The following is a 118,162-nucleotide window of genomic DNA, read 5'->3' as shown; positions in this document are numbered from 1 at the left end:
TGTATGTATGCCAAAAATGCTACCAGAATACCAAGAATGATAGAATACAAGATTGGGCCTTCCGAATTCGCGTGTCGTAAGAGCCCAAGAATAAGCAAACCAAAGGAAGGTGAATTACTTGTTTGTGAAGAGGAAGAGTAGGCGGAAGCAATGGAGACAACCAAACACCAGAAATTATACACACACACACACTTTCTTGCCACGGCGTCTTCCGCATAAAAACGCAAACAAACTGTACCTTAAAGGTTTATATTAATTTGTGCTTTCATTATTTAACACACGGCACTTCGTTTTGGTTGTTTTGTTTAGTTCAAATCTCACAAATCGCAATATTACCAAGCCATTCACTGAATTTCCATAAACATGTATTTTCCCCTTCTTTTGTTTGTTTTATATTGGAAAGCGAACTGACGTCAGACTAGTAAAAATCACGAAGGATAAAACTGTTTTGGGAGTGCGCCACCTACGCTACTTTTTTACATACAACCCTTTGTTTTCAGTATAATCATTATTTTTATGAATGTAAAGAAAAACGTCGAAGTAAAAACTAAATAAAATAGATGCCGGCAAAGGAAACAGTATTGTAGACATAATCCTAACAAAATGTATATTAGGTATTATTAACTATACTTTAATGTAACAGAAAAAAGCGTGTATCCATAAACGCTTTGTCCTCTTATTACATATTATAAAATGTAATATCGAATTTCGAATGTGTATTACTGCCATAATATACTGAAAAGTGCGTTCACATGTGCATTAATTACCAATAAATCCACAAAATTAATCTACCCGTTCACATATGGCAGATTACCTGCAAAATTGACAATCAGCTGTCAATACTGTTGTGAAAAGTTTCTCTGCATAGTAATTATTTTGGTGGAACACTTCGGTGTTTTTGGTTTGTTTAATTATTATGAACGATATGAAAAAAAAATACAAGGAGAAGGAATAGTTAATTTAATTGTGCAATTGGATGCTAATAACACTGTGCGACAATTTTGGGGTCATCAAAATCAAACCACACCGGACCTTTTTTTTTTGAAAATATACCTATTCAATAGCAAAACCCTCGCTGTGTTTTTAAAAGTTAGCTCGATTTTTTTTTTATAGCGTTTTGAAGTTTTCTATTTTCATGAGATTTTGGAGTTTTACCTGTACGCTAAATTTGACTTATAAATCGACCTTTGTTTGATTTAATCGATTTATTTTGTCATAGCTTGATGCAGAAATTTCGTACATGTACAAATAAACTTATTTTGAGAAGAACCTATATCTCAATACGCAATTTTGAATACCAAAATTTCGAAAAATTGTATGTTTTTACCATTTTTTACTGTAATTATGAAAATAATTAAAATTTCTCACTATTTCTTCTAGCAAAAATGTTGCAAAATGTACTAAAAAAGTCATTTATAAGATAAAAACATAAAACTGAACTTTATGTTTGTTATTTTCTAAAAAAATAAATTTTTAACAAGATTTTTCTTCATAAAAATAATTTTTTTATACTCTGCTTTAAATTTTTTTTTAAATATCTAAAAACTCTGTAGGTAAAAATATTAAATAGATTAAGTAAAAAGAATATAGACTTGAATTCTTATAACTTTTTTTTTTTTTTTATTAAAATAAAGAATTTTTACGTACTAAAACCTTAGAGACGAGCTCTTTTCGACAATGATTGAATTTCAACATCATCATTATCAGAGTAATCAGATTCATCAGTAAAGAATTCCATGCCTGTCTCTTCTTCTTCTACCTCATATTCTTTTTCCTCCTGGTTACTCCATTTTCCTTCATTTTCTTCCTGGTCGTATTGAAAAATATGTTTACTCCACCAACATATTTCGGCTAGTATGGCACCTGGAGCTCATTTTCCTCGGTATCTTGACTCAAATGGCATCGCAGTTTGATGGTAGCGCTCTCCTTGCTCATCTGATTCTGTCGACAATTGTTGACTAAAATAGTCCAAATGTTGGTGAAGAAAATAGCAGAAAACGTTAATATTTGCAGGACAATTGTACATTTTTTATTTTCTTAATTCATAAAAAATTCACGTAAATGAAATTAATAAATTCAAATATGTTAACAAAAACCGTATTGTTCACAAAAAAATATTTCACATCAAATTAATCTCATGAAAATAGAAAACTTCAAAACGCAATAAAAAAAAAAATCGAGCTAACTTTTAAAAACCCAGCGAGGGTTTTGCTATTGAATAGGTATATTTTCAGAAAAAAAGGTCCGGTGCGGTTTGATTTTTGATGTCGCACTGTGTAATTAACAGTTGGAGAAAATCCGTAAACGACGTTTACTGAGGTTTCAAAAAATAATGCAGCAATACGCATTCGAAATTCGATATTACGTTTTATAATAAGTAATAAGAGGACACACGTTTAATTAGAATTATGTCTACAAACCTGTTTTCTGGATGCCGGCAAATCCATTTTATTTAGGTTTTACTTTTACGTTTTTCTTTACACGCGTAAAAATAGTGATCTATTACACAGAAAACACAGGGTTGTATGTCTCTGTTTTATAATCTAAGATTTTGGGACAGAAATTGTTTATGGGGAATCTCGCTTTTTAATTATGGACTGGGAGTTAAGCACGAAAAAGTAGATCATCTACTTATATGTGAACGTATTATAAACGTGGTTTACAGATTTCCTCCAACTGTTTATTACTAGTAGCCAATTGTGCAATTAAATTAGCTATTACTTCCTTATTCAAATCGCTAATAATAATTAGCGGCCGCCGTAGCCGAATGGGTTGGTGCGTGACTACCATTCGCAATTCACAGAGAGACCGTCGGTTCGAATCTCGGTGAATCACCAAAATTAAGAAAAAACATTTTTCTAATGACGGTCGCCCCTCGGCAGGCAATGGCAAACCTCCGAGTGTATTTCTGGCATCAAAAAGCTCCTCGTAAAAATATCTGCCGTTCGGAGTCGGCTTAAAACTGTAGGTCCCTCCATTTGTGGAACAACATCAAAACGCACACCACAAATAGTAGGAGGAGATCGGCCAAACACCCAAAAAGGGTGTACGCGCCAATTATATATATATATAATAATAAATAAAAAAAAACCAAAAACTCAAAAATATTCCACAAAAGCAATTTCTATGAAGAAACACCTTTCACCTTCAGCATTGGCAGCTGATTTTCCATTTTAGGGGTAATCTGCCATATGTGAACGGATAGATTAATTTTCTGGATTTATTGCTAATTACTGCATATGTGACCGTACTTTCACAAAATGCTATATACGCAATTATTATGAGTTGAAAGCAACCCTCTCTGCAACCCTGTCTTACAAATTATGAAGTCAAAGCAAAATTACGAAACAATAGAAATAATATTTGTGTTTTAATATTCACAATATTTATAGAGCCCGTAAATAAAATTTCGATTAGCAGTTTGGTTTGGTTAGCGTGACGAAATCAAAGTGATCTGTTTTCTTATCATAGTCGCTAAACAAAGAGGAATATATCTATATATTATACCAATTACTTGGTCAAGGCCAACTGAATTTTTGCAATTCCTTGATTATGCGATAAAAATCTATACTAGTCTAGGAAAAATGGATCCAGTAACGACGAATGCTAAAATACCCTTAAAGCAAGCTGAAGTTTCTATTCGGCGTTTCAATGACCTAGCCATTCCACATCACTTGGGGCTACTAAAGAATCATCGCAGCAATATTGAAAAGAGCTTGGCCCTAGGTGATTGGAACAAAATAAAAAAGGAAGAGATTAATGCAACCCGCGTCATAAAGCAAATAAAGAATTTGTTGTTGGAGATGGATGCTTTGCGAGAGAAAGTATGTACTGAGGATTTAAAACGATTTGATTCCATGATGGAAGAAGGTAAAAATAAAGCTTTCAAGGGGATGAGTGAATATTTGGGTGAGTTGGCATTGTTTAGATAAATACGAAAATAATTTAATTATATTTAAAGAGTTGCAACTTAAAACACCGTCATATAGTAGCCAATCATATTCAATGGAGGGTGCCGAAGAAAACGAAGGCGTTCAACCTGTTGAGATAGGTACGACCGTGGCACATCGACAAATTATACCTGCCATAGAGACGAATTTTCAGCAGCAGGAATACCAATTACAACAACGACAATCGTGTTTAGATGAATTGGAACAGTTACAGAGTGAGATACGCGATCTTAATGGAATATACTACAACATGCACAATCTTGTTCAAGAGCAAGGAGAAAATGTGCGAGTTATTGCTGACAACGCCGAAGAGGCGCTTGAACAAGTACAAATTGGTGAAAGCAACTTGCGCCGGGCACTAACGTACAAAAAAGCAATGTATCCAGTTGTGGGAGCGCTGTTAGGCACTTGCGTAGGAGGACCCATTGGACTAGTGGCTGGTTTGAAAGCAGGGGGGCTTGCGGCTGTAGGATGCGGACTACTCGGATTTACTGGGGGTTCTGTTCTGAAAAACAACCCATCTGCAAATCCTGTAGTGATGCAAGGTAATATTGAAGAAGAGAGCTCCCAAGAGAATATGGAATTACAAAAAAAAGAAGAATGACCCCTGGGAAGAGGCGAGTTTCCACAGCGTAAGAGGAAGGACACTCGTCAAGTTTTGGTAGTTCCAGCAAGAGGGAATTCGGCATTAGATCCTGTAGTACAAGCTACAACTGGTGTGATATGTAGCGTACGCAGTTATTGTTCCATACAATGAAGACTTATTTATTTATACACTTAACCTAGTATTTGCTTTATAATTTTTTTTTTTTTGTACTTTTAAACACTTTAAGAAAGTTTGTTTACCAATTATGTATCTAATGAAACCAATGAAGAGCAACTAAAGTTGTATATATACATACATACGTAAAATGTTTTGCTTTTTATGTTAATGGCATTCGAATAATTGCATGTAAGGTTTCTGTTTAGAAAATATACTCTAATCTAGATGTTAAAAAGTGGTTGAATCTAGTTAATCAATTTTAAACCTCCGAGTGCATTTCTGTAATGCAAAGTTTCTCATAAAACAACCAACTTCATGGGCTGCTTGAAATTTCACTTAAGAGACAGCATCAAAACTAAGAGGACTAATCATCTTTCAAGAATGTGGTTAAGCCAGGAATTTTGGAATTTGGGAGAAACATTTTGTTTTTGGGGGAAATATTTTGTTTTCATTAAACTTGTTATCCCGAACTTACTTTTGCAGAAGCACACACAAAATTTCACCTACTTTTCCCCCTTACGCTTCAATATAAATGTATAACGAATTGAGTGAAAGGATTTCTTCCCCACTTGACCTCTAAATTGTGCGGAACACATTCAAGAACCTTAATAACTTCAAAGTACTTGGTTCTAAAATCCGTATATCACATGCATACTCGTTTATCAAATAGGCATATATGTATTTATCTTTCAAATACAACAGAATCGAAAATATTTAATTCATTAACTTATACTCTAAGAAGACAGTGTTACCAATTGAGGTTACTATAACTAAAGTGGCACATTCGCTGTTGTCCACGTCTGCTTGAAACGCTTTTTCATTGCGTGTACCTTCTTACGCATACGCTTAGCTGTGGTCTTTGGTTTATACCAGGGTGGATAAGAACCATGTTGGTCCTTCATTGTTTTACTGTTATAGACGTGAACTTTCCCAGTCTTTTCATTTACTTCTGTAAAACTTTGTCCTGGTTCACGTCGTTCCTCGATTTCATGTTCCAGTTCTTGTTCTTCGCGTGATTTTTTGTCCTGTAGGGGAAATATAGACGTTTAATATATTTATATACATTAACAATTCACATATATATTTGATTTGTACATGTTTCAACTCTTTTGCAGTTTTTACAGTAGCAACATCAGACACATCCTTCATGATTTCATTTCCATCAGCGTCTATAAGGCCCAAAGTTTTCTTTAGGCGAATGAGTTCTTTTGCTTCATACCGCGCCTTTTTTATTTTATTCATTTCATCACGTCGTTTACGGGATCGATTTGTACGACCCATTTTGAAGATTTATAAAATAAAAACACTCAAATGTGGTTCAAGTAAATGTAAACACGTGTGATATTTTACTAAAGAGAATTTGTCAAAGAACGTCAAACTAAGCAGAACGGTCAAGTGTTTCATTAAATTGCCTTATACTACGTTTACATTAGGAATATTCGTATACATTTACATTAGGTATATAACCACAACAACATTTAGAGAATAAAGTATCTTACCTTAATAAGGTTTTACTCAAGAAGACTGAAGTTATTTATTAATGTCAAAAAAGGGAAAACTTGTTTGAGTAATGTAGGTGTCCAGACTTATATACATATTATAGAAAGAAAATAACCTGGCAACGAAATACACCCCAGAATTTTTTTATTAAATGTTCACCGAAACTTAACACCAAGAAATCAAAAATAATAGGATTGGAGCTGATATAAAATGTATGTTTATATTTGATGCTACTTTTATTTTGTTATATATCTTTGTTTTAACGAAAATAGAAAAAAAAAACAGTCAACCAAAATTAAATTTAGAATGGAAAGTAGTAATGAAAGCGGCAGAAGATAACAGCACATAATATTATGGTAAGAGAAAAGTTGTGTTCAATTAAGCTGCGGTAACAACAACGCGTGCAATTGTTGGCGTATGCCTATGATATTGGCATCATCGGCCTTAACAATCGCGCTGTTAGTTCTGCCTTCTTCAAACTGGATAAAGAGGCAAAGCCTCCTGTCATCAAACAAACAGTCGGAGCACTCGCGTATCGGCACCCACGTTACTGTTGACAGTTATGATTTCGAGGTTGTAAAATACTTCGTTAATTTAGGAAATCCAACGTAGAATCTCTCTTATCAACAAGTGCTACTTTGGACTAAGTAGGAAAATGAGTAGTAAAGTCCTCCCCCGACGAACTCAGCTAACACTCTACAAGGATCTCATCATACCAGTCCTAACGTATGGCGCAGAAAAGTGGACGATGACAACATCCGATGAAGCAACGCTTGGGGTGTTTGAAAGAAAGATTCTGGGCAAGATTTTTGGACCTTTGCAAGTTGGCAACGGCGAATATCGCAGGCGATGGAATGATGAGATGTATGAGCTTTACGACGACATAGACATAGCGCAGCGAATAAAGATCCAGCGGGTACGTTGGCTGGGTCATGTCGTCCGAATGTATACAAAAGCTCTAGCTCTGAAAGTATTCGATGCGCTACCAGCGGATGGTAGTAGAGGAAGAGGAAGACCTCCTCTGTGTAGGAAAGATCAGGTGGAGAAGGACTTGGCTTCACTTGGTGTGTCCAACTGGCGCCGGTTAGCACGAGAAGAAACGACGGGTACGCTTTGTTAAACTCGACCAAAATCGCGTGGGCGGTTATCGCGCCAATTAAGAAGAAGAAGAAGAACAGAAAGTGTAATACTACTGATTGGGTGTTATGAACCGAGAACGCTAGCGCCAATTTCTAGATTTACATGTACATATATATGAGAATATTCATATGTATGTATGTATATGAAAATATTTTCATAAACAGGAAATATGTGGAATAAAAAATCGCGAATAAAACATGTAGCCTCTACCCACCGTTCCAAATACATTGCGGGCGTAATGGATAGTAAGCCGAAAATGTAACATGTCTGAGTTAACTGAGCGTACTGACGAGAAATTTAGATGGTGTTCGCTCAAATTATAACTTAATTATCACTTAAGCAGCATTCCTCAAACATTTATAGAAAACTGATTAGGAAAAATGTGCCTAGTTTTTTGTATTAAAATAGCTAGCTTTTGTGAACCAAATGTTAGGTTAGGTTCATTAAAAAAGGAAAATGTTAGAAAAGATATAAAGAAAAACTTTCTTGTAAACAACACATAACGTTTACACCAGGTTAGTAGTTCGTTCTGTGAAATTCCCAGAGATTCAATATGCCCACATTCTGTATTCCCTCCTGCCTCGACTGTATGGAAATACGTCCTTACAATAATTACGATCCACTTTTTACGAAGTTGGAATTTACGTTTATTGTGGATGAATAGAACATAATAAAGTAAATGATAAAGTCAAGAAAAAAAACAAGAGAAGAAAAGACCTTCCGAATTGACTATTTGGATATAAGTAGAATATTTTGCAGCCAAACATATTTGACGGTTCATGAAATAAATCAGATAAAGTATTGTTGAAGGCACCATGGTGTTGCGGTCGGGTATTATTATTCCATTTCAGTTTCGTGATAGTAAGAAGCTCCTAATGATCGGAGTGCCTGAAGAAAACCGCAATTTGAACATCTGGGATTTAAGAAATGTTGGTAGGTTCAATAAACAGACAAGAACGCATAATAAGGATTCGCGTGAAATTAGAATCTTTATGTTAAAAGACTACTTGTGTATATTTATAATGCGAAAGTGATTGGGTTCGCAATGAGTATAAAAGTCGATTTTGCTTTCTGTTTCAGTGAGGGCCGCATTTGGGATATATAACTTCGAATTTAGAAATAAGAAGATTGGATTTAATATTCCTGATGAGCTGCTGCTACACTACTTGGCCCAGCGCCACGATCTAACCAATTTCGTTATAGAAATTGGGCAAGGTGAGTTAGGTCAGTTGTTGCTATTGTAACATAAAAATTCCCCATAAATGTTTGGGGAACGCTGCTGAAGTGACAGTCCTCCACCGGATTTAAATCCAGATTTTTCCGGTAATGTAGATTGAGTATCCTAAGAAAAAATTAATTCAGTATTTTCTTTTACAAATTAATTTATTTTTTTTTGCACCATGGTATGTATCTTAAACTAAAAATTTTAGTTCTTTTAAAAGTGAAAAATTAACCACAATTCATAATATTTATTTGACTATATAACTCGTTTTAAAACTAGTAAAGCTAAGCTCTCTCTTATTAATATACAGCAAAAAAATCATCAACCATCATCCATATCAAAATACCTCACGCATGTTTTATATTTACAGATGTTTTACAAGGCAGAAGTTCAATTGCCATTGCTCAAAAATTTAAGTTCCTGTTCCTGTATTCTGTTGTTTGGGTTCAATGCACTCCAACTCAAAACTTCTCTTATTTCACTCATCAGAGGTGAAAACCGATTGGTATGTGGTGACTTGAACTCGCATCACGATCTTTGACATTTAAACCTGCTAACTTCTGGCAACCACTAAACCTGCCCAAAAACCACATACATCGGGAGTACCTCGGGAGTATGTTAATGGCTAATTATGTAGGGTGGCTACCGCGGTGAGCTGAATGACAACACTTAGTGCGACACCTGTCTAAGCAGGGCTCTGTAAGGGTGCTAAAACAACATCCCCATTGTGGACATGAAACACGAAGTGATAAAAAATGTAGTTTTTATTAACGTTCACCTTAGGAAAGCAATGGCGAACACCCGAGGCCATTTCATAAAAACCATCTAGCGTTCGGAGGTCTCACCATTTATTTTGACAACATCAATGCATATAGTACAAATTGGACGCCTATATTTAGTATTTGCATAATACATTCATGACGCTCAATTTATGGCCTCATACTGACAAATATTTGTCTTGAATATGATTGATTCGGTCCCCGTAGGCGAATGGGTTAGTGCGTAACTACCATACGGCCCAAAGCTCTAAACTTTGTACAAAATTCATTAAAAAATTAACAAATCATTAAAAAACCATTTCAACTTCGGCTCCAAACTGTCATTCTCTGAGGATGCATTGGCTTCTCGACGATCAATTGCGGATTTTCTGATCCCCAGATGTGTCAGTTTTGATTGATAACATAGGCGCCGACATAAAAATATGATTTTGTCTTTTTTTCATTCATCGAACTGTTTGGGCTACGCAACTTTGACTTCGGAAATAAGTTTGCAATAATTTCCCACGTTGTTCAAGCATAAAGCGTAACATTTCGTCCATAGTATTTCGGCAATTCATTCCGGTGCATCCTTATAGCCCCCAGTTTTCGGCTACAAATTTTTTTAAACGATAAAATGCATTCCAAACCGTCATTTAAGGTATTTTTCAACATTTGAATACTTTTTTGGTACGAAATATTTTATCACGGATTGCAGCCACTATACCCCCATTCCATACATATTTACCACTATCAACGTTTGGCTTCTGTAAATAAAGAAATAGGTATATGTGTAAATTGGTTTTTCTTAAAAGAAAAAATTCTGATACTTTTCGACTTAGGCCTCTATTTCCTGTGTCTACAGATTTCTTCATATAAGTTTAACCGAATATATTGGATTGGGGAATAAGTTCGTAGCGTTTTGCCGAAGACTTTTGTTGAAACAAAAAACAATAATTATATCAATAAGTTAACCAATTATATAATCGCCGTTGCTGTTTACAACTTCTTCCCACCTCTCCTCCAATTTGTTGATGCCGTTCCGCTAAAAATCACCTGGTCTGGTATCAAAGAATTTGTTGAGCCTGCTTTTAAGGATCTCTTTGTTATCGAATGAATTCATATGGTTTGACAGGGAGCGGAAATGATGGTAATCGGTCAGTGCAAGATCCGGAGAATACGGCGGATGCTGAAGGGCCTCCCATTCGTTCTCTTGGAGTGCGGCATTCACGATTCGTGCAACGTGGGGCCTGGTGTTGTCGCGAAGGAGTATGGTTTGACAATGTCGATCAGGTGTTTTCAGTCCAATAGTCTGATTCCTGTCATTCTTTTCGAGCATTTCTAAGTGCACCATTCCCTCCCAGTCCCACCAAACACATATCTCCCGTGACTGTTCGGTACAAAAAAGGGCGTTTATGACCGCGTGTTGCTCGATGGCGGGCGAGATGCTAAGAAGCAATTTGTTTTTTTTTCGTTCCCATTGAATAAAGGTGATTGAAAATCGTTTTATGACCGCAGTTTATTTTTTCCGCTAATTCACGACTGGTTTGACGACCGTTTTCCTTCAAAAGTGATTTGAGACGTTCTTCGTCGAATTCTAAAGGCCTTCTGCTGCGGGACGTGTCATCGACGTCAAAGTCGCCATTTTTGACTTTGCAAACCATTTCCGTGCTGATGAAAAACAAAGAAGAGCAGATGTCGAAAATGTTGATTTTTGCCTCCTGGGTATTCCATTTCTAAGCTTCAAAACTAATAAATAATTAAATAACTCAAAAATACAATTAACATATATTAGTTTGCCAAACAGCAAACAACACGTGTAAAATAAAAGAAAATAAAAAACGCTATGAACTTATTCCCCAACCCAATATTAGGTATGAAATGTGTTATAGTTTATGAAAGTATTGTGGCTTTATAGAAAATGTTATATTTGTAACTGTTATAATATTGTAAAAATATTGGCCCGTAGTCATAGACCAACCTTAAAACACAATTTAGTTCAAACAAAATTCTGTAAAATTTTGCAAATCATAGATACAAAGCATTCGAGCAAATTACAGGCTTCATTTGAATTATGAGGAAACCTTGGATTACTAGATCAAATACGGCCATCCGAAGAAAAATTGTAAGAGTAACTTGGGCTGTCACGTCATAGAGGATCTGACGGAGAGCGACGCGAATGAAATGAAAACATGCTTATCGTTGTAAAACAGTATAATTGTGCCTTTGCAAAACTTGGCAGACTCTTTCGATTCGATGAGTCACCTCAAACGATGTCCGCTTTCCAGGCTTTTTTTGCGCTCTTTAAACTTTACGCACGAGTGGATCTTACGATCACTTTTTGACTGATTGGACGACTAACGCGTGTGTATGTAGATATTTGGTGCGCAACTAAGTTCTCGCTGTTTTTTTTGATGAAAATACAACTTTATTCTGAAAAAATGGTTACAAGTGAATCATTGAAAGTATTGCTCATCGCTGGCTACTAGTTTCTCTCATCTTTCTGGTAGATCTCGTATACCGTCTCGGTAAAACTGTTCATCTTTAGAGGCTATCCACGGGTCAAGCCATTTTTTGATGTCTTCATATGAATGGTACTGCTGGTCAGCTAGACCATATGCCATCGATCAGGACAGGTGATAATCGGACGGCGCAATATCTGGAGAATATGGCGGATGGGGTTTCAGTGTTTCCAGGTAGCTTTTAACGGGCTTGGCAACGTGAGGCCGAGCGTTGTCATGCTGTAGAATTAGCTTTTCATGCCTCTCCGCGTATTGCGGCCGCTTCTCGCGTAGTGCTCGGCTCAATCGCATCAATTGGAGTCGATACCGATCCCCAGTGATGGTTTCGCTTGGTTTTAACAGTTCATAATAAATAACACCAACTTGGTCCCACCAAATACATAGCATAATCTTCGCAGCGTGAATATTTGGCCGAGGCGACGTCGTAGAAGCATGACCGGGCATTCCCCATGACTTTCTTTTCTTTAGATTGCTATAATGAACCCATTTTTCATCACCCGTCACGATACGATGAAGAAACCCCTTCCTTTTTTGCCGCTGGAGCAGTTGTTCACAGGCGAAAAAACGACGTTCAACATCCATTGGTTTCAACTCATAAGGAACCCAAGTTCTCTGTTTCTGAATGATTCCCAAAGCATACAATCGCTTGGAAATGGATTGGCGGGTAACACCTAATACTGAAGCAAACTCTTCCTGCGTTTGACACGGATCCTCATGGATCCATGGGAACCCAAGTTCCCTGTTTCTGAATGATTCCCAAAGCATACAATCACATGGAAATGGATTGGCGGGTAACACCTAATACTGAAGCAAGCTCTTCCTGCGTTTGACACGGATCCTCATTGAGCAATGTGCCTCCAATTCAGCGTCTTCGAAGGTGTTTGGCCTTCCTTCACGCGGACGGTCGTCAACATTAAAATCACCGTCTTTGAAGCGATGGAACCAATCTCGGCATCTCCATAAACTTTTTGTAGCTCTCGATGCGCTTTAGCCACCGTTTTTTTCGAATGAAAGAGAAAAATAAACACTTTCCGCAAATGACGATTATTTGGCTCAAAATCAGACATTTTCACAAAACCAAAAGTATATGATACCAAAACAAAATGACTAATGTGTCGAAACAGTTTGTTTATGACGTTTAGGTTATGTTAGAATCGACTAGCACACACTGCTGGCGGCATCTATTGACAAACAGCCGGAACTTAGTTGCGCACCATAGTAAATCAGTGAGATAACGGTATATCAAATCACCTTAGCAAACAATGCCGCAAATAGATATGTAAAAACACTTGCTTGACAGCTGACAATTTAATTGTTTGGCATTGCTGGATTGAAAAAGTTGACCGCTACGAAGTACTGGTAAAACTATACAAGTTAATGAGATAAAATTCAATAAGAGGCGATGATTTTAGCTAAAAACTTGCAAATAACTTCAATATTTTAGTATGCCAAAACAAAACTGTATATAACATTTTATTATAACACCTCGGCCAGCAATGTTTTTGCGGAAGTATGTATCGATGTAGGCGGTGCTTCTTATATGCTTTCGTTTTTTTAGTCGGTACTGCATCATCCAAAATCGTATAATCTCGTAATATTCTCTGATTAGGAATCATATTATTGCACTTGCAATTTTTTAACAAGATCGTGCCAATCACTTTAAATTCTTCACAATTTTGACAGCAAAACAGCAACTTAAAATCTTATTTTAACAATTCAAAATCTCGTTCTCCTCATTTTAGAGTTAAAACTCAGTTTTTGTGATGAAATGCATTTTAAGTTGATATAAAAAATTTTAATCGTTAAAACTTGTATTTAACTTCTCTATGACTACGGGCTAATAACTTCATGCTCACCGCACTGCAGTTGCCCTCTTGTAAGTTCCTTAACATATTTACATTAAATCTAGCAATTTTAATATGCTCTTTATTTCAGCCAATCCAAGTGAGGTGGCGCAAAACAATGGATTGATTGACTCGTCCTCTTCCGCGAATTTCGTAGCGTCTTGTGCTACTTTGCATTTAAATGGAAATGCACACGTTCCGGAAGATAGCAGACAAGAATTTAGAGACCCGTTTGATAGCAAACATCTTAAATTTGCGGAAGTTTCTGAAAGACAAAGCCCATTCACAAGTGCTTCCGAAACACTTGATAAAGATTGTATTTACCAAGAGTACCCGGAGCAAATCGAAAATTCAAAACTGATATCACTTACTAAAGAACATGTAGTTCCGAAATCTGAGCAGAATAAATGCGAAATGGAACAAAACCAAAGGTTGAAAATGGACGATATACAGGACCAGCCAAATGAAGAATCCCAGCTATTTTGTCCACGACAGCCACTGGAATTTAGAGACGACGCTGACATTCATCTTAAAAAAGTTAATTATCAGCAACACCCATTTGCTCCATGTGCATTGAATCGTTTCAGAAGTGAGTATTTTTGCTTTATACTTTTATTAGGATGCAAATTGATTGTAAATTTTTCAATAGGGCGAGGAGAAAGAATGTCCAAGAATCAAAAAGAAATGTATGTTAAATATTTTGAAGAAAACCCGTGTATGCTATCTCAGCGACGAAACGATTCGGTGTTGGAAGCCCATTGGAGTAAGTTGGCGGCTATTTTAAACAATGTGCCGCAAGGAGCAGTTAAAAACGTGGAGGAATGGAAGCAAACCTTTGATGCTTGGCGATACCGAGTGTTTATGTACTATCGGTACAATTACAAGCTTGCTGGATCAGTCACCCACAATGTAAAAAATTTCAAGCCTCTTACTTCAACGGATCAACGTGCGTATTCCATGTGGACGAGCTATAAGAATACGCCATCTCCGCAATCAGATAAAGCTGATACGTTCTGTAAATCGGCAACTATTCAGGCGAGGTATAACTATTGAAGACATAAGCAGTCGTAGTGGTTGCCAGCGTTTATTTTTATTTTATTCACAAAGCCGTAATCGTAATGCCTATAATGTACCATTAAAAAAATAAAAATGTATATAAAAATAAATATAAAGGTTTTAATAAAAAATCGAATCGTTATAAAGATTAATTTCGTATTCTCATTGCAATACTCGGAAATATGTAGCATATTAATGTTTTTTATTTTATTTTATTTTTTATTTTTTTTTTCAAATATAGTTTATGACCCTTGTAAAGAAAATTTCACTTCGATTGGGAGTTGTGCAACATGCCATTGCTCAGTAGCACCAAAGTCATCTTTGGAAATGCATGAAAATGCAGGCACTCCTATTTACCACACAGCTGTTGGGGGACGCTCTAATGCCAGTGGAACAAGTTCACAAAATTCTCAAAACGCCGATGAACTTCCAGCAATAAAAATGCGGATGCAGCATGTGAATCTGCCCCCAGGCGAAGTAAATCATATGGATATAGAGCCAAAAATTGATTATGATTCCGCGATTAATGCGGCCGGCGCGAACACTGATGTAGAAGACTCTTCGCCTCCGCCAATGGCGGTTCATACGAAATCTAACGTATATGTTGATGAAGAGCAGCAACAACACCAACAGGAGTTGCACTTGGAACGTTTACATCACGAGTACGCTTTGCAACAACACCAACAACAACAGCATTTCGAAGCATTGATGCAGGAAAATACTACAGGAAATAGCTTCAGACGTAAGTCATAGATGCATACACACAAATTTTATGCAGATACAAGGGGACAACTTTTTTTAAATATTGCACTTTTAGAACGAAAGGAGCGTATGTCGAAGAAACAGAAAGAAATATATGTTAACTTTATGGAACAAAATCCCGTTATTAACGAACATCGCCGAAGTGACCCCATTTTGGATCAGTATTGGGTAAAATTAGCGGATATTCTGAATTCAGTGCCACAAGGCGCTGTGAAACACGTAGCTGAGTGGAAGCAGGTAAAAGTAATATAATAATATTTGTGCTTATGTCAATTCGTAATTAGTTATTAAACTCATTTCATACCCTAGACTTTCGACAACTGGCGCTATCGGGTGTTTTTGTATGCCCGATATAATTCGAAAATATCCGGAGCTGATGCCTTAAACCCAAAAAGCTTTAAGCCTCTCACACAAACGGACAAGCGGGCATATCACTTTTGGATAAGAAACCCTGATACAGCTCCACCCGACTTGGAAAAAATGCGAAATGTGTTCGTGAATCTAGAGGAGACCCAACAAGAATAGGTGTGGACCACCTACACCCGCAATGCCTTTAGAGTAGTAGCGATAGTTAAATTGATAATCCTATATTACGTTAAGACTATAAGTACTGTAATTTTTGTCATACAAATATTATAAGAAATATGTTCATTAAATATTAATGAATCGAAAATATAGTAATTTAAAATTAAAACTTTCTTTTTTTGTACAAGAGTCTTCTTGTTGTTATAGCAAATAACACTCACTCATCTTTCCCCCTCCCTTCAATTCCCCCCGTTTTCTGGGTTTCTCGTTAATTGATATTGGCTGCACTGCTCTAAGAGGGGTTTGGAACAGAAGAATAAAAGAGAAAAACCTAATTAATTTAAATTAGGTTCAAGTTAAAACCGTTCACAAGCTAGTTTATAGTTGGTTTTAAGCAAATTAAACTGAAAAAAATGACCAAAGGCCATACACCTAAATATTGAATAAAAATGCTTCCTTTTCAACAATTGAAAAATATTTCGTTTGAGACTGGTTTAATCTATTTTAGTTAGATGAATATAATTTTTATTTTGATGTTTTCTCAGAAGTCCTCCACACTATATCCTTTTGGTCTGTGTTACTTCTATTCCTCCGTAAAGAAGTTAGGCGATTTATCACTTGATTTCTGTAAAATAAATAAATACATCCTTTTGAAGTGTATCCCCAGCATCCTTAATCGTTCTCAGTTCATTTCCTAGTCTGTCAACTCATAAGCTCTTGTAGACAGTCTTTTTCGCTTTCATTCCAATTCTGCTCACGATTTCTTCCCTAATTTGTAAAATATACACACACTAAGATGCAAACCAAGTCGCACATTAGCTAATAAAAAAGTTGTGAGTTGGACATTCCGATACTATTGAGTATTTCGAGGTCATTACCAGAAAATTTCAGAATTATAAAGGGTCATACAAAATACGCATGTTCGTTTGAAATGAAACATGTAAAAATTTAGATTCTTTCAGATTCCACTATTTTTATTCAAAATACGGCTCATAATATTATATGTGATAAAGGCATCATTTAAATGTCTACAATGAGCACGTCTACAGGCAAAATGCGTCAAATAGTTGATTCATGATTGCCTAATTATTGAGAACATCGAGATATCGGTGTTAAAGGTTATTCAGCAACACTGTCAGTAATTTTTTTTCCTCCAATTTTTATGAATTTTTTCACCAACCTTTGAATTGTTCGCTCATTCGAACGATTACTCCATCAAAAAAATCACGAATTTTGCGATATTTTTTTCTTAAAGATCGACCATTCCCATAATATACATATATAATTATATATATAATTGGTGCGTAGACCCTCTAAAGGGGTGTTCAGGGTGTTTGGCCGAGCTCCTTCTCCTATTTGTGGTGAGCATCTTGATGTTGTTCGACAAATGGAGGGACCTACAGCTTCAAGCCGAATCCGAACGGAAGATATTTTTCATTAGAAAAAACTTTTCTTCATTTTGGTGCTTCGCGGAGATTCCAACCTACGTACTCCGAATTCCGAATGGTAGTGACGCACTAACCCATTCGGCTACGACGGCCACCATTTCCATAATAAGTTTCAATAATTTAACGTGGTGTTCCTTCGTATAAAATTGTACATCTGTCTAATTCACAAATGTCAAATATGACATAAAAAGCATACCGTAATATAAAGTACTGACATCTAGGCAAGACTCTTTATTTCTAACGCCTTATAGCGTAACACGATCGCACTTTTACAATGCGAGACATAGATTACCGAAGTCAAGTACAGCAGGTTCTGTTTTTATGCGGCTTTTTTTATGCGGTTTTGAAATAGTGCGGTTTTTTTTTTAAATTACAAAATGCATGTCGACCTATCGGGAATTGTACATATAAACAAGATTCTAAACCAGCTAAGCAAAAACTCATCACAGATTACATCAGAAATGCTAACCCTACAAGTATGGAAGATATATAAAGATATAATTTTCAAAGATACAATATTTTGTTTATGCGATTTTATTTAATTATTTCAGATTCATGCGGTCTATGGAACGTATCTATAGTAATAATATGGGACTAGTGCCCTTTTTTATGCGGTTTTAGCATTTGAAACGTATCTATAGTTTTACTATAGAACTAGTAGCTTTTTTTATGCTGTTTTTTTTTTATGCTGTTTCTTGCGGAACGTATCTACCGCATAAAAACAGAACCTACTGTATTGGGAAAATAATGGATTTCCTTTTTCTACATCTTCATATTAAAATCCGAAAATCTTCACTTGAATAAAAGACGTATTTTGTGTATTTTCGTTGCTTTATTCATTTATAGTTTTCACATTCTCCCCTAGTCACAGTAACGAATTTATGTAATATTTTGCTCTGCAATTCTAACATGATAACATCTCAATAGTAGTAATCGTAACGTTTATAACTAATCAGGTTGATTTATTATTTAGTTTATCATATAATATTTGTTTCATTATTTACAATCTTAGATAACTTTTGTTGTTCGATATAAAATCTTAAATAATTCCACATAACTTCCATATATTAATGGCATTTCCGGATCTACGGATTGCGGATTGCGGATTTACGAATGTTTTCTAAGCCTTACCGTCTAAAAGTAATTAAACTAAAATGCAATTACAAAATGGTACAACATGAACCACGACGAGCACAAGCAATTCAACTTAATTTAGCGAAGTTCTTCACCTAAGGTTCGCATTGTTCGCATTTGAGGCACAGCCATTTAACCTCTTAGTTATTATAATTTGTTATGAAACATTGTTAACTTGTTAGTTGAATTACTTAAAATGTACATAAATTTAATATGATTTAATAAATAAGTACGACTACTTCATACATTTAATTTGTCGAATCATATACCTTAATGAATAACCTAAAGGAAACGTGGTTGCATCAGTTGGATACAGCTACAAACATGTACATCTAAACCGCTACCACAGATTATATGATATTTACAATAATCCTTCTCCGTTAATTGTGAAGGTATCAGTTTTGCGAAACTCTTTGCCATTTGTACTTCTTTGGGAAACTATATTGCGTTCCCAAAGCCCAAATTTTCTCATAGAGATATTAGCGCTACAGATTTATTAATAATAGTGATAGCAAAGCACGACTATAAATAAAAGCGGTATTTTGCACTCAACCGTACCATTTACAATCAAGCTCTCAACTTAATTGTGTGGTGCAGTACGACAAGGGCAAATAGTTCTTTATTATTTATTATTACACTGTACGTAAAAAAATATCGTGACTCACTTATTATTATGGAATCATGAAAACGCAAATTTAAAATCGAAATGAAAATCCCGAAATTATGTGCCAGTTTAGCGTTCCTACAATGTTATTATGGTTGGTTTTACTTTTTTTCTTTTGGGAGAGTGGCCGTAGCTGGTAGATGGTGCCGTTGGTAATATTCCATATCCTTGGTTTTTTTGTGCGTACATAGTTTCATAGAAGGTATTTTATTGTTCTACAATCCAATCATCAACTGTGGTACGGAACGAAAATATTCTTAAATTTAAAATACTCCACCAAACTTTTATATATCAAAAGTGAAATAAGAATTCAATGAAGTGCAAAACTATACATGGAATATCTGCGATGATTTGTGCTTTACGCCATAAAAATCTGAGTATTTTAACTACAGCAGATCCTCAAATGTGTTTCGGAATAGCCTAACCTGAAAACTCTTTTATACTGAGGTTTATTGAAACGAATTGTCTTTAAAATTCTAAAATATCGTTTACACAGAGCTGCCTTTGCCGAAAATCTGTTCGTTTAAATCTTCAATAAGAATTATAAAGCAACAAATTAGTATTTTACATAACCAAGCTTACATTTATTTAACAGGCTTTGTTATCAAAATAAATTGGAAGACTCAACTGCAAATATGTAATTCTAATTACGGCTTTTGGTCAATTGCATTTTTGAAATGCATAACAGAATAACGGTCTAGCCCAACAAAGGGTATAAACTCCACTTATATTACAATTTATATACTTATATATAATGCAAACAACACAGGTACGACGTCATATATTAAAGCACAGAATCACGAACGCTCTAATAAAGTATATTCTACATATCGCTCGCTTGCCGGGAAGGACGTCATAACTCAAAAACAAAAAATTCGGCAAAAGTAAAGCCACATTTTCATCTAATGAGATACTTCTTTTTACACAACAGAAGTGTAAACAAAAAGCAAAAAGTGAATGTAATAAATTTCTTTTGTTTAGTTATTCTGCAACATTGAGACATAGGCAAGCAAACTAAACAAAATTTATTAAAAAAAGTGGTCTTGTGAATACTTAGGCGTTGGTGAGTAAATATTTATAATTTTTAGAGACAAAAAATGATTCGTACGTTGCCGTTGACTGCGGGAGCGCTGTGATGTGGGGGAGTTGGCAATGTACAGCGAATAGTCGGCAAGATGACTGTCAACTATGACGTCGAAATTTCATAAAAGGAACCTTCCCGCTACTTGAAAAAATCAATACAATAACTTCAGATATTGTATTTCAGCATGTCAAAAAACACACCGCTAAAATAACTCAAAAGAGGTTTAACGAAAGCTGATGTAAGGTTCTGTCCTGTTTACGTTTGGGGAGGAAAATCGTAGTCCTGATGTTGCTTCACCTAAAAGCAGTTCAGCCGCGTCGAAAACTAAAATTTTAAAAGCTCTTCTTAATAAAAAATAAACTACTTGCCGAGTTACTTAGCAACAATGGCTATTTGTGAGAAGCCTAATGGACGCAAAAACAGAAGAAATTATGGTAAATTTATTTTAAGTTTTGTATTAAATATATAGCTAGTAGTTTCAAATTTCTAATATAATATACATATGTATAAACTTGAGGAATTGAATTCCTGAAAATATGAAAGCGATGGTGTCACGAAAGTTAAAAAGATCTAAAAAGTAGACGAATCAAATATGAAGTTTTTCTTTAACACACAATTTATACTCGCCAAAAGCTTATCGGATGCTATCGCGTATAGTAAATCTCGAGATGGCTATTAGGGAGTAAAAAATATACAATCAGAAAAGTTTTTAAAGAAGTATAGACTTAGGTATGATGAAATGCAATACGGAGTGCGCCTCCGCGGCGAATAATGCGTTTGTAATATTGAGTGTATCTTTAAGGGAGCATTGGAAAGTTCCAATCGGCTATTTTTTTATCCAGTCATTATGTGGTAAAAAATCTGCTAATTTGCAGAAAGGATCTTTGTATATGTTAAAGAGCGTGGGCGCGAATGTTTATTCAATTACATTTGACGCCAGGACTACACATTTCCAAAAGTTTTTATATTCTTAAGTTTGATGAAAAATTGTTTAAACGATGACCAATTATCAAAATCTATTGTAATTCGGACGCAATAATTCGATGGCAATATTTGCTTGACTTATATGCACTACAAACAAGCGAGGGACTGCCTTTATGTGCAAAATTCAAAAACAGCGCGTGAAACGTGTAACTCATAAGAAAATTATTGAACAAATGCCCCGTTAGAACTGCAAAATAGTTTTAATGAAAACAATTGTCCAACAGTTAGGTTTTTTTCAAATAAAATAATGGACGGCAACATAAACATTGAAAATTTATTCAGCAATGAAATACTAAGCAGTAAACGCACTAAGATAACTAACATAGTTCCAATTTTTTATCAGATATCCATCAAATTAATTTTCAACCGCCATTGAAGATACGTCAAACTCGCTTGAATGCAAAATATATAGTATTTACTTAAACCAATGCATATTAAGCCTGCGCATGCGCAAAACGTCTATTGCAGAGATGGGTAACTGCCATTATAGGAGTATTAAAAATCTATATTAAAATATATATCATATAGATATAAAATATAATAAAATAAATAATATACTCCCAATTCACCCACTTTATTTAAGCAATACATAATTTATTCCCTATTATAAAACCGTTTAAAACCGTGCCACAAAAAATCTCTTTGATGTCTGACAAAAACTTCCGTAATAAAACTACAAAACAGTAGTTTGTAAATAACTTTAAATTGGCTCTTCTGTAGTTGGTTTTGCACTAATTGTGTTGCAAGTCATGAAGGGTTGAAGGTGAAGTGCAATGCCTCCAAATTGAAATAGTTTTCTCTTGCAGACAGGTGTAGCAGCTTATGAAATTCAGCTGCTTTTAAGAAAGTTCGGCATAAGCTTCTAACAGTCGACAAGAAATGTATGTTACATATTTATTCAAAGTTAAAAACAGCGTCGAGTATATTAAAACTTATGCGTATTCCGAAGTAGCATTTAAAACAAAAAAACTGATCCAGGACTGAAAACGTTTTTTTATGTTATACATACATTTTGGAAGCTATTCAATAATATTGGTTTAGCTATATATGATTATTAGTCAATAGGCGACTGCAGTTGGAAAGATACAAATAAGCCAGTTAATTTTTTTATGTGACGAAAGTCAACTGATCAACTCTAACCGGTGCATAGTACCATGTGCCAACGTACCAAGCTGCGCTATTCATAGCCGCTATGGACGTGTAAACGCACAAACGTACCGAAGACAAATATCTGGTATCTGCCCGTGGAGTCTTCTTTTGGAGGTTAATTATTCTTAGAATTACGTGGGTATGTGTGCATGTACATACACATAGCATATGGAAGTTTATATGCATTCGTATGTGTGGCTTGTTCATTTTTAGGCTTAGGATATCGGAGGTGCCCCTTTAACTAAGCACGATTGAGAGTTGTTGCCTAAGCTGGATCCATCTAAGCTATCTAAATCAAGTGCAGTATTTATCATTGTTGTGTGGTTTAGCATACGTAAACGGTTCAGACCATTCAAAGTGCTACTACTTCCAATATTATTACCAGATACAAATGTGGAATCTACATTTTCGTGTGCAACAAATGATGCACTAACTGGATCATCTAAGTCGAGATCGTCGTTTAATAATGCTGATGACAGCATTACACTGGTTGGATTAATACTTTGTTGGGATGTTTGTTTATGTTGTGGGGTCACTTGTAATGACAGTTCGTGCTGTTTCTGTTCATCCATTAAGTTGGAGTACACATGTAAACTAGCGTTCCGATGTTCGTCTTCATGTTTAGCCATCACTGCATTCGCATCAATTTGTGAGACGTTACTATACACATTCTCTATTTGGGGCATGGGTTTAATTAAGTTCGTGTGTTGTTTTTCGCTTGTTGGTAAATGTTGAGTGTTTTCGGCAAAATCTTTAGAATCCTTGCTGTCCATGTTCACAGAGAGGCTTGTCGCATTTGTTTCCATTGGAAGATCGGACGATTCTTTATCTAAACGTTCAATAGCCGAAACACTTGACGGTAATGTTGGGCTATTGCAAATATGGCTGTTGGTATTCATAGAACCACTTTCCGCATAAAATAAGTTGCTATAGCTGTCTGAACGATTCTGGCGTTCGCGAGCCTGATTTGTAGCAGCGATCGCTGCCACGGCGGCTACAACCTCGGTTTTGCCGACTATTTCGACAACATCTTCGTTGGTGGCTACGTTGGAGTCGAAACTATTTAAAATATTATTGCTTTCGGAGGCTTTCAATGTTGTGTTCGATTGTGCACGATCTTTATGGTGCCGGAATTGGCGTTGCATTTGCGCGGTTTGTGTCTGGGGTATGTCCATCTGGGAAAGAGGAATTTCGTTGTCAACCAAATGCGCAAGGCTATTGGAGTTTCCTGTAAAACATTTGTTGAACAAAAAAAGAAGAATATATTAGTACACATATACGCCTTCTCATCATCTTAAATATATATACACACTTATGCACGTGAATATATTTACTTCAAATGTTTTTAGGTTATATAACAAAGCAAAATAAAATTTAAGAGCAAACAAAACTAATCACAAGAAGAAGCGATCTCTTCTAAAAGCCAGTCAAAACCAATTTTTAATTCACAACAATAATCTGTTACAATATATGTACCTGCCCTAACCACTATTAATGCGTACCCTTACCTCTTCAACACCGTCCTTCTTTAAACTTTTTAACTAGGATTTTTAGAATTTGTTTATGAACTTTTATAGCCCCTTGAATTGTTGACGGTGCAAGAGTTTTCTTCCAACTTCGAGCATGTGCTTTGTATGGCAAAGAAGACGATATTTTGTTGTCACTTCAAACTTGCACTAAAATTCAATGGACTATAAAACTGCATACCAAAATCATTCTAAAAATTCTGTTTATAATTTTTGTTTATAAAAAAAAAGTAATGTGTTTAAAATTTTGCAACGGAGTGTGTAGGCGAAGAAATCGTAGGGGTACGAAATAATAGTGGCTGGAGTAAGTATATATACATATTGCATGAATATATACATATGTATTTACATATATATATATGCCGTTGTGCTGTACATACTGTTATACAAATTTCTTTTTTTCTTGTTTTTGGAATACCCTTTATCACAAACCTGTTAGAATAATACACATTGGAACCTACACATCTTATAAAATAAAGTCCTGAAATGCGTACATATGTAATGTATAAGTATTAACTTCGCTCAGAAGGCTCCGATTTGCAAGAGGTTTTTTGAATTTTAAAACTTAGCTATGCAGGCTGGTTAATGTAGAGGAGTCCATAAAAGAGGCGTGGCAATATGAAGAAAGGTGGTAAAAAATCATCAACTGCAGCTATTACATCAAAAACGAATCAACCAATTGAAATAATTCTTTTTGTACAATAGTTAAATTTTGAAATGTTTAATTTCGTTCAACATCAATTAGATTAGCAAATTATTTTCTAATACAACCGAAATTTTTTGAACAAAAGTGCCACCTTTTACAAACATGGTGTTTATGTGTATGTTCGCTGTGTCAAATGTGCCGGAGCTACGTTCACCGTGAATAAAGCTGCAATTAGTGGTGCCGTAGCCACAACATTACAGCATTTGCCGATTAGTCACGCCATAACCATAAATAACTGATATTGTAGTAGAATTAATGAGAACATTTGCATTTTGTCGTACAAACACGGTTAATTTTCCACTAAGTCAATTAATTTTTCGTCGTTCATTTCTAATATACAAATTTTTATCGCAAATGTCAAGTATTTCCCGGCTGCTTACGGTTACAGGGAACAACCAAAATTCAATAGATCCATACGGCTACGGCGTTGTGGTGTGGCAGCTATAATCGTTTACAGTGATGGCCATATGTTTGATCAGAACAACAGATTGCTATGGTTACGGTTATGGCTAAGGTACGGCACCACTAAGGTAGGCAAAAAAGATCAGAAGTGGCCGCTAACAAACCTCCTCTTTTTTTTTGCTTACTGGTTTTCGTTTTTTGCATTTGGACGGCTCACAACATTGCTTTGCATTTCTTTTATTTCGATTATGTTGCTTTTTAGCATTAATTTTTCCAAAAAATTATGTCTGCTGATTTATTGTTGTGCTACTACAAACAAGCGTATTACACGCCCATTAAAATGCAGCAAGGTTGAATTAAATTGGTGAAAACCTTTTTGGGGGAACGAACCGGAACTTCCTTTACTTGGTTTTCAGTGTTCTTTCTATTCAACGTTTTGATTTTAGCTTCACATACTTATACTTGCTGCTATGTCAATTAAGAACGCATGCAATTTTGAAATTATACTTCTCCGATAAAACTTTTAACCAAAAACACTATTCTAGTTTATGTATTTATGTAAGTACATACATGGTTGGAAATTGAATGTTGCAGAATTTAAACGAAAATGTGTTTCTTTTGGCAGTATATTATATAAAGACACTGCTGCCACATAAGCCAATTATTAAGGTATTTCAACTTAAACCGACTCCTGTTCCCAGTCAAATTCTGTATTCGACAAGGTATTCCAATGGTGCAATGACCCAAAGCACAAAAGAAAGTGGCGTGAGAATGATGTAGTCAATAAATATAAAGGAATGGTATGGCTCCCTACTTATTCACCGAATGTTATTCCGATAAGGACCAGCAGATTCCTTGTTTAAAAGAAAGTTGAAAATTTCAATCAACAACTTGTCAGACAGTGTAGGGTGTATCAAGATGAATTAATAAAGTGTCAGTTACTGGCAGTGAAGTAATATTTTTTTGGCTAATAAAAATAAAAGTTCGTTCTATCAGCTTAGACCGAAGGAAAATCTGTGGTGTGCGCTCGATTTTGCCTACGGATGACAACAAAATACAATACATTTTTGAAAGTTGTTGATGTTTCATGCCCCAGAAGCAGAGAACGATCTACTTTATAGAATAAAAGCTATAACTTCTAGAAGGTTCGTAAGATCCAGCTCCCTCTATGGTATATTTGTTGTTGTTGTTGGACAGCATCTTAAAACATTCCCCATAAAATTTGGGGAAGAATAATAAATCATCCTTTAAATTGGATTTTCATTACTTAAGCATATATGTATGTATCTGAAAAATGTCCGTGAATTAGAACAACTTTTTTTAACTTTGATAATACTCGCATTCCTATTTGAAATTGATAAATGTGGTAAGGAGTATTCCAAATTTCGTATCTCAGTTTTTATATCATATACAAAATACATCTAATATATTAATTGCAGTGTTAATAAATAAATCTAGATAATGACTGGCCTTTTGCCAATTAATGTACATACGTACAATCATAGCTCTTCTTGTGTGAGTGTAAGGCGAATATAATAAATCTCGTCAACGAAGGTATGTTACATTGTGTATCTTACTTAAAAAAATAAATCGTCTTGAACTATATATATGCATATACATGTATGTGTATGTATTTCAATAACAACTTAACATTAAGAATTGCATTAAATTAATTGTGTACGCATTCTATTACATTATAAGTATTATATATGTATGTATGTATGTATGTCTAGCTATGAATTTCATTAAAAAGGACTACTCAATTCAGACTTTCGACACCTTTGAAAAAGCATGCACTTGTTTAAACGGAATGTACTTTACTAGGCATATAAGTATATAAGTAAATGTTTGTAAATAATACGAGTATATCGCATAAATGCTTAGCGGAAATACCGTATTCGATTTAGACACTTTGTACTCTCTCACCATCTTCAGTAAGTAAAGGTTGAATCAACTCAGGAGCTTCAATTAATTTGGGTTTCGGATTTATTTATTTATTTATTTTTTTCAATTTATGCAAAGAAATATATAACGCAACAACACATATATATGTACAAGGGAAGAAAAGAAAAGAGAAAATATAAAATATATAATTTAACTTCACGTATCTCATTAATTAAATATAAAAAAAAATACAAAAAAAATATTGGTAATATTTGTATATTTAAAGAGTTTGTGGAGGAACCATCTGCCAATCGTCGATCAAATTTAAGATTGTGAAATGGTGGAAATGTGAAGCGAGGTAGATCCATACAAATATTCATTCAGAGAAAGTACATAAATGTATTACCGAACATGTATTACCGAAATTTCCACATTTTGCACAAACGGTAATTTTGAGTAAGTACAATATATTTATATTAATTTACAAAAAACAAAGAAGAAATGAACAGCAAAACTATGTATGTAATTGGACTACACCAAAGTCGTTGTACCCTTCACACAGTAAACATTCAAGGAATATTTGCGTAGTATTCACACAGATTTAGCCGAAATAAACATGTAGATAGATATGTATGTTATACCTACATATATGGTATGAATGCTGGTCAATGGTCTCGCTTTCTATGCTTCTATTTATATATGAAATGTTATATATTAGTGTATTGTATTCGTACATATGCATACATCAGTGCATAATACACCTCTACATTTTACTATTATGTTTATTTTACTTATGTTATTGTTATTATTGAACTAAGTACGTTGCGTTCTCTGATGTGGTCAATATATTAAGTCCTTTGATTTCAAATTTGCTTTTTATCCCAGAGGGGGATTAAGAACTCTCGCCACCTACGTCTTGCGATAATAGCACAAATGTGCTCCGCCGTTTCATGCTCCAAAAATGGCATTCAGTTGTACACATATAAAAGTTCGGTTTACTGAGATAATAGAAGACAGCAATATCCTGTGCAATGCCCATTGAAATGGGTAAGTCCTCTATGCCTATGTTAATGGCCGCCCTTGTGTGTGATTTGGTGAGCTCTCAGAGGGATTTTGGACCATGTAATGCGCATTTCACTGGACGGTGCAACTATTCGTTGCCGTCATGACCTTCATTTGCCTGGTATGCAGCGTAATTTCAGTGCAGTTTGACATTTAAAATCCCTGGATTGTCTAGTTAGGTGTCTATTTAATTCAATTCAACCAGAATATTTACACGCAAAATAATACTGGTTTGTATAAAATGAATTATTTTTAATGACTAGAAGCATTTCCACGGATCAGCCATCAGCTTTGATCAAAGAATCTTAAATAACACAAAAGAATTTTCGGGAAAGTATGATTCCTACAAAAGGGGGAACATGTCACCTAGAAAATTTGTTACTGCGTAAGTAAATAAATACCTATTTAATAAAAAATGTTTAATGTTTTTTTTTTTCTTGAACAATTCTCATTAATTGTGATTTGCTGGGGATACGTCTTTGTCTCCTTAGCATAATTTTTTCGAGTTTCGGAGTTATTTGTGAATGAATGTTATCAAACAAATAAATACCCATACAAACATGTGTATCTATGCAGATTGTGTGAAGGGCAAAGTAAAAGCAAATTTAAGCAACGGTTACAATCAGCAAAAACTGCAGTGGCCAAGATTTAAGATAACGTGCAAAATAATTTCAAATAATTGCAAATCAGAGTATATAGTTTAACAATTTAAAAATTTGCTAACGGAAATCGCCAAACCAAAAAATAAAGCTAGTTCTCATAATATTATACCTTGATAACAAAATGAAAATTCCAATAAATATTTGTAGGCAATTATGTTTACATATTGAACTACCAGAGAAAGTCAACGAAACAATATATTTATCTAATAATTCGCAATTGACTGTTGTGTAGATAAGATCTGTTTTCTTCTTCCTTATTGTGTTCTGTCATTTAGAAAATCTTATTATTACAATTCATAACATATCAACTCACCCAATCTAGTATATTTCTTTCTTTTTATTGTTTTAACGCGCCGCGGCTTTTTTATGGTTTGACTCGAAATTTATTTAGAGCAAATCGATTAGAAAGTTTTTTTGTGGTTTTAGAAAAGATTTTAGATATCAATACAAAACATGGCGACATGAGAGGGCGAAATGCAGAAACAAAGAGAAAGAGACAGAGAATAGTTAAAACAAATATAAAAATCTTAAACGAGCGACAATAACTCAACGCAATTAAATAAAATAACCATTAGTAATACTAAGAGTAATAAACTGTTATACTAAAATATTATATGTATGGTTTGTATCATACTAAGTATGTCGTTCCTAAGGATACCACCAGAACTATAAAAATCTATTTCAAAACACAACGGATGCCTCACAGCTTTTTCAATAGTTTGATGTTTAATTGTTGTTTTGAAATAATGGAAATATGTAATTATTTCAAAATAAATAAAAATATCTTCCACCAAAATGTGTTTAATGGCTTCTCTCATTTTTGCAGTAAATGGCTCTTAAAGTATCTTTCAAAACATTTTTAAACTATTGCAATTTATCTATAAAATAAAACTTTTTCAAGACTATTTAAAAAATTATAATAATTTGTATTAATGTTACTTTTATGCCTTATGCCCAGATCTTATAAGAAAAAGTTGGTTAGCTTCTGTACGTTCCTGTACATGTAAGCTATTTAATAAGCAAAGAATATCAAATATATCTACATATATATATTATATTTTTTTTAATTTTTATAATAAGTGGTTAAAAGTTTGAGTTTTATTAAATATCAACTCATATTAAAAAAGAGATACCATTTTGTATGTACGTAAGCCATTAAGCAATTTTACGTACAATAACTTCCTATGGAACACAGTGTCCAGCGCATTAACATAAACAGTTGTTTCCGTACTATAACCCCCTAAGTGATTTTGGACCTTCTGAACCCTCCAACTATGTTGCAAAAAAGCTCGGATCCGTAGGTGTTGTTTTAACCGACTCATTACAGAGGAGTAGGGAACACATTGTCTGCGATATTCCCCATTGCCAAAGCGCAATGCGGCCAAAACTTTTTTGCAAAATTCTTCCTCCTAAAGTGTCTGTATTGCATACTGCACCATCTCATGTACCCTGCTTAATAGCTTTGATGTTGCTACAAGTTACTTGACAACTTAGAAGAATCGAGTGCTAGAAGCATTCCTTTGAAGGGCATACATTAAATATCAATTAATAATTGATCTGATCCAAGCCACTCCTTTGTTAGTTTAGTAGCGTGTTTTGGATTTTGCTTTGCTACCTTGAATTGATCGAGCACGTTCAACCGTCTTTGTAGTTTATTTTGGAAGATATTTGGTTTTTGGTGGACGACAGATATACATTTTGGAGCCTGACCCGTCAGAAAAATAATTTTCCTCTCAACTATCCACAACACGTTGCTCAATTTTTCAGCGAACCAAATAAAATATTATTTGCAAAATTTATTATCAATACTGACCGACAAGTTTACGTAATTTTTAATTTACGGTGTCTTACTATGGTTAAGACCATTATCATGGTGGCAGTGCTCCCAGCCACTCCAGGCCTTACCCTGATTCCTTAATCTAACTGTCAATTATCGTTACAAGACTGAACAATGATGTCATCTACCCACTAAAAAAGGAAGACTACCACGATTGGCATACATTTGTATCGAAAAATTATTTAATTAGTTAAATAGACTTACTGATGACGGCTTCCTGTTTTTTTTTTTTTATTCCTAACGAAATTTCACAAATTTTTAGAGGAAATATCAAAATACGTCAGAAAAAGAAAAAAGAAGAACAAAACTTAATACATTATTTTTATGTCCTTCCATTCTTTACATTCTACTTACATATATTCTACAAAAGCATAGAACGCTTCCTCAATTTGCAATACAGATCATATCAGAAAGGAGTTTTACGTTACGAGCTGTTGCACTATTCACTGCATAAACACAAGGTATGTGATGTCCAACAAAAAAATACGACATACGACACACGACAGCCATAAAATGTGGCGTTGCCATAACAAAAATGTTTGAAGATAACATCATAAACCAAAAAACAGCTAAGTAAATATTCTGATCTAGCGCGTGGATGGTTATTCATACATTTTAAGGATTTTCTGAATTCCAGCTAGACTTCAGTGGGTTGACAATATACCTGATCAGAAAAACTGCGATAAAGTTGGCTTTGGCGTCTACTGTAAGAAGCTCGTTGTTGTTGTTGTAGCAGCATAAACAAGCCCCATACTTACATATGGGGAATGCCCGGCTATAAATCCGGGTCGTTTCGGTAACGTAGAACCGACTCTCGTGGAAACGAGTAAGAAACTCGTCTTCCTAATCACTGCAGCGTATTTCAGTCTAAAGTTCTCGCCAATAACGAGATAGCTGTCTGACGATTAAATCTCCTGGGGGAGTTGTCACTAATTCCATCATTACTCACAAATGCCGGACATCTCTTAACGAAAGAGCGCAATATTTTCGCATCCACTTGATTTGGGTTTTTCAAGGTAGACGAATTAGCGAGAGCACCCAACAGAGCAAACACATTTCGTATTCCCGAACATGGATGGAATAAACGAGCCTTAAGTTCCACATAACATATTTGACCAGTTTAAAGAATAAAAATGATGAAACTTTAAAATGGAGTTGGCAATAAAGTTTGATAATAATGTTTTTGAATTTATTAAAGAAAAAATAATACCTCAGGGCACAAACGGAATAAAAAAATAAAATTATAGCCGAATTGTGGAGATTGAAAAATTTAAATATAAAAAGTATTGTTTTCAGTACCACAGTATACAGAACAATTGACGATTTTTCACATTAAATTTTAATGTGCACTTAAAATTATTGTAATTGCTTTTATAAAGTCATTCATTAATTATTATTAATATACATTTTTTTTGCCGCTGGTTTTAATTCGGAGCCATGTTAATAAATTGAGATTTTGATGTTAGTTATTATTTATGCAGTAGATGCACTATTTTTAAACAGCAAAATTTAATATTAAAGGAACTTATATTATATAATACGCCCCTAACAGTGTCATGTTCTTTATCATTTTTACTGTAATATTCTGCACAAATTATGCTCTTCGATTAAAAATAATATCGCTTTTGTTAACCAATTTAACTTTAGACATACATATTTTGTAAAGTCGCTTGGGCCAGTAGAAAATACAGTAGTAAAAAGATTCAAAATGGCAGTATTTAAGTTTCTATCAGGGGTGTTAACATATTTTTTTATACATTCATAAATAAGAGCTGCGTCTTGTGTATTAATTGGTTACGTCATAAAATAAGCCCAAGTGAAACATTCGCAAAACTTTTTATGTTTGTGTTTTTGTATGCTTTGTGTATTCAGGGATGTTTACGATCGACACAAGAAAAATTTATGGAACAAGTTCATGACTCTAGCCTGGCTATAACTGTTGCACAATATTTGTGAATATATTATACCTATGCATTTCCTACGAGTATCATAACAAGTTTTAAACGGTATTTTTGTTTATCGAAAATTTGACATTACTTAAGAAAAAAATTTGAATAAGTTAATGGACGCGTCTCGTATCATCTGCATAGCCAGTCTATTAGTAAAGTAATATCCAAAGCCAAAGGGGCTCGAAAATGGAGAGATCTATAGCAGGATAACTTATAGACACCATGAAATTGCATAAATAGCACTTTTCCAGTATTTAAGGATTCCGGATACATATTACACGGAATGTAAATTTATACATTCACTGTAAATGATGCCACAATCTCTTTCTTTAACATTTTTCAAAGTTTGTTAATGGGCGGCCTCCGTAGTCGAATGGGTTTGTGGTTGATTACCATTCGGTAGGGACCGGATTGCAAACGCACTGAGGGCGTATTTCATTTCAAATGACAGAAAGGGTCTTTCCTAAAGGGATAACCCCTCGACAGACAATGGCAGGCCTCCGATTACATTGATGATATTAAAAATCTCCTCAAAAAAGGCTATCTGCCGTTCGGAGGCGACATGAAACTGTACGTCTCTCCATTTATGGAACAACATCAAGGAAGACCTTGATGAAGACCTTCAACATCTTCTTAACCATCCGTTGAGCGCCCGGATATGGCCAGACTTTTTCTACTTTAGACGTGAGTTTAACATTTTTTATTATAGCTAACGACTTGAGCTTCCATATACCTTCCTAAAATTTAATTTTCTATCGATTTATTGATATAACTTTTTAAAAAGGATCCTCGAACAGGACGAAAAGAGGCCAGACCCGGGTTGTCCAACCGAGGGTTTTCAAAAAGATGCGCAACGGAGGGTTAATGCTTTTGCAAAAAACAAATATTTCACTGTTCAAACATTTACTCGCCAAAATATCTTTCAACGTGTCACAACGTCATGAATTGATTTGTGAATTTTGAAAAAATAATCTTGGTGAAAGCAAAAAGAGCACCGTCATTGTAATCGGTAACGCTCTCAAGAGGAGAAAGCTTTCCTCGTAAAGAAGGTGGAGCAGATGGGCCCATTATTATTGGGGTTATCGACAACGGCAGGGAAGACGGTGCCATTTCCATGGAGGGATGGAAGAAAGAGGCATCCGCCGAACCTCCAGCTTTTATGAAAGTGGTAAGAGAGAACCCTGGACTACCACAGTGATTGTATGGTCCGATGAGCGCTCGACTTTTATATACAGAGCAGCAGTGACCTTGGTGGGGTAGGTTTGGAAGGGAGCTAAGTTGGAGGCACTCGACAAAAAGAATCTTACTCTTCGTCTGGCTCCCCTCCGAGCCTTCCACTCCGGGGATGGATGACATAGGCCTTTATTTTAACCCTAAATTTCACACGCACAACGGAAGGTGGAAAAGTCCGAGGTATCATTTCAATAAACGCTGATTCTGCTAAAGAGGTCATCACCTAAGGTTTAAGAGGGGAGTCCTGAAAGTCTATCAAACCGATACCAGGAAGTGCCACTGCACGTTCTGCAATCAGCTAGACTTACGTAAATTCCAGTATCCTCTGAAATTTTCAGTTCATCTCTGTGGTGACTGATTATTGCACATCCTCGCTGGGACCGAGCGGCACTTTTTCCCATTCATGTTCCCTCAAGAAAGGAGTGGGAAGAGTGCTTACTGACGGCTCGAAGTTGGACGGAAGGGTTGGGAGAGGGAGGTTGTCAATCTTTTGCTACACCTGCGAATATAGCAACGATTAACGCAAACGTAATTCAGTCATCGTTCCCTCGTCATTTTCATTTTTTTACTAACATTCGTTTGCTCGGAGTTCGGAGTTATGCACAACAATTATCACATCTTAAACTTTTTGAACTTCAAGGATAATAGAAAATAATGGGTGCATTGCATATTGAGCAATTGTTATGTAAAAGATGGGCTTAGTTATTACTTGACAGAAATGAAATAAAAAACTAAGCGCTTTTACAAAGGTACATATGTATGCATGTATGTGGGTTTAATTACATACAACCCTAATTAAAACTATTTACACCAAGTTAAATTTCCACAGCCATTCTTAAATTGCCATAATTTGCCGTTGATAAGAAACTTTTTTTAAATATTGTTAATTTTGGAATATGTGGATTAAAGAAATCAGGGGTATATCCAATCGTATATTTTGATATTAATTTACATTGACTAACTTCGTGAACAACGACAAATCATGACATTTTAAGAAAATCTTGAGAAATGTTTCGCTTGTGTAAACAGTTTTGACCAGGGCCTGTAGAGATACTGTTCACATAAACACTTTTGACCCTTTGTAATTTCACAAAGAATGTGAGCGATCCTGTGGAGAATTCTCGTTGAAATTGGTGGTAGCACTACTATAACATCTGTCACTAGAAGGCTACTAATGGTTAAGAGCATTCTCTCAACCTTCAATCAACAACGAATTAGAGCAGAAACGTACGCGGTTGACGTGATGATAATAGTTTTAATGATGTGTCCTAATATAATTAGCGAAATTACCGAATGAGCATTAGATTGGCTCAGTGAATGTAATACAAGCAGTAATCTGACTGTAAATCCCAGAAAAACTGAGCTTTCCTTCTTTTTTACTACTAAGACCAAGATATCAAGCTGCATTTTCCCCAAGCTGGCGTTATCAGCACAAGCCAAATATCTTGGCGTAGATCTCGACACAAAACTTAGTTGGATATCTAAATTCGAGTATAAAACTAAAAATGCAAGCATAGCTCTATATACAGGGTGGCTGATGAAAACCGCTACCAAAAAAAAATTGAATAACTTTTTTTCTTTTTAAGTTATCTGTTCCATTTTTGTTTTAATTTGCAGATTGATCTTTAAAATTTATTAAAATGGATAACTGGGACACGCAAACAAGAATTTGGATAGTCCGCCGCTATCACGCGCTGGAGTCCGTAGTTTTGGTACAGAGAGAGTACAGGCGGATGTTTGGCGGCGATCCCCCGAGCAGATGGACCATAATGAGACTGGTGAATAATTTTGCTGAGCAAGGAACAGTCGCAAGAAGGCCTTATCATCGAAACCCACCAGTTCGGACGGAGGAAACGGTCGCTGCTGTAGCTGCAGCTATACAAAGCAATCCAAGGGTTTCAACAAGAAGCTTATCTGCTCAACTTGGTGTCAGCCGACAGTCTTTGCAAACAATAATGCACAAAGATTTAGACTTATTTCCCTACAAAATTCAAATGGTTAACAAACTGAATGCAGCAGACTTGCCGATTCGCTTGGAATTTTGCCAGAAGATCCTGCAAATGGTGGAAGAAGACCAAAACATGTTAAACTGCCTTTTCATGTCTGATGAGGCCCATTTCGATTTAAACGGCAATGTGAACAAACAAAATTGTCGAATATGGAGTACATCTAACCCACAGATACTCCACGAGACGGAATTGCATCCTCTTCGCGTGACAGTGTGGTGTGCGGTTTCTTCACGCTGTATTGTCGGGCCTTATTTTTTTGAAGAAAATGGTCACACCGTTACGGTTACTGGAGACCGTTATTTGAAAATGCTGAAAGAATTTTTCTATCCAGAACTACGCCGAAAGAGAATTCCTTTCAACTCTGTGTGGTTTCAACAAGATGGGGCAACGTCTCACATAGCCCAGACTGTTATGACAGAGTTGCGACGAAAATTTCCCAATAAACTGATTTCAAGAAACTCCGAATTTCGTTGGCCCCCCAGGTCGCCTGACCTTACTGCACCTGACTTTTTCTTGTGGGGTTTATGTAAACAAGAAGTTTATAAAACAAAGCCAACAAATTTGGATGAACTAAAACAATCCATTCGGGCAACAATTGCGGCTATTCCTGTCGCAACTCTCAAAGCAGCCATGAACAACTTTTTACTAAGATGCCGCACTTGTGTCAACGAGCATGGGGGGCATTTAAATTCAATTATTTTTAAAACTAGTTAAGCTACATTTAATAAAATTTAATGACCTTCAACTTGAAAAAAAAATAAATGAATTCCATAAACTAAAAAAAAAGTTATTTGAGTTTCTTAATGTAGCAAAATTCATCAGCCACCCTGTATCTGCAAAAAAGTGCTAGGTAAGAAGTGGGGTATCCAATCACAAATCTCACTCTGGTATTATACTGCAATTGTGGAGCGTATTCTTAGATATGGGTCACTCGATTTTGATGTGCAATAATATCCATTAAGACATGACCTGACTATAAAGTGTCAAAAGTCAAACGACTGCTTGGGTACGGTCGACCCAACATCTCAAGACTAACTGCGGTTCTCATAGAACACGGCAAGGTTAAAGATGCCACCCAACAATATCGGGGGAGGGAAACTCCAGTTCACTATCTTCACAATTGTCCGGGCTTATCAAGAGCAAAATAGCGAGCTTTCGGCAAACCATCCCTCAATAACACTGAAGAAATTTCAGGTTTCCTCTTTTCTTTCTAGACACTTGGATACACAACCACCACAACCACAAATCAACAGAGGATTCTGATATTAAAACGTCGGTAGACGAAAAATAAATGTCCCCCTGTTCAGGAAACCACAACAACACACATAGATGAGGCTGCGCAGTCAACCTGTGCAACCCACTCTTAGTCGCAACGAGACAAATTGAAATTCAAAGAAACGATTTTCCTAAACTTTAATATTAAGACATTGTTCAATGCTAATTTTTGTATCGATGATTATAATTAGAACGGAAGATTTGCACTTTGGCCTAAATGTCTTTTGGGCACTCTAATCATCTGTAAACCTGGGCTGGGATGTAGCTGGGTTGGACTGGGCGTCTGTGACTTCCTTCTGGCCGTACCAGGCCAATGTGTTTACTTCGTATTCTCGCTATGACATCATATTAGAGTTTTCCAAAACGAAATTAACCGATGGACCAGTAGTCCAGTCAAAAGAGGCAAAAAAAATAGCCAACTAAGTAATTTTAGGAGTATGCGAGTTTATGGTTTTATTATGTAAAACCCATCACTGTGAACTTAAATTTGAGTTTTCGGGGTCGGGGGTTGTGTCCCGCGGCCGCCATCTTGGAAATAAGGGTGCAACTGGTTTTTGCGATTATCTCGTGAATTTCGAAAGTTACGAAAATTTTGTAAAATTAATCATAAAAAAGTTATAAACAAAATTACGCGAAAAATTAAGGGACGAATTTTTTTCAAGCGTAATAACTTTTTTTTTATTGATTTTATGGAAAATATACATCAGAGCTTTTTTATAGAGCATTCTTTTGTGAACATTTTTGTCCTTAAGTTTTTTTCGCTATCTTTATTTAGTCTTATGATTTTGAGCTGCTAAGCGAAGCAACCATTACATTAGCGAAGCGCGTACATGATTACATAGGCCGACAAAATTTAACCAACATTCAGACCCAGAAACCAGACTATATATTTCCGAAGGTTTATGATGCGCTGAATCCAAATCTGGCCTCAGAATTGCTCTATCAGCTTTGGTTTTCGAGATATCCTAACCTAAAAGTGCAAAAAACACCGTTTTTGCCCATATTTGAGGTTATGTAGCCTTGCAGATGTTTTCTCTCACCGAAATTAAAGGATGGCATCTTTAAATACAAGCCTTCTTTTTTCAAATGGCGTTGAGTTTGCTCAAATATCATTTTTTTTCGCTGAGATATCGCATTTTGAAATTTTCATGTTTCTAAATTTTCCTACACCTGAAAATCGATTAAGATAACATGAACATGATATAGTCGATTACTAATTTTCTTGAATTGAGTCTTATTTTTCTTAAAATTTTGTCTCACACCATAAGTGTGCTGACTCACCACACCCCTACACTTGCTTGCGGTATGGTAGGGGTGGTTTCTAGGGGTTAGGGCTGTGTCTGACTCGGTACCCGTGGGTTAGATAGTGGTTGTCGGCCTATGTAATCATGTACGCGCTTCGCTAATGTAATGGTTGCTCCGCTTAGCAGCTCAAAATCATAAGACTAAATAAAGATAGCGAAAAAAACTTTAGGACAAAAATGTTCACAAAAGAATGCTCTATAAAAAAGCTCTAATGTATATTTTCCTTAAAATCAATAAAAAAAAAGTTATTACGCTTGAAAAAAATTCATCCCTTAATTTTTCGCGTAATTTTGTTTATAACTTTTTTATGATTAATTTTACAATAAAAAGTTTTGAGTGAAAGTTGTAGATAATATTATTATCTACAAAAAAGTATTTTACAAAATTTTCGTAACTTTCGAAATTCACGAGATAATCGCAAAAACCAGTTGCACCCTTATTTCCAAGATGGCGGCCGCGGGACACAACCCCCGACCCCGAAAACTCAAACTTAAGTTCACAGTGATGGGCTTTACATAATAAAACCATAAACTCGCATACTCCTAAAATTACTAAGTTAAATCTTCTTTTGACTGGACTACAGTGAGCATTCTCAATTTGTCCTTAGGTTAATTTATGAGCTACTCAAATCTATTATAGCCTTCCAATAGGACTTAACCCAGCGTAGTGTCAGTCTTAGCCAACTCCTTTTGAGCTTTAGCTTGATGGTATGTAATCCAAGACCACGGAAGGGCTCGGGTCCCGTTAGTAATACTACCGTATCCTCTCTAGCCAATGCATTCGCTACTCTGTACCCAGTTATACTCCTATGTCCTGGGATACATACGAGCCGGATGTGATTGTACGCTCCTAGTAAATATAATTCCTCTAATGCACGGCGGCCGCCGTAGCCAAATGTTTGGTGCGCGACTACCATTCAGAATTCAGAGAGAACGTTGGGTCGAATCTCGGTGAAAGACCAAAATGAAGAAAAAGTTTTTTCAAATAGCGGTCCCCCCTTCGGCAGGCAATGACAAACCTCCGAGTGTATTTCTGCCATGAAAAAGCTCCTCATAAAAAAACTATCTGCCGTTCGGAGTCGGCTTGAAACTGTAGTTCCCTTTATTTGTGGAACAAAATTAAGACGCACACCACAAATAGGAGGAGGAGCTCGGCCCAACATCCAAAAAGGGTGTACGCGCCAATTATATATATATATAATGCACTCAAGGATTAGCGAGGTTTTAAGGCCGGCGGGCCAATTAGATGTCCTAAATTCAGTAGTTTTCGCGAAGCGTTGTAGGATGAGAAAAAAAACAATTAGCCAAATGAAGTTTTGGGGATAGTTTAATATATATTTGAACTAAAAAAAAAAATTTGTACAATCTCCAACAATATATTGTAAGCCGAGTTATCAATAGATTCCCAGAGCGCCTTGCCACTGAAGTATCCAACTTCTGTACAAGATACAACTTGCAATTTTCATCTGAAAACAAAAAAAAAAAAGATTATTAATTTTGATGTAATTATCTTCGATGTGAACTAAGAAAATTGGGAGAAAACACGTAAAATTCGAATTTTTGGGGAAGGTAGAAAAAAAAAGTGGTTTTTCAAGGAAAAAAAAAACTCTTCAACTGGGTAAAAAAGTCGCTTAAAAAAAGTTTTTGGATGTTTTTTTTTAGTTCACATAGAAGAGAAAACAATACTGAAGATAACGCATTTTGAATGAAATGGATAGCTCGTTTAGTTTTTTTGCAATCGTGTACATAAATTAGGTAAAATCGTGAAAATGAAAAGCCGAGAAAACGCGCTTCAAACTACAACAGTAAGCGCACGGTTGCTCGACGCCGCACTACGCTCGGCTCTGTAGCTCTGCAAATACTTGGAATTTAACTCTGAAAATTTGTGTCTCATGTTCTTGAATATCTAAGCTATTGATTTCAGGAAAAAAAAATCGATTTTTTTGACCTTTTAATTGGCCCGCCGGCCTTTAACCAAGATCTTCATTTTAATTCGTTCAAATAGCATGCAATTTTCAGCCCATCAGTAAAAATGCCTTCTATAGGAATACTTTGTTTTGACTATATTCTCGGTGACATTTCCAGCAAAATTGTGTTGGTAGAAGATTTTGCTCGTGTAATATAATATTATTGATGATAGGGGAATTTCCAAAATGAAATTTTTTTTGATAAATGTGGTTGTATCTGTATAATACCTTTAAAGTTAAATTTAATGTTATGTTTGAGGTTGGTGCCATTGGTGTAAATAAGTCAGAGCTCACTTTACCATCAAAAACTCACTTTCGTCAAAATTGTAGATAAACGGTATTGAATATAAGCCCTCGATATACTTTATATACTTATATATATTTAAGTATAGAAATATATACGGTTTGGATTTCAGCGTTGCATGAAATTGGTGATGGCACTGCCAATGCAGTCACACTCATAAGTCGCGTCTTATTATCCTAACTTTGTTTATTTGTACCAGCACTGACCCTTAGATGAATCTAAAATTACGTTATTATATAGTAGCTGCGAAACAAATACAATCATCAATTGCTATTCAAAAGAAATTCTACATATACATATACATATGCCAGAAAGAAAAAATTAGATATCCTCTGGAGTTTTGCAGAAACGAGAAATTCTAAGAGTAGCTCGCATTCTTTCTGAAAGTGAAAAATGAAAGTATGAGCATTTGAAAAGCCCTTCATTTATAGCGAATAATTCTTGGTTCCTATTAAATTTATTATACATTCTATTTATATATGTATGTACATACATACATATGTGTTTTTGATTTAAGCCCAAATTTTTCCTTTTCAATATTAATGTTGTATTATGCATTGCATTATGTATGTTTCATGAAAAAAATGGAAATAAATATTTTGTTTGGTAAAAGAGAAAAAAGTTATAATATGACAGGCTTGTATATCAAGCCTGACAATTGTGTCCTCTGATAGATTTGTTATCAGTAAAAGGAATCACAGTGAGCAGTAAAGCTATATGCCCGGCTATTCGGTAAGATTGATGTTTTAGAAAAATTATAAAATAATTCGTACACAATTGCTGGCATCAGTGTTGGCTTAGTGCTCCTTTTTCTTAGATGCTGCTAAAATGTGTCCACCTATGACCGTTCGGTATATGATGAAATGACCGACGCTGCTTTTGTAGAGAGCCAACTTTTGTGTATAATATGTACGTATGTATGCATGTGTTGTAAGTATTTATGTATTTGTGCATACCTACACATATATGTACTTAGCTTAGAATGCACTAATATCTGATATATTTTTGTAATCTCGTTTAAGTGGGCTTCCAGCGGCTTGTGTATCTATCATAATTTTCATTGTATATAATTACTTTAACAACCTCGTTTTTAAAGTTTCACGTTGAAGAACTTGAATTTTAGATTTCTTATAATTGGTAATTTCGTTGCTTTTAAAATTCTACACTCATATAACAATAAATATATTATTTTGTTCATTGAGGTTTTGAAAAATACTGACATTTTGCATTCTCTTCTAAATCTCACCAACGTTAATAGTATAATATAAGTTAAATCATAGCCTTTTTCATACTATGATGAGTCGCTTCCTGCAGCATCCTCTATTATAGAGTTTAAATCAATGTTAAATGAGTACTCATACAAATTGGAATAACGGTCCCGCTCCTTCCATGGGGATCGATGATTCATATAAAGATTTCGTTTACTAACACGAAATATTTGGCTATCCTTTATTGATTGATCGTCGTCACAGGGCTCACCGCCACCGCCGAAGTCGCATTCACGAATAGTTAGTCGATTTGTTGGTGATTTCAGCTCAAAAAGTACTTCTTGATGTTTATAACGTGGCCTCATCGGAAGTGGTTGGTAACCGCTTATGTTTATCTTTTGGGAATCAACCGACTGAGTTGATTGACGACGCATGCCACGTATTTTATGGAATGGATAATTTCGCATCAAATTGGAATCGGTACTACGTTGTGGTGAGTAATACTTAAAATCGGTTGGCGCTGGTGCTTGTGGTGCTGCCGTATGTATTGTCGTCAGTGTCGTAGTACTGGCTGAATGTGCAGTTGCCTGAAGTTGTAATGTCGATGGACGCTTTGCAGTGGTGTGCAGGGTGGCGGGCATCGGAGTTGTTAACGTTGATATGGGTGAAGTTATAGCATCATTTGCTCCCGCTGTTATAACTAAGGATGGCTCATGTGATGCTGCAGGGTGCATGGAGTGTAAATGTGGGGGATGGTGATGCAAAAGTGGCAAAGGTGAGCTGCCCGCATCAAAAGCGGGAGAGAGAGGCAAATGAAGCGATCGCTTCAAATTTAAGTGGTACGACGATATGGCAGGTGAATGTATGATTTGTGGGGTAGCGAAAGCGCTATGCGCTTCGTGGAAAATTTGTCGATCTGGTTTTTGTTTTAGTAACCGATTTTTAAACTGATGAGTAGTGGGTGGTAGAAGTGTCTGCAATGAACACTTTTTGTATTGTTGCTGCTGTGACTTACCGTTTTGTAAGTTATCATAACTTCGCGGTCGATATATTCCATTACTGCCTCCCAAAGTCCCCGAAGAAGGATTGGACTGCAAAGCAAGACAAACAGTGTACATTGTTGCGATTGTGCAATACAATTGAAATAGAATGTGTTTGTGACCAAAAGTGAGACGTTAGTTTCAAGTGCAAAAGAACCGACAAAATAAATAAAATAAGATGACAATATCAAGTAAAACATTTCACAGCTTTAAGTATACACTTATCTATGAGAGGTCATGAATTAATAACAATTTTTACGATTTTGAATTAAATTTGTTAAGAATGATTTTATTTACTTGCTCACCTCATCGTACAGGCGGGTCTTCATATCATTGCCTCCAATACTAATGCCGCCTCCTGCGCCGGCGATCACTGGTTGTGACGTAACCATACTGCTTGTACCAACATGAGAAGCACTCATCACGTCGCTTAAGGGGTGACGTGGACTGGTATGTTGTTGCATTTGTAAAATATAATCATCTGTCGCAACTCCTCGGCTGTGTAACAATTTATACGAAGATAATATTAATACATTTCGAATTCAGCTTTATTAAGAGCTTACCGGTCTATTAAAGATGGCGTCATTGGTCCACAAAGTATATGGCAGCAATTGAGGCAGATATTTCCGCGCGAATATGGGTTTATCGAGCGCTGCCCCCCTTTCGATGAAAATGATCCCTTAAGCTACGTTTTAAAATAACAAGAGTAATAAAAAATTAACCATACGTATGCGCATTAGTAATCCCTCAAGAAATAGAACTAACATCTTCATTTGTAGTTTGATCGCTTGTGGTGAGATAAGTGTGAAACCCCGCCAAACCAATAACTGACCAAATCGAAAAGAAGCAAATGAACACAACAATCACAGTAAATGGCGCCTTTTTTATCACCTCAAATACTTCATGTTCTGCTTTCAACACTAAAATAGTTATATTTAATGAGCCGCTTGTCTTATCGTTCCCGTTTTTTCAAGGATACTTACATAAAACTAAATGAGTCACAGAGCATGAGAATATAAATACAGCTAAAAATGCTAACGAGACTAGAAATAAGTAAAAAAAACGATAGTTTCTCTTCCCCACGCAGTTGCCAACCTGAGAACAAAATACGAGTATATACATAAAATTAATCGTCAAAAATCGAATAGATGCATTAGGTAGTTAGATAGAACTAATTAATAGCAGATACTCACCCAAGGACAATGATGGTCAAAGCGATCAACGCAATTGTCACATAAACTACAATGAGACGCTCGCGGGGGTCTGAAAATTTTACAAGTAAAACAATATTTTAGTTTCACTGTTTGCCCTTTAACAAGGACTTCTTTAGTACGTGGCGGAGGCCGATATGTAGGGCTATTCAGCGAATTTGGCACTTCTGTAAAAAAAAGCATAAACAATTATTGTCAGCAAATAGTGTTCAAAGAAGTATTTCAAAATTTCTACCAATTTGTTTTTCTATGTAGGCAGCCTCGTCGTGAGATGCACGGGGTATAACACCAGGGTCTGTAAAGGTTGTTCGTAGCAAGGAACTCATTGTAAAGAAGTAAAGCACTGCACCAACAATAGGAATAATAGGATTTATACGTGTAGCAAGGAACGGGCAACTGGAATTTAACAAAATAGATTAAACATTTATAGAAGAAAACTATGGATGCAAAAATGTGTCATTTTTCTTTATCAAAACAAAAACAAAGAATTCTATCCACCATCGAGCTTGCTCCAACACAACAGCAACAATGCGAACACGTTTTAAAATGGTGTTAACACGCGAACACGTGCATACACACATACATTTAGATACATATACACATATTAAGCAATATCAGATGCATAGTATCATAGATCTCATGCCATGTATTTTATTTGGCGGTACTAGTAAAAAAATATTCGTCACACTTTTTCTATAAAAAAAGCCTGCTTTTACTCAATGAACAATTGAAACAGACACGTGTGTATGTGTGCGTGCACGTCATGTTTAGTCACATATTACAAATAAATATGTAAATATAAATGAATGCACATTCATTCTCATTTCAGTGTGTAGGTATTACCGTCACATGCACGCCTTTCTAAATCAGAAATCATTGGGAGGCACCTATTCAAAAGCCTGCATCAGCGCGATTCATGCAAAATTGTACAAAAGAAGTGAAAGGATAATACATACATAAAAACAATGGCGAGGCACATGCGATTTGGTGCAGCCAAACACACTCGCACTACAATTGCAGCTAATAATTTGTTTTAGTGTCTCTAAGGAGCACGCTGCTTATGCGTATGTATCTATTTGGCCCTGGCTGGAAAATTCCACAAAAGAAAGTATTTTTCAACCTGTAAGCAGGCCCCACTACCTATTTCAAAGTAATTGGAATCTCATTGGAAAATTTTGCCTCTCACATTGGTAAACATCTGCATGTACATTTGCAGAGGTATATTAAACCTGCTTTTATTTGATTATTCATAAAAACTCAGTGAGTCCAGACTAACTTAATTTAAGAAATTGGCAACGATTACTCGCACGTCAATTTCACTTTTGACACTTCATTTTTTTAGCAATTTAATCATTCTCGCGCCAATTTCTGATGGATCGTTGAGTCCTATAATGCGACATCAAGCAATTATAAACTCGAAGATGTGGTACACCCGATTCCCTTCCCTCTCTCAGATTACGTAACGTCAAAACTTAATAATCTAAAATTTACGCTATTAATTTTTTTGAATTAAGCTTCATTTTAGCTAACCGCTAACAAAGTTTCCCATCTAAGAGTTTGTGGCTCCTAATGCGATCATACGGCTAAGCTCAAGCAATTCACATCTTTTTACATACATATTTCGAAGCCTAGTTCTGCCCGCGCTATGATATTAGAAGATTGGATTTGGTAACTCCAACTCTAGGAGAGGTAAAGAAGCCACATTTGGCCCAATTGTCGAAAAATATCACCGAAAACGGAAAGAGGCTAATCGACTTCACCGATGGTTATACATATAAGGATCCACTCCTTAGTAAATTGCAATGCTGAATGAAATTGAACAATACCAACAGCACAGCTTCACTCATCTAAAAGAGATTAGTCTAGTAATGAGCAAGGTTAGCGCAAAGAACCTCTCGGCAACACACCAAGTCTGGATCACGCGTATTGAATCACACTTTATTCTTGGCCGTCAGGACTTTAAAGTTGTTAAGATCTGTGTCCAGTTAGGAAACATCATAAAAACCATTAAAATTGTGAGTCTTAAAATCAATCGAAAATGAGACGAACTCTTGCCGACAAATCCTATCTTCGGAAAACAATTGAAAAGTAGATCCCTCTCTCGAACAAAAATAACACCACACAAGAATCTTATCGTAACCGAGACATTAAGGCATTAGGAACATTCAAGAGAACTGTATACATATATATACATATATAATTGGCGCTTCCACCCTTTTTGGGTGTTTGGCCGAGCTCCTCCTCCTATTTGTGGCGTGCGTCTTGATGTTGTTCCACAAATAGATGGACCTACAGTTTCAAGCCTGCCCTGAACGGCAGGTATTTTTTATGAGAAGCTTTTTCATGGCAGAAATACACTCGGAGGTATTGAAAACCCGTTTTCTTTATTTTGGTGGTTCACGGAGATTCGAACCTACGTCTTCCAAATGGTAGTTACGCCCCAACCCATTGGGCTGCGGCGGCCGTCGAGAGAATTATTCAACATAAATATGAATAAGATTCTTATGTCTCTCATAAGAGGTGGAGCAATTAAGTCCCGGGAATTTGTCAACATAAGTTAGCAGCTTAAATCTGTCTAGACTATATAAAGCACGTTATATATACTTACGAAAGGATTTATACTTAAAGAGTGTATTTATTCCAAAGGTAGGGAAAAAATTCAAACAATTACCTAAGCCATACTAAGTCTCTTCAGGGCTGGTATTGAACACAATCCTGGACCAGAGGTATTCCACTGCTGCATCTGCCACAAACGGCTCCACCCGAACTCTACTTCGGTTAGGTGTAACAAAATCAACGAGCGGTGCCATCTGAAGACCTCATCAGTGTAACACCACTCCCTCAAGTCAGACCCACAACCCTCTTACTCCAACTTAAGTGCGGAGTGAACACGCAGAGCTCTGCACCCGCAACCCTCGAGGAGCTTCAAGCTTCTCCAACTTAACTACAATGGACTCATGAGCAAGATAGATGAGATAATCGACTTCATGAGCCGACATGGAATAAGAATAGCTGTGGTCCAAAACTGCGCGCTAGCTCTGCCCCCTGTGAAGCAGATGCCCCCTGTGAAGAAGCCAGGAGCAAGCAGTTCCTGCTAGGGTGCTACCGCAGGTCTCACCCATGCAGACACCTGTTTGAACATGAACCGCCTCCCAGGATCGTCAATATACACCTCTTAAATTACGCTGACTAGATCCCGGACAAAACAAATCGACAACTGCTAGACCGGACAGTGTTTAGACAGATTATAAACGACATTCATCGGAAGACACTTACCACCTTCTTAAATTCCCTACCCCCAAATGCCGTTATCCGAGTCCAACCACCACTCATAGAAGATGAAGATCTCCAGCTACCCCGATACTGTAGCAGGCTAAACTCCTACCTATCCAGAATCGACTTCTATATACTACATATTTTCCTGTATATAAAAACACCCCGCACGACACTATCCACCTTTTCACATGCCCTACCAAACGCACTCATCTAACACCCCTCTCCCTCTGGAGCCAACCTGTCGAAATAGCAAGTTTCCTGGGTCTACCTTTAGATGAATAAGACGAAGACGACCGGTGATATACACTACACGGACAGGGTTTAGTATTGCTGCTACAACAACAACAACTCTGCTGAGTGAAAATAGCTTATCAGATTTCCTCTGCCCAGAAAGAATAAGATTATGTCGAAAGTCTTCTAACATCTTTAAATGTCCTTTCATATCCCCACTTTTTAGAACGGAGATGCGTTTTATTATAAAGCGCTCAAACTACTTCCCGAGTTTAAATTAAATTACCGAAACTTAATTTAGGCACACTTCGTAGGCAATCGATAAAAAACTTAGTTACTTGTTCAATCAAAAGCTTTTTAGAAACAAAATTATTCGAAGTATTCATTTAAATTATTTATGATCATCTTTCAATTAAAAAGCCACATTAAATTTCATACCTATTTCGGATTCGCTGGCTACATTCATGCGGCTATTAATTCTATATTTATCGCTATCAAATATATAGATATAAAGGTAAAAAATCAAAATAAAGCTTACTATCTAATCTATAAAAACAAGGCATTAAAACTTGGTGTCAAATCTAAAAATACAGAGTTTATGCATACATATATAAATATAGGTATATACAAAGGGATTTAAACATTATAGCAGAATTTATTGACATTTTGGTGAACTTGATGCAATGATTAATTCAGCCTGTTTCTCGTTTTTTGGTTTTTATAAAATCAACGGTTACTTATTCATGATTGCTGATGTTGTTGATATTTCCAAATTAGACTAGTAGGTAGTTGAGTAAGTACTAAGTAGATACTGCTAAGAGTATTACTTGTAGAGCCAATAAAGTTTTCACTGTCCCAATGTTGGTTACATATGTATTAATTTTCGCACTTAAATGTACGTACGCGATTGCAAAAGCTCTAGTACTTGTGTAATTTGGTAGTGATTGGCAGTTATCAACTATTGACCTTTTAAACTTAAAATCGTTACTGCATTCCTTTATTCTATTTAATAATTCATATATTCTTTAATTCCATCATTCAGATCTTACCATAAGTAGGCGAAATTTATTTATGTTTCTTGATTAAGGATTATGATATTAATTATTGTATCTGAATCGTTAATTTCTGTAGGGTAGTAGGTAGGCAGGTAGGTTTGGCAGCCGCATCGCACACAGGAACAGCGATGCCACAAAGCATAAAAGGTTATTCCCAAAGTGTATGGATCATCCATATTCATTAAGAAGTAGGATCTTAAATAGCGGTTCCTGCTTCTGGCTAGAGCCGGGCATGTGCAAAAAAGGTGTTGAATTGTTTCAAACGCCTCCTCATTCCTCCACGTATGACAGAAATCATGCATGTAAACGCCTAACCGCCTTGCGTGATTTTCTATGAGGCAATGTCCTACGACGGCCCCTACTAAGGTCCTAATTTGAAGTCTACTCAATTTTATATTCTTGGATAGACGTTAATTTAGCCTTGGCCATGTTTGCCTTGCAATTTCACTGGCATTGTCACTAATCCATCTTTGATTCACAGAATTGATTAGTGCGTCGAAAACAAGATGCTTAGAAGTTGTGAGAGTACCCCCATAAATTTATATTATATATGTTTGTCATACAGGTACCTTCTCTTGCAATTTGGTCAGCCCTGCAGTTCCCTCATATATCTCTGTGGCCTGGAACCCAGCATAAGATAAATCGATTCTGTTTAGTCATCACATTAAGATATTGGCGATAATGGAAGCTCTTCGCAATATAACCCTGATCCTACACCGGTATCCATTTAAGATATTTCCGTGTAGATCTGGGTGTTGGGCGATGGATCTTCTTCAAGTCATTCCAGTCTAGAAGGGATTTTCACTGAGAAATTCCTTTCGAAGCAGAGAATAGGAGGGTGATAATCACAATCACTGTGTATATCCGTATAGGAGCCTAAGATGGTTGAATGTCCCTGTATGACAGTCTTCCATTGTGAGGCAGGGGAGGCAGATGTAACATGATGTCCAAAGCCATGGACGGCGTAGTTTTTCATGCTAGTTTTCATATTGCTAATTCCGCTGATATTTGCACGTTACTCAATATATTAGAATAGGTATTTTTCGGCATAGCATAACGCCAGACAACATTTCCATATAAAAGAATAGGCGTGACAACTGCAATATAAAGTCAGCCTCAGGATAGTAAGCCTCTTAATGACTAAATTTCAAAGCTGTACTTATACAGTTGCGAACACGAAAATAACAGTATCAAAAAAATATTAAATTTTTTTAACAACATTTTTATCAATGATGTGATCAGAAAATTTTTATTATTATTTTGAAACATTATTCTATTCTTTAGCTGAAGACGTATTTAAATTATTTAAATCAATTCAATAACGAAAAACTAAAATTTTCATAACAAAAGATAGAAATTCAAGGTGGACATTATATAAAAAAATTACAGAAAAGCTGCATTGACAAAATTTGCAGTACAAAGTTGTAACTAATATTAAGTTCAATTCCCCTACTTTTTTATTACGGCAGCACAACGGCTGGGCATTGACTCCACCCATCGCTCACATCGCTGCTTTGGAATCTTGACCCACGTATGTGTAACAATTTCCCAAAGTTATTAATTGTTGGCATTGTATACCACTCTTTAAGTCCCCCCACAGATTTTCTATAGGGTTGTGATCGGGGGATTGAGTTGGCTATTCCATATGCTTAATTTTATTTGCGCGAAACCAATCCTTGTTGGGTCCGACTCATGTGCTGCTATACCCATTTTATTGGCATTTCCTCCCTGCAACATTCTACATTAATTCCACATAAATATTAGAATCCTTTATGTAATCAATTTTGTGTATGGGTCCTGCATCATAAAATAAGAAATATCCCCATACCATTACAATTCTACGATCGTCCTGCAAGGAAGATTTATTCAGATAAACTCTACATATCTGAAATCCCTTAATCCTTGGTAGATATTTGGTATTGAAATTTTCTTTTGTATGATTTATAGGGAAAAAATTACTTAAAAAAAATTTTGTTTAAGGGTACTGATATTTTCATGTTCACAGCTTTAGTTACTTGTCTAACTTTTTCTATCAACTGATGTTTCATGTTCACAATGGATTTCCAACCCGGACCCTACCGAATGATAATCATGCACAAACCATTCGGCTACTTCGGTTATATTGATAGCTGTTTTATTATTTCATCTAAATTTTCTTTGTTATAAACCATTTATACTTTTTTTTTCATGTAAAAAATCGAATAGTTTCTTCCATTCAAAAGTGCACCAATTTTGCGAAATGTCAATAAGAAAAACTATAAAGTTCCAAAGACAACTGTGCAGCTTATAAAAATGTTCCAAGATTAGCTCTGTCGTCATAATTTTGCGTCAAAACGATAAGCATTTTTTTTTAATATTTCGAGTTTTCTTGTATTGAATAAATCATCAAGTCTTTTAGGAATATTTCGACGACAGGCCACGTGGAGAGCAATTTTTCAAAATAAAAATAAGCGTATAACCTGCTCAAAGAACGATATTGAGGGCAAATAAATATTCACAAAAAATGGAAAGAATAATCAGTTTTACTCACTCAAATGCAAAAAATAGTGCGCTGGTGCCCGTAATCAGAATGCAAGTTAAATAGAAAACTCCTGTGTGTGGTGCGGACATCAACAATCCATCGCAGTAAAACTTATTGCGCCCAGCAAATAGCTCCCATTTGCGAGTTATCCTCGTGTTTGGTGCCATGTTACCGCAACAGCAGCACAACAGATTCATTGATTCAGTTGTTGTTGACGCCTTCAAGTTCCACCAATTACTTCTTTTGGTGCGTAATGGAAAATGTTCGAGATATTAGGCCGTTAAAAATGCTCGCTAATCACCGAAATACTTTTGCGGAAACAAGCCAAATCTTATTCTTATATTATAATAAGTAAAGGCCGATGGTACTTTTAGTGGTCTTCCTCTGTTTATTTTCGATATTTAATGAATTAGTTGGACAGACTACATCGATCTCAGCTTTTGCATAGAGCCATCACTTTTATTGTCTATATTTTTAAATACAACACTGCAAGTGTGATGCAATATTCCGTTAGCGCATCGGTTATAAAATTCTCACAGGTTTTCTAGCAGCTTTATCGTCAATTTGAATCGCTTTCTATAATTATTATTTCGATTAACATTAGATATCTTCACTGGCAATCAAAATAACATTTTCGCATTTCAATCTTTTTGTTGTTCTTTTCGCTTCCATTTTGCTCTAGCCCTTATTTTCGCTTCCTTATTTCGCCATTGCCAGTTTGGACGGCAGAACATTATAAGAAAGCGGCTATTCGTTAAATTGCTCCTATTTTAAAACCAAAAAGCATCTGTTCAATTCACCTCTTTTTTCTTTGCACCATTTTCTTTTGGCCATTCTAATTGACTTCTATATCTTAAAGATGCATTTCATATTTCCTGTAAAATATATAATATTATTGCATATGTAGGTATACATTTATAGTATATATGTATATGGATATGGCAAAATAAGTCACAAGCATAATTATATTATATTATTTTTATATGGTTAAAGGTGCAATGAAGTTGCAAGGCCTATTACACAATCAGATGTGTGAGAGCAAAAGGTTCGCATATATTTTTCTAATATCAATTTTTTCCTGCTCTACTTATAGTTAAAATATATATTCACAGTTAGCAATTCTTTAATGTATAAAGTGAATACCATATATAGTCGTAGAGAATGAGCGTACATAAATAAAACTATTATATGGAATCTCCACTACTGCCCAACACAGGATTTTTATTTCCTTTCCCTCATCCCAGCTACATCTCTGCTTCATACAAAGCGCTCAGAGATCCGTTGAATGGGTGCAGACATCGTTGTTTAAATGCCTATTCACTATAAATTATAACTGTTAAAAGTGACGTTCCAGCCAATTCAGCGTATACTTGATTTTGGGTTAATTGATTGTCACACCACCTATATTACTGGGTGACCAGATAAGAACGATAAGAAATAGAAGTTATTATAAAATTTGTAGATATGTAGATATGTAAATCGATGTTGTCGAGCTCTGACTACAGAATGTTGGTTAACATAGTTTAATACCGAAAACCATTGACGGCGGGAGTGACTATTTGCTCAATTCGAAAGAAATAAGACCCAGGATGCCCCCATGCCATAAACTACACCAAACAGTTAGTTGTTGTTGTTGTATCAGTAACTTTGCCCTGTCAGTGTAGTGTAATCACCGGTCGTCTTCGTCTAACTCATTTAACGGTAGGCCCAGGAAACTAGCTGTTTCGACGGGTTGGGTCCAGAGGGAGAGGGGTGTTAGATAAGTGGGTTTGATGGGGCATGTGAAAAGGTGGTTAGTGTCGTGCGGGGTGCCTTCACATGCTGGACATATGTTTAGTATGTCGGGGTCGATTCTGGATAAATAGACGTTTAACCTGCTACAGTATCCAGAACGTAATTGTGCCAAGGTTACGCGGGACTCTCGGGGAAGTTGGAGCTCTTCAGTTAGTCTTTGTGGTTGTTGACATAGCTGCTGAGCCATAAATAGGCCTCGTCTGAGAAGAGGATTTTTTGGCCGAAATCCAAATCTCCGCTGAACTAGAGTTTCGATAAAACTTTATAATAATTTCCACATATTCGGCAACTGCTAAACGACGCATGATGAAGTGGTGAACCTTACTGAATATTTGACAGCTGCTGAAACATAACAGTTGGAAAACCCATCATTGTTATACAGTCCGGTTCACTTGATTAGAAAATTGTTATTAAAGCAACCGTATTTGATCTAGTAACACACGGGTTTCTGATAATTCAGTAAAACTAAAGCAGCTGTAATACTGTGCTTGATTTATTGGCTCACTTGAATAGAGGCACTAACCAAACAAGAAAAAATAATAACAAATATAGGACATTCTTTGTTGTTACACTTAATAGTTGTTTATATTCGTAAATACGTTGATGAATGGATTTGTACAAGTTCTCCAGATAGCCTAATGAAATAAGTCAGCAAAATATTGCGGTAGATTGCATTACTTTGACATAATACATACATACGTATATCCGCACAAACAAATATTTCATATTCAATTTCCACAAATGTGACCTTTGCTTATGGAGCTTTTAAGAAAATTTACTTCTAATACAGGCTTGCATAGTTACATACTTATGTATACATTCTGTATGCACATAGAAAAATAAACCAAACTCGTAAATTTTTGTTGAGTAGTTTGATAAAATGTTTTGCTCCACTCGACGCACAGTGTCAAGCTACGACGGCAAGAGTCATGTTTAAAAGTTCAAAAATAGGAATTGGACAACACCTCAAATCATGAGTTTCTACCATTTATGTATATTTAGCACCATGGTGAGTAAGTTCACCTAAATCAATATAAATACAAATTATTCAAATAAATCAGTCAATCGTGTCACGACACCTCTCTGCATTTCAACTAAATAAAATTGTGAAAATTAATAATTTAATAAAAATATTACAAGATTGGCATTATTTCTGAAAGTAAGCGCCAATGGTTTATATAATATGAATTTTGTGTAATAGTAGAGCAAAATAATGTTAGATTCTCCATATAAACGATTTTTTTTTCGTTTTGAAGCTTTCGTGAAGCAGAAACCCGGTTGTAAGCAGGCTAAATTCTTCATGTGGGCATATGTATGCTAAAGCTCTACTACTCCTTTCTATAATTTGATATGTTTTATATTTTCATTGTACAAGCTGAAGAATTCGTTGCTGTAGGAATGTTAAAAGAGCGTCTTTTGAGAAGGCATAAAGTAGATTGATTGAATCAGGAAAATCAATTTCAAGCACAACGCCGCGCTCTTTCACGTAATTTTCAGGTTATAATGCGAGAACGATCTAAAAATATTGACGAGGCTTCATTTAGAGCAAAACGTAAAGTTGAGAGCCTCGTTCCATTACAGAAATAGCTACGCGCGCTGCAGGAAATAGAAACGTTGCTAGGCACATAGGGAGCATAAATGTTCCTAATAATGCCAGAAAGAAGCATTACCTCACGTCCACAACCTATTTCTTTAATTTATTCTTAACAGTGTCGCCATAAAGTTGGAATATAAAATTTTTAATTTTTAATTTATTCCGAATTCCACATTACTTTAGTTTTCGTGCGTGTCGTGTTTTAAGAGACCCAAATATTGAGAAATATTACTTAGAGACAACTTTGGAGTAGAAAGGGTTAAGAGGAATAACTTAGTTACCATTTTTGATAATTAACTTGCCGATATACATACATACATACAAAGTATATTAAAACTGATTTTGTCCACTTGGTTTATACTAGACGAAACACTGTGCGACGACCGAAACAAGGGCAATTCTATGAAGTGTCATGTGCAATATTTTGTTGTATTGCATGTTGTTGTACTGTCACATGCATGCGATGACATGTCAGCTGAAATGCAATACCCGCCGTGATTACAGAACAAACATCTTTTCAACGAATCGGGCAATGAGTTAAAAATTACGGTCACCGTTACAGTTGCACGCGTGCATGGTAGTAATTTCGTATCTATATTCATGTGAACGTACATATGTATGTAAATATATACATACAATTGCGAATATCAGGGTTCGGCGCATTTCGGCTCATCCCCAACATCGAAGCTGTGTCTAACAGATCTCAAGGCGAAGCAGACTTCCATACCACCGAACTGCTAAGTTTTTGTAGTTGTTGTAACAGTATACAAAATTCTCCATAAATTTTTGGTGAATGCTGCTGAAGTTGCAGTCCTAGGTCAATACAAATTTTAGTTGTTCTGTTAACACAGAACCGATTGCTAAGTGATACTACTGTTCATTAGACAGGGCTAGTTTACTGTGGCGGAAGCCCTTGGTCGGGGAAAACCCGAGTATTCCGGTAACGTAGAACCGGCTGCCATGGGAATGCTGCCATGCTAAGTCGCCATGGTTGCTTTAAACAACAGTTATACAATTGTGCTCATGATCGGTTGAAATGAAGAGAGGAAACTGCTTCAGTAATGATACTCTAAAGATAACAGCCATTTACGAATAGAGATCATGAGTTTATCGAGGATGACGAACGTAGGGGCAAGGCCGTCGAACTGATGAAAACATCATTAAAGTCAAAGAAAAGTTGATCAATAACCACAAATTAATCATCAGAGAGCTGGCAGAGGTCTTGGACGTTGCTTACGGATACGTTCAGGACATCGTAATTAATGATTTGGGTTTGCACCGCATTGCTGCAAAGTTGGTCTCAAAGGACCTGAATTTCATGCAGAAAAGGAACCGCGTTGATATTGCCAACGACTTGCTTTCCAAGGCTAAATCCGAACCAACATTCATTAAACTTGGGTTTATGAGTACAACCCGCAATCCAGACATCAGGCGAATGAGTGGAGAGCTCCCAATAAACCAAGGCCAAAAAAAGCCACGTGTTTTCCGTAAAAAAATGGCAGAACATATGCGCTGAAAAGTCCCGGTTAGGCACATACTCGTAGATGGCATTGGTTTTATTGCATTCATCTTTTTTTCAGTTATTACTAGCCTTGAACAATTAGCTTTTTAAATTTTATGATTTTCTATTCATTAGTTCGTGAGTTATTGGGCTAAGAGTGACACTACTTTTGTTATTTTCAAAGAGAATTTGTATTTTAATTTTACACTGCTTCTTGATGGGATAAAATACCGTTCAAGCGAAGCAATGGCGATTTGAAGTTGTGTGAGTTAGCTGACATCGTAAAGGTGTCAAAGAGAGTGTTGACTTTAAAAGGCTAAGCATTTGACTATGAGAAAGCTTTGCTCAAATGGGTGACATGAATTGAACTTCGAATTGCTCCCACATCCACCGTACTCGTCAGATTTGGCTTCCAGCGTCTACTGGCTGTTCACAGACCTAAAAAATTACCGCCGGTAAGAAATTTCGCTCACATGAAGAGGTTACCGCTGAAACTGAAGCCTGTTTTGAGGCAAAAGATAAATCGATGTTTACCTAAAGCAATTAGCCAAAAAGGAAAGCATTTGTGAGAAAACAAATAGAGTATTTTGCACAGTGCCATCATTATCCACAATTTTTGACCAAGGACGAAACAAATACCATAGAACAGCCAACGAATTCACCTGATATTGATCCCTGCTCCCAAGTTTCCGATTCTGGGGTTCAAAAGTAGGCAAATCCCATAATTACGTGCTTTTGATGGTTTACCCCTCCTTTTCTCAAAAACCTTACATACTAGAGACTTCAACTTATATTCAAATTAAAACGTGATTTTAGACTTTAATAAAGATATAAAAGTTCCAAAATAAATATGAAAAAAGTTTTGAATAAAATGTGAGTAACATTTTAAGGTCCCGCGATTACGAGCGAGTTACAAATAAGTATGAGCTAAACCTATAAAAATTACTTCTTGGTCGTGAAAATAACTTGCTAAAAATAGGTCGGTTCCAAAAAGTAAAAAACATCAGAAGAAGCACATGATTGTTTCGGCGAAGACTGCAGGAGGCTGAATTTGGAATAGACGACCAATGTATTTCTCAGTATACACCTGTTTTTTTATATTTACCTTTACTAAGCCTTATTAGTTTTAATCTAGAGTTTTAAAATGAAAATTTTGTAGCTTAATAAATGGCGATTTTTACCATAAAGAGTTAAATTATTACGAATCAAAATCAAGTCGGATCCCATATAAACTCTATCAACGCTCTTTGACCTATCATGGCATGGCAGGTAACAAAACAGAGACAAAAGACCCCTGTATAATCATTTAACTTGCACATCATCTTCTTGGAAACATACAACACGGCGGCACAAAATGTTCACCAATTTAGCACAACAGTCATGCACGGTTCCTCATCCTTCGATGCCTCATTGCTTTGTCTGTGTTTCCGATAGCTTTGAAGAGCGTGCTTTGCACAACACATAAAGATAAATTACAAAACTCCTACACATTTTCTAGATTAAAACATTTTGCCATGTTAAATTAGGTTCTTGTATGAGTTCGAACAATGGCATTTATAGAAAACAGCATTGCTTCAGATCGCAATTATTTAGAATGGTAATAAAGTTTTGGATGTTGTTCCGTTTTGTTTACCGAAAGGGCAGTTAAGGATGGTCTTCTCTTACGACACCACAGAAGCTTAATTTCAAGCAAATAAAAGACGGACCATTGGCTGGCGTCTTTTTAAAAATATGATCGTGTAAAAAAAAATAATTTAATATTTGCCAACTAGAGAGTGCACCCTGCAATTAATTGTGAAATATAACTTCTTGGTAGTGGCTGCCTCGACTGACCCTGTAATATCTAATGCTATCAACCCAATTTCGCAGCACATTTTCAACGGTTTCGAAATCATTTACAAAAATAGAGCGTGCAATATTACTTTTAAGTGCTGGAATCGTAATATAACTCATAATATTTTTGCCGACTTTATTTTCAAAGAAAAACTGGTCAAAACTGCGTCTTCGCGTAGATTTTCCTCTTAACGTAGTCACCGCGTTGAAAAACACTTCATACAAATAGATGATTTAATAAAATGTTTCTACAATCTTCGAATCGAAATAGATGGAATCTTTGACTATCGGTAGCACCACCAATATTCTCGGTTAAGCGAACCGGACAAGCACGTTCCGACGACAGTCGGTTCTACGGTACCGGAATATATGCTGTTACAACAACAATTGTGTTGTCAATTAAAGACAAAATGTATACATCATCTCAACCGAAATTATTTAATTTCCAACTTCGGACTGTTTCAGCCACATGGAACCAACTTTTATGTAAGTTTTAATATTTGTTAACGTGGCTAAAGCCAAAGCAATCTATTTCGAGCAGAAGAGTTTCTGCCATTTTGCCAAATTTGCATTCGATTTAGAAAGAAACCAAGCTCATCCTCTACTTAATACAGATTTCTTCCAGTTTCTGCTTACTTTAATAAGCTTCCGCCTGAAGCAACAGGTCGATTCAGAACAGAGGGTTACATACGTTAGTCGGTTATTAGTGCCCCTGCTAAATAAATTGGTGCCCAAATATAAATATATATAACGATTTAGATAGAAAAATACGTACGTACATATATGCAAACATACGTGTGTATATACACATTAAGCGATGATCCAACGTTTAAAATTTCTTTGTCTGCACCATAAGTTGCACAAATAGGCTTTATTTCAATGGCTAAGCAACCAGCCAAAACCCATCTTTTTTATTGTTTTAATATATGTAAGTTTGTCTTCATCGAGTCTTGCTTTGCCCATTTACTTATGAAGGTAAAGAGAACAATTGTTGGTACTTAATTGCACGTGATAAGTTTTTGTAGTTGAACAAAAACAAATGAGACAATCGGATATACAACAGTTATGTTGGCGCCTATGCAAAACGGAAAGACAAAGGACACACAATTTACACAAAGGGGAAATAGCCGGCCTATTATCAACAGATCTTAGCGTTTTTTAATCCTTCTAAATATAATAGGAAATACAGTATCGTTATGCACTTAAGCAAGTTTTTCCCGTAGGTTAAGATCATTTTCTATCTTCACTTGAATCCATGTAATGTGATAATTTGAATATATTAATTGTTTTCGTTTCAAGTCTCTAAACAAATTCCCTGTTCATTGAACACAGAAATTATTGCGGTAGAACATTCGAAATTTAGCTGAATTAAGTCTTTTTGAACGTCGAAGCCGATTTCTATTTCTTCAATGAGCCATATTTCAAATCAGCATTGCCTTTGGAGACTACGAGTACACTTCACTTAGCATGCATACAGTAAGCCATTTAAGTAAGTATACACTAGATACATCTGCATTACTTCCGCTATTGATTCCGTGAAATAACACACATTATTCACACGAAAGGAACCTAAAAATCACCTAATACAGAATTATTACAAAATTTAAAAAATTAACAAAATTTTAGCATCTTAAACCAAATTTTATAAAAATTCATAACGCAAAAGTATACGATGTATATGTCGAAACAGCATGTTTCCTGGGTCTACCGTTAGATGAGCTAGACGAAGACGACCGGTAACTGCATTGACAGGGTTTAGTAAGCTGCTACAACAACAACAATGGCATATATGATAAACTTATGAATGAAAAACCATTGACGCTATAAATGTTTCCATTAATGTTCTATTGGATTTGTATCCGGTGATTGGGGCGGTGTTTTCAGGTGTTTTCGTATATTGTTCAAACCAATGTTAGATGCATAGTTGGTATTATTATCTTTCTGGAATATGAATGATCCCTCCATGCCTAATCTCTTAGCGCTTTGTTTTAGCTTATTTTTTTAATGTTTAAATAGTCATACTCCGTCCGTACTGATTTCGAAAAACATAAATTTTCCCGCCCCGTTTGCCGCAATGCATCTCCAAACCAACACCGAGCCCGCACCATGCTTAACAGTGCCGGCCATATTATTAGGATTTAACTCTGTGTTGACTTTTCTCCATACTTTTTCACGACCATCGGATACTCCAATAGTAAATTTGCATTAATCTGAAAATATGGCGTTGTTCTTTTACGAATACGCCTACTCATTACACCTACTTATTTCTACAATAATATTACGACCATGATAACCAGCGTTATACGTACAATACTCGGCGAATAGCTTGTTTTCCAATCTCATTTTTCATTGCAGACTTCAATTTGGGGATACTTATGAGGAGATTTGCTCTTATTTTGTCTACGATTACAATGTTTTTCTTGTCACTAAAAACCCGTACGCACCTGAAGCGCAAATTATTAGAGATTTTTTCTGCACTTATTTTATATATAATATATATTATATGGGCATTTCCACAGAAATGTCAACCGAAGCCAAAAAATTCAAAGTCTATAAAATTATGTTGTTTTAACATATTTTTATAGGGAATATATCAAATGTAACTAAAGTAAACAAATTTTACATTTGTACATACCACATTTTGAAATATTCGAATGCAAAGTCGAACCAGTGCAAAAGTTCCGTTTTAAAGATTTCTGTTGCATGTTTTGTTTTGATTAATGATCTTGATGAGATATATTATGCCGTGACATTTCCTTTTTTAAATCTCGGTTTATATGTAAAGAATGTAAGAAAAATGCAAAAGGAACGATACGATTGCCAATTACGGTAAATTTTTGACGTGATAACGTCTTATAATTCGATTTAACAGGCTGCACGCACGAAAAAATGTGTCGTTACCTTGCTCATTAGTGTTACCTTGCTCTTTAGTGTTACCTTGCTCATATGTAGTTACCTTGCTCATTAGTGTTACCTTGCTCTTTAGTGTTACCTTGCTCTTTAGTGTTACCTTGCTCATTAGTGTTACCTTGCTCTTTAGTGTTACCTTGCTCATTAGTGTTACCTTGCTCTTTAGTGTTACCTTGCTCATTAGTGTTACCTTGCTCTTTAGTGTTACCTTGCTCATTAGTGTTACCTTGCTCATTTGTCGTTACCTTGCTCATTGCATTGCATGAACTGCAAGCGAAAGCGCGGAACGAACGACAAAGCAAACAAAGCAAACAAACGGCAACGTTCGACATCTTGCTCTCTCCTACTTAAGTGAGCGTATATATGTATGTATATGCGCATATGTACATATATAAATTCACGTATTTGTATTTGCATATGCTTTCTTATTGATTATTATTAATTTGATTCACTTGAAGAATTTAAAATAAAACCAAGTTTGTTAATAATACCTGTTGTTTTAATGTTATAATTATTAATTTTTTTATTATATATGAAGGAAAAAATGTATTTTAATATTTACCATATACCTTATAAGATATGTTGTCTATACTAATATTATAAAGAGGAAAACTTTGTTTGTTTGTAATGAATAGGCTCAAAACTACTGGACCGATTTTAAAAATTCTTTCACCATTCGAAAGCTACATCATCCACGAGTAACATGGATTATATTTTATTTTGGAAATAGGGCTCGAGATATAGGTCAAAACGTGGACCCGGGTAACCTTCGGATGTGTATGTACAATATGGGTATCAAATGGAAGCTGTTGGTGAATGCTTTAGTCCAGAGTATTTTTCATGCCGCTCCGTGACTAGGGTCTCGAGATAGAGACCAAAACGTGGACCCTAGAATGTGTTTGTACAATATGGATATCAAATTGAAGCTGTTGGTGAATGCTTTAGTACAGAGTATTTTTCATGCCGCTCCGTGACTGGGGTCTCAAGATATAGAACAAAACGTGGACCCGGGTAACCTTTGGTTGTGTATGTACAATATGGGTATCAAATGAAAGCTCTTGATAAGTGCTTTAATACGGGGTAATTTTCATACCTATTGATGACTAGGGTCTGGAAATATATGCCAAAACGTGGACCTGCCGTGTCTTTGCACCGAATTAAACCAAACTTACACACATTGTTAAGGAGGTATTGAAGATGGTTTCCGTATAGTTTGGATACCTATTGATAGATAGGGTCTCGAGATATAGGTCAAAACGTGGACCCGGGTAACCTTCGGATGTGTATGTACAATATGGGTATCAAATGGAAGCTGTTGGTGAATGCTTTAGTTCAGAGTATTTCCATCCGCTCCGTGACTAGGGTCTCGAGATAGAGACCAAAACGTGGACCCTAGAATGTGTTTGTACAATATGGATATCAAATGAAAGCCGTTGATAAGTGCTTTAATACGGGGTAATTTTCATACCTATTGATGACTAGGGTCTCGAAATATATGCCAAAACGTGGACCCGCCGTGTCTTTGAACCGAATTAAACCAAACTTACACACATTGTTAAGTAGGTATTGAAGATGATTTCCGTATAGTTTGAATACCTATTGGTAGAAAGGGTCTCGAGATATAGGTCAAAACGTGGACCCGGGTAACCTTCGGACGTGTATGTACAATATGGGTATCAAATGAAAGCTGTTGGTGAATGCTTTATGATATGTTATGTTATGTTATGTTATGTTATGTTAATATATGTTATGTTGTGTTGTGTTGTGTGGTGTTGTGTTATGTTATGTTGTGTTGTGTTGTGTGGTGTTGTGTTGTGTTGTGTTGTGTTGTGTTGTGTTGTGTTGTGTTGTGTTGTGTTGTGTTGCGTTGTGTTGTGTTGTGTTGTGTTGTGTTGTGTTGTGTTGTGTTGTGTTGTGTTGTGTTGTGTTGTGTTGTGTTGTGTTGTGTTGTGTTGTGTTGTGTTGTGTTGTGTTGTGTTGTGTTGTGTTGTGTTGTGTTGTGTTGTGTTGTGTTGTGTTGTGTTGTGTTGTGTTGTGTTGTGTTGTGTTGTGTTGTGTTGTGTTGTGTTGTGTTGTGTTGTGTTGTGTTGTGTTGTGTTGTGTTGTGTTGTGTTGTGTTGTGTTGTGTTGTGTTGTGTTGTGTTGTGTTGTGTTGTGTTGTGTTGTGTTGTGTTGTGTTGTGTTGTGTTGTGTTATGTTATGTTATGTTATGTTATGTTATGTTATGTTATGTTATGTTATGTTATGTTATGTTATGTTATGTTATGTTATGTTATGTTATGTTATGTTATGTTATGTTATGTTATGTTATGTTATGTTATGTTATGTTATGTTATGTTATGTTATGTTATGTTATGTTATGTTATGTTATGTTATGTTATGTTATGTTATGTTATGTTATGTTATGTTATGTTATGTTATGTTATGTTATGTTATATTATGTTATGTTAATGTTAACTCATTCTCTATATCCATACAAAATATCTATCAAACAAATAAAATTAAAATTTTCTTTTGAAAAATGCAACCATTCAATCAGTATTTTCTTATGACGTTATCACGTTAAACTATCGTCAGTAAACCGACTTTACAGACAACCTCTTTTTCTTTGATTTACCGTATAACTCGATGTCGCGTGCGACATTGAAAAAGAACATTTGTTGTCAGTGAGTCGAAGGTATTTGTACAATTTGCATCAAATATTAGTAGCAAATAGATATTTTTATTGCTAATTAAATAAACCAATCTTTGCTGGAAAATAATCAGCGCTTTGCTCTTTTTACTTATTTAAAGTTTGTAGCGTGCGACATCGTAAGTGTAAATGTACAGATTCAAAATAAATTTTCGTTCGAAAATATCTTTATTAGTATATGTAAATACAAAATATAAAATTTTTGAATGTAGATGAGTAAAAACGGCGGCGAGAAAAATAAGGCGAACTGTAAACGGTGGAGAGAAAGGTTAAAGGATGATGAAACAAAATTACAAAACTATAAATTAAGAAACAAGGAAAGAATGCGGAAAGCTAGGCAGACGTGGAGAGCACTGGCTGAAGGCAAAGAAGATATAATTCAAGAAAAACGGAAATATAATCGCATACGACAACGAGAGAGGCGCCAAAAACTCTTAGAAAATGGAATGTCATATGCACGTCAAAGCCAAAACGCATCTTACGAATGTAGACAAACCTTGGCGAAAGCTGTTAAAAAAGTGGAGAAAGCGATGCCAAAAGACATGCACAGAAGGCTAAAAGTTCTTAAAGTCCTGGTAAAAAAATATAAGCAGTTTGAAGAAAAGAAAAACGTTAACCAATCCAGCAGAACCGTGCCAGAAAGCCTAATTAATGCCATCAATGCTTTTTATCAGAATGATAATATTAGTGTGCAAGCTTCGGGAAAGAAAGACACCATTATAATTGAAGGCAAATTAGTAGCTAAGCGCTTTATGTTAATGACGGTGTCTGAATCATATGAGTTGTTTAAAAAAGATTTTCCCAGTGAAGAGGTAGGCAAATCAACTTTTTTTAAAATGCGACCTCGCCATGTCCAGTTAGTGAATAAAATGCACAATATGTGTGTTTGCATGTATCATGCAAATTTCGGCTTTCTTTTGGAAAGCTGCTCGAAAAGTATTCCATCTTTTCCCATAGATTTTGAAACATTTCTTAAAGCAGTTTGCTGCGATATTCAGAATGAATATTGCATGACAAGTAACTGTAAGAAGTGCCGAACAGATTTAAAAGATCAATTTATTCCTCATGCATATTTGGCTAATATGGAAGATGAAGTCAACTGGCAACAATGGCGTAAAATAGATAACCACATAGCTCTGTCAAATACAACTTCAACTTTATCTGAGTTAGTCATTGAAACGGAAACTAAATTACCATCATTTAAAACCCATTTTTTTGTAAAAAGAGCTCAGCAAAAATATTTTCAGGAAACAAAAATTAACTTAAAGCCTTCCGAGCTCGTTCTTCAAATTGATTTTGCCGAGAATTATAGGTTGACGCACCAAAACGAAATACAAAGTGCTCATTTCAGCTACCGCCAGGTAACAATTTTTACTTGCGTAGCTTGGTTCCCTGGTGCTTCTCAGTCGTTTGCAGTTATAAGCGATAAACTTACGCATAATAAACACGACGTATTTGTTTTTGTTTTAAACCTTTTAATCGAAATTAAAAAGAATTATGGGCATTTTTCAAAAATTTTAATATTTTCTGATGGAAGCTGCGCTCAATTTAAAAATAAATACATTTTGACAAACTTGAATGACATTAGAGTAAAGCCATGTCAAGTGATCCTCGAAAATTTCACTAAGTCACGGATTTTAGAGCAAGATGTCTCATTGTGTAGTCAAAGTCATGTTAACGCTGTTCTATAAATATTTCGCACAAATTCCAATTTTAGCAATAGTTATTAACAATCAAAGTTTTAAGCAAGATTAAATTAAAAAATTAATTACTCCGAAACTACAATAGATAATGGCGTGAAATTTTGCATACCGTTCAAGTATTGTCTGTTCTATTTTTCAAGTGTTAATAACTCTTTTTATTGTGACAAATAGATAAATAAATAATAGCTTTTTGTAATCAGTTGCATTTTTTTATGTTTTCTTCACGCTGTTAAACAATCGGACTTACGGATAATTGTGCGGAAAACGCTTACCTTCAATAATCTGAAAATAGAATTTTGTACTTTTACTCTATTTCCGAGATATTGGCTGTTTTGTAACTTGATGCGCTCGACGGTGGCATTGCTGCCATCGGCTGATCGGTCGCGCGGTGGCTTGAGGACCGCGCAAACTGAAGCAGCGTGCACGTTTGAACATGGACAGAATTTATTGCCTATTGACTGAATTCGAAATTTTCGCAGACACACTGTTTTATCAAATCGCCCATATTCTCCTTGAAATTTACTTTACACTTTTTTAATTCATGCCTGATTTCATAAATTTTCAAAGCCACATTCTGATGCGTTTTACACACGCAAACACTTTGCGGCCCACTTTGCCCAGCGACAATGCATTCGCGAGGCCGAAGTTCTTTGAGTTTTGATAGACCAATTAATGTCTCAAGGTATTCTATTCTAAATTGTTCGTGTTCATCATTCAGATTAAAAAGTAACAATTTTTTTTTCTTTTGTTTTTTTACCGTTATTAAAAACAGTTTTGCAGTCTTTTATTCCAGGTAACAGTCTACTTGAATAATCAGACAAGTAGAAATTACGCACTTTTTCGACATACAAATCTGAAATTTTTTTCCACGTTTTTTAGCTGGCACAGATGCAAAGCCATTTTTTCTTCTCAATTTTTTAGATTTCGATGTATCGCAAATTTTTTTCACGGTCCAATTGTCTGGAATTGTTGTGAGAATTTGAATTTTATGGTTGATACTGTTCTTTTCAAGCTAAGCGTGTTTAATATTTTTCACAAAAGCTGAGTATGGATTTTCTGTTTTTTTCTGATTTTTTAATTCTGCATTTTCTGTTCCTTTTCCGGAATTAATGACGTCTGCAACAATTTCTTTGAGTTCCTTATCGCATAAATCAGAATACCTTTTTTTTTTTAATAGGTGGTTCGCCTAGTTCTTGCAGAATTTTGTTCACTTTATCGAATTTCAAAGAATGATCAATGTTCTTTATTTCGAAATTTTCATCCTCCGAATCGTCGAAAGAATCTATAGAGCTATCCGACGTTTCACTTTCTGTACTTTGAGTAGGATTGAAAAAAGAAACGTGGCGATTTACTCTAGCGGAGTCAGCAATTTTAAATGTTTTATTAACTTTCACATTAAAAATTTAAGTGTTTTTATTCATAAGTTATTGTTATAAATTCATTCAATTGTCCTTTGAGGTTAAAAACAGCAATAAAAGACAAAAAATTTGGAAAGTATGTAAATATCTAACGAAATGCACATTATACAAGCAAACATCCATTCACTCTGAAAAGAAATAATTTTCAATCGAAATTCAAATCTTGTTTGCAACAGCAGACAGTTCTGACAATGTTCATCTAGTGCGTTCACAGTAGTTTTTGCACCCCGATATAATTCTTTGCGACACATTTTACAAACATATTGACCAATATATTTTTCAAATTTATCATTCCACTTAGATGTCACCAAAAATAAATTGCGTCGGACACAATTATGGCCCTTTTTCATAAACAGATTAGAGCATACGCTCGGTCGAACCATAATTACAATAATATTGAAATATGCAAATATGCTCTGTCACCAGTCACCACTTAAATCGAACTGTCACAAAGCAGTGTCGAATTCAGTCAATAGGCAATAAATCCTGTCCATGTTCAAACGTGCACGCTGCTTCAGTTTGCGCGGTCCTCAAGCCACCGCGCGACCGATCAGCCGATGGCAGCAATGCCACCGTCGAGCGCATCAAGTTACAAAACAGCCAATATCTCGGAAATAGAGTAAAAGTACAAAATTCTATTTTCAGATTATTGAAGGTAAGCGTTTTCCGCACAATTATCCGTAAGTCCGATTGTTTAACAGCGTGAAGCATAAAAAAATGCAACTGATTACAAAAAGCTATTATTTATTTATCTATTTGTCACAATAAAAAGAGTTATTAACACTTGAAAAATAGAACAGATAATACTTGAATGGTATGCAAAATTTCACGCCATTATCTATTGTAGTTTCGGAGTAATTATTTTTTTAATTTAATCTTGCTTAAAACTTTGATTGTTAATAACTATTGCTAAAATTGGAATTTGTGCGAAATATTTATAGAACAGCGTTAACATGACTTTGACTACACAATGAGACATCTTGCCCCAAAATCCGTGACTTAGTGAAATTTTCGAGGATCACTTGACATGGCTTTACTCATTATTAAACAAATTGGATGTATATATATGGAATGGAATTTTTTTGCTAGTTCTCACGGAAAGGGAGCCGTTGATGGAGTTGGAGCCGTCATTAAAAGAAAAGTTTGGCAAATAACAAAATCTAAAAACGTTGTTTTACCAGATGCACTATCGTTTTATCAATGTGCACAAAACAACACAAATGGAATTAAAATGTATTTTATGCCATCTGCTCAAATTGAAAATTTGTCTCTTCATTATAAGTTGGACGAAAAATGGAAGGAAGTGAAAAATATTCCAGGTATATCCCAGTTGCATTCGTTTTGTTGCGATGGTCAACAGTTAGAAGCAGCTAGGGCTGCATATTCCACTAAAAGAACTTTATTTGACATTAGTAATACTATTCTCAGTTAAGTTAGTTTCCGTTCTTTGTTTTTACATAGTATATAAGATTAATATACTTATTTTTGTTTTTCTTTATTGAAGATATTTTGTTAAGTTTATAATTTTGGTTGTGAAAATAAATATATTGAATATATTAAAAATCATTTATAATCATCTTTTTCATGTCTAATTACATAAAAAGTAAAAAAATAAACATAAAAAGTATGATGGAACAAAATGTTGCATGCGACATGTCGCGTGCGACAGTGATTAAAATTAAATAAAAAATAAACTACTTAATATTTTTGAATAAAATAAAAAGCATTATTAAGATACATCAATGCATAACATTTAAAAATTAGTCGTATTAATATATTTCTTCAGGTTTCGCTGAAAAAAGTGTTTGATTTTTTTGCTTTGACAGCGACTTCTGTTTTTGTCGCGTGCGAATGGCTTGGTTTTGTAATTATCTTGAAAACGAACAATTTCCCAAAATCAAACTTAGCACCAATCATAGTGCTCATCAAGTGCTATAGCTTTCGCCTTTTGTCAAAATAAAATAATGTTTTGGTATATATTTTTTTTCACTTTGAATGCGTACGAATGTCGCATTCGACATTGGAGAAATGCCCATATATATTTTTACCATCTTTTGAATTGTATCATATCTTTTATCCACTAAAGGGCCGATATCGCGTAATGATTTATTCTCTTTGTGATATTTTATTATCAAATTTTTCAAGTCATCAGTAAGCCCCTTTCCTCTAGGCCCCATCACTAAAAATTATGCATAAAAAATATAAATTCGCAGTTTTATTTTATATAAATACTGTTTGTCTAATAGAAGCGTGGCCGGCAATATCAAACTTAGAGTGCCGTTAAAAAAAAATTTTATTTAAATTTATCCTTTTCGCAATACGCGTGGCTCTATGTGCTACTTTTTTAAGATATTTATAAAGCGTACGTTTTTTCTAAAAAATTAGTTTGTTAGTTAGTGAAAAACTATTTGAAGCAGTGTTCCTATGTACACACCCTAAAGTCGGACGGAAAGACAAAATGTATATCTTGTCATCAAGCGTTAAGATGATGTTTTCAAAACAATTAAATTTCAATTAATATCGAAGATGGAAAGCTTATATTACTAGGCACGTAACGAGGAGCACTCCTCAGGATGAAGCCCTCGCCCTGTATTCTGGTATGTCACAGTAAATACTATACTCTTGTGGTTGCAAAATATCGACTGTAATATCATCGCTTATGCGAATGCTGGAGATCATATCCACATTCTTAGCAAACTATCTTGTGGATTGGTGGTCTATTGAAAGTGAACTTAATATAAAAGCCACAAAAACAGAAATTTTGATATTCGCAAACAAATATAAAATACCTTCTTCCAAGGTGCACCAATGCCGATTTTCAACAATCCAAAGTTACTGGGCGTTATCCTTGATAGTTTGCTCTCCTTCTCTGCACATGAAACCTCAATTACCCTCAAAACCGAAACAAGATCCTTAAATCGTCGGCAATTGAATTATGAAGCGACCACTAGTGACACGCAATGAAAAAAGCTCCAAACACATAGAAAACTATATTACACTAATGCACAATTTTTGCACAAATCGTAGAAAGCGGTGAACAGTATAACGTCAAGGTCCTTGGCCCAGGACCTTCGCTGGTGGCTTAGCACTAAATAATATGCCCAGGAGTGGAATATACCCAAAAATGCTGTGGCTGAACCAAAGCTTAAGGCTACCTGACTACTGCAGTGTATTTTAAGCTGAGTTAATAGCTATTAAGGATGTTATAAGGACTCGTCCGCCGCAGCATAACGGCTCCCCATATACTCCGATTGACAGTCAAACTGCCATAAAACCTCTACAATGCCAGAGTACTTCATACAAAGTGTAAGTGATCTTAAGGGGTTAGGGGTAGTTAGAATTTTCAAAAAATTGGATTTTTTTTGCATTTTCTTAAAGTATAATATCTTACTCGGGTACTCCGGAGCGTTCGGAAAACTTTAAATGCGTTTTTCAAAACTAAGTTTTTTGAACTTGTGATCATTGTTACTTAAAACCGCTTGGGAGATTTCAATAAAATTTATACTGCTTTTGAAAAACATAAAAAGTTCGTGCCTGATCAAAGAATTTTTTTCTTAATTTCGTTTTTTTTTAACAATTGTCGGTTTTTTCTCGAAAATCTAAAAATATTTCCTGAGGCCGCCATATTGTTAATTTTGAAAAAAAAACTTCGATCAGGCACAAGATTATCTATTAATAAAACTAATTTCTCTTGGCCGATTGAGTTTAGATAAATCTCCAACGACTTGGATGATCACCAAAAGGGACTTCTGGAGAAACGGGCCCCACACAAACAGCGATTCCTTTTACAATTATTAATTTTTTTTTTTTAATTTTGCTAAAGTCAAGTCGAAACATGATTTATTAATGCTGTTTTTGTTCATCATTTTTTCGGGCCTCTAACTACCCCTAACCCCTTAAATCAGTAAATTCCGCCCTTTATGTAAAATGCAAAATTATAGAAAAGGTTTTTTCTAATAGTAGTCGTGCATCATTGTTGAATTTTGGTGAAACTATATTTTTATGAAAAACAAATACATAAATAGTTAACACTTTGCAATATGTTGTGAACAGAAGAGTAGATATGATATACATAGTAATTACATATATGTACATATATACACATTTAAAGAGTTAAGGTAAAAAAAGTTTACCAAAATCAATTTTGAATAATAAAGAAGGGAAACTTCCTCCTAAAAAATATCTTTAATTTTCCTAATCTCACTTACCTTTCGAAACATTCCAAGTGTATTCCAAAGCTATAGAACTAAAGTGTGTTCTTCGTGTCGGTTGGAACTAATACACTTTTGAATAACCCACAATTGGTACATATTTAATGTAGACGTATTTCGGTAAGTCAAAAGGCCTCAAAGTACATTTTTTTCATGCCGACCTTTCATGAATCATCTTCTATTCAAAAATCAATGTAACAAATGCGTATCACTGGGGTTAAAAACAGTTAAATGCTTTCATTCACTAAAGATTTGTGGTTGTTAACACGTTAATAATATATACTTTGTACATATGCTTATTGGCAAGCCATAAATTACTCGTGGGTGAGTTCACGCAGTCGGACAAAGGTTGGTCAAATCACGAGTTATTACATTTTCACAAATATCAAATGTGATTTCACGCGACCGAAACGATTCTAAACCTTCACATGTTTTTAATCTTTAATTTCAATAAAATCACTATTTTTTGTTATTTCATTTTTTAAAGTCGAGTGATGCTAAATGGTTTGTATTTAGACTCCCAACTCTTTTTCGGTGTTAACACTCAATAGCACCTGTTATCACCAATTTATAAGCTGGTTTCTAAAAAAATCAGATGTCACATCATCGTTTAACTAAATCTATTTCAACCGGTGACTATTTCATTAAGCGTAGAGCAAATATATAAACATATGTATGTATATTTATATTTATATATAATATAAAGCAGTGTTGCTGCATTAGCTTATAAGCAAATTCACAAGTGAACTGTGATACCAATTTACACTGATGCACACATCGGCGAACTTTTACATAAAAGGGCACAAAATATTCCAGTACATATGTATGTATGTATATCAAGGCTAAAACTAATGAAGTTGGAATTTCAGCAGAATCACAAAACACAATTTAAATACATACTCTTATTTTCAATTCTATTCAATTAATTGTTCAAAACATTGTGCAGAAAGCAGGCATCACTCCTCTATGCGTAAGTTAGAACGCTATTCCTTTCACTTTGTTGTTAATAATTCGGTATCAGTATCACAACCATTGATGGAAAAACACACTTTGGATTTGGAATATTATGAGACGCTTTAAAAAATGCTGATACATTTATACACATACAGTAGTGTATTTGTATATTGAGATATTTTTGCAGATTGAATTGGGGTGAATTCATTTCAAGTTATCATTGTATTGTATTTTATTGCACTAAAAAAATTAACATGCTCACAAGCCATATTATACCTGTTCCAATTTCACATCCCGCGAAGGGCAAATATTATTTATAAAATTTATACTCATTCAACTTAAAGTAAAACAAAACAGACACCACGTAATACCAAGATAATAACAAATAGTGTTCACATTTTAAACGATATCATTCGACAAGTCTATATTTAGAACTATAAAGACTTCAATAATAAGAAATAATTATCATATAAAAGCAATTAATATTGGGAAAGGCGTATCGTTTGGATAAAATTATGTGCACCTTATGCCACAACACACCACACCATTACCGACAAAACCGAAATGAAACAAAACTGGTTAAATATTTGCAAAGCGATCCACATTCAACTACATACACAAATTTTGCGTCAAGATCCAGCGTTGCCGTTTTATTTCACTTCGTTAAGGGTTTGTTCGAGTAAAATTCCATTTAAGATTATACATCAAAGAATTTCGTGAGATTTTTGAAGTAGTCTCTCCCAAAAGAGAAATACTTGTAATTTTGGTTGGTTGGTTAAAGTGGTGATTCTTGAAGAATCCAACTAGCGCTTCGGCACCATTTTGTTGCCACGTCCTGGCTACCAACTTGCTTAACGGTTATTTACAGCATGACTATATCCAGTCTGTGCGGTTTAAGAACGCAAATATACGCCGAGGCAAAAATATAACGATTCACCAACTATTCGCAATTATATAATTCTAATTAATCATAATTATTGAGATGTTGACTATTTTTGCAATTGTCGGCAGTGATTTCTTGAAAATTAACATACATATAGAGGGGAGTTGTATTGTGCTCGTTTTATGAATGAATATGCTTTCCTTCAAGAAGTATGAATGAAATTATTTTTGCCAATTAAAATAGTTGCTTGGATAACATTATTCATCAATCGTTTGACTACTTCATTTTGTTCTATTATTATTTGTCGAACGACCAATATGATTACGTGATTGTCTTGGCATTTGTACTGTAATAAACATGATTGTAATTATGGTATTCTGAGATTTTAAAACATGTTTTTTTTCAATTTTGTGGATTATATTTTCGATGCATATGTGTTTAAAAGCCCAAGTCCACATGGTCAGGATTATTTTATTTTGTTGTGATTTTCTTAAATCATCTCTTTTCTTCTGAAAATTGTTGACAATTTGCATGATAAGACTATTAATTTTTTCATCAAAGTTACGCATTTTTCGTGCTCTTCTTTTGCATCCTTTAACAATTTCTTTTGTTTTTTCATTTTTTTACCATTTTTTTCACTCATGGTGTATCGTAGCTTATCGCAAATGAACCGAAAAAATAAATCCACAAAACATGATTTCATTTAAACATTTGGATTTTACATTAAATTATCAAATTTCGTAAGAAATTATTCACTGTTCCAAAATCCACTCCAAAAAAATTCACAAAAAATGTTTACATTTTGTACTTACGTCTTCTCCTTATGGCGTCCAAATCAGAAAGAAATATTGACACATTGTAACTCACACTGTTAATTTGACAGTTCAGTTCCGCCCCAAGCGTTAAAAAAGTAAACGACATTATGGCTGATTCAAAAGAACGCTGTACGCGTTGCCGGTGTTCCGAATTACAACCAAACTTTACGAAACCCATTTTCAATACTTACTTAACAATGTGTGTAAGTTTGGTTTAATTCGGTGCAAAGACACGGCGGGTCCACGTTTTGGCATATATTTCGAGACCCTAGTCGTCAATAGGTATGAAACTTACCCCGTATTAAAGTACTTATCAACAGCTTTCATTTGATACCCATATTGTACATACACAACCAAAGGTTACCCGGGCCCACGTTTTGACCTATGTATATCTCGAGACCCGAGTCATGGAGCGGCATGAAAAATAGTCTGTACTAAAGCATTCCCCAACAGCTTCCATTTGATATCAATATTGTACAAACACATCCTAGGGTTACCCGGGTCCACGAAAGGTATGAAAAATACTCTATACTATAGAAATCATCAACAGCTTCCATTTGCTACCCATATTGTACAAACACATTCTAGGGTTACCCGGGTCCACGTTTTAGCATATATCTCGAGACCCTAGTCACGGAACGGTATGAAAAATACTCTATACTATAGAAGTCATCAACAGCTTCCATTTGCTACCCATATTGTACAAACACATCCTAGGGTTACCCGGGTCCACGTTTTGGCCTATTTCTCGAGACCCTGGTATCCGATTCTTACAATTTCAAAACACAAACCTTCTCCACATGTGTCTCTTCAATGTGGCAAAGTTTGGTTAAAATCGGTTGAGCCATTCTCCGTAAAGTTCATCACAACGCGAAAAACGGCTGAATTTTTATATATATAGAAGATATATATATATAATTGGCGCGTACACCCTTTTTGGGTGTTTGGCCGAGCTCCTCCTCCTATTTGTGGTGTGCGTCTTGATGTTGTTCTACAAATGGAGGGACATACAGTTTCAAGCCGACTCCGAACGGCAAATATTTTTCATGAGTAGCTTTTTCATGGCAGAAATACACTCGGAGGTTCGCCATTGCCTGCCGAGGGGCGACCGCTATTAGAAAAATGTTTTTCTTAATTTTGGTGTTTCACCGAGATTCGAAGCAACGATCTCTCTGAGAATTCCGAATGGTAGTCACGCACCAACCCATTCGGCTACGGCGGCCGCTGTTACATATGACGTATTTACGAATAGCCTAACGCATTTGCTGACGAAATTAAACAAGCTCGGGTATTTTCTATTGCTTTCAGGCGTTGCGTAAAAAACCAAGCAGCAACAAAAATACTTGAGAAGAAAATCAGAACTGTGGAAAAGAATTTAGTTGGATAAAATGTCATCGTTATTCTTAACGGCTGTTTGCAAAAGATTAAGCTACACAATGCAAGGTGTGTAACAGCAATTTTTAACGGCGTTTGCACACAAACGGATCAATGCAAAAGCCATTTAAAGTATATACCTTCAGCATAACGCATCATGCCGCTGCGTCTGTTTTTATACATATTTTAGAATAGCAATTTTTTCAGTCGGTAACTTTTGTATGTCATCTCTGACAATTGTCAAGTAGACAGATGTATAAGTTTATACGATAGAATAACGTTTAAAAATTATTGAAACTTATTATGAAAATGGCCCGCCCTTAAGAATAACATAACGCGAAATTCCTGATTGTTTTGGTGGAAGTAAGTCCAAATGAGTCAAATCAAAGGTTGGTAAAAAAATTTCAAGAAACTGATACTGTCGAGGGTAGAAAAAGGACTCGCATTCCAAAAATTGGACTTCTCAACACTTACGCATTCATGAATCGACTGTTTGACGGAACACACCCTCAGCTGGCTCGAACACACCAATAGCTGGTGCGAAATATCATTTGCCAAAATAGATGGGAACCGATTGGGTGAATCTATGCGGATATCAATTGACGTGTTCACAGTTCGTTACAAAATTCCACGTCAATATTTTATAACTTATTTTGTACCCAAACCTGAGGAGCCAATTCTAGTTGTCGCTTTAAATTCGTCGCGATGGTGATGGCCTGAGGCGTTAGAAACGCTTTACAACCAATTATGAGCCTCTTCTATTCGCAACTTCTCTGCTTGGCTAACATGATGAAAAATGTGAAAGCAACAACAAAGTTATCGAGCAAGAATCGCTGCTAGCAAGTATGGTTACACCACATAAAACTAGTATGACTCACTATTTTCGCAAGCAAATGCAATTTTAGGCAGCTCTATTCCAGCGTTGCCAATATATGTTAATTTACTCCAATTGCTTCATCTATTCGCCTCTTTCTAAAGCTTGGGGAAAAAAGATGCCTTATGTGCTCTAGCTCGTCATATAATGGACACTTTTGTAGAATTAATCCTGCAATTGTTGTCCCCTGAAGTAACATCATCGGTGGAGTTTTTCCATGCTGTTGGTTTTAGATACATTGCTGCAACCTCCATCCTTTGTTCCACAAAATTAAACTAAAATTCTTAAAACGACTCGGAAAAATATGAAGAGAAATTCTGCGACAATGTTACAAAATTATAACGCTTGAAAACATGCTCGGAATTTTGGGAAATGTTGACGATGTGATTTAATATTATAATTATTTATGGAAAATAATAACACCACAAAAAGTGTCAAAATGAATACGTGAATATTTCGTAACACATTTCGTGAGGAGTTGTGAACACCTCAAATAATTCAATATAGGAAATACTATCTGAAAATATTTGACAAATAATCGATAAAAGCAAAAGTACTCTAATTGTTTAGCAAATCGATTACAATGAATTGCGATTGCGCTGTAAAATTAAACCATCTGATGTTGACATTTGGTATCAACATCAACAAATTCGATATTTCAAACTAATGTATGTAAAATAATTTACGAATATTTTGATATATATTGGTCTTGGATTTATACCAAATGTTTTAGAAAATCCAATGTTGAAAGATGGATGGTGAAAACGACTCAGTAAATAAAGTAAGAATGACTTAATATGATGGTTCTTTGGGTTTCAGTAGTTGGAACCGTGATACTTTATTCATATTGGATCTATGTTTTCGTTACAGATAAAAATAGGTGTACATAAAAAATTTGCAGAACTACATGCGGCACTTGAAATGCGAGAAAAACTGTTGTTACGGCAATTAGAAGTTGTGGAGTCCACTAAGCAACGCATGGTGGAGTGCGGTGCTGAAAACGGTTTTTTGACAAGACCTCAATCTATTGAAGGGAATGATATAGAAATATTGTTCGAAAATGAAGATAAATTACTAGGTTCCATACGTTCTTTCGGTAGGTTTCAATTAGGGTCCATGCTTCTGGCTCTAAAACAAGAGGATTATATTACTCCAAACTGTGACCACGAAATAATGTACAAAAATATCCAATCCGATGATAATCATCTCGATAAATTACCTCAACAAATAAAAGTTTCCGATCATGTAGTGGTTGATTTTACAAAGGATAAATCTATAATTGAGCACAATACGAAATACATAAATGATTCAATAGTTAATATAACACTTGAGGAATCTAAAGAACTTATAAGAAAAGCGCGTACAAAGAACGAAGCGCCAATATTCCCTTTGAATTTGGAGGAACTAGATGACGAGCTGGAATCGTCTATTGTTGAAGCAGTTTCTAATTTAAGTCGAGATTCTAAGCAGAATTTATCTGATATGAATGAAAAAAGTCCTGTAAAAAGAACTAAATTAGGTCGATCTACACAAAAAATTACCATCAATAATTGCAGTGGTACTATTAACCTTCAGAATATATCGAGTGTCACAATAAATTGCGGTAATGACAAATGTGAGCATGATGGCGATATGAAAACATACATAAACTTGGGCGTTTCAAAAAACTCTACGTCGAATATTGGTGCTATAGTACCTTGCATGGTTGATTCCGTTTCAGAATATTCAACCCCCAGCTCAATTGATTCGATTTCTAACCAGTCCAGTAACTCGAATTCTAGATCCCATTCTAAGAAGCAAAAAAACTGCAAATCAGTTGCGGAAGGTAGCACCAAGCTGAATAAAGTCACTGATCAAACTTTATATAACGGATCAATGGTCACAACAAAAGAACACACAACAGTCGCAAACGAAAATGTTTCAAATCTCACAAGTAAAAACGAACGACATGATGCAGATCACGAATCTAAAACACTGAATTGTGACTTTTACAACCGCCTTATTAATGAAATTAAACGTAACCTCGATCAGCACCAATCATCTCATCATACAGGAAGAACCCAAAGAGTCTCGAATTTAATTTCAAGTATTCAAAATACGCGGCAGCCAAATCAAGATTCTACTCTATCAGAAACTAATTTAGAAAAGGAACCACATCTGGTTATGAAAAATTTTGAAAATCTGAATATTGTACTAAGAAATTCCAAAAAAGACGAAACTATTCGCCCAGTTCATGTAGAACATTGGTTATCAGAAATAAAAAAAGATACCAATTTAGAGCCAATGCAGAATACCGACATATTAGAGCACAGCACAATTAATGAATAAGCATTGATCAGTGGCGAATATACTTAAAACACTGCTAATTTAAGACAATTAACCTTAAAAATATTGTACGCAGTATGTGTTCAAATTTACTTTGAATTCTGTAAATATGATAATACAGAATTTTGTGTGAAAAATATTTTTGTTTAGTAAAAATACATATATGTATGTAGGCTTTTTCGCTTAATTGCATATTTATACTTTGCTTCACAGAGATTTCGTTTTAATAACTCAAAGTATAGCATACAATGCTGTACAATCCGTATGTACACATTTTATACCTATCAATAAATCCTTTCATTACATAGTGCGTCTGAATAGTTTCGATTATCGTAGCTATGCCAATCATTTTGATTTGACTTGATATTGAGGAATACAACAATAACAATAATGAAAACCTTTGTAATTTTGCAATATACAATTTTCATTATGAAATGAATCAATGTCGCTTTAAGTTTCTTCGAATCCTAATCAACGGGCCCTAAAATTAATGAAAAAAAGTTTCCTAAACTTTCAAATTGCTTGGCAACTCGTACTTTTGCTGTATGTGTTTACAAGGTCCAGGTTTGTATGAAAAAAGAAGTCGTGTCAGATGGCGTCAGGATCGAATTATTACTAAAACTCACATTAATAGTCCTATTTGGTTATATTCGAAATATATATTAATAACGTGAAGAGAAATACGTTTAAAAAACATTTAGCCCGTAGGTGGCACCAGAATGGGGTTATTACTAAAAACTTAATTTATATTCTGTACCTTTTTTATATCCTTGTTCACTCTGCTCGAGAACATAGGACCTCAATAAGACTCTTCCATCGTACATGGACCTAGGCTGTACTATATTTTTGTGCCGCGCCATGTGATCTCGGCATCTGCTAGCTTGCGCAACATCGACCTTCTCCAAGTGGTCTTTGGCCGACCGCGACCTGTACTCCTTTGCAGGTTCCATATACCGTATCTAAGGCTCGATTTCACTCGAATATCAACTTTTCCAAAATATTTATCCAAAAAGACTCTGAAGTCAAGTTATTACTATGAGCTTTTTTATTTATAGTAAATATTCATTTTGAAGAATCATTTCTCGATGAAGTGATTGAATCCAATAAGCATGTAATGGCACCATGAGGTGCTCAATGAAAATCAATTTTAGTAGAAATAGAATTTTAGCATTTTCTTACACACCAGTGATTTCACAGACGGTGGAATTCTCTACCCTTATTTGGATTTTTATCCCATCATTTAAATATAAGTAAAAATCGTATTCAGAAACTCATTCTTTCAATCAATGGAAAAATGTGTGCGGGCAACACCGAGTATGAACAGCTAATTATACAATTTTTTTTTTTTTTTTTTTTGATTAGGAAGTAAAATACGATACAACATATTTATTCATAGCTTTTATAAATATTCAAACACGTCGTTTCTGAAAAGAATATAGAAGCCATATATATAATTCTTCACGGACAAAAAGTTATTTATTTGTCATAAAGTCGTCAGTTTTTACATTGAAATAGAATTTACTTAGTATAGGCCATCTGAAATTAAAAAATATAGTTTGGTGTTATTTTCTATTTAACAATAAGTATCGAAAAAATTAAGCTAGAAGTCCAGACATATTCTACGGAGGTCGCTAGACTTTCGAAATATTGCTATTCAAATAAAATAGGCGATTTTCCTATATGAACTTTTATCGTAAATATGAATACTACATAAAGTATTCTATTTTAGACAGTGATTAATTGAAATGCAAATACAAGATATGTACATAAGGCGGTAAATTTCAATTCTTGATAATTAATAGCGCTAGTCCCAATTATTTAAAGTCAAGTTCGATACGGATATAACGCTTATGCATTTGCATGCTCATATTAAAAATGAAAGTAACTTCAACCTACAACGTTATTTAAGCTCAAGTAAAATATCTAACAATGTTGGAGTGAAATAGGTTATAATGCAATCAGCTCCCGCTCGACGAAATCCCTTCATTGTCTCCATTAAAGCTTCCTTCAGATCAAAAGCCCCGTTTTGGGCAGCGAAATAGAGCATTGAATATTCCCCGCTAACTTGATACACATACAGCGGATGACTGGGATAAGTATCTTTTGTCTGACGCAATATATCAAGGTAAGGCATGCCTGGTTTCACCATCAGCATATCTGCTCCTTCTACAACATCTCTTTGAACAGCTCTTATTGCCAGACCCTTGGAGCCACTGGGAAGCTGATAGCAACGGCGATCTCCGAACGCTGGCGCAGACTTTGCAGCATCGCGAAAAGGGCCATAAAAGTTTGATGCGAATTTAGCTGAGTAAGACAGCAAAGATACACGGTTTTCCAAATTCTCTGCTATCAGTGCTTCTTTAATAGCACGAATACGATTATCCATCATATCGGAAGGAGCGACAATGTGTGCTCCCGCACGCCCATAGGAAACAGCAACCTCCGCTAATCGTTCAATGCTTTGAGAGTTCAAAAGTCCATTTTCACCAAGTATTCCACAATGCCCGTGTTTCGTGTAAGGACAGAGACAAACGTCGCAGGCAATTAAAAGATTAGGAAACCACTTTCTCAAAAGAGGCAATGCTCGAATTACTGGATTTATTTCCGAGTCTGCATTAGTAGCTCGATCATCTTTTAAGTTAGAGTCTACAATTCCAAATAAGAGAACAGAAGAAAGCCCTTTTGGTATGAGAGGCTCAATAAATTTTCTCAGCTGATTGACACCCATACGTGATTGACCTGGCATGCTTTTAATAGGCTCCACAACGTCGTCATCTCCAATAACAAAAATTGGATACATTAAATTGTGCGGCGTTATTTCGCAACCTGATTCCTGCAGCATACGCAAGGTAGGATGATGGATACCACTGTGCAACTTTCTTTCCATTTTTTCTTTGCCCGCTTTCACACTACGAACAACTTTACTTTCCAAAAACCAATTGATTTTTGCCTTATTGATTACCTAAGTACCGATATTGCTTTATATTGCGTGCACCATACTTCAACAACGAGTTTGCATTTCAATGGATGAATACGTGACTTTTCGAACCAAATATACATATTGATGCTAACGTTCCACATCACTCCACATTTGCTTGAATGAAAATCATCGGATATGAGGCATATATAGAAATGCGTGAAATACTTCGATTTTCAAAATATCGATTATCGATCAAACATTTCATCGTTGCCCTAAATTTTACAATTTAATCAAGCATCATTATTTTTTAATAATTGTAGACAGCTTACTATCGAGTCATTCATTACCTTTTCATTCTTAAGAGTAGAAGTAATATATTTACTGATAAGTGTCGGAGCAAATAGATTACAGTAATTTATATACTCATTCAGAAAATGTCAGACGTAAACTTTCAAATCGCCAATATGTGCACGTATTTTTTGGCTCCCTCTACCAGAATACATTGCCAGAGCTTTGTTAGTTTATAAAAGTTTTAATTTTTTTGTACAGAAAACAGATTAAAAATTTATTTCAAATGTATTAAATTTATGATCACAATCAAATACATTATATCTCATTCTACCCATTGCTAGTTTCGTGTTTAATATGACAATCTCTTTTTTCTTACCCATAAGGAGTTGTACAGGGAAATATAATCAATGAATAGAATTGCTTAGAGAAACATCGAATGTTTTTTTAGCTACGAGAGAACAATTGATATCGAAAACTCTTATTTGTTAGCTGAGAATAGCAAACAGTGTTAGCATTTCTGTTCAGTAATGCTTCCCCACTCATGCTGCAAACAGTCACCGACGTAAACGCAGTCCTCTGTCAGCTGTTAAATGAAAAATTACTTTCCTTCTGTATCGTAGATTTTATCGCAGGATTTTGGAAAATCCCATAGAATCCTGTCAGCTGATTGCTCTCTCGCCAAACAATACATTTCGAAATCATTTGGCCTCTGGTGACGGTCAAGCATTGTTTGACAAGAACTTTATATGTGTGCGTGTCGGGTGCTTGACGCTAATATCTAAAATTTTTGATTTTTACCGACAACAAGTATGTGTGACACGACGCCACCCGACTGCACTAACACATACAAAGCGCAGTCAAGCATGCTGTATCGTCACCAGAGGCCAATTTACAAAACAAACTTAGAAAAAATTTCATTTTTATTAAAATAACTTAAAAACAATGTTAAATAATGTTAATTATAGATAAATGAACTATTTGCATTTATTATATACTTGCACTATAAGGTTTGGCAAGTCGTAACGAATCGTTTAACGTCAGAACAAATTCCAAGTTGTCGGAATTTACTTTAAAAAAAACTTCTGTTCAGAGGAGTAGACATCTCGGCCTAGTACAAATGTAAATACGCTCAGCACAACCCAACTCCATTCTAGGTTTATTAAGGAAACTGTGTTTTGATAACGTCCTGTTTTGAGCAGCAGCATAATAGATCTTAAGCTGATGGTCAAACCACATTTTCTTTATATTTAACCTATTTATTTCAAGACAGATTAGGGCAAGCTTCAAGTATCAATATTTATTTTTTAATGGGCCCGACAAATCACGATGATACAGTTACCACCAACTTATGCCAGTAGTCTCGTATCATCTGATAAAATCTCACCAATGCAATCTGTATGCCGCGATGTCTGAATTTTTTATCCCCACAAAACTAATACGGCTATGCAAGATGACGTTGCTCAACACCAGTAGCGCCGCCAGAATTGGGAAGGACCTCTCCGAGCTGTTTGATACCAAACGAGGTTTCAGACAGGGTGACTCGCTGTCGTGTGACATTTTTAACCTGATGTTGGAGAGCATCGTACGAGCCGCAGAACTTAATCGCTCAGGCACAATATTTTATAAGAGCGTACAATTGTTGGCATATGCCGATGATGGCCTTAATAACCGCGCTGTTAGTTCTACCTTCTCCAAACTGGATAAAGAGGCAAAGCGAATGGGTTTGGTGGTGAACGAGGACAAAACGAAGTACCTCCTATCATCAAACAAACAGCCGGCACACCCGCGTATCGGCACCCACGTCACTGTAGACAGTTATAATTTCGAGATTGTAAAAGACTTCGTTTATTTAGGAACCAGCATTGACACCGATAACAATGTCAGTCTTGAAATCCAACGTAGAATCTCTCTTGCCAATAAGTTCTACTTTGGACTAAGTAGGCAACTGAGCAGTAAAGTCCTCTCTCGACGAACAAAACTACAAGGCTCTCATTATGCCCGTCCTGAAGCTTGGACGATGACATCTGATGAAGCTACGCTTGGAGTGTTTGAGAGAAAGATTCTGCGGAAGATTTTTGGACCTTTGCACGTTGGCAACGGCGAATATCGCAGGCGATGGAACGATGAGCTGTATGAGCTTTACGACGACATAGACATAGCGCAGCGAATAAAGATCCAGCGGCTACGTTGGCTGGGTCATGTCGTCCGAATGTATACAAACGCTCTGGCTCTGAAAGTATTCGATGAGGTACCAGCTGATGATACTAGAGGAAGTGGAAGGTCTCCTCTGCGTTGGAAAGATCAGGTGGAGAAGGTGTCCAACTGGCCCCGGTTAGCACGAGAAAGAAACGACTGGCGCGCTTTGTTAAACTCGGCCAAAATCGCGTAAGCGGTTATCGCGCCAATTAAGAAGAGAATGCGATCTGCTTCAGGTTGATTTCTTCCATACCAGCTGATTGTTGTAGATAAGGTAAGTTTAAGTTTACTAATTAAATGTACATAAATTTAAAAAATTCCAGTGGTAGAAATTAACGAAAATTAAATCTTTTTGGTCATATTAGGAAAAATTAGTAAATTTTCAAAATGTACTATTTGATTAATTCTTAATATAGGGGTTTTCAGTAAGAGCGCTTCAACTTTTGAACTTTTTTGAATAAAGCACAAACGGTTTAACTTTTTTAACTAATTTTTTTTTTTATTATCGAGTTTGAACATATACATTTAAGTATGAAATTCGATTTCTTTTGCATGACCACCGCGTGCACGTTTTACGAAGTCCAATCGTTGAACCCAATTTTCGACCATTCTTTTGCATAAATCGGCCGAAATTCCAGCAATTTCGCGTTCAATATTGGCTCTGAGCTCACAAATCGTCGCAGGCTTGTTACTGTAGACCAATGACTTCACATAACCCCAATACGGGACGGCTTGTTAAATGGACCGTAAAATGGCCGTAATGCTCTTAAAGTAGCAGCAATAGAACTATTATTTTCATAAAAAATTTGCACGATTTGCAATCGTTGCTCAAGTGTGTAGCGTTCCATGATGAAATGTATACTAATGAAGTTTACAAATGACAAGCGAAAAATAAAAAATATTGCGTCGTTCGCCCTCCCTATCGGAAAAAAGTTGAAGCGCACCTATTGAATAACCCTATATATGTAAACTGGCAACTTAATATTTTGACAAATCACAAATGATTGCGAAACCACTGGCAATACTGAGCGTATGAGATACTAAAACAAAAACATGATTCCAGACAAAAGTTGGAATATATATAGAGCAACATAGTTTTTCTGAAAAAAAGATACAGACGGCTTAGTATTTGTAAGTTAAAACTTTTGTTTCTGCAAACGACTTTTTACGATTTTATTGAATTTTAAGCAATTTAATACTTAAAGGTATATGTTAAGTACACATCTTCGATTTATATTCCTGGCTTTGCATGTTTTCTTTTTTGGTACAATCCATATATATTCACATAAATAACTAGATTCATCAACATAGCTTCGCTTTAAATTACATACATATTAATGACTTTAACTGGACTTAAAGTATAAAAGGCTCATTCCACGGCAATCTATGCTGAACGAAATGAAAATAAACTTACGAATTTAAGGGTATTATTTCTATAGATGAGAGTATATAAAACCAACTTTCAAGACAGAAAACCAAAACTTCGTAATTTGTCCTACAATCAGATATTTGTTTACCTTAGGTTATACCATTTACAAAGTATTAGGTAAAGGTTTAAGTATTTAAATACTTTTCTTTTTCAAAATAAAATGTCACTCTCCTCATAATTCAAATGAAGTAATTATTTTTGTAATTTTCTTTTTCAATTAGGGTTGTTACAAAGTTTGTGCTGCAAGAAAGAGGAAGAGTAGAGAAATATTTAAGTGACCCGAAAAATGCAAAATATTTTTGGAAAATAAACAAAGGGACAAAGCACGAAGTTGAGAGCAGCAGTGGAGTGCCAGCTTTGGATTGCTATCAAAGCAATACACGTTTAAATAAACACGGCCAGCGAATACTTATCTGCTAATCTGAAACTTTGGTAATACAAAAAACCATTTCACAGAAACATGGTCTCATACAGTAACAGGTCATAGGGAACAACCACGACTACTAAGACAGTGGAGATGAACAGTACGAGCAGAGTTTATCCAGTCCTTAGGTGACATAATCTTTTGTGTAGTTGTAAAATCCGATTTTTTTAATAAACTTAGTTCAATAATATAATAATTTTTACTCTTTTATTCATACTCCACTTGTCACGCCCGTCAGGAAGTCATGTCACGTCACACGTCACAGTTGAATTTGGAACATATCAGCTATATTTACAAATACAGGTAAGAAAATTCCCTGTAAATGTTGAAAATGTTTATTCAATGCGTTATTCCTACTGCTGATATCTAACGTAAAATAATCGTTTTAAATCTTAAAATGTAAGCTGAAATGTCACACCCGTCACCGTGGAATGACCCAACAGTAATTCAAATACATAAACGTAATCTTAATGAATATAAGGAAGCATCTAATGAACGTTGCTCAGAACACGATTAGTAAATAAGTATAATTATCACTAGGAATAAATAAATTGGCAATCCATATTTGGTACGATTTATAGCTGTCAAGTTTTTTCTGGTATAGTATGACCAGATATTTTAAAGTCGTTTCTATGAGATATATAGCCTCTCCGTCACACTAAGAAACCAGTGAGTGGTGAAGATATTTCAAAGGAAACGACGCTATTTTTAGTGAAATCGAAGTATTTAATTTTCCATTCATAATACCCATCATACTAAGCATCAAAAAAGCCTCGTTGAGAATTTGCAGCATACAATTTATGAAGGTTGCTTGAAATTGTGTGTAACAATGTAGCCGTTGCATTCTACTGTATAACTTGTCATTTGAATTATATAATGCTTGAGTCGGTCAAGCCAAAGATACTTGATAAAATAGCCATTCTTCCATAAAAGAAGGCACAAATGCCTTGGATGTAGTAAATTTGACTTTTGGCCGAAGCAATCGTAATTGATCTTCAAACAACTCCAAAGATTCTGTGCAAGCTGTACCGTTGCCATGCGTTAGATATTTTCCATCTGGTTTTAATAGTTTAAATGAATGTTCGAGAATTGTGCGAATGAAATCCCAAATTTCCCCAACCGGTGCGCCAGATATTGGAATATCAGTGAGATCTCCAAAAATATAGTCGAATTTTCGTCCTTCCGATATGAACTTTTTCATATACTCCACACAATCTCCAACGACTATTTCGTAGTTATCTCCCCTACGCTTCTCAAGTACTTCGCCACAAATCGTATTTAAGTACTTATTACAGGCTTGCATCACCAAATCATCGATTTCAAGCATCACAACGAATTTGGGGCTCTCTTTAAGTAATTCGTAGAGTAGTGCACCGTCTCCTCCACCAAGTATGCATATCTCTTTTCCTTCATAATTTTCAACACCACGACCCATCAGAGTCTCCGTATAGATTAAATCAGACTCAGCAATATCTGCATTACAAAATAAATATGCATATGAGTATAGAAAATCTGTCTTATAAACATGGACAAAAATGTATATACTTACTTTGTAATTCATCCAAAATCAACATATTCCCAAGGGTTTTCGAGTGTAATATTTGAATTTTTTGAAAAGGTGAACGCTCCTCATATACCATTGCATCAATGTCATATTCAATAATTCGTTCGTCTAAAATTCAAGGTATTTATCAATTTAATTTCTGAATTCGATTTCATTTCTTGTGCATATGTATTTTATATATGAATGCGCGAGGGTTGCTATTTATATTTCTGGCATTGGGTACTACAAGTGTTGTCAGGTGCCAGGTGGCGTCTCCATTTCAAAGTTCGACAAATATTACCATAAACACACGGAGAACGTTACGATAGTGTATCGGAAATTAAACCGTGAACATATTCGTGTGATTATTTTTCACAATTTTCGACAAGGATAAACAAGATAGGAATGCATCGATGAACTAAAATCGTTATACGGCGAGCAAGCTACATTCTTTGGCACCGTACAGACTTGTGTTATGAATTTTCTCGTGGTCACTATTGGCTCACCGATGAATTTCCGGAAGGTCGCCTATAATCAGTTGTTGTGCTGAGAAATATCGATGCGCAAAATGATTGAGCAAGGTCGTCATGCAACATACCGTGAGATCGAGGTATCTTTGGGAATTAATATGACAACAATAAGATCACCTTGTGCGAAACGCGAGTATACCAAGTGCTTCGAAAATCCAAAGTATTGTGGTCAACCGTTCTCAACCACAAATGCTAATTTTTCCATTGCTAGGCCAGAAATATAATTAGCAACACTGGGTCGTGCAAACAAGACACATTCCACATTGAAATTGAATTGCAAACAATATTTATTAGGCTGCATAGCTATCGCCTCATACAACGTAATTATGTCTACCTATTTATTAGAATATGAAAATAAAGTGACTTTTTGGCTACTTATTTACCTACCTATACATACATATAAGTATACATACATATATCGTTAACTTTTACCGCATAATTGATAATAATAAAGTATATGTGTGTTTATACATACATACCACATGTGTGTATGTGTGTATGTGTGAACACTTATAAGTTAGCCGCGGACTAAATTCGATATTTTCACTCGTCCCCGCCTAAACCTTAAATAATGGCAGAGTAATTAGCAAGAGTATGCACGCATGTGCAGTTCGTATTTAACTTTAATTTAATGAAATTGAATACGTGGAGCTTAGACTAGAAACCGAATGTACAATGGCACATACATCCTCTGTTGCGTATATAGCAGATCTCTTCCTCCAACTTGTGGTGCGTTTAAATCTCGTCGCTACAGTTTTATGCCATTTTCGAACGACGCATGGTCTACATCAGAAGATCTATTTTTCAAAGCAGGCATACTTGTTCGCTCGGGCGTTTATCATTACATACCGAAGGCATTTGGCATATTGATGTTTCATGTCCACAGTGGGCTTCCAATCCGGGATCATCCTAATGGTGACCATTCGCAGACTCACTTGGTTGGCTATGGCCTCAAAAGAATATTTGAATGCAATTTAAGATTTGGAAACACATAAATGAGGATTTTCAAACCAAATAAAAGGAAAACAAGGGTCTAATTGAAGTTTTCAATAAAGTAATTAATTTAGGAATAATTTGAAGTTTCTAACCATTAATTTTAAACTATCTTGCATTCGTAAAAATGTTTGTAGATTAACTTATCTCGCTAGTTTGCTTTTTCCTCAAAGACATGGGTGTAAATTGTACACAAGCTCGTACAACTCGGCACATAACATAACATCGAAGTATGGCATCTGCAAACGTACTACTCGCCTCGTAATTTGATATGGTGACTTCCATAAACGAGTATTTCAACGTAATCGTTTGTACGCAGATTTTAATCAAGTGCGATCAAATTTACCGGAATATTTAATACAAATTTAGTTAATTGAATGTGCAAATGAACAAAAATGTACGAAAGTCTAATGGCGGTCTTATTTGAAGCTTAATGTGATTCAATATACATATACATACGTACGTATAGCGGCTCATTTCGCAAATGTCAAACCTTTAAGTAAATTATGAACACATTTCACATGTCATTTGTGTTACCATTCTCAAAAAAATAGGTGGTTCAAAAAGCAAACGCTATATAGCCCACCCTGTATTATACAAAAAAATGGGAAACAAATATTCCCATTTAGTTCGTGCAGTGGATCTCCCAATTTTATTTCTTACGATTGCCAGTACGTTCTTGGTTGTAGTCCTCAAGTAAAGAATCGGACTAATGATATTTTGCCTTTTCCTCTTAATTTTGTTAAAATATTGTAAATTCATACATATATAATATAATTTCACTAAGTAACATTTAGTAATCCATACATTTGAACATTTCATACACGATTGGTTATACATACATATTATCTTATTCTATAATTGGAAATACATATAAACGAATAAATAAATCGGCAAATTTTAAAAGAAATCATTACCTGATGATGGAAAATACCTAGCGACATCGCCACGTTTCAATGTGGGTAATACTTGTCCAGAATGAACTTTCAATTTCTTGGCTAGGATATTTTCAAGGCGTTTGGATGACTATAAAATTTTGCGTTCGGATATTATCGAAGTGGAAGAAGTTGTGGTAGTGGTGATGATGGTAATTGTGGTAGATGGTGGGTGGCATTTTTATGAGTTGATGTCGTAAGAGATTCATATATGAAAATAAAAGAAAATAGTTTTGTTTTCAATAAAATTATAAAATATTATTAAATTGCAGTTCAATGATCGGTGAATATGAACAAGTTATGGATTTTGCATTCATACATTCAAGTACACGATGCATGGTGATTTCATATTATATACCCATATACGTATACAAATGCACTCACCAGACCTACGGGAGGGGCGGCTTTGGGAACTTCAACTAAAAATCCTACAAAATCTTAATTATTAAAATATAAAAAGTTTGATCAATGATATTTTCAGAGATTTTAAAAATTCATTTAAATTAATAGTATGCCATTTTTATGACTATGCTTGAGAATCTAGTGAAAATATTTGGCATTTTACGTCATTTAAAGCTTTTGTAAATTGCGTTTGAAGCCTTGGCAAAATTTAGAAATTTCAAAGTATTTTTATATTAATTTCGCGCTGTTGAACAAATATTAAAAAATGTTTTAACAAATTATAAAATGATCGGCTGTCGTAGGAGATTCTGAAATTCTATTGATTTTTATACAGTGTCAAAATGAATAAATTTTTTTTGTTGAAAAACCAAACGAAAAATGAATATATATAATTAAATTAATGTACTCAAATACAGTTTGTAGATATTTTGTGGCATTGCTTTAACTTCGTTGTCTTCAATCTTCATTCATAAATTGAGGAAATAAAAACTTGATTTCTTTATATGAATGGTTATTGAACTACTTTAAGTCAAATGGCTCACCTGAAATGGTTATCAAAAATGGAAGTTAATAAGGCACTCCGGTCTTGAGTATGGTCAGAACGTTATTCTAAATCTCTGCCTGTAGATCCAACAAAGTATCATAGCGACAGAACAGGCGGCATTGAGATGTCAAAACCAACAAAAAAAAAAAACAGTTTCAAATTCTAAATCCGAAATTTTGGTAGAATACGTACTAGGAGGTTAGAGCGCAAACACTGATCAGCTACTGTGGCAGATCAGCAGTTCAGATTATTTAGCAAAAATGAGAATGAGCCAGTGTATCAGTCACAGCAGTGATAATTTTTTTAATATTTCTAATGTTTTTCGAGTTAGAATTCTTGTATTTTTTTTTAGTATCATTCCTTCATTAACCAAACCCATATAAATTTAGAAAAATTCAACAAATGTTCCCCTAGATTTTTAACTTTTTAATACAAATTTGTAGAAAAATTTCGGGTACGCAATAATACTTATATATATCGTGAAATATTAGTAAAATAAGTGCAACTTTTAAGCTTCTAAAAAATCGGTTAATAATTTTTTTTGGTTCATTTGATTATACTAAAATTCAAGTTCATACTTGAAGTTTTTCTCAAAATTCATATTAAAAAGTTCAAAATTTAGAACAAAATTTATTGAATTTTCCTAAATTTTGTATAAAGTTTGATTTATGGTCAATATTAAAAAATAACAAAAGAAATTTAACTTGAGAAACACTGTAAATATAAAAAACCGTCATACACTCAGTTAAGTTCGCCACTGTAGTATATATACATACACTGTATGTACACTGGCGGTCAATGAAAACGCAACATCTTCCATACAACTATTATTAAAGATTTAAAGCGATAGGCAATGACAAATAAAGTATTTGTAATGAAATTTCTGTGTACTTTGCTCACTTTTTTAGTTGCGTATCGATCAATATATCGAATGTTCTGAATAATGCTAAAAAACATGAAAAATTAGGCCGTGATAAAAATGTTAAAATAGTTTGCAAAAAAAAAAAACAAAAGAAGCGAATTGAGACGAGTGATAACGTGCTACCACGGAAGTTCTGAACGATCGCTTCAAAAAAATAACGCAGACGGGGTTTTATTGAAGACGTCCTGGAAAAAAAAGCGGCTTTTAACAATCAAATTGAATTTTGCCCGTTTCGCTTTGGCCAAAAAACACCAAAACTGAATTCACCATGAGATGTCAGTCAGCAATTGAAAAGCACCATCTGATTTCTCTTGAAAATATTTTTTACTCAAATTGTTAGGAAGGTGGGATTTTGTTAACCGCGAGTGCGCCAGAGTGATTTCGCGTTAACCTATGGTAGCATTACAATTTGTTATTCGTTAGCTCGGCAAACTTTCGACGTCTGAAAGCATTAATTTTTCTCTCTTAAAAATATTTTCTTTAGAGGAAACGAAAACTAAATCGTATGCCTATTACTTTAAAGATATCGCTCCAATTTCAGTGAGCAAATAAGTAGAAGAAATGGATATCAAAACAAACCGACTTTATCAGGATTGCAGAAAGTATTGCGGAATACTCAATTGTAATATAGCCGAGCTCGGTCAAATAGGGGTATTGTAATTTATTACAAAATCTTGCGAATACGAGAATGCTGCATTTTCTGAAAGACTTGCGATCCATTGAATATAGGAATCACCATCATAATTTAAACCGAATATGAAAAACAAACTATCATATGGTTCATGATATGACTTCACCTGAAAAAGTTAATGCTGGATTTCCGTTTTTCATTTATTTTTTGTTCCGCGATAAACAAACATAGGAGTAACTTTGCATTTCATACATGATTAAGGGCAATGGAATTAGTTTTAAAGAACAAATCTTATTTTTTGCTCATTTTAGGAATAAGTTTCATGAAAATACTGCATGAATGCATAGATACAAAATAATTTTTGCATTCGAGGTACAAAGAAGCATCGCGCTTTAAAATTTTAAAGTTCCCGAAAAGTTTTGTGAAATGAACTCGAGTTTTTAATTTCATTATGTGTATAACTTTTTATATTTGGAAAAAGGGAATAATAATTATAAAACAAGGCATGCAACTTGCTGAGCTATGCAAGTTTCGGTGTCATAGGGTAAAATGTATAATTTTTTTGGTTGGAGTTGTGTATTGGTTGTTAACGAAAGGAAGCCTACATACATCGCTTCCTTAGCTCATTAAACACAAGCAAAAATGTTCTAAGTATAATTAAAAGAGGAAATAAAAAGCGAAAATATAGGAAACTAGTATCCAAAGAAAACTGAGCATCAAAAGCATTTGGAAGCAAATATACAAAAGATAATGTTCAATATTGTGTTCGTGCAGAATATGTAAAATTCGATTCAATAATAATGGCAAATTCGCATTGTTTTATTACTTATTCGTTTATCAAATCTGCTTTTGAAAACATAAACCAGATCTATGGTAGTATAATACGTTTGCATAATGTTCAATCTTGAGCTGACCTGAACTAGTCATGTATATGTCAATATATCCACCACGTTTTATCGGCGGTAAATACTTGGAACGATCGGAATGTAATTTTTGCCGTAAAATTAGTTCCATTGTGCGCATTGTCTGCAATTGTAAATTGTACACAATACAAATAGTTAAATACATTTACAATTAAGAACAAATTATAAGCCTATAAATTAAACAATGCATAATATATGAAATTATATTAGTTAGATTCTCGAATTGCTCGTGTCGTTTTGAGTTCTTAATCAATTGAAGATACTTCTAAGCCAATAGCAGCACATATTTAATAAGAAATTTTGTACATGCCAATTTCTAAAGCAGTATGGAAACCAAAATATGTATACATTTTTCATATGGATATTCGAAAAGAACTAAATACCATTATGTTCGCTATTTTCGAATAGGAATTAGAAATGTGTGAAAGGGCCCTTAGACGGCCTAAGCTTACAATTTAGTTTTTGATAATTATCATTTTTTAGGTATCAAAAACTAACAGCTTTTGGGGGGTCGCGCACGCAAATCACCGGCAAAGTACGACAAATTGAAAGAGTAAAGTTACATTTAATTTTGAGGGAAGCTGATTGTTACTACTGGAAAATGTTTGGCTAAATTCGGTAGAACTTTATTTACGCGCGCACTTAATTTTTGGAATAAAACTATTATAAAGATGTATGAGATAAAAACCACGTCCCCTTTTTATATATTGAGACTAAATTTCCGTCTGCCCCTCTAATGTTACGAGATATAACTCTAATTGTATATGAATCCCGTACTTCTATTCATTTGAAAAATCAGACTTTAAGATAAAAATCTCCAGCTAACGTACATATATTTCAAAAATGCTGAAGCGATAAGCTTACGCTTCTAATTTATGCTTTAGAAGCTTTAAGACACATAGTTCCATAAAAAAAATGTCTAGGTACAACCCATGATACAATTATTACAGGTGTTGTATCTCTGCGAAGTGACATTATACTATCTGCTTTATAGTATAAACAGAACGAAACTGCTGAACGAACTTAGTTGCAACATTTTGCCCGGTAAAATACAACCAAAACGACATTCATATCAGCTGGTTGGCAAATGAAGAATATAAAAATGCAAACAATGAATTGCTAACTACTGAAATAGTTGCACTTAAATGTGCTGTTGGCAACTCTCCTGCTGTTATTGCTTTTAACTCATCTTCTGCTTGGGCGCGTAGCCCAACCCAGCTCCATCATAGGACACAAAAGACCTTAAGTTTGCATTCATTTCTTGCTTTTCATCCGCTGCCGCTGTGACTCCTCCCATTAATATACAACATCCGCCCGTTACTCCTTCAAATCGTGTTTTAAGTTTGCTGCTTCCCTTGGTTCTGCTGTGTAAATGAAAAAAAATATTAAGTATTGCCTGAGCGATGATCGCCTTGTTCTGCTATTGCTAAGCATATATCGTTTATAATGTCCTCCCTGTAATCAAAGCCCCCGGCAGCAGCTTCAAGCACAACAAACTTGCATAGACTTACGAAAACAATAATTGTGAAATCTAACATTGACGATTGGAGAAGTGTACGCCATCATTGCTCACCGATAAATGCAAGGAGACAGAAACCCATAATCGCGAGAGGTGTGATTTGCAGTCCCTTAGGTCTTTCTCACGATTACGTATTGGACGTACATCTCTCTTTTGTAATTTCACTACAATATCCTCCACTCACTTACTTGACATCTTTAACACTCACGTCGAAATCTTTAAACAACCCTTTGCTTTGCCATATGCAATTCAGAATTCTATCAATAATTTTAAGGCTATTCCACTGTGCTTAACATGTCTTAGCCACAGTACTTTCTGTTGTTATTTCAGTTTTAGATGCTCTTTTCCCACCGCTCTTATACCACCAGACCGCTAAGATACTGTACTATTTGTAGCCTGTATTCACTCCCGCAACGTATTTTTATTGCTACCATTAGAGTGTCGTAGATACCCCGATAGGCTTCCAGAACTGCCTGCAGTACTTCGGCGGCACAACCCTTAAGTGAGACAAGCAATGCAGCAACTGTGTCTGCAGTACTTCAGTGACTTGTTGTCGCTGTTGTTTCAAACTGTAACATAAAGATCGGATATGATACAGTGTCGTCGAACGATGGAGCTTTTAACCACTGGGACCACAGGTTAAAATGTTGGGACGATTTAGTTATAGTTCTCAGGAGAGATCTCACTGCATCTACTTCAGCCTCAATCCTTTCCAGTTGCGACGTTATGTGTGTCTTCTGTTCTTCCAAATCTGATATACGTACGAGGTGTGTTCAAAAAATAAGGCGAAATTTCAAATTTCGCGGGCTACGTACATTCGACTTTGCGATTATTATTTTTTTTATGTTGGTAACTCTTCCCGAAGATATGTTCACGGTTTTAGCAGTATATCATATTTAGTTGGTTTGTGAGCGGCATAAATAAAGCAAGTGTTTTGCGTGTTCGGCGATTATCTGTTATCGAAAAATATAGATCAAAGAAGTTGCATCAAATTTGTGTAAAAAATGGAATTGAAATGTTGACTGAGAGTACTCTGAGTCAAAAAAATGTTTACAAGTGGTCCGAGCTTTTCACAGAAGGTCGAGAATATGTGAATGACGACGCCCCAACACATCAACAAACAATAAAAATGGTGAGAAAGTGAAGAAAATTGTTGTCGAATCACAATTAGAGAAGTTGCTGAGGATTTCGGAAATTTTTGGGCATGAAGCGCGTGGCAGCGAAGTTCGTTCCAAAATTCCTGAATTTTGACCAAAGGACACGTCGCATGATCATCGCTCAGGAATTGTTAAATGACGTTATCAATGATCCAGATTTGCTTAAAAGAGTCATATCTGGTGACGAATCATGGCATCGAAACCAAAGCGCAATCATCCAAGAAAGCCGAGAGTCGATAGTAGAAAGACGCCGAACCCGCAAAACAGCACAAAACACTTATCTTATTTATGCCTGCCTCTCACAAACAAACTAAATATGCTATATTGCTAAAACCGTGAACATATCTTCGAGACGAGTGTCCCAACATAATTGATAGTCGAATGTACGTATCGCGGAAATTTGAAAAATTCACCTTATTTTTTGAACGCACCTTGTACGAGTATATGCGTACATTTATGAAACCTGCGATGAAATTTGTGACGACTTTTCCGATGACATTTGCGACGACTGCGATGATATTTGTGATTTACACATTTATGGCAACATCTGTTGATGGTTCTAGAGACTCCGCCCTTTCTTCCGTTGTAGTCGATTTCTCAGTTTCCACCTGGAACACATTCGTCTATATTGACGTTCTCTGCCCCTATAGACCCTGGCAGTCGTTGCTTGCAACTCTTCTTTGTTTTCTGAAGCTAATAAGCTATGCTTCTCCAAATCCTTAAGTTGCTGAATCTTAAGTTCAACCATCCTTGCTATTTTTTAGGATTTGAACACAAATATTCAATATTTGTTTTTTATTAGGTTTCTTTTTCAGTACCAGTACGTTTATGGAATAAAAGATAGTTTTAATCAGATCTTACAGAATTATTGTGATCTAAATTTGTTTCCTTAGACCATGTTCGTACAGGGAAACTTTTGTTGCTTCAACTTTGCACAAACTTTTTGGTATTGCTCGTCGTGTTTACTCACGGCAACTTCATTGTTTGAAATTGTTTTAGATTTTAGTCTACAGTCAAAAACATTAAGAACGAGAACAAGAAGATTGTTGACCGAGCATGGGCAACACAGCGCCCCTCCTTTCCTCGACTCCCCCTCTTCTATAAGTAACGAGTCGTAGGAACAAAAATCGCCCTCTGTGAACTCTTTCGAAATATAATCTATTACCAGTCTTCTAAATTGTTATTTTTAATTTTTATATATAATATTTTAGTAATTCTTGAAATAGTTTCAAGCCCATGTGCAATAAACCATTTTGCGCCTTCTTAGATTTATAGAGAATAAGTCTGGAATCGTTATTATTCCTTAATCCGTATTAAACGTTATATAATCAAATATGCAGGCCTCTCTTTGATTTTGGAATAAAAACACATTGTGAGCATACGCCACTGGCAACATAGAATATGTATTACATACTATATGTTTGAAAGCATGTCATGCTCCACGTGATTTTTTCTCTGCGCCTGTCAAGAGATATTTGTCAAACATATACAGTAAATTAATATTATTGTAGAATCAATGAAATGTACCTGGCTTGTGTATGAATATTCGACATTTATGTGTGAATGTATCATATGAAAAGTATGTAATATGTAAATGAATATACTATGCAACTACATACACTTGCATGTGTCTGTTACACAAAATGTTTCAATTAAAAGAGGAAATTATATATTTACATCAAACGACATCAGTGGTTCTTTTCCATCTTCCAGGTAATACTCAATGTTCATAGTTACAAGACCCTGCTGAAAAATGCGTAAAGTAATCATAGTCTCCTTATTTTCTGTTAGTACACAAAAAAATCCATCCTCCATAGACATTTGATAGGCCAATTCGATTTGTGGAAATATATTTTCCACCTCGCCCCGGACTACTTTGATGATTTCTTGGCGCTGTTTAGAATCTGAAGTTTTTTCTGAATCCACAGTAAAATCGAAAAGAATAGTTTGAGCAGTCATTTTCTCTAAAACAAATCCCGACTTTCACTTTTTATTTTTAAAATTCTGATTTTTAACTCTAAAATTAGATTATACTAAACTTCGCGGCAAGAGCTATTCATGCACAAACAAAACGAACAACGCTATTGATTTTGTTTTGATTAACGCAGATAGGTGACATCTGACGTAGAGATTAAAAAAAAACATCGATGTTCATTTTTCGATACATCGAAATAATACGATGTTTTGACGGAAGTTAATCTATTCGATGAAAGGATGTTTTTTTATTGTAAACATTGAATCAATTGGTCAAGATTTATTTAGATTGGTATTTTAATATGAGTATCCACTGGAATAGTACGAACCTAGGCCAGGCACAAACGACGAACATGTGCGTGAAATGTGTGTGCTACCGTTAGCCCACAGACAACGAACAAATTTATAAACTTAATTTTGTGCTGCAGCTTTGGCGAGTAAACATTGCAAACAAGACGAATCTACTTCAGGTGACTTCACTCAAGCAGCTAATGTGTTTCTTTTTTTTCCTTGAGATTTGCTTGTTAAAATTTTTAAGCAAATTTAAACTTCACGTCAGAACGCACAAATCACCTCAAAAACAGAATACAAAATGTATAGGAACGTAATGTACAGCAACATCCGCACAAAAACGGAAAAAACTGCATTTGGAGGCATTATATTTATTTGTGCTTTCACAATTTAACGCGAGACACTTCGTTTTAATTAGTTTGTGTAGTGTAAATGTCACAAATCACAATACTACCGAGCCATTCATTGAATATTTACAAACAAGTAATTTCTTTTCCTTTTGTTTGTTTTGTATTATTATAACTCATGGTGTCAGTCGGTTGTCAAAATCGTGCATCGTGACGCAATCTTGTATTCTATAATTTTTTGTATAGGGTGGTATAATCCCGTACGATACGCAGCATCGATATACGCAAATTGACTCAAATAGACAGGGTGCAGTGTAGTGCTATACAGCAAAAAACATTATTTCCATGCGAAGGGTAACGAGCTCGAATTAACGGCACTCTGCCTCTTTTTGAAACTCATTCCTCTTTCTAAATTTATATTTATCCATTTGAGTACACATTTTTTCTTTTAGCAGAGCTTTTCGTAATTCATCATTCGTTTTCGACATTTTACGCAAATTAAATTGGCATACTTATTATTTTTGTTGTTATTAAGAATACTTTTGACAACTTGTAAATGTTGAGTTAGTTTGTGAGAAACACAACCAATAAATTTTTCAATTATGCCAATAACTAAAAACAAAAACTGGGGAAGAACTCTATTTAAAATGAAACATAACTTGCTACTAAATATTTATCAAGGCAACTAGTATATGTATCAGAGGTGCAACCGTATAATTTAAGGAATAAAGAAGAATTTGGAACTAATATGTACAGAACTAGTAGGCCACAAAACATATATACATATGTACATATATAATCGATTAAAATTATTTAATGGATTGCCAAACGCTGTTGGAACTGGAAGAAATATTATTATATGTAGAAGATTATTGATCGATTATATTAAAAAAAAAAATATGTTATAAAATATTCGTAGTTAGTAAACCACAAAAAATATTACAAAAATAACAAAATTTATGAAATTATTACTATTATGAATTGAAAATAGCAAGACAGCTAAATAAATAAATGACATTACACCTTGTTACATCTCTTACATAAGCGATGGTGAACCATTTGCATTTTCCTCCATTGCGCCCGCGTCGCCTTGCGGATGTGAAGTTTGCTCCAAGTTAACTATGCCTAGGAGAAAATGTTTAGAAGTTAAAGGTTCTCCGCTAGCAGCGTTAAATGCGTTTTGAGCAAGCGGACGCGTGCATGGCTCGGTTTACATTAATGCATGTTGTTGTTGTTGTAGCAGCATAAACATTCCCCATACTTATATACGGTGAATGCTGCTGGAGTGACAGTCCTTGGCCGGATATAAATCCGGGTCGTTTCGGTAAAGTAGAACCGACTGTCGTGGAAACGCATTAATGCATCGACGATCTTGCTTTGTTTGAATTCTTTGAGTTGACTCTACATTTTCCGATCAGCTCCTATCAAATTGCTGCCATTATCCAACCTAATCCGCCCCGGTGTTCTGCGTCCATACATAAAACGAACCAAAAACGAACCCATTCAGTATAGACCTACATAAATGCACGGTCATACAAATAGCGCAAGGCGATCCGCTGTCAGTTACCCTATTCATGATATATCCGACTTCGCTCGTTCTCTCTTGTATGCAAGGCAACTCCAGACTACTTTTCGTACTTCGTCGCGGATCCACTAGAGCTTTGCTGCAGTTATACACGGACATTATACTACGCGGTCACTTTCAATACTCCAGTATCCTACGGCAGCGAAGGTCCCCTTGTTTACATCTGCAAATGTGTCGAGTTTTACAACACCCGTTAGAAATTAAACACTAGCAAAGTGGTCATGACTTCCAAACATTTTGGGGCTTCTCAAAGATTTCGTTGTTGTGATTGTAGCAGTTTACTAGGCCCTGCCAGTGCGGTGTAGTCGCCAATCGCCATCATATAACTCATCTAACGGTAGACAAAGGAAACATGTTACCCAGGCATGTGAATAGGTGGATAGTGCGGTGTGCCCTTACATGCCGGATATATAGTGAGTATGTCTTCAATATCTAGATCGCAATTAAGCCAAAACTACGCAGATCTCACTCGCCAACTGAAGCTTTTTGTCTGCAATAGCTGATGGTTGGCCTTCGATAACGGCATTTGAGGGTCGGGAGTTTAGGCAGGTGGGGAGAGCCTCCCGATGAATGTCGTTTAACGTCATACTATGCCTTCTGACTCGCCTGGGAGGTGGTTCAGGCTCTAGCAAATGTCTGCAGGGGTGATTCCTATGGTACCACCCAAGCGAAATCTTATTTACTTCCAGCGTTGCTGTATGGTGTCGAACTCTACGGAAACAGTGATGGTTAATGTGATATAAAACTCAATATGCTTTCTAACATAGCCAGGTATATATATACACATGTAGTAAATAACGGTATGATCACATTTGCTTTGGGATCGCAAGATATCCTCAATATCACTCGACGATATGCTGAGACTCAAAAGCTTTGCAATGCTCCTTATCTTAGCCGCAGAAGAGCATTCGCATATCTAAAGTCGTCTTTATCACTTGAAATTTAACTCTGTAATATCGCAACGTTGGCCGCCGCAGCCCAATTAGTTAGTGCGTGACCAATATTCGGGGGTGCCTGGCTTCAAAACGTCAAAAGATAGCAACAAGATTTTTTAAAAGCGGTAGCCCCTGGCAGGTAATAACAAACCTCTTTGTGTATTTCTGAAAAAAGCTCCTCATAAAAAAAAACCATTTGCCGTTTGAAGACGGCATAAAGCTTTAGGTCTCCATTTGTGGGAAAACAACAAGACTCACCACAAATAGTAACAATATCGCAACGTCAGTTCCGCCTATGTAATATATTATTCTTTAAGATCAAGGCTACTTATATCGTTTTGCCATGTGGTTGTGTTTTTTGACTAAATAAACCAACTAAAGATTTTAGTAAAATCAGAAACGTAATTAATTTAAGTCAATATGCATATATTTAAAAAACTGTAAATATTGTAGGGCTTTACTTTTGTATTGTGTTAAATTGTATAAATGTATAAGGCACATAAATAGTATAAAACAAAGCTTCCAAGGCAATTATTATTATGTAATGCAAGAATTGTGCTTCTAAGGCTTAAGGAAATTTACACATAAAGATATATGTAATTCTACTTAAGAATCTATCGGACGCAGAGGATCTAATGGGTATTTAAAAATAAATTTTGGGTATAAATATTTATTTTAAACATGTCGTGACATATTATGTATTAAGTTTCGATTCATACATTTTTTCAAGAGTTTTAAAAGTATTTAATTGTGCTTTTCTTACATTTGGTATTTGAAATAATTCCCAATTTGACTTAAGTTCAAACATAAAGATTATAGTAATATCATCGCCCGGTTTTATCGAGATGCTTGAAATTCGAATTGTGTTATTATAAGGGGATATTATAAACATACATTTTAAAAAATTTAATTTATTCCAAATATTTCATATTTTTTATTTAATAAATATTGCATATAGATCATGAATTTTGATCATAAAACAGCTGCCTCACCAATTTTGTAGAATGCAATTACATTTACTCCAAACTTCACTTATTGCTTCAAATTTTTTACGTGCATATATTCATAAGTTTGCAAAGGATATATGCACATATAAAGAGATTGAGATTCGTAAAAACGTGAATTATGATCAGTTACTTTTATCCATCATTTTATAGTTTTTTATCGATTAAGGTTCGTTTTTGTTTGTTAGACACATGTATAAGAACTCTTTGCGATCCCATATTTTACGCGATGTTTTTTATCGCCGATGACGTCCAAGGTATGCTTTGCAATTAGGACACGTGTGATGTACATCCATACAATCGTCAATGCAACACGGTATCAGACAGCATCCAAGCCAACAACTGAATGAAAACGAACAATAAATTCTATGGTTAAATAATTTCTAATTTAAATTTTTTTTACCTACCCCAATAAAGCTATTATAAATCCCGATAAGTAGGCGATCATACCAGGTTCCGTACGTGTTGTGGTCTCAATTTCCACGTGACAAGAGGGGCAGATCATATGCGTGGCAGTTCGGCCTATAGGTACCACAGTAGTTACAATGGTATTGTTAACTGATGGCGTTGTGGGTGCAGTAATTGGAGTAAAAGGGCCCACAGGTTTAACTCCTCCTACAGCTTCTTGATAAGAAGGTGGCGCTGATGGCGGCGGAACATAGGTATATTGTGGAGGTGTAGCTCCATTTGCTTTACTCATTTTTTTATTCTTGAATTTGAATTCTAGAAAAATACAAAAAAATGGAAACAAATGAATCACTCTGTACCTTTTTATAATTTTCTCATCCAAAATTTACAATTTATCAACAATGAGCAGACTTTTTATCAGATCCAAAATATGCATAGATGTTTTGTTGTCCGATTTTCGCATGTAATGCAACAAATATAGTAGTTGCCAATAATTCAAACTTTGCCTAAAAACTCTTAAAAAAAATTGATGAAAAATTTGACGAAAATTAACAAAAAATCACTATGAAAACCATTATTCACTTATAATCCATTAAAACTATTTTACTTGATGACACAACGTACGGCGGGATTTGGCACAGAAAGTGCACAGTCATGGTAGTGTATATACATACATACATAAATAGTCGGATGTTTTCATCGTCCAAGCTTCTGAAGATGGTTTTCTATGAGGACTTTTTTCATGGTAGAAATACAATCGGAGGTTTACCTGCCAATGGCCCACCGCTATTCGAAAAAACTTTTCCTATCATTTTTGGTGTTTCGTGCACACAGCGGATTTTGAAGCCGCATGATAGTCACGCTAACAACCATTTGGATACGGCTGCAGCGTCAGAGACGGACCACTTCAAAATTATAACTGTTAACAGACGAGAAGTGTGCTGACTACTTGTTTGATAACAGGAGGAACTTCGTGTCGGCCTCTTTCGCAACCAGAACCGTTCGTTTCGCTTCCTTATTCAATTTAGAAAAGGCAGAACCCGATTTTGTGATAAAAATACTTTATAGTAAGTTCACAAAGTATTTACGACTTATCGAATATTTGGATTTAGAGAAAATATAATGTAACAGTTCTTATGCATATAGTCACACAGGAAACTATACGAAACTTATTTCGGGAAGAATGTGTTGTTTAATGATGAGAGTAAATTGTTGTTGTTGTATCAGTAAATTCCATTCATTCGGTTGGGTTGGAAAACAAAATATGGCGCAAAGAGAATGAAAAGCTGCAATCGGAAAATCGTATTCCAACACTACCTGTTTCGGTTGTCGTAGTAGTAAAAACATTCCCCATATACACTGAAGAGCAAAACTGTAACAAAATGTAATACTTTCTATTTCAACACATTTTTTTTAGACATGTTTTAACAAATCAAATATTTTTTTTGCATAACTTTATTGGCATGTATGTACTCTCTCTCTCAAACCGGTTTGGTGTCAATGCAACAACAACAACACTATTAGCAAGCAATAATGCAAATAAAGACAAATGTTACAGTTTTGCACTCACTCTTAATTTTCAAATTTTCCGTTATTTTTCTCGTAATTATATATTTGGTGGATTTTTAATTATTATAAACGTGACCGTGAATAAGACAAAATGTTAAATCGGGAAGTACAACGCCAAATAATTGATTTGCTGAAGAAGGGCGAGTCTATAAGAAAAATAGCTAAACAATTCGAAGTGAGCCACATGGCTGTGCAAAGGCTGCGGAAAAATGTACCAGACGCTGTTCCCAGTAACAAAGGAGGCCGGCCAAGGAAGATAAGCGACCGCGATGCCCGCCATCTGGCAAATTTGGTAACAAGCAGCAAGGCGGTCACTCCCAAAGAAGCACTAAAGATGCTGGATATTGATGCCAGTCAGTGGACAGCCAGGCGCAGCCTGTCAAAACTGGGGCTAAAGGCAGCGGAGAAGAAAACCAAGCCAATGCTGACAAAAAGACATGTGCGGTTGAGGCGGGATTTTGTTGCGGCTCACCAAAGCTGGACAGTTGAAGATTGGGATCAGGTACGTCTTTATAAATGGATTATAAAAGACCTTTTTTCATAAAATTTCAAAACGATTGCAGGTTATTTGGTCTGATGAAACCAAAATCAATCGATTTCAGTCAGATGGTCGGGCCTGGTATTGGGTTAAAGACCCAAATGCAGTCCAGCCACATCACATCAAGCAGACAGTAAAACATGGTGGTGGCTCCATTATGGTGTGGGGCTGCATTTCCAAAAATGGTGTGGGTCCTTTAGTACGAATAGACGGTATAATGCGGAAAGAGGAATACCTGGCCATATTGCAACAAAATCTGCCGGGTGTAGTGGAAAGTATGGGTCTTGCTGCTGAAAAAGTAATTTTTCAGCAAGACAATGACCCTAAGCACACCGCACATGTTGTACGAAATTGGATGCAACGCCAAAAATTTCGTAACTTGAAGTGGCCTCCACAATCACCGGACATGAACCCAATCGAAAATTTATGGAGTCATGTAAAATCGAAGCTTGCCGAATATTCAAGTCCGCCCAGTGGAGTTATTGAGCTGTGGGAGCGAACACGCGATGTATGGGATGCTATTCCGACTGACTTTGTCTTGAGGTATACACGAAGTATGCCCAATCGTATCCACGAGCTGAAAAAATCCAAAGGATATTGGACATCTTATTAATATTTATTTTATTTATTGTAAAAAATAAAAAATGGGTTGAGTGCAAAACTGTAACATTTGTCTTTATTTGCATTATTGCTTGCTAATAGTGTTGTTGTTGTTGCATTGACACCAAACCGGTTTGAGAGAGAGAGTACACACATGCCAATAAAGTTATGCAAAAAAAATATTTGATTTGTTAAAACATGTCTAAAAAAAAATGTGTTGAAATAGAAAGTATTACATTTTGTTACAGTTTTGCTCTTCAGTGTATGTATCTACGGAGGGTGCTGCTGGAATTACAGTCCTTGGTCGGATGTACATATAGTAAAAGCGGGTCGTTCCGATAACGTAGACCCGACTGTAGGGGGTAGTTTTGGTTTGTTTTGTTTGTTTGTTAACAGCAATTGTAGTCCCGCCAGTGTCGGGCATATTACCGGTCGCCTTCGACTAGCTCATCTAGGGGTAGGCCCAGGAAACATGCTATTTCGACGGGATGGGTCCAGAGGGAGAGGAGTGTTAGATGAGTCGGTTTTAGGGGGCATGTGAAAAGGTGGTTAGGGGTTCCTTCACATGCCGGATATATGTTTGGTATGTCGGGGTCGATTCTGGATAAGTAGGAGTTTAACCTGCTACAATATCCAGAACGTAATTGTGCCAGTGTTACACATGTCTCACGAGGAAGCTGGACCTCTTCATCTGCTGTATGTGGTGGTTGGACTCCGATTACGACATTCACAGGACGGAAGTTTAAGAAGGTGGAGACGGTCTCCCGGTGAATGTCGTTTATTGACTGTCTAAACACTGTCAGGTCCAGTAGAGGTAAATTGCAGTTTGTGGGAACAACAATGAACACGTTTGTTTCTTTAGACATTCTGAAAAGCAATCAGCAGGCAAATTGGATCTGAGTGGCGAATAATATTTCTAACATGATAACGACCCGAAACACAAATCGTAGAGGAATTGTTGCTTTATAACGTGCCAAATTAACTCCATTCGCCATCCTGATACCGAACCTTTAGAACATTTACAGGAAGAATTAGAACGTCTGACACTCAAAAGCACTTATAGCTATAAACGGAAACTGGAGGATTGTCTGAAGCGCGAATGGAAGTAAACAACATCCGAACCAACAAACAAAAAACTACTTTTGACCGCAAAATCGATTAAGGGCAGTAGAAGAGGCAAATAGAGGTCCAACTAAAGACAGGAACTAAACCATCTGCCTGTATTATAATTAGATTTAAGTAATTTTTGTATAGAGTACGTATACTTTTCTGTGCTGCTCAGAAATAGGAGAAAAACAAGAAACGAATGGCATGATAAATTGATTACAATGATATGAAGAATAAATAATAAATAATAAAAAATTTCCAATTACTGATGATAAGTTTTATATCAATAAGCGTCAAAAGGAAGCAAATATATGAATATACAATTATGCATACATGCACACAAATATATAAATTTATTGAATTGCTTGAGGTTTTGCGCAATGACTCAGGCATCGTGCACATATTCTGTGGATTGGTACAAACTTAGGCATGAATGTCAATAAACAAATGTACCTATGATATACATATATATATATACCTATATATATATGTGTATAATTATACTTCATAAACATCAACTAAAAGGTTTAAATCAGTAAACATACAGGTACAACAACAATAATGAGCACACACGGATAGACTCTCACAACAAAATTTTCAATGTTATATATTTTTGGTAGTTTTTGTTGGTAATGTTAAATGCTCCATTGTGTATTTAATTGATGGTGAAATTAATACACCATTTTCAATAGTGACGTCATTTTTAGCACTATCAAACTACCACACAATTTGATACCATAGATATTTACACTGCCATCTGCTCTGTCATTAATATATGTTATTATTACGCCTTTTCGAAGATTTTTCTTATTGGCTAACCTTAGATTAATTATTTTCAAATATATAGAAAAGATGGCATCCGATAAGTCTCACCACAAAAAGATATTTTTTAACAACACCAAACAACAATGTTTGACGCAAGAAAGTCGATTATGAATATATGGTCCACATTTGTGGATCCTAGTTATTTTTATTCTGACGATTTCAATTTCGATAAATATATGAAATTAGGTCACTAGACATACATATGTGCGTTGAAATTGGGGTGTTCACAGTTCCTCTCGAATTGTGTCTTACTTGTAAATTTTGAAACATTTTCTAACCGTTAAGACAGTGGTGTTGTTGTTTCCCACACAAAATTGGAACACGGTGCCGTCTACATTTTGTCGCACTAAAAGGTCTATTTTTTAAGCGTTTACATATTGCAAATTCGCAACAGGATGGCAGGCATTATGGTAAGACATTCTGTTTTCTATGTTTTCTTCACATTCGTTATCCTAATCCCCTGTACGTTGACATATGCTGTAATTAGCAATAAATCCTCAAAGTTAATCTACCCGTTCACATATGGCAGATTACATACAAAATTAAAAATCAGCTGACAATATTGTTTTTAAAGGTTTTACTTCATAGAAATTGGTTTGGTGGAATATTTTGCAGTTTTTGGTTTTTGGTTCCAAACTTGCGAGCAAAATTCCTCAAAACCCTCTTCTTCGCGAGGTCACGGACAGTAGTGAAAACGTTTTCGGACATAATATTTAACAACAGTTTAATTAGAATTATGTGTACAAACCCCTTTTCTTTGCTGGCGTCTGTTTTATTTAGTCTTTACTTTGACGTTTCTCCTTAGATTCGTAAAAATAATTATCGATAACACAGGGTTGTATGTAAAAAGTATGGTTATAATCTAGGATTAGTTTATAGTCTCAGATTTAGAAAGATTGCGATTGGAAGTTAAGAACGAAAAAGTAGATAATCTAATTATATGTGAAGGTATGATTAGAATAGCCGACAAATGGTAACGACGTATTAAATGTTTGAAAAAGTAATTTCTATAGCAGTTGCCACTCGGGCAAGTAATGGAGAAATTTTGAAAACATACCAACTTTTTTCCCCCAAATTGATCTCTACATATATTTTTGCTTGGAAGATGCTGGGTAATTTTTTCATCGGAACATACAGCTTTGTTTCGCCATAAATCCTAGCGCCAATATCTTCGGATGTTTTCGAGTCATCTGTATGCCAGTGGAGGGTACTTTTGTGGGGCTTCCATCCGAGGACAGGTATACTCCAGCTCAATCTTGAACCTTTTCTCAAATATTATGACCTGATTGATATCCAGTTGAGCAAGTGGGAGTTGCAGGCTCAACTTCATGCGATATAATGCAAATAGAGACTCCTCATCGCAGACCTTACGCGGTGAATTTCAAAGCACATTCACAAAATTTAGATTGTGGCAATGACAAAAATCATCAGAGCCAATGCTCATACCATAGCTAAATTTAATTTAAAACACACAACTTTTCACAATTGGGTAACCACGCTGGCATTTGCGCATCATTTTGCAGCTTTGCACATTTGTATTCACCGTATCCGTAAACAAACCAATGGTATCAGCTTTAGATGTGATGATTTTTATCGTATTTCAGTATCACAAGCTAAATTTTGTGAAACACATTCCAAGAGACGTGAAGTCCAAGGAATCCCCTCAACATTTTTTTTTCACCACATCTAACGAGCAAACTTGGTAACATTTCATCCTTGGGTTTTTCAGTGCTAGTTTAGCAGTGGTGAATTTTTAAACTGTTGAGTTTAAGCCTGCAGTTTAAATTTGTTTGAAAAATTTAAAAATAAACAACTAAAAGGAAGAGAAGTTACTCGTTTGCGAATATTCAGTGAATGCCTTGGTGAATATGTGATTTTTATATTAAAAAATATAACAAGAATATAGTATCCCGTTAAAGTATCTCCAAATGCAGTTTTTCCCCCTTTTTGCGGAGAAAGTGTGTGCAAAATTTCTTGTGTTTAGCGTTTGCGCAGTTCTCGCTTCCTCTTCATAAACAAGTAACTTCCCTTCATTTTGTTTGTTTATTCGCAGCAAATAAATTAGCGGTTTTCGGAAGGGCCCTTCTGTATTCCATACACTATGGGTTTGGGATTTAACGATTGTATAAATTAATATAGATATACACATAATCGGAACTAAAATTGGTTCAGTGCACCCCTAATACGAAATACAAAAGCAACGTTGTTTCCCAACTTCTTTTGTTATTATCTTTATCGATGTATCTATGTTCTTCTAAAAATAGAAACTGGGCAGAGAGAACTTAAATAGTGAAATCTCCGAGAGAAGTTTAAATAATTGTGTGAAAATTTCTGCGCCTTCATTTAGTTAATAATTGTAAAATCTCTCGTTTTTTGTTCGATGTAATCATATTGCCTTATTTCAAGTGCTTTCGCATACTCTGAATTTTCTAATTGGATCGTATGCTTCGTTTATTTTGTTTCATTCAACGAAGGTATTATTCATTCAGTCACACATTTTTTCGCGTCTGCATTATTAAGATCACTGTTTAATAAAAAAATAAAAAGAAGTAAAAGCAGTGCGAATGTGTATACATAAACATGTATTTACTGATTTACTCAGAATAATTTCCCTAACTTAGATATTGACCTGAAATAGTGGCTAAAATATGCTTTTGCTTAAAAAAATATTGAGAAAAGAAATTGTGTTAAATTTAAAAAAAAAACCTAAATTGTGAGACGCAGGTTGGAAATTAAACGTGAAAATTTGCTCCAAATTCGCCTACCTTAAAAGCTATAAATTTGTACAATTTTAACAAGTAAGTTTGAGCGCTGAGTAAACATCTGCTACATTAAAAGATAAGCAGTTCGCTTGAGTTGCAAATATTTAAGCACGGAGGCGAAATATGTACATATATTAGCACAGATTTTCAGTAAGTAACTTACGTCATCGATATACGCTTTCGCTTTAAACGTTCTTAAAAACATCTGCTATAGGTATTTTTATTTTAGATTCTGTTGCGAAAAGGGAGACCTTTAATAGCTGAAACTTATAACTTCGCGTTAACAACCAGATTGCTGAGGCAGAAAAAAGAATAATGATTCACGTCGGAGAAAATACTTGGAATCTACGGATTTTTATCACAGATCTACGAATTGAGAAAACTTTGCGGGTACGTGGTGATCAGCATATTGGTGGTATTATGCTGCAATTAGTTGAACCAGAAAACCCAAAGGACTGGTCAGATCATGCGCTTTGGTGGCCTGCAAAAAATGTGTGGCTGACGCGTACCCGCTCTACTCTAGATCAGGTGGGTGTACATGCTGATTGCATACTTCATTTCACACCAATGCACAAGACTTTACGAGTTCAATTACCGGATCTACGATACCTGGACTGTAGAGTAGATTTTTCGATTAAAACATTTGCTTCCGTAGTAAACCTATGTAAAGGGCTTGATATTCGATACCCCGAAGAATTATCGTTTTGCAAACCAATTGAGGCAGATCATCTTAAAAAAAATTTTTCTAAGTTACCCCAAAAAGCCATACCAGTAGCGGACCCGAATGGAACTACCTATCTACATCCTGCTCCTGATACAAACTCTTTTATCCCCATAAATTCTGCTTTTAATGGCAGTAACGGTAGCCTTGATAAGCACCAGAATGAAAATTTTTTGTGTGCTCCAGTATCACCTTATGCTTCTACACCACGTCGGGGGGCTAGTGGAACTGCCCCAAGTACGCCTATCAGTTCTCCAACTGGTACTTGGAAACAAAGTAACAACGGCTACGCAACAATTGATTCATCTTCTAGTCTTGGCGACATTCACGAAAATTTGGCTTGTTCGCCAAGGTCACCAAGTCCAGATGTGCGTGCGCGACTTCTACGTCCACGTTCTTTGATAGAAAAAGCGCGCATGAATGTAGGCTGGTTAGACTCTTCGCTTTCCATAATGGAGCAGGGTATCCGTGAATATGATACCCTCTGTTTGCGTTTCAAGTACTACACATTTTTTGATATAAATCCAAAATACGATCAAGTGCGAATAAATCAATTGTACGAACAAGCCAAATGGGCGATACTTAACGAGGAAATTGAATGCACTGAAGAAGAATCACTTATGTTTGCTGCACTACAATTTCAAATAAATTACCAAGCTGATTCACATTCGTCCAGGTTTGATGTGGTAGATTCCGGCAATGGCGATAATGGAACGTACGATGACATTGACACAGCACTGAATGAGCTGCAGATTACCTTAGAAGGTCCAAACGCTTCCACAGAAGTCAACAATATCACGAAAATTCCAGAACTTTCAGATTATTTGAGATTTCTTAAGCCCCGTAAATTTACTTTAAGAGGTTATAAAAGATATTTCTTTGCTTATCGAGATCTTCATCTTCACCTGTACAAAACCGCCGATGATTCTCGACGAGGAGCTCCAGAATTAACAATAAACTTGCGGGGATGTGAAGTAACTCCTGATGTAAATCTAGCACAGGGAAAATTTTCCATTCGCTTGGAAGTTTCTCCCGAAGGTCACAGTGGCCCAAATAGTGAAGTTTGGATACGTTGTGACACAGAAGAACAGTATGCAAGATGGATGGCCGCTTGTCGGTTAGCATCAAAAGGTCGCTCTCTTGCTGATAGTTCATACGAGAGTGAGGTGGCTAGTATTCGATCGTTCCTTAGTATACAAAAACCAGTACAGGGAGCTGCCGTTAATGTAGACCCCCGTAGTATTGACACCAATGACTACTTATCGCCAAGAATGCTACGAAAAATGTCTGGTAAAGCCGCTCAACGAATTTTGGAAGCTCACGCAAATGTGCGGAAGCTCGCATTGGTAGAGGCAAAGCTAAAATATATCGAAGCCTGGCAATCCTTACCCGATTTCGGGGTGACACTGTTTGTTATTAAATTTGATGGACATAAAAAGGAAGAACTACTTGGTGTAGCTCATAATCGAATAATGCAGATGGACCTTAACACTGGTGATCATATTAAAACGTGGCGCTACAATACGATGAAGGCGTGGAATGTGAATTGGGGTATAAAATGTATGATGATACAATTTCATGATGAAACCGTGGTTTTTTCGTGTCAGTCAGCAGATTGCAAGGTGGTTCACGAATTTATTGGTGGATATATATTTATGTCAATGCGCTCGAAAGAAAATAATCAAACGTTAAACGAAGAACTTTTCCACAAATTAACTGGTGGCTGGGCATAAGATAAGATATGTAGTCATCGTCCAGTATTACGAGTGTTTGATATAACTAAAACTATACGTCTCTTAGCACCTTTAAATAAAGTGTGATTGTAAAATACAAAGTTTATGTTGCGATGATCCACAAATGCCAAGTAATAACACCTATTATGAATTACTGTAATGAAAGGAGTAAATCTCATTTTTATGATTTCATTTAGATAAATTTAGTCAAAGATATATGATATTGACCATTCGTTTTACTGGATTACCTTGCATTTGGTTGAGATTTGCCCGACACGAATCAACAATAACATACACAATTCTAAATTTATAAAAATATGCAAATGCGCATCTTCGTAAAATAAGATCTAAAGCCAAACTAATTTAACTTGATATTCGAAATGTGTATTTCTGAGGTGCCTTAAATGTATTTTTATTATACATATACAAGGCCATTGTGCCTCTCTTATTTAATAACTTTACTATTAACATTGTACCAGTTCAAAAAAGTTGTACCTTTTGTCGATGTGCAAAATGCACATAAATATGTATATTTTTTAATAATTCACACTAACTTTTTAAACAATGTAAACGATGAAATATACAAGTTGCATGTACACTTTTTCTAATTTACTTTTATATTGCCAACAATTCCGTGGTTTATTTGCTATACTCCCAAAATCGTTAGTTAACATAAAGTAAAAAAAAAAAACAGCAGTCGATTTTTTATCCTTTTGTTTTCAATATTATCGTAGCTACCGGTAAAAAAAGTTTGAGTCATAATCGCTAAGTATTTTAATCAGCATATTTAAAATCGTTTGAAATTTGTGTATGCACGAAATAAAAATGGTTTGCTATAATGATCCCATTACACATTACATACATAAAATAGTTCATAAAAGCGACATTAATTGTGCACAAACTCTCTAATTTAAAACAAAATATCTTGTAATTATTTCTCTATTACCCAAATTATTATAAAATTTCATTATTGCAAATGCAGTTACGAAAGCGATGTTACGGCCGGTAAAAGTTCTAGTGCAAACATCATAGCAACGAACGGAATAGTACAACTATATACTCCACAATTTTTCTCCAAATCGCTAAGCTGGTAAACGCATTTGGAATCAATTATTTTAAATTCTTTAACGTATTCATATTAAGAAAATCGATTGTAACTTATAACTAATTAACCATTAATTGATAACTATATTGTTTTGCAAATTTATTGGTTATTTGTCAATAAGCAAGAAGTCCAACACTAAACATTCATATTTTTTATTATCAATTTTCGAAATAATTTCGTTCAACAAAGTTGTGGGTTTTAATACGGTTTTCTGAAACATTTTTAATTAAAAATAAAGTATTTTAAAGTACTGGCGAACTTATTAAATGCACAAACAGCCACTCACTTAAGGATTTATACGTAATATCTTTTCCTATTGTACTCACATTCACCAAAAAAGCAGAAATACCTCACAATGGCGTTACCACACCAACTCCAAAATCAATTATAATATAATTAACTGCATTTTGATTTAGTTTTTCATAGAACACGGATTATGAAAGTTTACTCATTGCCTTGTGTGCACATTATATAAAAATTTTAGTCAGTAATGTCTCGGTGATTATGATTCGACTATTTATTAATTTGATTTTTTAACATTTCCAATAGGCATATGAAATCTACAAATAATTTGAAAATTAGTACCAATATACATAAAAAAGCAATGCATTGTAATACAACATAATAATGTAAAATTATATATATGTTTATTTAATACCAATTTGTGCATTAAAACAAAATAAAATTTGCCAACTGTTTGTTTATTGATTGGGAACGTCTACAAGCTGACAGGAGTAACAGAACTTTTAATTTTTACAGCTTTGACCAAGGCGTAGCTTAAAGGCGGGAGTCGTAGTAATACGATTTAATTCTAATTTTATTTTAAGAGTTTAAATAAACTATTTTAAAAAACGAAAGACGAGGAGCGGTCGCCACGCTACCTAACTTACTTTCGTCAAGATCCCCCGTCTTTAATGTGTTAAAGGTGATATTAGTAAATCAGATGATTTTTTTTATTTTCTTTCGCCGGGTCCATGTGGCTGTCAGCCCAGAATGGAACAAGACAAGATTCACTCTTTGTTTTTTACTTTGCCAATACTTTTCTTTGACAAACAAACGTACACAATATTGTATGTTCTCTTTCTTTTGTTTGTTTTGTATTATTAAGGTGCCTGACATCAGACCGGTCAAAAGCGCGAAAAATAAAGTAATGGTTTCGGAAGACGCCACCTTCTGTATTCAATTCATCTTATAATCACACCAAGAATGATAGGGTAAGAGTTTGCGTCTTCCGAATTCGCTGTGTCGTAAGAGCCCATAAATAAGCAAACAAATGGAAGGCGTACTACTAGTGTGGAAGAAAAAGAGTAGGCTGAAGCAATGGAAACAACCAAACACAAGAAATCATACGCACACAAACTGCATTTGGAGGCTTTACATTAATTTGTGCTTTCACAATTTAACACACGGCACTTCGTTTTGATTAGTTTGATTAATTTAAATCTTACAAATCACAATATTACCAAGCTATTCAATGAATTTTCCCAAACATGTAATTTTTTTTCTTCTTTTGCTTGTTTTGGATCGGCAAGGGAGCCTATGTAAGACTTGTTAAAATCATCAAAAATAAAGTAACTTTTTTCGCAAGGCATCACCAAAGGTACTTAAATCGCCTTGAAATATCATCACCTCGGGTACCAAGAATGATAGAATACAGATTGTGCCTTCAGAATTCGCCGTGTAGTAAGAGCTCATGGATAAACGAGCAAAAGGAATAGTGAAGAAGAAGAGTAGGCGAAAGCAATGGAATTGCAATTTCTCCTGCTTTTGTTTGTTTTGTATTGCGAAGAGAGCTGATGTCAGAGCAAAGTAACTGTTTTTTAATGGCGCCACCTTCAGTACTCAATTCCCTTTCCTCGGATAGACACTCCTTGACTAATAACACCGGATTTACACACGGAGACATCTGGAAGGTAGACACTGGAAATTCTCTTTGCATGTCTCATTCGCGGCCACACGGGTAAAATTGTTTTCGGCAACATTTTGACGGTTACTACTTTAGCATCTTCTGGTTCGAATATATTCTACAACCCGTGAACATGTAAAGCGGAAAACGTTCGTCAACAATTTCTTAAATATATTAATGAAGAATGCAAACTGGTTAAATAATAAATAATTTGCTGTTTTTTTTGTTTGCTTGAATAAAAAAATTAAATTAAAAATACTTCATATATAAAAAATTAACTTAAAATTAACTTGAGTATCTAATTAGAATTCAACAAACTATCTTTACTAGCAAAAATAATCGTGCATTTCCCAAGCAGCGTTCGGATGTTTGTCATCGTTGTTATCTTCCGTTTGATTGAAAACCAACACATAACTCAGAACTTTCTCCCACAAAAGAAGAAAACAAATGAAGCAACTGTCAAAAATTGCTTTAAGATTTGAAATACGAATAAGAAGAGCAAAGCTTGTCGCCAGTACAGGAGACAAATTCCCTTCTCTCTTTCACGACCGTCTTTCACCGCCGAACAAAATGTTTCCCTTCCATATGTTTCCGTGTGTAAATGGGCACTAATACGTTCACATATAAGTAGATGATCTACTTATATTACAAAATTTCTCTCCCAAAATCTGAGATTATAAAATAATCCCATGTAATAACCATACTTTTTGGCATACAACCCTGTTTCTGTGGAATAGATCATTATTTTTACGCGTGTAAAAAAACGTAGATATTATTCTAATAAAATGTTTGTTAAGTATAATTAACTATGCATTCATAACGGAAAAAAACGTGTGTCCATAAAATGTGAACTCTTATTACTTATTATAAAATGTAATATCGAATTTCGAATGCGTATTGCTGATTACGGGGCCGCCGTAGCCGAAAAGGTTGGTGCGTGACTACCATTCCGAATTCGCAGAGAGAACGTAGGTTCGCATCTCGGTGAAACACCAAAATTAAGAAAAACATTTTTCTTGCAGCGGTCGCCCTTCGGCTGGCAATGGCAAACCTCCGAGTGTATTTCTGCCATGAAAAAGCTCCTCATAAAAATATCTGCCGTTCGGAGTCGGCGTGAAGATGTAGGTCTCTCCATATGTGGAGCAACATAAAGACGCACACCACAAATAGGAGGAGGAGCTCGGCCAAATACCCAAAAAGGGTGTATGCGCCAATTATATATATATATATATATTGCTGACATAATTTTTTGAAACTTCAGTAAACGTCGTTTGTGGATTTCCTGCAACTGATTATTAATATCAGCCAATTGCCCAATTAAATTAGCTATTTATTCTCCTTGATATGATGAAAATATATCGTTAATAATAATTAAAAAACAAAAAACTCCAATATTCCACCAAAGTAATTTCTATGAAGAAAAACCTTTCGAAACAGTATTGGTAGCTAATTGTCAAAATTGTAAGTAATCTGCCATATGTGAACGGGTAGATTAATGTTGTGGATTTATTGCAAATAATTGCAGATGTGAACGTACTCAAATTCGCCTTGAGTCGTAATCAGCTGATTTTGACAATTAAAGTCAGCTTTTGCAAAAACCTAATCCATATAAATGTTGTTCTTGCTCAAATGCTACCACCTAAAATAGTTGTACAAATTTGTTTTAAAAATGTATTAATTTTAAAACATTGTATGGGATCGCAACTTATTCCGAAAATTATTGATCATAGTTTTGTGGTTGTATTATGGTTAACAAGTTTTAGGAAAGTGGTTCCGAGATATATGAAAATTGTAAGGCTACCAATCCTTAACGATTCGTATGTTTTAAGAACTATGAATTCATTTCAGACAAATTAAGCTGGACAAACATGGTGCTGCATTCTCGCAGGCAATGGCAGAAAAGTCTTTATGAAAATGCTGATTATGATGATAATTACACCGATCCAAGTTTTCTGAAAGAGTTACGCACAAATTTAAACGTACGCCTTTTCACTTTCGAGGAAGCTGTTAAGGGGACTACAAGGCTAAATAATCAAGTATCATGTGTTACCTTATTCTTGGTTATTTTTTATCTTCTTTACACGGGGGACGTCACGCCACCCAATGTGTTATTTGTGACGGGCTTATCCACTTCAATAGGGTACATTTTCTACCGCGGGCGGAAGCTTTTTGATTTTCAATGTATTCTGGAGGATTCGAAAACATTATTAAGTGTTTTAGTTTTCGGTTATCTCTTCGCCCCTCTACTACACCGTCTAACCAATGCTATAAGTACAGACACAATATTTTCGATGACGTTTTTTGTGTTACTTCTCAATCTGATTTTCTGTGATTATGGCTTATCAGCGGCAATGGTATCTAAAGCATTATCGTTAAATGCGGCAATATTTGCATCTATCTGCCTGGCTTCCCGACTTTCTACAGCATTTCATGCATTTGCGCTGCTTGTGGAAGCGGCTGTATTTTTTGTACTTTATCCTATTTTTACATCTTTATACTGGCACTGGTACTTTTTGGTGCCAATTTTTGGACTTTGCTGTTTTTTGTTGTACAATGTTTCACTTAATATTCTTCTTTTCTACGTCCTGTTCACGGGATTCATTAATATACTCTGCCCATATATATTTGTGGCGCAACAGCAATATAAACACAGTATTCACGGTCCGTGGGATGAAGCAATCGTAGAGGAAAACAATGAGGGTATCATTGAGGATAAGTAATAAGTACTTAATGCTATGTAGGACTCTGTTAGAAATCAAAAAAATATTAATAAACATAAAACTATATTCTTTATAATGCAAACTGTTCGTATTAGTTTATATCATATTCCAATTTCCTAATTAAAGACAAAACCTAATTATATGAATGCTATTTTTACATATTTCATGAATGAACTCCCATAAAATATATATTTCTGCCGCCATAATTCTGTATATCTCCTGACCTATTACAATTAGAATCTATTTCTCTTGTTTCGTTATAAAAACGAACATTTTAAATGTTGTAATTTGTTACGCTAAGAGTTCCATTTCAGTTTTGCACATAATAGCAGAGAAAAAGCAAATAAAAGCAAATCAAAACATAGGAATAAACCAAGGATTAAAAATATATCAAATAAAAAAATCGAAGGTCTTCAAATCGAGTTCAATAAGGCCCTCTTCACACAAAAATGTGCAGGTTGAAAATAAAAATAAACGTAACTGACGTGTAATGAATGTACAAGAGATGCGTAAGAACTAAGAAGAGATGTCACAAAGCGGAAGTTTATAAATTATTTAGGTAAGATTTATAAAAAAGAAGATAATAGAAAGAAAACATTGTTTGTAAATACAAAAATATAATCTGGGG

General features: G+C 35.2%; 10 protein-coding genes across 31 annotated transcripts; 5 read left to right on the top strand and 5 right to left on the bottom strand.

Annotated features, from left to right (window-relative positions):
* Nucleotides 1–3,308: 3,308 nt before the first annotated feature.
* LOC128861211 (syntaxin-17) lies at nt 3,309–4,853 on the top strand. The gene is made up of 2 exons (XM_054099170.1): nt 3,309–3,909; nt 3,962–4,853. Exons 1-2 carry the CDS (start codon nt 3,585–3,587, stop codon nt 4,552–4,554), a joined length of 918 nt encoding a protein of 305 aa, XP_053955145.1. The 5' UTR covers nt 3,309–3,584; the 3' UTR covers nt 4,555–4,853.
* Nucleotides 4,854–5,367: 514 nt separating this feature from the next.
* LOC128861213 (protein LLP homolog) lies at nt 5,368–6,086 on the bottom strand. The gene is made up of 2 exons (XM_054099171.1): nt 5,809–6,086; nt 5,368–5,738 (listed from the first exon to the last, which is right to left on the bottom strand). The coding sequence occupies exons 1-2, from the start codon at nt 5,992–5,994 to the stop codon at nt 5,484–5,486; spliced, it is 441 nt and encodes a 146-aa protein (XP_053955146.1). The 5' UTR covers nt 5,995–6,086; the 3' UTR covers nt 5,368–5,483.
* Nucleotides 6,087–8,036: 1,950 nt separating this feature from the next.
* Nucleotides 8,037–16,173, top strand: LOC128860468 (uncharacterized). Of its 6 annotated transcripts, none has more exons than XM_054098020.1 (5): nt 8,037–8,286; nt 8,434–8,568; nt 14,994–15,494; nt 15,570–15,751; nt 15,824–16,173. In XM_054098020.1, exons 1-5 carry the CDS (start codon nt 8,169–8,171, stop codon nt 16,037–16,039), a joined length of 1,152 nt encoding a protein of 383 aa, XP_053953995.1. In that variant the 5' UTR covers nt 8,037–8,168; the 3' UTR covers nt 16,040–16,173. The 6 variants fall into 6 exon arrangements, with proteins under 6 accessions (XP_053953995.1, XP_053953996.1, XP_053953993.1 ...); XM_054098021.1 differs by having other exon boundaries at nt 15,799–15,963; XM_054098018.1 differs by lacking the exons at nt 14,994–15,494; nt 15,570–15,751; nt 15,824–16,173 and adding exons at nt 13,788–14,285; nt 14,346–14,931 and having other exon boundaries at nt 8,434–8,577.
* A 2,134-nt stretch (nt 16,174–18,307) lies between these two features.
* LOC128861752 (palmitoyltransferase app) lies at nt 18,308–72,323 on the bottom strand. 8 transcript variants are annotated; one of them, XM_054100133.1, is made up of 11 exons: nt 70,818–72,323; nt 51,965–52,039; nt 51,174–51,740; nt 44,317–44,477; nt 44,064–44,248; nt 43,854–43,965; nt 43,636–43,790; nt 43,434–43,555; nt 43,176–43,368; nt 42,846–42,921; nt 18,308–23,730 (listed from the first exon to the last, which is right to left on the bottom strand). In XM_054100133.1, the coding sequence occupies exons 3-11, from the start codon at nt 51,359–51,361 to the stop codon at nt 22,718–22,720; spliced, it is 2,205 nt and encodes a 734-aa protein (XP_053956108.1). In that variant the 5' UTR covers nt 51,362–51,740; nt 51,965–52,039; nt 70,818–72,323; the 3' UTR covers nt 18,308–22,717. The 8 variants fall into 8 exon arrangements, 7 of the variants coding, with proteins under 7 accessions (XP_053956108.1, XP_053956104.1, XP_053956105.1 ...); XM_054100129.1 differs by having other exon boundaries at nt 51,174–52,039; nt 70,818–71,402; nt 72,051–72,323; XM_054100130.1 differs by having other exon boundaries at nt 51,174–52,039; nt 70,818–71,064; nt 72,051–72,323.
* Nucleotides 72,324–76,298: 3,975 nt separating this feature from the next.
* LOC128860518 (uncharacterized) lies at nt 76,299–78,343 on the top strand. The gene is made up of 2 exons (XM_054098103.1): nt 76,299–76,501; nt 76,591–78,343. Exons 1-2 carry the CDS (start codon nt 76,472–76,474, stop codon nt 78,046–78,048), a joined length of 1,488 nt encoding a protein of 495 aa, XP_053954078.1. The 5' UTR covers nt 76,299–76,471; the 3' UTR covers nt 78,049–78,343.
* Nucleotides 78,344–79,494: 1,151 nt separating this feature from the next.
* Nucleotides 79,495–81,148, bottom strand: LOC128860520 (delta-aminolevulinic acid dehydratase). The gene has a single exon (XM_054098106.1). The coding sequence runs from the start codon at nt 80,930–80,932 to the stop codon at nt 79,946–79,948; it is 987 nt and encodes a 328-aa protein (XP_053954081.1). The 5' UTR covers nt 80,933–81,148; the 3' UTR covers nt 79,495–79,945.
* Nucleotides 81,149–84,569: 3,421 nt separating this feature from the next.
* Nucleotides 84,570–97,521, bottom strand: LOC128860519 (spermine synthase). Of its 2 annotated transcripts, none has more exons than XM_054098104.1 (4): nt 97,082–97,521; nt 92,720–92,831; nt 86,855–86,977; nt 84,570–86,778 (listed from the first exon to the last, which is right to left on the bottom strand). In XM_054098104.1, the coding sequence occupies exons 1-4, from the start codon at nt 97,361–97,363 to the stop codon at nt 86,195–86,197; spliced, it is 1,101 nt and encodes a 366-aa protein (XP_053954079.1). In that variant the 5' UTR covers nt 97,364–97,521; the 3' UTR covers nt 84,570–86,194. The 2 variants fall into 2 exon arrangements, with proteins under 2 accessions (XP_053954079.1, XP_053954080.1); XM_054098105.1 differs by lacking the exon at nt 92,720–92,831 and adding an exon at nt 89,289–89,397 and having other exon boundaries at nt 84,571–86,778; nt 97,082–97,516.
* Nucleotides 97,522–100,941: 3,420 nt separating this feature from the next.
* LOC128860516 (LITAF domain-containing protein) lies at nt 100,942–113,512 on the bottom strand. 7 transcript variants are annotated; one of them, XM_054098098.1, is made up of 3 exons: nt 113,195–113,512; nt 101,948–102,263; nt 100,942–101,882 (listed from the first exon to the last, which is right to left on the bottom strand). In XM_054098098.1, the coding sequence occupies exons 2-3, from the start codon at nt 102,238–102,240 to the stop codon at nt 101,777–101,779; spliced, it is 399 nt and encodes a 132-aa protein (XP_053954073.1). In that variant the 5' UTR covers nt 102,241–102,263; nt 113,195–113,512; the 3' UTR covers nt 100,942–101,776. The 7 variants fall into 7 exon arrangements, with proteins under 7 accessions (XP_053954073.1, XP_053954076.1, XP_053954071.1 ...); XM_054098101.1 differs by having other exon boundaries at nt 113,235–113,512; XM_054098096.1 differs by having other exon boundaries at nt 112,750–113,212.
* On the top strand, nt 108,865–113,601 carry LOC128860515 (unc-112-related protein-like). 3 transcript variants are annotated; one of them, XM_054098093.1, is made up of 3 exons: nt 108,865–109,061; nt 109,209–109,499; nt 109,579–113,601. In XM_054098093.1, the coding sequence occupies exon 3, from the start codon at nt 109,665–109,667 to the stop codon at nt 111,801–111,803; it is 2,139 nt and encodes a 712-aa protein (XP_053954068.1). In that variant the 5' UTR covers nt 108,865–109,061; nt 109,209–109,499; nt 109,579–109,664; the 3' UTR covers nt 111,804–113,601. The 3 variants fall into 3 exon arrangements, with proteins under 3 accessions (XP_053954068.1, XP_053954069.1, XP_053954067.1); XM_054098094.1 differs by having other exon boundaries at nt 108,865–109,385; XM_054098092.1 differs by having other exon boundaries at nt 108,865–109,499.
* Nucleotides 113,602–116,411: 2,810 nt separating this feature from the next.
* LOC128859754 (phosphatidylinositol N-acetylglucosaminyltransferase subunit C) lies at nt 116,412–117,616 on the top strand. The gene is made up of 2 exons (XM_054096812.1): nt 116,412–116,605; nt 116,663–117,616. The coding sequence occupies exon 2, from the start codon at nt 116,683–116,685 to the stop codon at nt 117,532–117,534; it is 852 nt and encodes a 283-aa protein (XP_053952787.1). The 5' UTR covers nt 116,412–116,605; nt 116,663–116,682; the 3' UTR covers nt 117,535–117,616.
* The last annotated feature ends 546 nt before the right edge of the window (nt 117,617–118,162 follow it).

The sequence above is a fragment of the Anastrepha ludens genome, chromosome 4 (assembly GCF_028408465.1).
Source record: "Anastrepha ludens isolate Willacy chromosome 4, idAnaLude1.1, whole genome shotgun sequence".
NCBI classification, from domain to species: domain Eukaryota; kingdom Metazoa; phylum Arthropoda; class Insecta; order Diptera; family Tephritidae; genus Anastrepha; species Anastrepha ludens.
Note: the sequence above shows the minus strand (reverse complement) of the source record. Positions and strands in the feature narration are given on the sequence as shown.

Excerpts from the sequence above, each read along its gene's own strand:
- LOC128861211 (XM_054099170.1), top strand. The coding sequence starts at position 3,585 with ATGGATCCAGTAACGACGAATGCTAAAATACCCTTAAAGCAAGCTGAA. Across the intron at positions 3,910-3,961 it reads GGGGATGAGTGAATATTTGG|AGTTGCAACTTAAAACACCG; the intron begins GTGAGTTGGCAT and ends TTATATTTAAAG.
- LOC128861213 (XM_054099171.1), bottom strand. The coding sequence starts at position 5,994 with ATGGGTCGTACAAATCGATCCCGTAAACGACGTGATGAAATGAATAAA. Across the intron at positions 5,739-5,808 it reads CTGCAAAAGAGTTGAAACAT|GACAAAAAATCACGCGAAGA; the intron begins GTACAAATCAAA and ends TTTCCCCTACAG.
- LOC128860468 (XM_054098018.1), top strand. The coding sequence starts at position 8,169 with ATGGTGTTGCGGTCGGGTATTATTATTCCATTTCAGTTTCGTGATAGT. Across the intron at positions 8,287-8,433 it reads CTGGGATTTAAGAAATGTTG|TGAGGGCCGCATTTGGGATA; the intron begins GTAGGTTCAATA and ends TTTCTGTTTCAG. Across the intron at positions 8,578-13,787 it reads AATTGGGCAAGGTGAGTTAG|CCAATCCAAGTGAGGTGGCG; the intron begins GTCAGTTGTTGC and ends TCTTTATTTCAG.
- LOC128861752 (XM_054100133.1), bottom strand. The coding sequence starts at position 51,361 with ATGAATCTGTTGTGCTGCTGTTGCGGTAACATGGCACCAAACACGAGG. Across the intron at positions 43,966-44,063 it reads TTGACCATCATTGTCCTTGG|GTTGGCAACTGCGTGGGGAA; the intron begins GTGAGTATCTGC and ends TTTTGTTCTCAG. Across the intron at positions 43,369-43,433 it reads ACGCCATCTTTAATAGACCG|CCGAGGAGTTGCGACAGATG; the intron begins GTAAGCTCTTAA and ends ATTGTTACACAG.
- LOC128860518 (XM_054098103.1), top strand. The coding sequence starts at position 76,472 with ATGGATGGTGAAAACGACTCAGTAAATAAA. Across the intron at positions 76,502-76,590 it reads AAAACGACTCAGTAAATAAA|ATAAAAATAGGTGTACATAA; the intron begins GTAAGAATGACT and ends TTTTCGTTACAG.
- LOC128860520 (XM_054098106.1), bottom strand. The coding sequence starts at position 80,932 with ATGGAAAGAAAGTTGCACAGTGGTATCCATCATCCTACCTTGCGTATG.
- LOC128860519 (XM_054098104.1), bottom strand. The coding sequence starts at position 97,363 with ATGACTGCTCAAACTATTCTTTTCGATTTTACTGTGGATTCAGAAAAA. Across the intron at positions 92,832-97,081 it reads AACCACTGATGTCGTTTGAT|ACAATGCGCACAATGGAACT; the intron begins GTAAATATATAA and ends TTACAATTGCAG. Across the intron at positions 86,978-92,719 it reads CATATACATGACTAGTTCAG|ACGAACGAATTATTGAATAT; the intron begins GTCAGCTCAAGA and ends CTTGAATTTTAG.
- LOC128860516 (XM_054098095.1), bottom strand. The coding sequence starts at position 102,760 with ATGATAGGAAAAGTTTTTTCGAATAGCGGTGGGCCATTGGCAG. Across the intron at positions 102,264-102,717 it reads TAGCGGTGGGCCATTGGCAG|AATTCAAATTCAAGAATAAA; the intron begins GTAAACCTCCGA and ends GTATTTTTCTAG. Across the intron at positions 101,883-101,947 it reads TTTATAATAGCTTTATTGGG|TTGTTGGCTTGGATGCTGTC; the intron begins GTAGGTAAAAAA and ends GTTTTCATTCAG.
- LOC128860515 (XM_054098093.1), top strand. The coding sequence starts at position 109,665 with ATGATTCACGTCGGAGAAAATACTTGGAATCTACGGATTTTTATCACA.
- LOC128859754 (XM_054096812.1), top strand. The coding sequence starts at position 116,683 with ATGGTGCTGCATTCTCGCAGGCAATGGCAGAAAAGTCTTTATGAAAAT.